Source organism: Salmo salar, chromosome 07, assembly GCF_965601325.2.
Source record: "Salmo salar chromosome 07, fSalSal1, whole genome shotgun sequence".
Classification (NCBI taxonomy): Eukaryota; Metazoa; Chordata; class Actinopteri; order Salmoniformes; family Salmonidae; genus Salmo; species Salmo salar.
The window spans coordinates 18,906,870-19,032,415 of record NC_138297.1 but is presented as its reverse complement, the minus strand read 5'-3'; the positions used below and the strand labels follow the sequence as shown (position 1 = coordinate 19,032,415).

The window sequence follows — 125,546 nt, the reverse complement described above, 5'->3', positions numbered from 1 at the left end:
GAAATTAACATTCAGTTCTTTGGCAACAGCTCTGGTGGACATTCCTGCAGTCAGCATACCAACTGCACGCTCCCTAAAAACTTGAGACATCTGTGGATTTGTGTTGTGTGACAAAACTGCACATTTTAGAGTGGCCTTTTATTATCCCAAAAGGTTTTTAAAGAAATTGTTCAGTTCAGATATCATTTGGGAACATGTAAGGAGAGAAATAATGTGAAGTTAATGTACACATTTATCTGGGTTATAATATATACATTTTATTTTACCATATGTTTTAATCATGGGGAATATAAATGCTGCCAAGAGTTATTATCATGTATTAAATAAATGGTGTAACAAAGTTCTGAAATGGGTTTTATTGTTGTTTCTTACGGGATAATTTCTGTACGGCAGGGGTGGTCGACTGCTCCTCCTGGAGAGCTACTGGGTGTGCAGGCTTTCACTCCAACCCTGCTAAAACACACCCGCTTCTACTAATCACTTACTCAATCAGGTGTTGGAATAGGGTTGGAGCAAAAGCCTGCACACCCAAAGACTTTGAGGAAGGATAAACTTAACAGACCTTTCGTCTTGGTCACACAATGTGTTTCCAGTCTCTGCTGGCAAGCCCGATAATGCCCTCTCATGGCCATTAACCCCTGTACATTCAGTAGAACAGGCTGGCCATTAACCCCTGTACGTTCAGTAGAACAGGCTGGCCATTAACCCCTGTACATTCAGTAAAACAGGCTGGCCATTAACCCCTGTACATTCAGTAAAACAGGCTGGCCATTAACCCCTGTACATTCAGTAAAACAGGCTGGCCATTAACCCCTGTACATTCAGTAAAACAGGCTGGCCATTAACCCCTGTACATTCAGTAGAACAGGCTGGCCATTAACCCCTGTACATTCAGTAGAACAGGCTGGCCAATAACCCCTATACGTTCAGTAAAACAGGCTGGCCAATAACCCCTGTACATTCAGTAAAACAGGCTGGCCATTAACCCCTGTACGTTCAGTAGAACAGGCTGGCCATTAACCCCTGTATGTTCAGTAGAACAGGCTGGCCATTAACCCCTGTACATTCAGTAAAACAGGCTGGCCATTAACCCCTGTACGTTCAGTAGAACAGGCTGGCCAATAACCCCTGTACGTTCAGTAGAACAGGCTGGCCAATAACCCCTGTACGTTCAGTAGAACAGGCTGGCCAATAACCCCTGTACGTTCAGTAGAACAGGCTGGCCATTAACCCCTGTATGTTCAGTAAAACAGGCTGGCCATTAATCTCTGTACGTTCAGTAAAACAGGCTGGCCATTAACCCCTGTACATTCAGTAAAACAGGCTGGCCATTAACCCCTGTACGTTCAGTAGAACAGGCTGGCCATTAACCCCTGTACGTTCAGTAGAACAGGCTGGCCATTAACCCCTGTACGTTCAGTAGAACAGGCTGGCCATTAACCCCTGTACGTTCAGTAAAACAGGCTGGCCATTAACCCCTGTACATTCAGTAAAACAGGCTGGCCATTAACCCCTGTACATTCAGTAAAACAGGCTGGCCATTAACCCCTGTATGTTCAGTAAAACAGGCTGGCCATTAACCCCTGTACGTTCAGTAGAACAGGCTGACCATTAACCCCTGTATGTTCAGTAAAACAGGCTGGCCATTAACCCCTGTACGTTCAGTAAAACAGGCTGGCCATTAACCCCTGTACATTCAGTAAAACAGGCTGGCCATTAACCCCTGTATGTTCAGTAAAACAGGCTGGCCATTAACCCCTGTATGTTCAGTAAAACAGGCTGTCCATTAACCCCTGTACATTCAGTAAAACAAGCTGGCCATTAACCCCTGTATGTTCAGTAAAACAGGCTGGCCATTAACCCCTGTACGTTCAGTAAAACAGGCTGGCCATTAACCCCTGTATGTTCAGTAAAACAGGCTGGCCATTAACCCCTGTACATTCAGTAAAACAGGCTGGCCATTAACCCCTGTATGTTCAGTAAAACAGGCTGGCCATTAACCCCTGTATGTTCAGTAGAACAGGCTGGCCATTAACCCCTGTATGTTCAGTTAAACAGGCTGGCCATTAACCCCTGTATGTTCAGTAAAACAGGCTGGCCATTAACCCCTGTATGTTCAGTAAAACAGGCTGGCCATTAACCCCTGTATGTTCAGTAAAACAGGCTGGCCATTAACCCCTGTACATTCAGTAAAACAGGCTGGCCATTAACCCCTGTACATTCAGTAAAACAGGCTGGCCATTAACCCCTGTATGTTCAGTAAAACAGGCTGGCCATTAACCCCTGTATGTTCAGTAAAACAGGCTGGCCATTAACCCCTGTACGTTCAAGCTCTTAAATGTCTATGTCATTATGACCTTCCTGGTTATTTAAATGAAGTATACATGAAAATAGAGCATGTAATTCTCTATGGAGCTGTTATGTCACATTTATGTAGTGGTTAAAGGTGTGTGATGTAGTTATGACTGACTATTCGCTGTTTGAATTACTTAATACGTAAGATGACCATGGTGTAACTATGGTGTCCTAAAATTCAATAAAATAATATGTGGGTCCTCCTACATTGTCCATTGTCCCTATCCCCCAGGTCCAAACAACTCAATGAAGTGTTCATAATGTGTGCATGATCCGTGGAGTTAATTTATGCCGCCATTGTTGTCTTCCAGACGATGAAAACTGGCAACGTGTATGGCACACGTTCCTCGCAAACTCTGATGACTCGTGCCTTTTGGATGCCCCAAGCAAAACTGGCATAGAGGCAATTTCTGTCTTTTAAATTGACAAAGTTCAAATGTTTCATACTTAGTGTATGGGTACTGTGGGGCTATTCTCTAATCCAGTGACATTACAATTTACCTTCATGTTTTATTTCTTCTGACTAAATCTTACCTTTTTGTTTATTTCTAAATGTTTTATTTACTTTAGGAAATAACAGGTGCAAACTTTGTACCTAGTGCAAAAATGTAGTAAATCTGGGCTAATATGGTTTGTGTCACAGTGGAATTTAGAACAACGCATAAATACACTTCCAGTCTGGGACCAACCTAAGACTTTACATTTACGTCATTTAGTAGACGCTCTTATCCAGAGCGATTTAGTGAGTACTGGTCCCCCATGGGAATCAAACCCACAACCCTGGCATTGCAAGCGCCATGCTCTACCAACTGAGCCACTTGGGATCAGACAAATCCATTTGTATTCAGATAATGACATGGATTTTTTAAAAGGAACCAATTAAACTTTGGTGTAACATTGGTATTGAAACATACCCTATATAACCATGCTTAGACATGTCCACATACGTTATGTATGTCTGAGTGAATTGACAAAGTCACTGATGAAGATGAGATGGGCCTACTTCTTACCCATCACGAGTGGTCGATGCCAATGGCATATTTCTTTATGTTCTACCTAGAGTCCACGTTAAATGATTTCCTTATTCTTTGGCCCTGCTTCGTCAAGTGGACTAATTAAACAAGTGGGCCACCTGTTACCAGTACAGGAGAGGACATCTGGCTGAACAAAGGAAACAATTACAGGCTTGATATAAACATAACTAAAGCGTGGAGGATGCAAGCCATGTCTACGTAGAGCTTTATTAGGAGTATGATTGGAGGCATTACTGCCACAAACGGCTCTGCTCCATTTCACCAAACCTAGACTAGGATTAAGTATGTGATAGACATGTTGTCAAACATCTTTACATTTTTTTCGATTGGTAATTAATCGCAGACAGTCTTTTTTTAACTTCAGGTTTCTTTGTTTCCATGTGGGTCCTGTTTAATCCAAGCCTATATGACAAATGCTGAGCAGCACTCTGTCTGCTTTCCACATAATTATGGCATAGAAACTGCTGGTGATACTTTGCATATAGATTTTATGATGGGCTCTTTATTTCCGTTGGTAAACAAAAAAACTTCCAAAACATGTACTACACATAAAAATGTATTTGCCAGTTTAAATGATCTACAATATGCATCTAGTAAGTGTGTTGGAATTGCCTTAGGACATTCATTATATTTCCAACAATGTTTTATTAATTCTAACACAGTTACAGTGGGCTCCAAAATTACTGGCACCCCTGACTGGCAATGCACAAATAATACTTAAACAAATATAAACAATATAATTATAGAGATAAACTCAAAATACCAACATGTGAGAAATACTGTACTTTATTAATGTTTCAATGGAACCAACCAAAATAATTTATTGATTTAATTAAAAATCAATGTCCTCCAAAGCAAGGTTTCACAATTAATGGCACCCTTAAAGATTATTGTAAATAACATCTACCAAAATTAAACCACAAATTAAATTCCACTTATTTAAGCATTGTAGAATGAGGGGAGGTTCATTGTATTTCATTTTCTATTCCAGTAGGAGGCGCCAGTGTTCTTGATTGTGATAACTATACCGTGAGTTTGGCACAACAGTAGCTTGGGACTGACAAATCCTAATTCAAGTGTCAACATCAAACAGACATGAAAGCACAGTGCAGAAATCCACTATGTGGAATGACACAATTCCGTCAAAAGCAGGCTATGGTCTGTATCCCATTGTGAGGTTTGACACTGTTAGGAATACATTTCTAAATAAACTGGACCTCAGAATTGGTTTAGAATTTCAAGTAACCTAATTCTTATTGCCTGATACCTCTGGCTCCCCACCCCTGTATCTACAAAAAGCTCAGTGAAAGACCTGAAGAAATGTAACCACTCTCAAATTCATAGACTGGGCTATGGATACAAGGACTGGCCATCCATGATATCAACATTATAGTTTTAAGCATGTATTGTGGTTATATAATGTTTGTTTACGAGTACATTCTTTACAAACATTGGAGTAAAAACAGCTTTTGGGTTCTGGGTTCTGATGAGGCACGACAGTTGAACTAAACTCGTGAGGCATTCATAAAGTATATTCTTCAAGAATCAATGGGTACATATCATAAATTTATATGTCCATAAATTGATGTAGCAACTGTATATTGCCACTTTAAATGTCGGCAAATATATAGCATATGGCCTTTCTTAACTATGCCAGTTACAGGAAACTGTTGAAACCGTGGTATGTCACGGTGCCGCATGGTTCTGATGTAATTTGGATAAACAGTGGACTGGTTCCAAAACTCTGACACACCTGAGGTCATTACAATTTCCGCACGACCCTCCACATAAACGAGATAACAACATTTTCCAACACCACAACCGACTAGTCATCCAGATCCACCATTTAGGAACTACTGGAACAGCGCAGAGGGCAGCCTGTCAACGACTCTTCGCTCCAACTCCACAGTAATATACATGTACTGGCCCAAACTACCATTTTGTGTCAAACAAATAGTAAACAATGTTTCATTATTAATCCTGAGAGAGTAAAAAGCGATTATGCGTAAAAGTATTCTCGACAACTTCGCCAATGGCACGTAAACCTGTTTTTCATTGCACGCGGAGGAACATCGTGTTGTTAACCTTTTCCTTTACACGGAAGTTACGGCTCATTATTGGACTATATAGCAATGATATAAATATGGTGTAAATTAGAACAATTATCCCTACAAATGTGCACTTTTTCGTTCGCAGAAAACTAGACATTGTTGTAAACGCCTTGCCTCTGTAATCTCCTATAGAATTGCTCTATACATTACGAATGAAGTTCATTGCCACACAAGGGGGCAGGGGAGGTTAACGCAGTATGTGTGCCAATACATTTTCTTTGGGCGCTCCTCCGACCAATGAAAAGCATTTGCATATCTGTTAACGGGTCTTGTCCAGTTGTCATTGACATAATTCTATTCCTGCTCAACCAGACCGGGTTGCAGTGAAGAGCAAGTCAACAGTAGGAAAAGGCGATGTTGTAACAGTTGTAAAATGACACATTATTGTAATAATAATCCACGTTCACGTACCATTGCACTGTATTGCATGGATTTAAAGGGGGATCCTGGAACCTGGGTGAAACACAAGCCGGTGCCTTCACATTTCTCACGTTCAACTTTGTGCTATTCAGGCTTTTTTTCTTGATAGTGCTTGCAAAAAAAAAACGGAAGAGAATTCTTGGCAGAAATGCGCGTAAAATCAAGTCGCCCCCCCAAAAAATCTTCCTTCCTCTTCAAGTCTTACTTTTGGATAGGTTTTGGGTTGTTCAGTTGTTGTTGAATGCGATCCAGAAGAGGCTGAGTTTTCGGAACTGGGCAGGTCTACGCCACACTTTCCCTATCTGACTGCCTTCTCTGTGCCGCTCTGCGCAGCCAAAGAGAGCTCCGCACTAGAACTTGGATTCTCGCCTCTCATTGGTCAGTGCCGCGGCGGCCTCACGACTCCGCTTGTAGACCCTTCACTTCCGCTCGCTACTCAGTGTTTGTTGCAATACATCACAGGCTGCAAACTGCTGGACTGGCAGAAGTTGTGGTTAGTCAGTGGTTATCGATGTGAGTTAATTTATGTTATCTGTGGTTACAAGGAAACCAAATATTTGTTTGTTTGTTAATATGTCAATTAGACATATAATCATAACACAATGTTATTATATTATAGGCTATAGCCTACTGGCCACTAATAATAATAATAATACTCTTTATGAAACTGCTTTTAATAGGCATACTATTATTAGCATATTACCATGATTATTATACCAGGTACTTTTTTGGTTTTTACAGCCCATCATTTATAATAGTTTTCAAATTGTACTAAAGGCTACCAACAGTGAGGCTACTGTCGTTTATTGATTTGAACTAGGCTTAAATAACTACTCTTGGTGAAGTATTTCCTTAATATGCAAATCATTCATATTCTATATGAGGCAATTGCATCATTATTCTCTGGACCAATACAGTAGGGAAGGTCAGGCTTGGGTGACTCCAAATGATAATGGATAATGGACTGTGACAGGATTTATACAGTCCACAGACTCTGCATTTTGTTTTATACATTGTAGTTCAATGTTTTATAATTAAATAATTTAATTTAATTAGAAATGCTTAATGAATGATAGGCTAAGTGAATATAGCCCCAAAGGACGGACATAAATACAAATGCCCAACAGAACATGGATATGGCCTAGAGAGGTCACTGAATCTAACCGTCTAATATAATAAAGCTGATTAGAAAGTTATTTATTTGTTCTATATAACTTGTATAACTCCGAAATGAAAACAAATATGTATATGCTATATAATTTAAGTGTTTTGCACAGACCTTCAATCAATGCAACAATATTCCATTTGCCAATTAACATTGATTGTTCAGAAATACCGCTATAAGAGCAAATAAGGCTGCTTTATTCAATTACTTCTTGATATTGTCCTTGATATAGTCCCTGACATGCATGCAGGGGAAGAATGCACTCTGCAAAAACTCAGAGGCAAATTAACTAAACTAGCGCTATATGTTAAAACATGTGCTCTCAAAATGTATCCCTATCTGGCAAACACATGTTTTACGCAGCCTAGCTACGATAAATAGGTTACCGGTAATAAAGAACTTTTACCATTGTCCTTATCTGATTTCACCGCCTAAGCTTTTTTTTTTTTAAAAGCAGTCCTTCCCTTCTTATGAAGAGGGAACCGGAGTATAAATCGACACCTACCCATTGGTACACTGACTCCGCTGAGAGTGAACTTGAGAACATTTTCATGAGAGAACATATTTCATGAGGAAAAATGTGAGTTTTCATACTGCCTCTTTCACAGTAGGCAACTCTATTAGAAATGCTGTGTGTTTTGACACTATCTAGACAACTTTTTATTAGGAGTATTTTTGGCACGCAATTATTTCTCGATAAATGCAAGAATAAGGTGCGACAAAATCTAAGACGTAGCCGAAATAACATTTTCACATCTTCACATTAATTTATGTTTTTTACCCATTTTACGCACGCATTACGCACAACGTGCCCACAGTTTTTACATGTATTTTTTTGTTTGCATTAAATGCGGTGTATATGGTCTTCTTTGCTATAGCCTACTGTATGCAAATGTAAAACATCGTTTTCAATGATAATATATATTGTGCTTATGTCAACCCATATGTATTTGGTCACGCCTTACAAAACGCTCCAGTGGACGGCGACATGAAGATTTCAGTGACTCAAAGTCACTGAACCTTGTTCTATTGGCCGTTGGACATATGTTGGCAATATAGATGTGATTAATATGTTGCCTTTTGATCAAAGTGCATGCTGAGTTTAACCATGTAATGTCGTTGCATAATATTTTGATAAGGATTATTCACTAAGACTTCATAAAACAATCCTACATTCGAATGTCCATTGTTCATTTGAAACCATCAACTCCAAGTCGCATTCGACAGCTACTATCAGGGCCTTTCTATTGTACATTTTCGGTAAATTATATTGTTTTCAAACACTGTACACTCACTGTACTCTAACAACACTCATACAAAACAAGATAAAGGTCCATGCAAAAAGACAACACTTCACAAAGTGTTATTTTTGCCGAACATGTTGCTTGTAATTCTCCCGTGTTATATTTTGCGCCCTCAATGTTACAATAGATACATCTACGCATTGGTGCCCATCTTTAGACCTTTCGTGTGTTCGTGTGTGTGTGTGTGTGAATTTGAATTCATGAAAGACAGAGAAAAAGTTACCAGGAGGACTGGTGTATATCGATATAATGCTAAAAATATAGGTGGAGTATATTGAGAAATACATTGATGAATCAACAGAATTGTATAGCAAGTAGGCCTAGCACAGAGATAGAAAGCATGGAAATTAGGTCAGCAGTTGCAGTTGCAGTTGCTGGGGAGATTTGGACCAGATTCATGGATTGGAGGAGAGAAAGGAGAGGGGAAAGAGAGCCCTGCTGGTGTCAAACTTGGCCTGTAGACTATACAAGGAGCCAAATAGTGTGCCAGACAACAACACTGACTTGGAGAACAGACAAGGAAGATTGCGAAAGAGTCATAAGTGTATCAGACAAGAAAATGAATCATGTTAAACCTGTTTTTTTAGGAATGTGAAAATTAAAATCATAATTCAATTGATTAATTGACCACCATTTTCAGCAGTGATTTTTCTGATCATTGACAGACTTGATGGTTAAAAACACTATCGACTGCAACCCTATCCGATTTTAAATATCTGTCTTATCTTTGTGAATATCGTCCCCCAGTGGTGTGGTGTGGGATTACATCGCACATACTTTCTGAAATAGTCTATTGCAGTGGCGAAGAAAAACGTAAGAAAAGGTCTCTCTCATAGTCTCTCATTTTAACTTTGTATTGATGTTGAACTGCAAACCCAGTGTGGATATTACATCATCAAAAGCCTTCCCTAACCCTAACAAGACTACTAAACTGACAAAAAAAATGAATTATTGGTATATGGATAAGTTCTCACTTTACAATACATAAACTTTATACCATAGTAATAACATGCTACTGCCTATGTAAGTACAGTGTAATGACAGTGGATGTACATTTTATTAAAGGTGTGCCATCAAGGCAAATCAAGTTACTTTTGTTGCAATTTCAACATGTATTGTAAGTAGAGGGGGCCATTGTATATATTGTGGAGTGAGTGAGAAATGCATTTTAGAAGTTTATTATACGCTATATTGGGCATTTCTATTGGATTTTCTGTTACATATGCCTGTATACTGTAAAGGAAAATGAACGATCCGGTGAAAGCTGTATGTAAAACAGAGTACGAATAATGTCTCGAGTCCTTACTGTATCCGTGAGGGGAATTTTCCATTGCGATTCTTTTTGAACGGGGCGCTGGTCCAAAGTCTTCCGCTCATAAAATCATAACTCATAGAGGGGGGGGGGGTCGTTTTATGCTGTGTTTTCTGAGGGAAACGAAAAGGTGGGCTAGTGGAAATGGAATGCGTTTGTTGGAGGAGGAGGAGGAGGAGTATAGACTATGACTGTGTAATTAAGTGAGAGAAAACATATTGGGGAAGGATTTGTTAGTATCGTGCAGACTGAGGGTGTACAGGTCGGTAGTATAGGCTATCAAGTTTGAACAAGAAGTGTGTGGAATCTGAAATTCAGCGCTTTCTGTACTTTTCACAATGCTTTCATGAATTAACTTCTCACATTATAAAGCGCACTGTTCCAGAAAAGCGGGTTTTCTTTTTAACTTCATTCACCGGCTCGGATTGAGATAGCCATATAGGGATTCAATGTGCTGCTTTGGAAAAGAATAGCCTGTCTGCCGTATCGTCTCCATGATCGTCTCCATTTAAACTGAGAACAGAGGATTTTTTTGGACCTCCACAATCTAACTGATGTTCTTGTATAACACCTTTGCGCGTATAACTTCTCCACAATCTTGCATGGTGTTTTACGGGCAAGGAGGAATGGCGCGATAAAGTGGTAGCCTATACCTGGCATTCAGAAGAATCAATCGAAGTACCTATTTTGTGTACACTGCTGGCTCACGATGTACTCTCCGATTTGTCTTACTCAGGTATATGGAATGATTTTAAGTTTTGATTTCTTATTATCGATTATGTGCCTTTATTATATACGCTAGTGCCGCGCAATTTATTGAGTCGCCCTATCTTAGTTATAAGATATCTTAGTTATAAGATAGTCACTTGCACTACCAGACGACTATCGACAAAACAATGCTTTGAAAATGGTCGTGTTTTGTATAAAACTATAGTTCATATACTGCTTATCTTTTGTAGCAGCCATTGGTTTTGTGTAACTTTTGGTATGGATATGATTTTCACCTGGTCTTACGCGTGTTGATTAAAAGTGCACGAAATAGGTTGTGTTATAGGATGACAAGTTCATTTTGAGTTAGAAAGAACATGTGTGTTACCAGTGAGAGAGAACCCCCCCCCCCCCCCCCCCCCCAAAGAGTATATGTGTAGTACCACCATGTGTATTCGACATAAACTACAGTAAAAGTCATCTTCCAAAATGCCGTGATCATAATCATGCTATCAGATGAAATTATACAAAACTGCATTCCTTTGTCCCGTGTCTCATGTGTAATCTGAAACAAATCAACAGATTACCCTTTAACCAAATTATATTATTATTATTATATATATTTAGATGACCCCAATTTGGTTATGGCCAGGTAATATTATAAAATCAAAATAATCATTGTGCGTATCAGGAGAGAGTTTCACTCAGTTGAGCTGCATGGGAGCCACTTGCAGTGAATGAAGATGAAAACAATGATAGTGGTTAGACAGAGTAGCATGGCTTTTGGCTGACTCAATTCGACTGTTTATATTTTACTTGGCATAAGTAAGTGATTGACTGAGATGTGGTTTAGTTTGTGCTTAAGAGGATTGGGCTTTTATGGCCTCAACTGAAGTTCACTGCACAAGGCCCTTGCCAACTCATTTGTCTTACACAGCATCACATGCAATTCCAAGGCTTACCTTAGAAATGTTGCGTAGCTAAACCTTAATTCTAGTGCAAACTCGGCTTACTTTCTTATATGAAGGGAAGCAGTTTCTGAGTTTTAATTGGTTGCTGTGTAATTACAATTTATTCAAATGTAGCAAATCGGACATTTTATGCCATTATGGTCCCTTTGTAAGTAAAGCTAATTCATGTAATGAATTATATATCTTTCTGTTACTGTTATTGGCAATATTGTTAAAAAACTAACTTCACTTTTATAACAACTAATGTCTTGCTTAAAATGTACTATCACTTCACAGCAATATTGACTATATTACATTTTTTTTCTTCTAAAGACTCAAAAAACGTAGCTTTTAATCTTTCAGAAACTCGCCTTCTAAAGCAAAAGGGCTATAACAACATCAGTTCATACTGTTAAAAATGTAATGAGTTGTTATTAACGACCGATTTTGCTTCAGTGTTTTAGTTAAGCGCCCAAAGTCGCGTTTTATTGGCACGTGACAGTGCAGAGCAACGATGTGGCTTTCTCTGAGCAACACCATGCGAGTAGCATGAGAGCCTAGATACAGGAGGGAGTGGATCTCTGTGGTTTTCCCAGAGGCGTCTGCCTGCCTACACAAAGAACAATATGTGGTTTAACTCCTCCAAAGCCCTTTTCAAAAGAGCTGTCTCACAGTTTTTGAGTTTGAAATGTTAATGACTTAAACATTCTGATGTTTACATTTTTGCTGTTTATTCAGCCCAAAAAGGTATAATATTTACATTTTACATTTATGTCATTTAGCAGACGCTCTTATCCAGAGCGACTTACAAATTGGTGCATTCACCTTATGATATGGGATTGCTTTGTTATTTATTGTTTATGTTAAAAGTGTATTAAAACACTTTAGGCTGGCCATAGATTTATCTAAACTTAAACTTATTTGCAATAAAGTTGGTTTTATACATAGGAATTTGAATCATTAAACATCTAATTCTTTTCATAATAATTTGTCTTAGTCAAAATGACATGCTCCTTGGCATTGCACTTTGCAGTCAAACAAGCTACCTATAGACAGGCCTACATTTATGAGGAAAAACAAATCTAACCTACCTACCTAAAGTGGATTTAGAAAGGATTTAATTTCTGCTTAGCACAGGGCATTTCAATCCCCCCTTATTAAAGGAGCAGAGGAACTAGAAAGAATGTGGAGGTTGTGCCAAGATGCCATTTTCATTGTCAACCTTGGTTAGATTTAGGAATGACTCAGAGTAAGTGCCATGCGTCTATGAAAACACATTAAGGGACATGACACGGGACTGCAAACCTAGTCCCAAACCAATGTTAATACCGGCCTATGAGCATTTTTGACTACACTCCAGTCCCCCCTTCTAGACTATCGTTTCTCCACTTCCAGCGAAGGGCAAATACATGTTGGAATGTGGACGGTTTGATAAGAGAAATGCAAGTGTGAGGGAGCATGATCCTCTTACCAACTACCCAGCAGTCTTAGTCAGAGCATGTTCGGGGGAAACGGGAACAGCACCAGACTACATTCTAATATGGGCTTCCCAGCAGTCTTAATCATAGCATGTTCGGGGGAAACGGGAACAGTACCAGACTACATTCTAATCTGGGCATCCCAGCAGTCTTAATCAGAGCATGTTCGGAGGAAATGGGAACAGCACCAGACTACATTCTAATGTGGGCTTCCCAGCAGTCTTAGTCAGAGCATGTGCGGGGGAAACGGGAACAGCACCAGACTACATTCTAATGTGGGCTTCCCAGCAGTCTTAATCAGAGCTTGTTTGGGGGAGACGGGAACAGCACCAGACTACATTCTAATGTGGGCTTCCCAGCAGTCTTAGTCAGAGCTTGTGCGGGGGAAACGGGAACAGCACCAGACTACATTCTAATGTGGGCTTCCCAGCAGTCTTAGTCAGAGCATGTGCGGGGGAAACGGGAACAGCACCAGACTACATTCTAATGTGGGCTTCCCAGAAGTCTTAGTCAGAGCATGTTGCGAGGGAAACGGGCACAGCACCAGACTACATTCTAATGTGGGCTTCCCAGCAGTCTTAGTCAGAGCATCTGCGGGGGAAACGGGAACAGCACCAGACTACATTCTAATGTGGGCTTCCCAGCAGTCTTAGTCAGAGCATGTGTGGGGGAAACGGGAACAGCACCAGACTCCATTCTAATGTGGGCTTCCCAGCAGTCTTAATCAGAGCTTGTTTGGGGGAGACGGGAACAGCACCAGACTACATTCTAATGTGGGCTTCCCAGCAGTCTTAGTCAGAACATGTGCGGGGGAAACAGGAACAGCACCAGACTACATTCTAATGTGGGCTTCCCAGCAGTCTTAGTCAGAGCATGTGCGGGGGAAACGGGAACAGCACCAGACTACATTCTAATGTGGGCTTCCCAGCAGTCTTAATCAGAGCTTGTTTGGGGGAGACGGGAACAGCACCAGACTACATTCTAATGTGGGCTTCCCAGCAGTCTTAGTCAGAACATGTGCGGGGGAAACGGGAACAGCACCAGACTACATTCTAATGTGGGCTTCCCAGCTGTCTTAGTCAGAGCATGTGTGGGGGAAACGGGAACAGCACCAGACTACATTCTAATGTGGGCTTCCCAGCAGTCTTAGTCAGAGCATGTGTGGGGGAAACGGGAACAGCACCAGACTACATTCTAATGTGGGCTTCCCAGCAGTCTTAGTCAGAGCATGTGCGGGGGAAACGGGAACAGCACCAGACTACATTCTAATGTGGGCTTTGCTGTATTGTGGTGTTGGCGGTTGTAATAAACACAGTGGCATCCTCATGTCTTCGGCAACCTAGATTGTTATTTCTGGGATGTAACCCCAGCCGTATTTAAGATGGTAAAACTGGTGTTAAGGATGGTGTTTCTCCTGTTTTTTCTGAACAGATTTGTGCTGTAAACTCTCAGACCAGATAGACTTGACTGTCTTATAGGAGTCAATATGTGACAGTTATGACATTGTGGTTTGTCTCCAGTACAGAATTGTTTTCATTTTGTTGTTATAATTTTACTGTATTTTAACCACAAAATGCCTAACGTCAACTTTTGTATATAAGGTATTCTGTACCAAGTTGAATGTGTGTATTGTCTATTTATTTTTTGTTCAGGGTGACTTCTGGCTTATCGAATGGGAACTTTTGGGGGAAAAAGTCACTTGACATGACTTCTCTGTTTCTTTTCTTCTGTCTTCCCTTCCCCCTTGCCTTTCAGGATGAATTTCATCCCTTCATCGAGGCACTTCTCCCTCACGTCCGTGCCATCGCCTACACGTGGTTCAACCTCCAGGCGAGGAAACGCAAGTACTTCAAGAAGCATGAGAAGCGGATGTCTAAGGATGAGGAGCGTGCGGTCAAGGACGAACTTCTCAGCGAGAAGCCCGAGATCAAGCAGAAGTGGGCCTCGAGGCTCCTCGCCAAGCTCCGCAAGGACATTCGCCAGGAGTACCGCGAGGACTTTGTGCTCAGCGTGACGGGCAAGAAGCACCCGTGCTGCGTCCTCTCCAACCCTGACCAGAAGGGCAAGATCCGCCGGATCGACTGTTTGCGGCAGGCCGACAAGGTGTGGCGCCTAGATCTGGTGATGGTCATCCTGTTCAAAGGCATCCCGTTGGAAAGTACGGACGGAGAGCGCCTCGTCAAGTCGCCGCATTGCACCAACCCAGCACTTTGCGTCCAGCCACATCACATTACAGTGTCGGTCAAGGAGCTCGACTTGTTTCTAGCATACTATGTCCAGGACCAAGGTAGGTTGAATTACTGTGTGAATCACTGGTTGGGCGGGTGGAGTTAGGGGTTGGCCAAGGTCGTTGGTCATATCTGCTGCCATCTTGGCCGCCTCATTGGAGGGTGGTTGGAGTCTCTCACCTATGGTGGCTTCAGAAGGAGGCTGGCCTTTCGTGAAAGAAAAAAAAGTCTAATGTGCAATCAGGCTTTTACATTTTTTATACAATACAATATAACCAGTATAAAAACCATAATATACCATCACACATAATTTGCGCACACAGACAATAGAAGACAAGATAGTGTGTGTTGCGTTGCTTTTCTCTTCTGATTGGTCTGATACCAGTGCAGTTGTGAATGCTGTGTTGTTTAGACACACACAAGTTCTCTTTACAAAGACTTACGTGTTCACAAAATGTATTGTACACTTTTGGATGATTGAACATAATAGAAATTAGAACATAATTTGATGTGACGGATAAGAATTTATGGTTTTAAAAAGGGATTTAGGGAAAGAGAGAAATGCAATTTTTTTTTTTTTATGGATGTAAAGTATTTATTTTTTCCTGACAAATGTTGATATCAGTCTTGATTTTTGATTAGATATTTAATCTAGTTTTTGTAACAAGGAGTTCCTACATTAGATTTTTACTGATAAATGTAGTTTGGATACAGATGTAAAATTAACAAATGTGTTACTTCAAACTCGGCATATAGTCAATTAATGAAATTGACCAAATTTCACAAATAGTGCATAAATACAGTAGATTACATTGGCAAAATATACATTACATGATTTGTTGGGTAAGAAAATGTAAATGTATTGGATTTTTAAAATAGAATGAAAACTTGTAATACAGAAATGAACTTAATGCCTATAAACTCAAACGTAGTCATAGCATTTCTTGATGTTATGATAGTGGTCTTTATATTGTTGTAAGAAGGTGAAACTAGCAAGAACAGTCATTTTCTCAGACCAAATATATATCATTTTACAAGACGTTGCTATACCGCACTGCAAATATATATTCTGGCAAATTCTGGTTGTTTTCTTATTCATTCTCTTAGGTATTTGCTACTTGTAACTTTTCTGTACTACATTAACGTCTATTTCCTTAACATTTTGTTTGATTTTATATTACAAGTGTGCATTTTAAAGTTATTTCAAACTCCCTGTCCAACCAGGGCCACAATAAATCCTCTAACGGTAACGCCAACACATGCAGAAAGATACCCAGCGTAATACATTGGCTGTTGGAGAAGAAACGCAGACAGTTTAGCTAGCTCATTGTCATGAAAGGCAGAGCCTCCATTTTGTGTTTGATAAGTACCAGGGGAAGCAGAAGGCTCAGCAGAGAGACAATAATGGTTGCCACTGGCACCATGGTTGGCATCAGACCCTCTTTTGTGTCTTTTGTGGGGCGCTGCTGATTCTCATGTCTAGTTTGCATCTGCCAGTGTTGAATAGTATCAGAGAGCACACCTCAAAATGTCTCGAATGTGGTCCGCTGATATGTAAGGAATAATAATTTCCAAAGCATACTGCACACCATAGGTTGTGGTAATTTAATTGAATGATTTATATATATTTTTAAAGTCTAAATGTTGCATTTGCCACTTGCGATGTGTATACATTTGGTTGCCAAGTTGGGGAATCTTAATATTTGAAAATATGTTTTTCCGTTATTAATATTTTTCCCAAGTGATGAAGGGTAATCATCTTTTCCTGTATTGGCAGCTTTACCATATTAATTTTTTTGAGTAGCTTAGACACCACATATCGAATCTTCATTTGCAACAGGACGGACATTTTGTTAGCCGTTTCTTTTGAACAAGACTTTCAAAGATTTTCCAACAGTTTTTTTTAACAGCCCCGAAAAGTAGGACACGTTTTCGAGTACAGCGCAAGGGCGGTCTTTGGCATACCGTTACCAGTGCCCAGGGCGGTCTTTGGCATACCGTTACCAGTGCCCAGGGCGGTCTTTGGCATACCGTTACCAGTGCCCAGGGCGGTCTTTGGCATACCGTTACCAGTGCCCAGGGCGGTCTTTGGCATACCGTTACCAGTGCCCAGGGCGGTCTTTGGCATACCGTTACCAGTGCCCAGGGCGGTCTTTGCCATACCGTTACCAGTGCCCAGGGCGGCCTTTGGCATACCGTTACCAGTGCCCAGCTTTCTAGACAATCTCGCCACATTGTGGTAGCGCGCAAGGCGGGTGCCATTTTGTTTGCGCTCTGCCAGGCAGGCAGGGATAACGCCAGTAATGGTTGTTAGAGTTTCCGAGGTTGGCATCAAACCCTCTTTGTCTGCTTCAGCGTGCCTTTGATTCGTTGGTTGGCCTCCGCAATGCAGTGGGAACGCTGGGAAGTTTCTGACAGTGGCAGAATGTGGACCGCCATGCTTTTGTTGTTCTGCAACAAACAAACAAAACACAAAGAAGAAAGTAACAAGCTGCTGCCCCACTTCAACAGAATATGGCGTTTCCGTTAGTCGTTAGGAAAAAAGGATGTCATATGCTCCATGGTTTATTTGATTTAGATTGTATGCCATTCAGACTTTAGTGTTTTCCTAGGTGAATTATACAATGACATATTCTTGAATATGTATCTGCATTCAAATCGGTTTAAACAGTAACCCTCTGAAATGTTGTGGTGCCAGCTGCTTCTTAATGGCTTCTTATGTAATGTTAATGAAATGCTACTTTGTGTATATAAACATGAGTTGGAGCTATAATGAACATTGCGGGCTAATGCCCAAAGAAAGGTCGCTGGCTCAGTGAGTTGGGTGAATCTAGAGAGGCTTCTCAACCCGTTGTTGTCGTGCATAGACGCGCTTAGCTGGGCAAAATCTGCCCTAGCAGCACCCATGTGCATGCCCAGATGAATGCCAACGGGAGGGGGTTGGGGGCAGGGAGTGGGCAAGCCATTGTGCCAACCTGCCAGTCTTTCTCAATGGAAACTCACTGGCATGGGCATAATACCCTTCGCCATGCGCTGCTGCTAGATGCTAAAACTAGTAACCACCTTGTGTTCATCAGACATTTCTGGTTCGTATTGTAATTTCAAAGATTTTTGGTATCATATTTTGCATATCAAATTCCAGGGCTAGAGAGAATATTTTTTTTATAATAACCAGTCTGATTTGTCAGGACATGTTTGGAGATAGGGCCTCTGTTCATTCAGTTTCATTTCACTAGTCATCACTGTTTCACAAGCATACATTTTGCTTATCATATATGAACTGTCGAGGATAAACTGTAGACTTACTTCTTCAAATATTCAGAATAAGAGAGCATTTCATTTATTCAACCCAAAGCTCGTGATTTCCATGAGATTTCTTATAAATCTCTGGGTCCCTTTAGCAGCTAAACAGTGATTGGGATGACTAATGAAAAAAAAATAATATACAAATCGTGCTCTGAATGCCAGATTTCTAAGAGGATTCAGTAGATTCTGCATTATTTAGGTAGTATTTATCTCTTATCCGGCCTGGAATACCCTTTTCTACTCTGTGTTTAGCTCTGTTCTAGACTAGGAGGAACATTATTGATGAAATATACTCAGAGCCTCAAAAGACCAGTTATTTAATATGATTGAAGTGTCTCATACGTGAAGGGGCTGTCTGAGTGCTTCTCTTTTAGATAACTGGCTGAGGTCCTTCCAAAGTTTTTACCTACTAATGAGTACTGATGTCTGTAGAACTGGTGTCCCAAACTTGTCCCATTTTGCTTTGGATGTAGATCCTTTCCACAATAATTATTTTTCTTGTTGAAAATCTTCCCACACTATTTTGTTTTTACTTTGAAGAAAATCAGTGATTTGCGAGTCCATGTTGAAGATAAAAACAGTTTAACTCATAGCCAGTAAAATAACAGGCTTGGTGGATCCAAGGGTCAATTCCCTTCCCTGTTATCCTGGTGCTGAAAGTTAACGCGGCCGTAAAAACATTGTTATGTTTTCATTCTTTAAATCTTCCCCCATTTATTCCTTCCACATTTTTTTTTTGACAATCTTGATTGGTCCTGGATCTAATACAGTCTGCCATGTTAAAACGACGGCTCTGTTTTACGAGAGCCAGACATCGCTTATAGTCCTGGTGTCTTGACCTCGGCTAAGAGATGTGGCGGCTGTCCTCTGAAGTTTAATTGAGCAAAAAAGATCTATGAAAATACACGGTTGGCCCCAAAGCGTGTGGGTGGACTGGGGGGGCTTTTGGCCTAAGGGGGTGGCGGGGGACTACCTGTAAGGCCCTCTGCTCTTTGACCCCGATAATTGGGGTCAGCCGTCGTGCTTCACAGACCACCAGTGGTCTCCTGACCACCATTTCTCAGTCTGCGCTCGTCCTCCTGTCCGTCTGTCAGATTTTGACTCAGTTAGTGGGAGAGTCAACAAAAGACAGGTGTTCCCTCCCAGGTTGGCGTGGTGTCAATGTTGGTCGGTTGTCTTCTCTGGTCCTTGGCCGGCTGGTCACGCTGCACTGTGTGGGGTAGCGGTTGGAGCTGTGTGCCTCTGGGTTTCCAGCTGGCTGCATTTGAGGCATGGTCAAGGGCAGTGAGTTTGATCTCAGGACCTCCGGGTCACAGTTTGACCTCAGGACCTCCCTCCCTCCCTCTTTTCCTTCCACCTTCTCCCTTTTCCTCCTTTTCTCCCTCCTTGCTCTCCTCCCTCTTCTCCTCCTCCTCCCTCCATTCTTTCTTCTCCTTGCCAGGAGTTACCCCTGTGGGTCGGCACACCGCCCACCCCTCTCTGACTCTCCGTCAAGTCACCCCCAGACTCCTGTGACAGCTGCTTCAGGCCCAGGGCTCATAGCCAGAAAAGGATGGCTGGGAGGATGCCAGTAGCGGGAAACCAAATCGTTGCAGACCCACTGCGTTAAGCACACCACCATTCCATGTCTTTTGTTGTGGTTAGGATGACAAATAGCTATTTTGTTAGTACAGTCCAGTAGTCTGCTTATTCCAGTAGTCTCCGTCGGTGGAGTCAATATAGGAATGGTTGTCCTTTGGAGGAAACGTGTTTTTATGTGCAGTGTCACGATGTTGAACGTAAAAGAGAGATGGTTGGTTCACATTTCTTTTTTTAAACAACAATACAATTATCCGTAGTTCCAATGTAACAGAGGAAACTTCGTCCTGAATTTAGCCAAGAAATTCTGCGAAGGCTTTGTTCATTGTGAACCACAACCCTGTGCTGCTCAGTAGCATGCTGTCGGGCCTGCAGTGAATACCTCACTCGAAGCCATAACCTATCGATCACATTACATCTAATCCACTTAGAACAAGTCCCTCCCAGCTCTGCTGCCCACTTTATTGATTTGCTCTTCCTGCTAAATGTCCCTCCCCCATATCTCTTCCCTCTGCTAATCTTCTCTTCTACCCTGTTGCTGTGTAAATGATGTGGTGTTACTCTAGGCTATTCGGCTAAAGCTCTCTCTTTGATTTCTTTCTTTCTTGATTGATTTCATAATTTCTTTCTTACATTTTAGCAATTTAGCAGATGCTCTTATCCAGAGTGACTTACAGGAGCAATTAAGTTTAAGTGCATTGCTCAAGGGCACATGGGCAGTCTGCACGGGAATTAACCGCTAGGCTACTGGTCGACCCTCTTTCCTTTCTCCCATGTTTAGGATCTTTCCCTGCTCTGCCTTTGCTTTCTTCTACAATCATTTCTTCCCTCCAGCTCTCTCTTCGATGCTAACCCCGGTGCTCTGAAACCAGGCCTCTACAACTCAGTATGAGCCGCATGTCATTAGTAGAAGGGTTTTATTCCGGCAAATACCTCCAGGCTTAAACAGCCCATGTTACCTCCTTAGCCCTCCTCAAGGCTTAAACAGCCCATGTTACCTCCTTAGCCCTCCTCAAGGCTTAAACAGCCCATGTTACCTCCTTAGCCCTCTTTTGTGTGCACTGTGTACATAAATCTCCATGGAAACAAGACTACTCTGTGTAGAGGTCACAGCCCTATGTGGATGCCTGCTTCTCAGCCAACGTTATCACTCCTTTTCACTTTAAAAAAACATTTGGTCTGTAACTCCTTTAGCGCCTCTTTAGGCCTTTTGTCTGCTTGAGAAAGGAGTTCATATATTTTTATAGAAGTTTCCACAGTTTTGTAGGCTACCGATCCATTTTTCTGTGGGTTCAGCTCATAGAAATAGAATTAGAACATGATTATATATTTATATATATTTATATATATATATATATTTATTTTACAGTATCCTTATGTTTCAGCGCCATCAGACTTTCCCAGACTTTGTGAGAATAGCCTAATACATTTCAACCCCTCTGAGACCACTTGACAGGAGTGCTGGTGTCACCCCCTCCTCCCAGCTAGTCCCGTCCTGTCCGCCAGCCCTTCTAAATGAAGACAAATGGGGTACATTCACCCCCTGTCCCAAACCACACACTGTACACTACCTTACTGTCCTGGCTTACAAAGACCCTGCTGCAGCCTCCACTACTAGCATCCAACGAACTGCTGTCTACTCTACTCTGCTCTACTCTGCTCTACTCTACTCTGTTCTACTCTGCTCTACACTGCTCTGCTCTACTCTACTCTGTTCTATTCTACTCTACTCTGTTCTACTCTGCTCTACACTGCTCTGCTCTACTCTACTCTGTTCTATTCTACTCTACTCTGTTCTACTCTGCTCTACTCTTCTTTAATCTGCTCCGCTCTACTCAGCTCTACTCTACACTGCTCTGCTCTGATCTACTCAGTTCTACTCTGCTCTACTCTACTCTGTTCTGCTCTACTCTGTTCTTTTCTGCTCCACTCTGTTCTGCTATACTCTACTCTGCTCTACTCTGCTCCACTCTGTTCTGCTATACTCTACTCGGCTCTACTCTACTCTAATCTACTCTGTTCTGCTCTACTCTGTTTTACTCTACTCTGTTTTATTCTGCTCTACTGTACTCTGTTCTTCTCTACTCTACTCTGCTCTACTCTACTCTGTGCTACTCTACTCTGTTCTACTTTGTTCTACTCTGATCTACTCGCCTCTGTTCTACTCTATTCTGCTCTACTCTGCTCTACTCTACTTCTGTTCTATTCTATTCTACTGTGCTCTGTTCTACTCTACTCTGTTCTACTCTACTCTCTTTTACTCTACTCTACTTTACTCTACTCTACTCTACTCCGCTCCTCTCATCCCATCTCTTCTGTCCTCTCCTCTTTCCTCCTCTCTTCAAGCAGCCAGGCTGCCTGCCAGGCCCTATCTGACAGCAGGGATTATGGATTTGAGCAAAAGATCAGGAGGGAAAGACAGAGGAAGATGAAAAGAGAGAAGGAGATATGTAGATGAACATTGGGAAGCGGCAAGATGAAGAACTGTACATCATTGAATTCTGGCCAGATAAGGCCTTGATTCACATACAGAGGACAATAGAAGCATGGAAGAAGCATTCCTTTAATGTCCTCTGTGTCTTTCAGATCCAGAGAGTGCAAAACCAATGTGCATCCTTCATCAAGCTAAAGCACATGAATGACCGCCAAGGAAAAATAAGAAAGGGGTGGAGGTGGGGGAGGGGGGCCAGGAGTGAGGGCCAGACAATCGGGGGAGGTTGCCAGGGAGATGGTAACTTCTCTGTACCCCCTCCCGCGCTCCCCATTAGACTCTTTTCATTCGGGACAGGCCCGATCAGAGGTCGAGAGTGATGGTAGTCTCTTCTTTTGTCTGCAAGTACAGTACTCCCTGTCATTCTACAATGAGTTGCCAGGTTTGAGACGGATAAAGAAAAGGCAACCCATTACAATGTTTGTGTGTGTGTGTGTGTGTGTGTGTGTGTGTGTGTGTGTGTGTGTGTGTGTGTGTGTGTGTGTGCGTGTGTGTGTGTGTGCATGTGCATGCCTCTGTGTGCCTACACGCGTGTTTGCACATGTGTGTGTGTTGGGGTAGGCGTGTATACTGCATGTTGTTTGCAGGGTGAATCCCCGGTGGAACACTGGATAATGTCATCCTGTGGGTCAAAGAGGCGGCTGGGGCTTGGGAATGGGTGTTTGGTATGAGTTAGTGCCCCATTGAGTTGTCAAAGCCTGTAGAGGCCCACTTTTCATTCTTCACATCTGTCTGTGGCACTAAAACCACTCTCCTGACATTAGGATTGAACTAAAACCACTCTCTTGACATTAAGATTGAACTAAAACCACTCTCCTGACATTAAGATTGAACTGAAACCACTTTCCTGACATTAAGATTGAACTTAAACCACTCTCCTGACATTAGGATTGAACTAAAACCACTCTTCTGACATTAAGATTGAACTAAAACCACTCTCCTGACATTAAGATTGAACTAAAACCACTCTCCTGACATTAAGATTGAACTAAAACCACTCTCCTGACATTAAGATTGAACTAAAACCACTCTCCTGACATTAGGATTGAACTAAAACCACTCTCCTGACATTAAGATTGAACTAAAACCACTCTCTTGACATTAGGATTGAACTAAAGCCACTCTCCTGACATTAGGCTTGAACTAAAACGACTCTCCTGACATTAGGATTGAACTAAAACCACTCTCCTGACATTAGGATTGAACTAAAACCACTCTCCTGACATTAAGATTGAACTAAAACCACTCTCTTGACATTAAGATTGAACTAAAACCACTCTCCTGACATTAGGCTTGAACTAAAACCACTCTCCTGACATTAGGATTGAACTAAAACCACTCTCCTGACATTAAGATTGAACTAAAACCACTCTCTTGACATTAAGATTGAACTGAAACCACTCTCCTGACATTAAGATTGAACTAAAACAACTCTCCTGACATTAGGGTTGAACTAAAACCACTCTCCTGACATTAGGCTTGAACTAAAACCACTCTCCTGACATTAGGATTGAACTAAAACCACTCTCCTGACATTAGGATTGAACTAAAACCACTCTCCTGACATTAGGCTTGAACTAAAACCACTCTCCTGACATTAAGATTGAACTAAAACCACTCTCTTGACATTAAGATTGAACTAAAACCACTCTCCTGACATTAGGCTTGAACTAAAACCACTCTCCTGACATTAGGATTGAACTAAAACCACTCTCCTGACATTAGGATTGAACTAAAACCACTCTCCTGACATTAAGATTGAACCAAAACCACTCTCTTGACATTAAGATTGAACCAAAACCACTCTCTTGACATTAAGATTGAACTAAAACCACTCTCCTGACATTAGGATTGAACCAAAACCACTCTCTTGACATTAAGATTGAACTAAAACCACTCTCTTGACATTAAGATTGAACTAAAACCACTCTCCTGACATTAAGATTGAACTAAAACCACTCTCCTGACATTAAGATTGAACTAAAACCACTCTCCTGACATTAAGATTGAACTAAAACCACTCTCCTGACATTGAGATTGAACTAAAACCACTCTCCTGACATTAAGATTGAACTAAAACCACTCTCCTGACATTAAGATTGAACTAAAACCACTCTCCTGACATTAAGATTGAACTAAAACCACTCTCCTGACATTAAGATTGAACAATAAACTCAGCAGACAGGTGTAGCTGTGTATTTTGACCGGTGTGTGATTACCCAACATCCCATCGACATTGATGCCATTAGAATCCTAATTCAAAGCAGTAGGAAGAGACATAAAACTTGAACAAATCTTCTCATGTGTAAAACGCAACCATACCGTATATATCCACTTATTCTTTTTTGAGACAAGATTTTTCATTACAATGGAAATTCATCAAAAAGACTCTCATATTCATGATATTCAACAAACCTGTTCTACACGATTGAAACGATGAATATATTGAGAAGATGTCAGATAATCTATGATTGGGCTGCAGATTTCCCTGAAAGTGGTGGTGTCCTAGCGGCATGTGGACTTCCTGTGGGGTGGAACAAGCAGAAAATCAATCAGTCTAACGACAGGTGTCAGAGTGTGTCTGGACAGCTACTTTACCCCTGTGATAATCACATCCTGTTTTCACACAGCGAGAGACATGCACGCACGCACGCACGCTCGCACACACACACACACACACACACACACACACACACACACACACACACACACACACACACACACACACACACACACACACACACACACACACACTGAACGAGAGAGAGATTTTCCAGTTGGCAGTTAAGCCTACAGGAAGCGAGAGATCGGAGCAGAGGAGGGAGAAATTCAGAAAGTCCGAAAGATAACATTTGACCAAGTATTCCAATGGTTTATTTGATGAAAACGACTCTTTCAAGTGTAACCAAGAATACCAACAGAGAATAGATACCTGAGGTCAGGCATGCTATACATGATTAGTCAAATAAACCCAAGGAAAAAAACATCTGATCTGTCATCAGATCTAAGTTCAGTCTAAACACCCACTTTTGCCTCCTCCACAACATGAGTGATTGTGTATATGATAAATATTTAATAGACCCTAACAAAGCCCCATTATCAGCACTGATAGGTCCTGATAGGTCACTGAGAGATGATGAAACGCGGTTCTACCGCTCTCTGTGTTTTGACAAGCCAAGTGGAATGGCGTCAGAGCGAGGTGATTAAAGCAGCCGTCACTATGCTAACAGAGTTCTCTAATGAAAGCTGTGATTTTATGAGGAGGAATGAGGCCTCGTTACGATAGGCTGCTCGGATTCTGTCTGAAATGCTATACGCCCTGGCACTGGATAACTGGAATTCTTCTCAAATTGGCTTCCCTCTTCCCTGCCTTGTCTTTTCCCCTGGCATGGAACTCCAGCAGTTTTTTTGGGTGAAGACTGTGCTGGTTTCGAGAAATACCTTTAACCACACACATGGATATCCACGTGTACGCACCATGCATGCACGCACTTGTGTGTGTTTGAAGGGGTCTATTTAACCCATCGAGTGTTTGTCGAAGAGTCTGCCATCTTTTTTTTTGTGTCGTCCTGTCCAGTAGGAGAAGCCATTCCTCTAGGTTGAATCAGACATGAATGTCCCAAAGAATAGCTTATTGTGGGCTTAAGTGCTGGTGCACGTTAATACACTCAGCTTCAGTTGAAGGAGATGTTTGGTTGGAAACACTGATGGAGGTCAAACTGGTTCTTAACAGCAGGCTAACTCAAGGTGCCCACTTGGCCAGTCCAATGGCATTCAGTAACCCTTCAATGGCTGGCAAATGCTACAGTAACAGCCTGAGCTATACAGGATGGAGAAGAAACATTCAAGTGGATTTTGCCCATTGTGATGACCAAGTTGGTCTATCTATATCTCAACCTGTCAGAGTAGAGAGAATTCATTTTACCATGTCATGGAAGTAAATGGTTTTGCATGGTTTGTGTTGATGACCACGGTGTGCCTCAGAATCACAGGAGAGGAGAGCAGGTCGAGGCAATTCCCCGCCATTTCTCCCAGAGACTATACATGTGATATAGCCCTCTGAGCTAAAGCCTAAGCATCAACTGTGGGAGCTAACACAGGTATCCAGTTACTCAGCACGCGATCGGGGTTCATCGAACCACCTCGATGTTATGACAAAACAACGTTGATAAACAACGAAAAGGAAGGAAGGAAAATCACCATTCCCTACATTTTTAAACTTGATCTGCTTATTCCGAAGTCTGTTTCTTAAACTAGTAGTCCGCCAGGCTTTTTTTTTCTCATAGCTCTGTCTCTGGTTCAAAACTTGGGCCTGCCATGTGTATCTTGTTAAGGGCAGTTATGACAAATGGCAGCAGCTGTACAAACTAATCTCTCTGTAGCTTTCACACATGGCGCCCAATTAACAATGGTCCACTGTAGGGCCCTAATCCACGCTGCAGCCACTCTGCGCTGCAGCCAATCCACACTGCAGTCTGCAGCCACCCTCTGGCCCGGGAGACTCCACGCTCAGCCTGCTGAGTACCATGGACTGGATGATGTAGACGCCACCTCTGGCTGCAGAGTTGGGGGACTTTAGCCCGCTGAGTTTAAGCCTAGGCATTAACACAGGAAGCTAACACAAGTTGACTGTGTTGTGTTTCTTGTGGATGGGAATGTTAATGTGTACTCTACGTTCTTTAGGTGATTTCTTTTGTTCTTGTGACTTAAAAAAAAAGGTGTTCTAAGCTTTGCTCTCAGTCGCGCTCTACACAGACACATGGAAGTGTAGGTACATGTGAACGCATGAAATCACACACACAGCTGCAGTTGATAGATGTGGCAAACTGATCTTTGGCGGCGGAGTGGGAGGGCAGCTAGGGGGCGGGGTGATAAAAGTTCCCTGTCAGGGCTACATTTCCAGTAGTTCTACAATGATAAACGGCAGCTTTCTCCAGGCTTCAGACAGTTGAATACTCTTTGTGTCAAATATCCAACCTCCAACCCCCTACTTCTGAAACTATTACCGCGTCAGAATGTCCCTAGACGCCACTGAGTGTTTACAAACGTTACGTTCATTCCAGGCTACTGGGGGCACTGTTATGGGAAAATATCTAGTTTGAATGGGAACCGTTGGATCCACTGTTAACTTTCAGTAATGGCTACTGACATGAGATGTCTTGTCCCTGCATTGGTGTTGATCAGTCCTTGTTACTAGGCATACATTGCAACGGGTTCCTTTCCCAACTCAACTCCAGCTGCACCTCGTCATCCGTCTATGATTACACACCACTTCACTCTTATTTCTTCTTAGTCATCATACCATAGAAATACAGAAAAACTGTTTTTATTATACACAGTTACGCACGACAGCGTTGTCCAAGTTTGTGATCTCTTAGTAGTCATTCGAGAGAAAGCCAACAAGCAGAAGCTTTCACAACTTGGCACCGTGTGAGGGCCTGGGCAAGTGCAGACATCGCTCTCCGCCCTTCCAAATGACACAGAGTAACTAGTGGAATGTTAGGGGAATGAAATGGAGAGAGCTGGATAAAGAAGAAATGAAAAGGAGTTTTGGGTGTGAGGACTGACAGTGGCAGAGGGTTTAAAGGCCAGTGCCAACTCCTATGAATGGGGAAAACCACTAAAGAGAAAAAATTCTAGTTTCGACTTTTTTCACTCCAAGAATAATCAACCCCGTCCGTGCAGCTCTTCTGGCCGTGGCACTTAGCCCGTTGGACAAAGCCACATGTCACCGTAGCAGGCTAGCAGCAACACCCCGTTTCCACCGTGGAGACAGAGAAGGGGAGGGAGCGGTGTTTACAACGCCGATTCAGCTGGCTACTTTATGAAGGATGTATGGGGGCGGGGGACTGAATAGTATTTGACTGTAAGAACGTTCATTCAAATTCATGTTCTCAAGACCTTGTTGAAGTTGAAAGAAAGCTCAAGTTGTGTGCTGAGTAAGACTAATATGTTAGGTAATGTAAGATTGCCTGCCGGTTTGATGTAATAATGTTGACGGGGGGGGGGGGGGGGGGGTGGGGGTGTAGGGAAAGAGATAGCTAGAGGAACCGTTTTCCAGGAGAATGTACAGTATGTGTATGCGATTGAGTATCCTAAGAGAGCTTAAAGTTAGCTGGGCCGTATAGTGGAACAATATGTATAAATCTCTGGACATGTTATTGGTACCACAGCATACCGGGACTGAGTGGTGCGAGGTGGGGGGGGGGGGGGGGAGTTCAGAGCAGGAGAGTTCCATATCACATCCATATCACATGCGCCCTGTCACGTACGCCCATGTCACCTTGTTATAGAGATAGGGTGAACGGTCTGAAGGGAAACACGACGTGTAGACCTACTGCGCTGAACAATCCTGCGCTCTGTGGGCTTGAAAGCGCTTGTAATGTCCATGGAACGTGAAACAAGTTGACATCCTAGCTGGATCTGTAGCTGCTTTGCTGGTCGTATATGGAGAACTCGTTAAACCTATTTGTTGTGGTGAACTTATTTCTTCTCAATCGAAAAAGCAGCTCATCTCGTCTTCCTTTCAGTGTCAGAACGGCCAGGATTTATACCAGGGGAAAATACCTGGGAAACAATGCTGGTCCCATTTAAAGATAATCATATATAGATCACCCCTGAGACGTGAAAGAGACGAAAGACCCCGTGTGGCCGCGCTGACCTTTAAGAAAAGACCTAGAAACCCGCCCACCACCTCTCTTCCTCCTCCTCCTCCTCCTCCTCTCTCCTCCTACCGTCTATATGGGGAGATCTCAGTCCTGTTGTGGCTGCGCTGACCTTTAAGAAAAGACTTGTTGCTGCTAGAGCAGAAACCCCCCCACCCACCCCTCTCATCCTGGGGGGGGGTATGTGTGTGTGGATTGGTGTGGCGGGTGTGTGTGAATTGTAGGGGTGCGACGGTGTGTGTGTCTCTGGGTGTGTCTATTGTTGGGGTGTGACAGTGTGTGTGTCTCTGGGTGTGTGTGTGTATTGTTGGGGTGTGACAGTGTGTGTCTCCGGGTGTATGTGTATGGTCGGTGTGCGGTGGGGGCGGGGCTGAAAAGAGGAAGCCGTCACCTGCCAGACTAGAGGAATGTTAATGCCGTGGCCCTGGTAATGGGATTTAGTGCACACCTTCTGTGAGGAGGCGATCAGGATCTCTCCCTCTTATTGTTCCCCACCCCAGACTGGGACCCCTCAATAGAAGGCTGGGACCCCTCAATATAAGACTTGTCTGTGTTTATACAACCACTCACATCTTAATAAAGACTGTTTACAATGCGTGTGTGTGTGTGAGAGAGAGAGAGAGAGAGAGAGAGAGAGAGAGAGAGAGAGAGAGAGAGAGAGAGAGAGAGAGAGAGAGAGAGAGAGAGAGAGAGAGAGAGAGAGAGAGAGAGAGAGAGAGAGAGAGAGAGAGAGAGAGAGAGAGAGAGAGACAGTGAATTATTCATTTGGGTGATCTATCTTTTATACTCAAAACTTTGAAAACTTTGTCAGAATATGTTTCTGTAAAGAAACTGTTTCTGGTCAGTCAATTACTAATATACTAATACTCGTAGTAAAAGTAAATATTTTCAACTGGCAATCTGTGGATTCTATTTGATTAGATAGATTAAAATTGTATGTTAGACATCACAGCATAGTTGAATGATATATAGCGTGTAGAAATCCGAAGAGGGGCCAGCAGAGAGAGGTGGGATGAGCTGAGGGAAGCTGAGGGTTGGGATGTGGAACTGGAGACAAGTGGGAGTGGAGTTGCTGGACGGGGGATAGAATGACGTCAAAGATAAAAGCTAAAAATAAAGTTCAAATAAACAAACAGACAGAAAAGTGTGTTTGAATGACACTGAGGGGCAGCGCTGTTACATCTAATGCCTGTTTGCCTGAGGCTGATTCCACGCAGGTGCGTGTACGCGTGTACACATGCATACACACACGCTCGCATTCAAACGCACACATGTGCACACACATACACACATGTAAATATTGCCACACATGCACTGAAACTTATCCAGTTGCCCGTGCTGTTATGATTACTGTAGTCCTTGACGTCTTTTGTTTTTGCATTGTTGTTTTCTGTTGTTTTTCTCTGTTTTTCTCTTTTGTTGTTGTTGTTGGTGCGTTGGGGGACGGTGGCTCGGGGGGGGAGTTTGGGGGTGGGGAATGGAGGGAGAGGTGGGGGGTCTCGGTTGGTTGAGGGGCAGCTCTCGGGGAACTGTGGGGGGGATCTTGGAGGGTTGGTGGCCTGGTGGTTAGGAGCTTGGGCTGGTGGCCGACAGGTCGCTGGTTCGGGTCCCCGATTTGACTTGGTGGGAGATCTGTCAACGTTCCCTTGGGCGGGGAGCTTGACCCCGTTTGCTCCTGTTGATCGCTCTGGATGGAGTCTGCTAGATGACGGAATGTAATGTAATGCAGGTAGATGGTGTGTTTTTAATATTCGATAAAAAAATTATAATCTTACTGGGATTTAATGTTTGTTATAAAACATCTATGTCTATTTGAATGTCAGAAGTCAGATAGGAACTTACAGTATGCTAACTGGTAACATTATGGGAAGTTATGTCTCTCTGTTTTGCGTCTGGGCAAGAAGCAGAATCAAGCCTAGCCACCCTTGACATACTCGTTCCCCTCGCTTCCCCGCTCCCCTTTTCTGGGCCTCCCTCGCTATTTCCACTGAGCGATGGCTTGAGCTGGTTAAAACGTCTCCCTGCTGAAGTGACCTAAATTCCTTCGTATTCACCTCAGAAGACCCCTGCCTCAGCAGCCACCCACACTTTTTTCCCTCTTCCCATGTGAGTTTGGCTTGGAGCTAATGTATGGTTTGTTTGTGTGTAAAAGTTCCTTCCTGTACATAAGGAAACCATGTTAACCCCCACCCACATCAACAGAGCTAGCTGCACAAACAATGACAGAGGTCTTTTTTTATGCCTTAGGCAGGACGACTTGTTGTGGCTAGATAAACAGTTCTTTAATTGAGTTTAATCTGTGTTAAAACGAGGCATTTGGAACAATTACCTCATGTGGGTTTACCAACAGCTGTTCTGTGTTTTCTTAACAAGTACCCAAAATAAAGAACACTTGTCCTTTAAGAGTTGGCTTCTCTAGGTGAGTGAAAATGAACTAAAGCTTTATGGAAACCCAAACTGTTCACTTTAATTTAGATAACACGTCAGGATGACCTCTTTTAGTGATAGTATTTCTCATGTCCTTTTCAACCAGTTTGAACCAGTTTTCAAAGGAGTATAGGCTATATAAAAATGAAATGGAAACACTTCTCACCGCTAGAGATCTTCTCTTTAGCACACATTTCAAAGTTGCTGGCTTGGTTGTAGCCTAACCGTGTATAATGCACCGCCAGCGGTGTGCTATTGCATAAACAATGGTCTGCGCATAGCCACCTTTGGGCTAGCAGAGCTGTCCATGGGTTTGAACCTGCGCCAAGCAGATGTTGTTGGAACTGGCCCCGGAGCCAAACATAGGGACCAATCAGTGACTTCGGCATCGGGAGGAGAACACTCATTGGAGGAGAGTACTTTTTGAATGCTATTTTGTACCGTATAAGGGAACTCCAAAAATATATTTATGCATGCACGCACGTACGTACTCACACACACACACACACACACACACACACACACACACACACACACACACACACACACACACACACACACACACACACACACACACACACACACACACACACACACACACACACACACACACACACACACACACACACACACACAGGTTCCAGGATTCAGAATACATTCCCAGAAACATACACTACAAATACAGTTTGCATCTGTAACAACTAGGGCAGGCGTGTGTTGGCGTGTGTGTATGTATGTCCCTTTGGTTTAGTATTCATAATGAGGTGTTTCCTAATGTGGACTCTATCTCCTGCGCTCCGCTCATTAACCACCTGTGTAAACATGGGTGGTATTGCGAAACCAACAGTTCCAGGGAAAGATTCTTCCCTTCCCGGGCCTGTTGTCATTATGAGATCAGTAAATGTCTCACTTTCTCTCTCTTCTCTCTCTCTAGCTCTCTCTCGTTCTCTTTCTCTCTCTCTCGTTTTTTTCTCCTTCCAGAGTAGAACAATGTGGCCACTTGATGAAGTGATAGGCCCCTATAGGAGGTAGTAGACCAAGGTCAGTAGTTAGTTACCTGAACCTTCTCTGTAGTTGGAGTGTACTACTCTAGTGTGTATACTGTGCACGTTGGGAGGGGTGGTTTCCTTGACTGTCAGAGTGTGACCTGTTTTTCTGGTACAGATGGGGTCCAATGGTGTATTGAACAAGTCCTCTGCCCTTCGGTCTCTCAGAGTTTGAGGTGGAGCCGCTGGACAACAGCGAATCAAACGCAACTTTTAAAGTACCAAATAGTACAGTACTATCCAAGTCTCTAACTGTACAAGAAAGTCACTCTTTCATTTATTTACCTGTCTAGTAAAAGGACAGAATGTACCTCAGTATTTGTGCTGTATAGTTCACACGTGGTTTGTAGGGAACTGTTCAACCTGCTGGTTGGCCTGCCTCACACCGCGTTCTATACCATCGGCCCTCGCCGATCGTTTTACCCCGGCCCAGGCACAAAGCGTGCTCAGAGAAGTAAGGAGAGTGCACATGTCTCGTATGGTGGATGTCGAGGAAGTGGCTAAGTCGTCGCGCTGTGGCAGCCGCGCTCCGCAGCTCCGCTCTCTCTCCCAGAGGCACTGTTGCCTGGGTCGTATCTGGAACTCTTTAACACCATCTCCAGAGAGGAGGCACAAAATGGCCGCTTTGTGTCCCGAGGTGTGTGTCCAGACAAAGCCTGATAGGCTCGTCCTTGTTGGATTTCCTATGTAACCTGTACTGTACTGTAGTTCCCCAAAATAACCTTCCCTGTAGGTCAGACAGAAATATACTGTAGTAACAGCAGTGTTATCTCTAATATTATCACTAATAACTAAATGAATGGTCATAACAGGTAATGTTTCAAGATAAACTTTGTTGCGGATAACGACAGCAATTATAAGCTTGTTTGAGAAGTCATATAATTTGAAGCTAGTATTAAATGAGGATACTCATACTCAGTTGAAGAAGCTAGTATTAAATGAGGATACTCATACTCAGTTGAAGAAGCTAGTATTAAATGAGGATACTCATACTCAGTTGAAGAAGCTAGTATTAAATGAGGATACTCATACTCAGTTGAAGAAGCTAGTATTAAATGAGGATACTCATACTCAGTTGAAGAAGCTAGTATTACATGAGGATACTCATACTCAGTTGAAGAAGCTAGTATTAAATGAGGATACTCATACTCAGTTGAAGAAGCTAGTATTAAATGAGGATACTCATACTCAGTTGAAGAAGCTAGTATTAAATGAGGATACTCATACTCAGTTGAAGAAGCTAGTATTAAATGAGGATACTCATACTCAGTTGAAGAAGCTAGTATTAAATGAGGATACTCATACTCAGTTGAAGAAGCTAGTATTACATGAGGATACTCATACTCAGTTGAAGAAGCTAGTATTAAATTAGTATACTCAAAATTATTCAATGAGCGTTAGTGTTTGTATTTATGAATGTTTCAATAATAAGTTAGATCTTAAGTAGGAACGGTAGTAAAAGTGAAATAAAACAAAACATTTGTGTCTTTTTAAACCCAGTCAATGTGGTCACTGTGTACTTGTTCCACACTCTGCGGTGGCAATGGGCCTGGTCCTGGCTCGGGGATCCATTTGTCATGGTGTCCATAATGAAAGCCATACCCCCATCCATGTTACTGTGCCACTATTGTGGAGGCCTGCCGGCTGGAGGCTGTCTGTGTCCCCCGTGCTCCCCTCACTGGATGGATGGGGACACCATGACTACACAGACCATATGTGTTGGCAGACCACAAAACGCTGAAGCCATTAACCAAGGCCACGGTGGTGAAATTGAAAGCAGAAGTAGCGGTGGTGGTGGTAGCTGTTTGGGCTGTGTGTGTGTGTTTGTTTATGTGTGTGTGTGTGTGTTTGTTTATGTGTGTGTGTGTGTGTGTGTGTGTGTGTGTGTGTGTGCGTGCGTGCGTGTGTGTGTGTGTCTGGGGACTGAGGAAACCCATTCAGATGGTACTGTTCAGTCAGTGACTGTGTGTTACTAGGCTGCTGACAGGAGTGGAGTGAATGGTAGGGGATGATGTCAGCAGCTTGTCATTGATCGGCTCCTCCCTTTGACCTCTCTCTCTCTCTTTCTCTCTCTCGGCAGGGTGCATGCGACACTTGTCTGCTGCTCTGTTTTTAGTTTGTGTGTGTGTGTGTGTGTTTCAGATTTGCGAGGTACTGACAGCATCAGTTGTAGTTTGCGTTCTTGTTTACAGCTCTTGTTTGTGTTAAGGGAGGTTGTTGTTTCAGGTACACACAAAGTAACACATGCATATAGTGGGAATAAATACTTTCGATTGTATGGAGTTCTGGATGCAGTTACTGTGACTTGGACTTTATCCTGTAGGTTAGTTGCCAATTGCCACAGTTGTCTATACTCCCAAACAATGTATACTTCAATACTTCCTTGTAATAGGTCATCTTTTACCAGTTCAGCCTCGTCTTTTTCCAGACAATATTTGACTTGCATGTACACGTAATCAGGAAATGAACCAGCATACCAGGCTGAAAGTCACCTTCTGTTAGCTTACCTTCCCCTCTTCTCTCACTGTACACAGTACATACGTGTAGTATCAAGCTCTGCCACTGTTACCTGTTTTCTGCCATTCCTCAAACTCTGTGTGTTCGAGAGAAAGATCACATTTGATCAGTACCATGGAGTCATCTTTAGCGGAGTTTGTTGATTAGCCGCTCAGTGAAAAACACAATGTAGCCTATAAACACTGACGGAAAAACAAAATGGCCGTATTCTGTCAATCATTTTGATGGCATGATTACAGCAGCGGTTCTCTTGTTGTCCTTTGAGTTTGTTGAAGAGAGAGGCAGAAGGTATTCACTGTACACTATCTTACATTAGCCATGTTAGCTGTTCTTTACTCCCTCGTTCAACTTTCCCTCAAAGCCTTCCTAGGTTATAACCAGGGGAGAACCCTGCTACATTGATTGTATTAGTTCAGGGTATTGTGCTACATACAGCATACTTCATGCATTGTGATTGTTGACCTTTTGCATGAAGCGCTCCGATGATTTGATATAACACCCAAAAATATACCATTCAGTTGCACTCCAAACTCCTGGACATTTTGCTCTTGAAGAAGTTGTTCTAGGAATTGTTTGCATGTCATACTGTCCGTGGCAGGAGGGGATGCATTGTGTGTGTGTGTGTGTGTGTGTGTGTGTGTGTGTGTGTGTGTGTGTGTGTGTGTGTGTGTGTGTGTGTGTGTGTGTGTGTGCGCGTACGTCTTTGTCTTAGAGTGTGTTTGTCTCTGTATTCTTTGCTAATTCCTTTTCCGTTGAATCCATCCAGGTGGCTTGCTGCTTCCTCATCTATGTCTGGTGTTCTACTTTGAAGGGACACTGTCCCCTACAACATTAACTTCCTCGTCGATGCCTTAGTAAATCACACACCCGCCAAAGCCAGATAGAGATCCTGTACAGACATAACTCTGTCAGAGGGGAAAGCACGGCGGTAAGACTTATTTCTCCAGCTCCTGTCTACAGACTGAGTGCTCTTCATTCGCTACCTTGAGTGCTCAGAGAGAGAGAGCTTAGAGAGAGAGAGAGAGCTTAGAGAGAGAGAGAGAGAGCTTAGAGAGAGACAGAGAGAGAGAGAGAGAGAGAGAGAGAGAGAGAGAGAGAGAGAGAGAGAGAGAGAGAGAGAGAGAGAGATTTAAGGGCAGCATGATGCTTAATCACTTTTGACTGGACACCATATTAAAACTGGCCCCGGCAGGGAGGACTTAGTGACTGGAGAGCGAAGGCGTGTATGCATGCACAAACACACAAATGCACACGCACGCACTCACAGAAGGAGTGTAGTTTGGTTGTGGTGTGAGGGAGTATAACGCAGCTTATGGTAGACTGAAGAGGGGAAACAGTTACATGGGCCTCCTGCTCCCACAGGCTTTGTGCAGGCTTGGAGAAAAACTACAGATGAACAGCAAAGGCTTCTGGTACAGAGTTCATGGGCTCCACTCGAAATTAAATAGTGTTTAAGGGAAAGCTTTCTGAAGTACTTTTTTTTGCCCATTGGCTTTGGTGGATCTACCTACTGTAGAATACTTCACTGCATATTCTTGATAGTCATGGTTTATTTAGTGAGAGAAAAGTCTTGCCTTTCCGTCCGAAAACTCTTGTCCTTTCCCACGAGCCAGGGCTTTGACAGAGTCTTTTCCCCACCACTTTCCTTCCTTCCCACACAACCTCTCCCTCCATCAAGCACTGATGACATGTGTTTACATACTTCATAGAGCACTGAGAGAGGAGATAAACCACTGCTGATGCTTATCCCCCAGCCACAATGTGGAAACCCCAGATATAACATAAACCAAGCGTTGCAGCAGTCCTTTTATGTCTGAAGTGCCAGTGGTTTGTGTTTGGCTGGTACCTTGATAGACAGGCTTATGGATGGGGTGGCTTGGCATTGTTTGATATTGTTGTGCCAGGGATGGGCCACTCCAGTCCTCGGGGGCCGGAGTGGTGTCACACCTTTCCCCCATCCCTAGCAAACACAGTTGATTAAACTAATTGCGTTCTAAGCTGAAGATCATGATTATGGGAGTCATGTGTGTTAGCTGGGGCTGGGGTAAAAGTATAGTACTAATCAGACCCCTAAGTACTGGAGTTGCCCGTCCGTATATGTAGGCTAACCTTGTTAAGAACATGTTGCTTTTAGCAGAAAAGGGTGCCCGGGTGGACAATACCATTTTTCCCCCTGTTTTATTTCACCTTTATTTATACAGGTAAGTCAATTAAGAACAAATTCTTATTTACAATGACAACCTGTCAGGGAGCGAGCGCAGCAAATGATTCACCGCACTTTTGATTGTAAATAGAAGGGTTGTCTCCTTGGTAGAAATGCTTGATAGATATATAGATATACTGTGACTTAGACATGGTCAGTGTTTCGGAAGGAACATATACGACACTGCAGAGGTTTTGATATGAAAGTTGATTAATGATTCACACACGTTGTAAATATAAAGAATGTCCCTCATACAGTATGCGCTGGGAATAACCCAAGGCCTACTTAAAGGGAAGTATTTCTTTACTGGGGTTGCTCCTACAGTCAAGTTGTTAGTTTCCATAGCGCCGTGGGGTTTGTGCATGTTGTCACTCTGCAGGCCCTTAGCAGTAAATGTGTCATGGCGAAATATCACCTACCGGTCCTAAAAATACACCTCTCACACGTGCATTTCTCATTCTCATAGCCCCCTGTTTAGATCACAGTTTCTTCTTAGGCCACTCCAGACCAGTTCTGCACAGCTGTGGATGAGATTCGACTGTTAAAACCATCAAGACATCGAATGTCGAAAACATTTTCTGGTCGGGAAACATCATCCCCCAGGAAAACCCACTGTTTTTGGATGCGGCATCAAATGTTTTTTTTTGCCGTTGTTCCGTTGTTATTTTTATTTACTGAATGTTTTCAACCTTTCCAAGGCTATGCAATACATTCCCATACATAGGCCTACGGTCTATAGCTAAGGCAGGTCCAATTCCCCACAAATCTTGCGCAGCATACCAACACTTCCCTGTTTTAATGAAGTGCAGTGTCAGAAGCGTCGTTTTGAACAGACCAAGGTGCAGCGTGAATAGTGCTCATTCTTGATACTTTAATGAGAAACACTTTACAAAATAACAAGCGACCAACAGTTCCGTCAGGTACAATAACTAAACGGAAAATAACCACCCACAAAACCCAAAGGAAAACAGGCTGCCTAAGTATGGCTTCCAATCAGAGACAACGAAAGACACCTGCCTCTGATTGGAAACCATACTCGGCCAAACATGGAAAACGAAACATAGAAAATGAAAACTAGAACAAATTCACCTAGACCCCAAAAAACCCAAAACACACAAAACAACCCTCCTGCCACGCCCAGACCATACTACTATGGCAAATGACCCTTTTCACTGGTCAGGACGTGACATGCAGATGAGAATAAGTGTAAACTGTGTGGCTGTACACCCCCATAAAAGTCAACCAGATTATACTGCAGCTGACAAGGACAAATCAGGTAAATTAGGTAACATTGTTTATCGCTTCAACATTTCCCAGCAAACTGCGTTGGTTTGTAATATAACAAACCGAATTTAACTCTGTGTGCTAAATCTGTATTCCATCAGTGCTTTATTAGTAGGCATTATCTCAAATGGTCACATTTTTGGTTTGCTATTCAAATGTAAATGTCTTGCCTCAGCTCTCATCTTATACCTTCTTGATGATATAAGAAACGAACTTGTTTACCATCTCTCCCCACACCAGTGACGAGTTAGCCTAATAAATAACAGCCTAATCGACTAAGTCTGTGAGCTCATGCCTCTTAATTTGTTTGCTGCTTTCTCCACAAACGAAGAGATCCTCAAGTGATGCTCTAAACCATGGCGTCAACAACCCCAACTGACTGTCTAATACTCTGTCAGATTCCCCACCGACCTCTTGATGATTCTTTCTATAGCCTTTCTTTGTGTTTGATGGGCTATATTTTCTCATATCGTTCTCCAAAGACTCCAGATATGGCGGCCATTTTAAGTGTGCAGCAACGTTAGCTGTCTGACTCGGGTTTAGTTGACTATTTATTTAGCCACATGGGAAAAGCTGAGCCCAACTTTCATTATGAGTGACCCACTTCTTTATACAGTATGTTCATTTGTTTTTTCAACACTCAAATGATGCACTGTCTAGAGATGACGACGGTTGTCCTGTAATGCTCCTTAGCATTTCATGCTAGTTTGTGGCTACTGAATGTTTAGCAGTGAGACCCAAAGCATTGGGTGTTTAAGGTATCTGTATCTATATCAAATCAAATTGTATTAGTCACATGCGCCGAATACAACAGGTGCTTCCTCCACAAACCTTACCGTGAAATGCTTTCTTACAAGTCCTCAACCAACAATGCAGTTCAAGAAATAGAGGTAAGAAAATATTGAATAAATAAACGAAAGTAAAAAGTAAGAAATAGCGAGGCTATATACAGGGGGGTACTGGTACCGAGTCAATGGAAGGAAAATGTGTTGTTGTGCCCTCTTCACGACTGTCTTGGTGTGTTTGGACCATTATAGTTATTTGGTGATGTGGGCACCAAGGAACTTAAAACTCTCGACCCGCTCCACTACAGCCCCGTCGATGTTAATGGGGACCTGTTTGGCCTACCTTTTCCTGTAGTCCACGATCAGCTCCTTTGTCTTGCTCACATTGATGGAGAGGTTGTTGTCCTGGCACCACACGTCCAGGTCTGTGACATCCTCCCTATAGGCTGTCTCATTGTTGTCGGTGATCAGGCCTACCACTGTTGTGCCGTGAGCAAACTTAATGATGGTGTTGGAGTGGTGTTTGGCCACGCAGTCGTGGGTGCACAGAGAGTACAGGAGGGGACTAAGCACCCACCCCTGAGGGGCCCCAGTGTTGAGGATCAGTTTGGCAGATGTGTTGTTGCCTACCCTTACCACCTGGGGGCGGCCCGTCAGGAAGTCCAGGATCCAGTTGCAGAGGGAGGTGTTTAGTCCCAGGGTCCTTATCCTTAGCTTAGTGATGAGCTTTGTGGGCACTATGGTGTTGAACGCTGAGCTGTAGTCAATGAACAGCATTCTCACGTAGGTGTTCCTTTTGTCCAGGTGGGAAAGGGCAGTGTGGAGTGCGATTGAGATAGCGTATATCAGTAGAACTATGATGCCGAAAGGCTGCTTTGACTTGTCTGATGTTTTGAAGACCACACCTATAGTAAAGCATGAAAAGAGCTCCTTTTAAAGGACCAGTGCAGTTAAAATTCAGTTTTCCCTGTGTTTTATATCATCTGTGATAATACAGTTATGAATTGTTGATATGTTCAAAACCAATGTACCATTTAGGAGCAAAGAAAGTTAAATTGGTGGGCCTTTGGCTTTGGTGACACTCCCTTATCCTGAAAATCTTTCCAGAGGCTCTGGCCTCCATATACTATCTCTGTTAGGATCTGTTGCCTCTTCCTGAAAAGCTTTCCAGAGGCTCTGGCCTCCATATACTATCTCTGTTAGGATCTGTTGCCTCTTCCTGAAAATCTTTCCAGAGGCTCTGGCCTCCATATGATATCTCTGTTAGGATCTGTTGCCTCTTCCTGAAAAGCTTTCCAGAGGCTCTGGCCTCCATATACTATCTCTGTTAGGATCTGTTGCGTCTTCCTTCCTTCGTGGACACAGGTTTTCTTGTTTAAGTATCGAAGAGGTGAAGTTCAAACGTCACCACGAACCATATCGACTTCAATTAGCCAATATCCCTGTCATCTTCTCCTTTCTCTCCAGACAGAGGCATTTACTGGCAGTTGTTGTGTTTATGGTTTCCCCTGTTGAAAATGTGCATAAAGAGCATCGGTGGATGAAACAAGACGTGATTTAGTGGCCTCATCACAATGCAGTGTGGTGGTGCGGCTCTGGCGGCCAGCTTCCTACCTTTGTGTGGACGAAGCCCAGGGGTGCGGCTAGAGGATACATGGCCCAGGTCCCGGGCTCTGAGGAGGGGAAGGAAGCTCGATGTCAAAGGCGCTCAGCGGTCTCTCCCCTCTATTATCTGGGCCAGAGACACTCGTTCCGCCATAGTCCAACAACACTAGGGCTTTCCTTTGCATGGTTGAAGACGAGACTAATTTAATTTTTTACTTTTTATATCTTAATGTTTACATCTCGATAAGACTTAGGAAAAAAACGGGAAAAACGTTTCTTTGTGTCGAATCGTCAGGCCCTAATCGCTCAACTCCTCCTCATACTGCTTCTTCCCCGCACAACAGGCCCTCCTCCTGTAACCTTGAGAGGAGAGAAGCCTGCGAAGGCCCCAAGTTCAACGAGTGCATGAGGCATATTTTCACTGAGCGTGCCTGGGCCGCCCCCCTCCAAGGCCCCCCTCCCGCCCCCTCCTTCCATACATACTTTGTTTCCCCTCCTCCTAAAGAGGGCTCCCAGTAGACAGGAAATACATTATGTGTTAAAAGAATTCCATATGGTGACATACGATCTGTATAATTCTGATAACGGTTCTGTTCTTTGCATGTAAGGTACCACTCCCGTATATAGTAGCTTACATAACAACCTTTTTACATAACCATTTATTTCTTAACACTGAGCTGCGCTGTCCTTTCTACTCAGCGTTGCTTACTGTATTTGCTGTTACAGTATGGCCGCCCAGAGTGGATTGGCCCGTTGCTGGCGTGTGTTTGCAGGAGTCCTGGGGTGTTCCAGGTGAGCCATGCCAAAGCTCAAGTGGCTTGGATCCGGCCCCAGCACCGCACTGCAAATGGGAAGTGTTTCGGCAGGGCTGCCAACCAGCCAGGGTGGGGACTAGGACTACTGTGCATGCTTGCTGTCAGAAGAAAGATAGTGTTTTCACTTGACTTTCTCTCAGGAAAAAAACTTATCTTCACTACTTTCCAAGGGCGGTCATTTTTGTGTGTGTGTGTGGGGGGGGGGGGTGTAGTTGTACACTACAGTAGGTGAGCTATTGCCAAGAACGGGATTACAGCATCTGATGAGCCAATGGTAGCTATTTGATAGCTATTTCCCAGTTCCCATGATGCAATGCATTGGGCTGTCCAGCTCTACTCCAGTGTAGATAACGTTTTACAGCCACCTGGAACGAAGCCTCTCCAAACTCTCTCCGAAAGGAAGATCCCTTTGCCCCCTTGGCCTTAACATGTTTTAAGCTCAATAGATTTATGGTGGGAGAACCCCATTCATTTGGTCCATGTTAACATTGTACATACTTGCGGAAGCTATCTTAATTGAAAAGCACATTCAATGCGTAGCCTACATATTTCATTCAAACTGAATGTAATGAGCTTATCAGCGTACGGTATTTTCCTACATACAATAGCTTGATTGTTTAGTTGTCATGGTGAATTATTTACAATCTCTTATGGAACAAATTGAGTTATGTGACCACCACTTCTCTCACCTGTATAGATGTTTTTGTGCAAAACATTGTGAAGTATTTGAGTCCTTTTCATGATTCATTTGATAATTGTCTTCTTTCACTCCAAGTTACTTTAATACAGTGCAGATGTAGCAGGTGTGACAGAGAAAATCATTTGAACTCTAAATGAAAGAAGTAAAGGGAACTACCGTAGCAGAAAAGTATCTCGATACCAGAGAGCCGACGGTATCTGCTAGTCTGTTGATAGAACGACATGATGACACTGTGGTTAAACGGTTGTGCTTGCTAGGCCGTCTGGTCGTGACAGAGTGGGGGGGATTTCCCCAGACGATGGAAAATTGCCCGAGGCTGAAATGATGAATGAATTTGATGCTAGGTTGTAAAAAATAGGATTTGATGGTTCTCGCCCTTTGCAGTGTTGTTAGGGTGAGGAGACAAGGTGTTGTGAGTACACTACAGAGCACAAAAAAACTACAATAGAAACAATATTTGGGTTCCGAGGGGCTCGCTAGATTGCGATGGGGAGGGGTGATGAGGGAATCAGACCCAGGAGAGCACAGATCTACTCAAACAGTGACACCCAGGGCAGCCTTTCCCCCTTGCCTTCTTGCCCCTCTCGGTCATGTTGCTCAGGTCCCTGTCTGCATGGCACTGAAGGTTACAGAAAGCACCTCCGTCTCCAAACAGCTAAGCTGCCCACGACAGCTGAAACAGAGCAGTACTAATTGCTAGCCAATTGTTAGTTTTTGTCAGGTCCGCAATCTGGAGGCCACGCACTGCAAGTCTGTGTGAGTGGACGAGACTGCCAAATATCAGAGCCACCAGCTAGCACCTCCACCCGATCCATGTAGCCGTCCAATGAGCAGCCCACTTCCAAAATGAACACCTCCCCCTGGCCTCCCCCGAAAACAACAATATCTGGCGTATTTGGCACACAGAAAAACACATCATCATCAACATCAAACCAGCCTCACTTTACACAACAATGTTTATGCATGTGTGCTGTTTGTGAGACCACTTGTATGACCTCGCTAGCCATCAGGTCAACAAGGTGGTCATGTCTAGCAATGTACACACACACACAGACAGACACACACAACCCCCCACACAACCCCACACACACAACCCCCCCCCCACACACACATACACACACACACACACACACACACAACCTCCCCCACACACACAGACACACACACACACGCATACCCACACACAACCCCCCCACACAACCCCCCCCCCACACACATACACACACACACACACACACACACAACCTCCCCCACACACACACACACACACACACACACAACCTCCCCCACACACACAGACACACACACACACACACGCATACCCACACACAACCCCCCCACACACACACACACACACAACCTCCCCCACACACACAGACACACACACACACACACGCATACCCACACGCATAACCCCCCCCCACAAACACCATGCACACACACATACATACACACACACACACACACACACACACCCCACACACACACACATACACACACACAACCCCTCCCCCCCACACATACACACACACAACCCCTCCTCTCCCCCACGCACACATATATACACACACAACCCCCCCCACAAACACTATGCACACACACATACATACACACAGACAACCCCCCCCCCCCCCCCCCCCCCCCCCCCCACACACACACACACAAACACACATACATACACAGCTGGGTGTAAAGACCCCCATCATCAGGCTGGGTGGACTATCCTAGCAAACTGGAGGAAGTGGAGGAAAGAGCACCGGGGAAGGAGGGGAGGGAAAGGGGGGAGGAAAGGGGGGAAGTGGCGAAAGAGGGGAATTCCTGATTTTTCAAATGATGGAAAAAATGACTGTGATATTTAGGCTCAGCTCTGCCGTTCCATGTTACTGTAAAATAGATATTTAGGCCTAGTTCTACTGTTTCATGTTACTGTAAAATAGATATTTAGGCCTAGTTCTACTGTTTCATGTTACTGTAAAATAGATATTTAGGCCTAGTTCTACTGTTTCATGTTACTGTAAAATAGATATTTAGGCCTAGTTCTACTGTTTCATGTTACTGTAAAATAGATATTTAGGCGTAGTTCTACTGTTTCATGTTACTGTAAAATAGATATTTAGGCCTAGTTCTACTGTTTCATGTTACTGTAAAATAGATATTTAGGCCTAGTTCTACTGTTTCATGTTACTGTAAAATAGATATTTAGGCCTAGTTCTACTGTTTCATGTTACTGTAAAATGGCGGCCTGCTTTTGCTATCATCCGTGTGAATATTTTTGAGAGATTATAAAGTTGGGAGCCTCGTAGGAAAGAGTGAAACAGCATTATGAGGACACATCCAACCCAAACAGTTAACCTCTCAAGGCACCACTATAGAATCTTAATAATGGACACCTTTCAAGGCCCTGGAAAATTATGTCACATGACAGGTATCTTTGTTTTAGGTATCATCCCTGTATTTTGACAATGTCCCCCAGAAAATGTGCTGCAAAACAAAACACTTTCACATATTTCTCATTTTGACTCATGAAGGAGGAGGACTGGGCTTGCCATGCCAGGCTGTGATGAGGCCTACCCTGGGTTAGGCCTAATATGTATATCCTTATATTATTTTCCTATAGATACAGTAGATCATTTACAATCACAACACAGCCATATCCCTGTAGCATTCATGCAACCCCAATTCTTAAATACCATTGTTTACGGCTTTTCAAACATACAGAATAAATTTAGCGGTTGGTTCCCTTCTCCCAGACGGTTGCCCATGTAAGCTGCCCTGGCAGACCTCGGGACCACTGGGACGATTTGATTCCTTTAGTTGTTGCCAGGAGCTTCAAACAAACTCTTCACACACACTCCTAACACTCCTTGTGAGGAGGAACTTGTGGGTTGGAGGAGTGTGTGTGTGTGTGCGTGCGTGTGCGTGTGTGTCTGCGCGTGCGTGCGTTTTTCTAGGGATGGAGGTGGGGCACTGCTACCCATATCTTAAAGTTGTTTGGTGGTGTGTGTGTGTGTGTTTGATTATTGATTGTCGGTGCATTTGGGAGCTCCCCAAGGCGATAGCGCCATGAGGGGTGGAGGAGGGGTTTTATGCTGCCTCTGGAACCCTGCCAGATCACTCTGACCTTGTGGTGGGCAACACCATCGTTGCCCCTCCTGAGATATGTGAGGGTGTGTACTGCTCCAACCACTCAGCTCTGCTCTGCTGAGACAGACTGCTCCGAGTCCGCATGACCCTACAGCCAAAACTAAAGAGCCCATCTCAAAGTCCTGCAGTATGAGGACTGCAGCTTGCTTCTGTTACTCACAAATGGCGCTGAACACCTCCGACCAACACGTCTTTAAGCTTTGCAACACAAGTTCCCCCCAGCCCTAACCCCCCGCTAAAACCTTGTTCCAGGTGTGTTACCGTTACTTGGGAACCACCCAATCCCCCTCCCTTACAGCCCCTCTGCCTATATCACCGTGGCTGGCATTGGTTTAACCCGGCCCTGGCATGGGGTTCATAACGTCTTGCTAGCTCCGATGTTTGGGCTCATTAGCAGGAAAGGAAGGGTTTTACTGCCCATGCGGCATGCAGACGTTTTTATGACACCTACTCCACAGCCTGTCGTCCTCTTGTAGCCGAGCAGGGTACTAGGATCGTTGAGAGGTTTTAACAGTCTTTACCTGAGGACATTACTGGGCGTATGGTTTGTGTAGGGGGTGGAAACATTGGAAACCAGACTCCAGCCCTCTGTTGACATACCACAAGACACTGCTCTGGACCGTTTACATTTGTGATGTTCCAGCACTGCATTTAGTTGATCCATCTCCATGGGATGCCCATCTCCGAGGTAATGTGCCATCATCAAAATGTCCTGTTAGCTTTCAGCCAATACAATACTTATCCATATCTCAATCACATGCTGGGAACACTGAAGATGGAACACTGAAGCACAGTGAAAAACAAATGAATAAGGGAACATTTAGTCTTCATTTGCACCTGCTGGTATTTTTCCCATATTGAAGTTTTGTCATGGCAGTAAAGAATTGCCTTGCCGACATCTGCTGGCAGTGCTGGTAGTCTGTTTTTATGTTTGTAATGACACATTAAACACCACTCCGTTCCAAACATGGTTACTACTGCCAGCAAAGCCGTCTGAATGAGTGCACAGCTTTGTTCCATTGTCTGTCTTGGACCAAGGCCACTCCGCCTTGCCTTAGATGTGGAATTATATGAGCCAATAATTCATCCAACGTCGTAATTAAGGTGTGTGAGGTCGTTGGCGTTGTGTGTATGGATATGTGTTTACATCTGTGTCATTGGCACAGGGTGAGGGTGGCAGAGGGCAGAGTTCCTTCGTGGCCTCTCGCCCAGCTGGAGAGAGGCCATGCTTGCCCTCTGAGAGGCACCCTCTTGCCCTGGCACTGCCCACCTCTCCTGCAAGTGGGGATTCCGTTCTCCAAGTCATCAGCCAAAGGCTCGTGGTAGTAAGCATTGGCTAGTGGGAGTCACAGGCATCCGTCGCTGTCTGGAGTTCAGAGTTATAAAGATATGGAATGCTCCATTCAAAATGAAGTCTGCAAGTATTTTTTGACACTGTACTGTTAGTAGCCATTCGCAGGCCAAGTGTCTGAGTTCTGAATTGTGTTGGTTATATTTTCATCCGAGAGGAACATTTACAGTAGCTAACTTTAATTTACAGTAGTTAACTTTAATTTACAGTAGCTAACTTTAATTTACAGTAGTTAACTATGCTCCAACATTATGCCAATAAATCAACTCTACTACAGTGCCTTCAGAAAGTATTCAGACCCTTTGACTTTTTCCCCAAAATGTTGTGTTACAGCTGGAATTTCAAATGGATTCAATTTCGATTTTTTTGTCACTGGCCTACTGTTACGATCTTTGGAAAAGAGCGGACCAAGGACACGCACTTCAGGGCGAGTGCGAGGAGCAGGCACAGGACGTACTGGACTGGGGACACGTACTTCAGGGCGAGTGCGAGGAGCAGGCACAGGACGTATGGGACTGGGGACACGCACTTCAGGGCGAGTGCGAGGAGCAGGCACAGGACGTACCGGACTGGGGAGGCGCACTGGAGGCCTGATGCATGGAGCGAACACAGGTTTCACCAGACTGCTAACCGGATCTTCTGGTCGAATGTTGAGCAGAACGCACTTGCACAACATCTCTCTCATCTCTCTCTCTCTCCCAACCTCCATCGCCTCCCTGACAGTCTCTGGCTCTTCCCTCAGCTCAGCCGCCAGCTCCATGTGCCCCCCCCAAAAAAAAAAAATCTTGGGGTTGCTGTGGCCGTGGTCTGACTACACGCTCCTCCAGAGTTTGCCATTTGGGCTCTGGCACTCTCCTCGGCTCGACCGGCCACCCCTTGTGCCCAAAGGTGCTTCTACAAAGTATTGACTCAGGGGTGTGAATACTTATGTAAATGAGATATTTATGTATTTGAATTTCAATACATTTACCAAAACTTCTAGAACTCGGTTGCCATGAAGTGCTTTGAAAGGCTGGTCATGGCTCACATCACCAGCATCATCATGGATACCCTAGACCCACTCCAATTCGCATACCGCCCCAACAGATCCACAGATGACGCTATCTCAATCTCACTCCACACTGCTCTTTCCCACCTGGACATGTGAGAATGCTGTTCATTGACTACAGCTCAGCGTTCAACACCATAGTGCCCACGAAGCTCATCAGTAAGCTAAGGACTCTGGGACTAAACACCTCACTCTGCAACTGGATCCTGGTCTTCCTGACGGGCCGCCATCAGGTGGTAAGGGTAGCCAACAACACATCTGCCAAACTGATCCTCAACACTGGAGCCCTTCAGGAGTGTGTGCTTAGTCCCCTCCTGTACTCCCTGTTCACCCACGACGGCGTGGCCAAACACGACTCCAACACCATCATTAAGTTTGCTGATGACACAACAGTGGTTCGGCCCCCCGTCCCCCATTTGTTTTTACACTGCTGCTACTCGCTGTTTATCATCTATGCATAGTCACTTTACCCCTAACTCTTTTTTGAACTGCATTGTTGATTAAGGGCTTGTAAGTAAGCATTTCATGGTAAGGTCTACTACACATGTTGAATTCGGCGCATGTGACAAATACATTTTGAAGATCTAGTACAACGCTGTGAACTACTCCCTTCACAGAACAGTGCAAACTGTCTCTATCCAGAATAGAAAGAGGAGTGGGAGGCCCCGGTGCACAACTGAGCAAGAGGACAAGTACATTAGAGTGTCTAGTTTGAGAAACAGACGCCTCACAAGTCCTCAACTGACAGCTTCATTAAATAGTACCCGCAAAACACCAGTCTCAAACTTAACAGTGAAGAGGCGACTCCAGGATGCTGGCCTTCTAGGCAGAGTTGCAAAGAAAAATCCATCTCTCAGACTGGCCAATAAAAATAAAAGATTAAGATGGGCAAAAGAACACAGACACTGGACAGAGGAACTCTGCCTAGAAGGCCAGCATCCCGGAGTCGCCTCTTCACTGTTGACGTTGAGACTGGTGTTTTGCGAGTATTAATACTAAATTGACACCAGTTCTCACAACATACGTTTAAAAAAAAAATTGGTCTGGTACTCATTTGGTTATGATGAGATAACATTATTGAACAATCCCCCCGGAGTTTTGCTAAAACATAGACTTCCTGGAATGTTGTTAGAAGGAATGTTCACATAACACTGTTACGAAAGAGAGGTTAGAGAAAATTAGCTGGCTAACCAACCAGAAACATTTTGGAACAAAAACTTTTTTGCCATCTAGTGTGTCAAAGCTGAAGATCTACCCGACTACCACCCGTCATTTTCCTGGGAGAGTGGGGGATTTTCCTAGAAATCACTTTACACCCACCCTCTCTCTCTCTCTCTCTCTCTCTCTCTCTCTCTCTCTCTCTCTCCTTTTCCCAGTCCAGACAACATGCAGCAGGTTTGAACCCTCCACTGTGGGGCTCCCATTCCACTCATCAGCAGGGGACCTGTGCATTTGTCTCATAATTATCAGACAGGGGGTGTGGGGGGGTGTTGAATGGAGGGGGGATGAAAGGATGAAAGAGCAGAATCACACAGCCACTCTGTCAAAGTTCTGTTTGTCTGGGTGGGTTTTCTTTGCCATGGCGTTGTGTTAGCAGCAGCCCCTTTCCAAAAACTCCAACCCCCCTGGCCCATGCAGTCCAACACTGGAACGCCGCCTCTATTGATCCAATCCCGCCACGCATTACCACGCACCACCACCGTCCTGCACACACACACACACACACACACACACCCCAACCCCCCGCTGCTTCATTCACAACTACAAAACACCACCCTCGTAGCAGGCTTCAGCTTCTCTTTTTCTACCTCTCTCTCTCTCTCTCTCTCTCTCTCTCTCTCTCTCTCTCTCTCTCTCTCTCTCTCTCTCTCTCTCTCTCTGTCTCTCTGTCCCTCTCTCTGTCTCTCTCTCTCTCTCTCTCTCTCTCTCTCTCTCTGTCTCTCTCTCTGTCTCTCTCTCTCTCTCTCTCTCTCTCTCTCTCTCTCTCTCTCTCTCTACTCTCTCTCTCTCTCTCTCTCTCTCTCTCTCGCTCTCTCCATCTGTCTGTCCGTCCGTCTGTCTCTCTCTCTCTCTCCCTTTCCCTCCTCATTCCTCCTCTTCCTCTCATTTCACCTCTACCCCCCTTACTTCTTCATCCTCTTCACTATTTGTTAGGAGTTAATGGACTGTTTTGGCTAGCCTCCAGACGGTGAGTGTCACCTCATTAGCCCACGCGGCCCCAGGACTGGTGAGAGGACGAGACAGAGAGAGGTAGGAGGAGAGGGGGCTACGGTGGAATGTCATTGGTCCTCGCCCACAAAACCCCTCTCCACCACCACCACCACCATGAATGAGGAACACGCATGCATAATTAAACTATAGTCTCACCATTCCCTCCTTCCCTCCGCTATGTATAAAAGTGGACCCTTGGACCAGCCAAAGATGGCTCCTCCTGGTTCTGTAGAAAGTGGCATCAACCTCCTCACCTCTCAACCCATTATTCCACTCCAGGACAGGCAGCATGGGCAGCGGGCAAATGCAAATGCCACCTCAGACATAAATGAAGTGACAACAGAGCAAATTGTGTGTCCGATGCATACCAAAATGAATCTGTTGTTTTAACGCTCGTGCTGATGGGTACATTGTTGGGACATCATATGTTTATGTTTGTTTTAGCTAACAGCCTAGAACCAACATATTGTGAAATGTGTTTGTGCTCTTCGGTGCAGTTTTGTTTGAGAGAGAGGTTAAGGTTAGGCTGCCTTTATGCTGGCTTTACAGTAAGTCAAGTTGGTAAATGTTCTGTTAATCATTAGAATATTAAGCTCCATTATGTAAGTTGTAAGTGAATGCCTGATCTAGTTGTAGAATATCTATATAGAAAAGTACTAGTGTAAGTGAATGGCTGATCTAGTTGTAGAATGTCTATATAGAAAAGTACTAGTGTTAAGTGAATGGCTGATCTAGTTGTAGAATGTCTATATAGAAAAGTACTAGTGTAAGTGAATGCCTGATCTAGTTGTAGAATGTCTATATAGAAAAGTACTAGTGTTAAGTGAATGGCTGATCTAGTTGTAGAATGTCTATATAGAAAGGTATTAGTGTAAGTGAATGGCTGATCTAGTTGTAGAATGTCTATATAGAAAAGTACTAGTGTAAGTGAATGGCTGATCTAGTTGTATAATGTCTATATAGAAAAGTACTAGTGTAAGTGAATGGCTGATCTAGTTGTAGAATGTCTATATAGAAAAGTACTAGTGTAAGTGAATGGCTGATCTAGTTGTATAATGTCTATATAGAAAAGTACTAGTGTAAGTGAATGGCTGATCTAGTTGTAGAATGTCTATATAGAAAAGTACTAGTGTAAGTGAATGGCTGATCTAGTTGTAGAATGTCTATGACAGAACCTTAGTAGTAGGATTGGGATGTGAAGTCATGTTACTGTAAGCCATGTCATTGTCAGGTTACGTCTTGCATGGCTGGAGGCGTTGTCATGGAACAGGGTACAACGTGTGTATACGTGTGTGTGTGTGTGTGTGTGTGTGTGTGTGTGTGTGTGTGTGTGTGTGTGTGTGTGTGTGTGTGTGTGTGTGTGTGTGTGTGTTTGTCTATGTACGTGCACATGTCTATCACTTAACAGGCTTTCTGTGTTTATTATAAGTTTGGAGTGTGTTTATCTACGTGTAATTTCATAGTGTTTGTGTGTGTATGCATGTGTGTATCATGCATATGTCAGCAGTCCACATGCATGTGCGTGTGCATACGTGAATGAGTAAATGTGGGCATGCACGCACATACGTGTATATACCCACACTCTCCTCTCTGTACCCTGTCTCTCCTCTCTGTACCCTGTCTCTCCTCTCTGTACCCTGTCTCTCCTCTCTGTACCCTGTCTCTCCTCTCTATCTCTCATCTCTTTTTATTCCCAAGTCCCTTTCTCTCTCTCTCTCTCTCTCTCTCTCTCTCTCTCTCTCTCTCTCTCTCTCTCTCTCTCTCTCTCTCTCTTTTTCTCCTGGCCTAGCCTGTCCTCATTAATGATGTGTCAGGCGATTCATCCATTCTTCCCGTACCTCTCTGGAATGAATGTGGGCGATGCCACACTGTTTGTTGACCTGAATGAGAAGTCTGTTTTCTCGGACACTGTAAAAGCGCTCCTCTTTTCACCCCCGTGAGAGTTCATGGACCAGACAGCATTGAGTCCCGAAACAAGTGAAAGAGAAAGGAGACCTGCTCTCCAGTGTCATTAGCATGCATGTCTCTTCTTCCCCAGAGGGCGCGCATACACACACACACACACACACACACACACACACACACACACACACACACACACACACACACACACACACACACGCACACACACACACACACAGACCATAGTTGTCTGTGAATGCTTTCGTTCTGTGTTACAGGCTGAAAGTTGTATGGACCCTGCTTTTCCTCCCCGTCCCCCTCCTCCCCCTCCTCCTCCTCCCCTCCCCCCCATCCTCCTCTCCTCCCCCCTCCTCCCCCTCCCTCCTCCTCCCCTCCCCTCCCCCCCTCCTCCTCCTCCTCCTCCCCTCCTCCTCCCCTCCCCCTCCTCCTCCTCTACTGATTGTTCTGGTCTGACCCTGTCTGTCTGACACTTGATTCCTACGTCTCAAAACCTGACAGTCCCACTGTCTCACTGTGTGTGTGTGTGTGTGTGTGTGTGTGTGTGTGTGTGTGTGTGTGTGTGTGTGTGTGTGTGTGTGTGTGTGTGTGTGTGTGTGTGTGTGTGTGTGTGTGTGTGTGTGCCACTCTTATCCAATTAAACAAGTCTGTGGTGTCTCTCAGTGGAATAAAAAAGGCTAAATGTCATTGTTCCTTCAGTCTTTTCAACTTTACCCTCCTTGTCCCCCCCCCCTAAAACTCCCACAAGCCTTAACTGTGTTCCTAGACAGAATTTTTTTGTTACCATGTCTGCAGTCGATATAAAGAAAATGTAGCTGCGTTTGTGTGGGCTTGTTTCATCACCCATGCTGTCTAGGTCAGCGCTTCCCAACATTTTCTGTTCCGGAGTCAAAAGCTCTTGATGACCACCATTCGCATTTTTAACATCAAATATCTTGGCGGTCAAAGTTAGTCAATTTTCCGCCAGTGAATGTAACAAATTAAAGGCATATTATTGTTTATTATTGTAAACAATGTGCATTGTGAAGTAAGTTTCAATTGCTTATAATACCATTAATACTGCCGAGTGCTATTACTTTTCTGGGTAGATTTCCTCGCCCTATCTTTTGTTTGGCATGTTTGGGTTGCGGCTGTCTCCGATTAAAGGCCAATTTGTTTAGTCAACAAAATGAGGGCAGGGAGAGGGAGAGAAGGGGCGAGAAAAGAGAGGGAGAGGGAGAGAAGGGCCGAGAAAGAGAGGGAGAGGGAGAGAAGGGGCGAGAAAGAGTGGGAGAGGGAGAGAAGGGCCGAGAAAGAGAGGGAGAGAGGGGGAGAGAGAAGGAGCGAGAAAGAGAGGGAGAGGAAGAAAGAGAAGGGACGAGAAAGAGAGGGAGAGGGAGAGAGAGAAAGGGACGAGAAAGAGAGGGGAGAGGGAGAGAGAGAAAGGGAAAGAAAGAGAGGGAGAGGGAGAGAGAGAAAGGGAAAGAAAGAGAGGGAGAGGGAGAGAGAGAAAGGGAAAGAAAGAGAGGGAGAGGGAGAGAGAGAGAAAGGGAAAGAAAGAGAGGGAGTGGGAGTGACAGAGAGATTGAGAGAGAGGAGGCCACTAAGATGAGAGAAAAAGTGACAGGAAAAAAAAACAGGAAAAGAGTGGAGGATGGAAAGATACCGGGTTAGATGTAGACAAAGATTTAGAAGTGGAAAGGAAAATGTATACTATTCAATACAATACTGTCTAGATAAGAATTGATACAGATCCTGATACAGAGAGAGAGATAAATGTAGTCAGACAAGAGAAGAGACAAAAGATAAGAGATACTCTTACAGACCCAGAGACAGAGATAAATGTAGTGATAGAGCAACATTTGAGAGCGAACTGGGATCTGCCGGTTTTGGAACCGGGCCCCGCAATGATGAGGTCATCATGGCTAAGCCGTGAATGATAGAAACCAGGAGCAGAGGAAGACACGGGGAAAAAATCCTGTTAACACCCACACACACACACACACACACATCCACATACGCACACACATACGCACACACGCACACAGACGCACACGCACACACACACACACGCACACACAGACACACACACGCATATACACACACACACAGACACACACGCACTTGCGCACGCGCACATGTGCACACGCACACACACACACACACACACACACACACACACACACACACACACACACACACACACACACACACACACACACACACACACACACACACACACACACACACACACACACATAGACAAACACACACACACACAGACAGACACACAGACACACACACACACAGACAGACACACACACACACAGACAGACACACAGACACACACACACATACATACACAGACACTACGGCTATGTACCCTAGGACATACAGATAGACATACAGATAGACAGGCAGATTGACAGCTTGCCTACCCCCCTAACGGCTTGCTCCTCAGCCAAAGTAATGCAGAACAGGGATGGAAAGTGTGGCCATGTTAAATATTTACACTGCACACAGCTGTATTGTTGAAACATTACGGCCTGAGCGGTGCTGTAATTAGGATATATTTCTACTCCTTTCTCTCCTCTCTCTTCTCCCGCCCTCTCTCCCTCAGCCGCAGAGATGCATCTTGGCTCGGGACCCATGCCTCTGGCAGCCACAGCTTTACATGTGCACAGACCCCAGCTGCACCACTCTAAAATGGCTGCCAGACGGCTTCTCTCTTCCCTCTGAAATGTCGACGGTGGTATGCATCTGCGGCGAGCATGTGTGTGTGTGTGCGTGCGTGTGCTGTGGGATGTGGGATGTGTGTGTATGTGAGAGTGTGTGTGTGCTGTGGGATGTGTGTGTATGTGAGAGTGTGTGTGTGCTGTGGGATGTGTGTGTATGTGAGAGTGTGCGTGTTTGTGGGATCAAATGGATGCACCGCAGCGAGTGAGAAAGAAAGTTTGTAAAAGTATGTGACTGGTTTATATACACAGTGTGGTTAAGGGGATGAGGGTAGGGGCTGGACTTAGGGTTTCTTCTTGGGAAGGTATGGGTATCATGCGAAACAAGAAGAAGGTGGGTGCAAAAGAGTGCAAGAGTGTTTATAATATCCAGGCAGGTGATGCATTAGGGCAGAGAGAGAGAGAGAGAGAGAGAGAAAGAGAGCGAGTGAGAGAGAGGAGAGAGAGAGAGAGAGAGAGAGAGAGAGAGAGAGAGAGAGAGAGAGAGAGAGAGCGGTAAAAGAAGCATTCACAATATGAAATAATCCACATTGTGCCATTACACATAATTTCTATAATTGTTTGTGGTATGATCATTATTGTGTCAAAACGGAAGGTATGAAACAAACTCAGTACATGTCAATACCCAACAATCCCAACCTGTCACTCCTCAGTCCTCCTCACTCAAGTCACAGCCAAGATTCTCAAATCCTATGTTTAGCTTTCCTTTCTCCTCCTCCTTCGGGGGCCCAGTTTGTTTGTTTAAACAAGTGACAGGGACGGAGAGGTGCCAAGAAATGTTGTTTTTGGAGCGAGGCTGCGTGTCCCTGGTATGTTGTGTTGTGATCAGGGCCTTGCCAAACTCTCAGGGCAGAGTCAGAGACCTACCTCACAGACCAAGACCACACTGTTTATTCACGGGTTAGTGGAGTTTATTTTAAGACGAATGGGTTGGTCTTGGATTGGTCTCCATTTGGATGGTTTGATGCACCTTTGGATGCAGATAGGAGGTATTTTCTGTGACGGGAAGTCTTCACCCTTCTTTTCATTTCTGTCTCAGACAGTTTATTTATTGCATGCAGACTTAAATTTGCACAGCATACAATTGTACAACACAGGCACACACGCAAGAATAACTGGGTTCTTGTGATGTATGGGATGCCAGAGGTTTTCCAGCTCTCAGATTATAGAGCTCCCTCATGCCTCTGAGAGGGGTTGACAGACAGAAGATGCCATATGCCTGGATCCTCTCTCAACTCTTCCAGGTAACTCCAGTTGGACTGTAGGGAAGCAGAGAGAAGATGCTGCTTCTACTTTAGCTGGCTGGCTTCTTTAATTATCATGACCAGCTGGTCTTTTGCCTGTTCTTTCACAATGGTCTGTTCCATGTTAGACAAACCAGCTTCCCACCTTCTCTCTCTCACAAAGGTCTGTGTAATCTGAGGGAAATATGTATTTCTAATATGGTCATACATTTGTCAGGAGGTTAGGAAGTGCAGCTCAGTTTCCACCTCATTTTGTGGGCCGTGTGCACATAGTCTGTCTTCTCTTGAGAGCCAGGTCTGCCTACGGCGGCCTTTCTCAATAGCAAGGCTATGCTCACTGAGTCTTTACATAGTCAAAGCTTTCATTAAGTTTGGGTCAGTCACAGTGGTCAGGTATTCTGCCACTGTGTACTCTCTGTTTAGGGCCAAATAGCATTCTAGTTTGCTCTGTTTTTTTGTTAATTCTTTCCAATGTGTCAAGTAATTATCTTTTTGTATTCTCATGATTTGGTTGGGTCTAATTATGTTCTCTCTCTCTCTCTCTCTCTCTCTCTCTCTCTCTCTCTCTCTCTCTCTCTCTCTCTCTCTCTCTCTCATCTTTAACACTGTCTCACACTCCCTCTTTCTCTCATCTCTCTGTCTCCCTCCTCGCCTGTCTCTCTGTCTCTCTCTTTCTCTCTCCTGGGAGAGGGCAATAGTTGGCAGTTGTAACTAGACTGATGGATGGGTCTGAAAGTGGCATGAGGGTGGGAAGTGCCAGGGTGGCAGGGAGGAAGAATGTGGGAGGATCCTCTTGCCATCACATTACTGTAGGGACGTTGTTCCACACGAACCATTGGCACAAAAGCCCTTGACTGTGGCATGTAACATACACTGAACAAAAATATAAACTCAACATGCAACAATTTCAAAGATTTCACAGAGTTACAGTTCATATATACGGATTTCACATGACTGGTCAGGGGTGCGACTGGTCAGGGGTGCTGCCATGGGTTGGCCTGGGAGGGCATAGGCCTACCCACTTGGGAGCCAGGGCCCAGCCAATCAAAATACGTTTTTCCCCACAAAAGGGCTTTATTCAATACAGAAATACTCCTCAGCACCCCTTCCCCCCTCAGACGATCCTGCAGGTGAAGAAGACAGATGTGGAGGTCCTGAGCTGGCGTGGTTATACGTGGCCTGTGGTTGTGAGGCCGGTTGGACATGTTACCAAATTCTCTAAAACAACATTGGAGTTGACTTATTCTCTCAATTCTCTGGCAAAAGCTCTGGTAGACATTCCTGCAGTCAGCATGTCAACTGCGCGCTCCCTCAAAACTTGAAACATCTGTGGCATTGTGTTGTGTGATAAAACTGCACATTTTAGAGTAGCCTTTTATTGTCCCCGGCACAAGGTGCACCTGTGTAATGACCATGCGGTTTAATCAGCTTCTTGATATGCCACACCTGTCAGGTGGGTGGGTTAGCTTGGCAAATGCTCATTAACAGGGATGTAAACAAACTTGTGCACCAAATGTGAGAGAAATAATATTTTTTTGCACATGGAACATTTCTGGGAGCTTTTTATTTCAGCTCATGAAACATGTAACATGTAACTTTACATGTTGCTTATATATTTTTGTTCTGTATAGAAATATAATTGTATCTCATTAGAAAATATTTTAAATGACAAATGTGCACACATGATGTGCCTGAGAAGTCAACAGCACCATACTGTTTTTGCTGAAATCATGTGAATTTCCATCTAGAGAGTCATTTATTTTCAGAAAAATTGTGTCTTACAAGCTAACAAACCAGACACGCTAACAAAGTAGCCAGCTTAGGCATCGAAAAGAGAGCAAGCTATCAACAACAGACTTCCCTTGTGTCCTCTGTATCCTGTAAAGAGAGCTCAAAGTTGTGACTATTCACGGTTAAACATAAGGGTGGATTTTTTCACTTAACGTATGGTGGTGTTGTTCCCGCCCTACTTTGTCATTGTTGAGCCGCGGCCAAGAACATTCCGTTTTTGCAGTGCTGTTTAATGGTCAAATTTAGAGGGGGTGGGGAGCGAATAAATCTCTCAACGTTTTGTCTTCACATTTTTTCTTCTCTCTCTCTCTATTCCTCTCTCTCTCTCTCTCTCTATCTCTCTCTCTCTCTCTCTCTCTCTCTCCTTTTTTTACCTCTGAAATGGAGCTTATGAGAGAGGGAAGTCTCAGCAGCAGGAAAAGGAGTGTTGTTGCAAGGCGAGGCTATCTGAGTTCACCGTCTCCCGCCTCTGTTCCTCACTCCGCATTTAAGGCGTAGATCATATCACAACCCTGTGGTTCTCATTGTGCATAGCTCATACATCAAGCACAGGAGGAACACGTGGGGGGTGGCTGTGGTACAGTAAAACATTATGGAACTCAAGTCAAACACAGCCTAGCCATTCAATGTTGTACTGTTTACTGCACTGTTGGAGCTAGGAACACAAGGATTTCGCTACACCAGCACTAACATCTGCTAAATATGTGGCCAATAACATTTTATTTGATTTGATTTGTTTCCCTGTATGGTTGGTTGAAGTGGGGGTTGGTAGAGGGACTGAAGGAAAGGGGGGAGGGGGGGGGGGTCCTCCTCTCCTTCTCTCCCATATGTTCTTTGGGTGTCAGTGATGCTGATGTTACCCGACTCTGATAGGCCGATGCGACAGTAGGTTTTGTAGGGAAGAGTGGTGTGTAGTGTGGAGAGGAACTGTTGTTTGGGGGAAATTAGTAAGCTCTTTGGAGCTACTTTTCATCTGTGGACCTATTGTTTATTGTATATGATATGGTACAGTGCTTCCATACTCAACTGGAGGCCCGCGGTCCGGATCCGGACCCAGAACAGGGTCAATATGGACCGCGGGTCCCCCCCCCCCCCCCCCCCCCAAAAAAAAAACACTTGGTCTGACTGCGATGCTGGTATCATATAAACACATAAGACATGGAAAAATGTGTAGAATTGTAGGAAATTAGCTTTAAAATGGCAAAAACAACAAAACTCTCTGCCCCGTGCTCAGTGTGTAGAATTACCGGAAATTAGCTTTTAAACTGCAACATTTTCTTTCTGCCAACAACAGGGGTGTGAACAGTTTGGGGTCCCATGGGTTGCGAGGGGGAGGTTAGTTACTACGCCGATAAATGACAATATCAATCCGGACCTTTGCCACCAAGGAAATTTGCGTTACCGGACCTTCTGAAATAGTACTCGAGTACCCCTGGACTAGTGTTTATGTTAAAAGCCGGGTGCTTGTGAGCATCATTTGAATATCTGTTAGTGTTGCGTGACTGTTGGGAGACTATACTCAAATGGCCTCTGGTGGTTGGCGGTGACTAACGAGCGCGGCGACGGCTGAGGAACGCCAGCTTATCCTCCTCCCAAAGGTGCTGTAAGGTAACAACTTCAATCAGAGGAACCACGTGGTTAGGCTAGGGTAGGCGCTACCTTATGGGGAGAATTCCTGACGTGTTTCAGAGCTTATCCCCCACCCGTTGTGTGTGCTATGTGCATGCGTCTCCCAGGGCCAGGCAGGGCAGGACGAGGCAGAGACACACCATGTTCTCCCTAACCCAGGCCCTGTAAAAAGCCAGCCAGAATCAACCAGTCTTTGTGTGCAGGTCAGGATAACACTTTACCTCTTATTTTTAACCTTGTCTTATTGCCTCTTTCCACCCCAGCTGAAGGCTTTTTACTCTATTATATATAATACCAGTCAAAAGTTTCAACACACCTACTCATTCAAGGGTTTTTCTTTATTTTTACTATTTTATACATTGTAGAATAATAGTGAAGACATCAAAACTATGAAATAACACATCATGTAGTAATGTGGAATCATGTAGTAACCAAAATATATTTCAGATTTTAGATTCTTCCAAGTAGTCACCCTTTGCCTTGATGACAGCTTTGCACACTCTTGGCATTCTCTCAACCAACTTCATGAGGTCCATATTATGGCAAGAACAGCTCAAATAAGCGAAGAGAAACGACAGTCCATCATTACTTTAAGACATGAAGGTCAGTCAATGAGGAACATTTCAAGAACTTTGAAAGTTTCTTCAAGTGCAGTCGCAAAAACCATCAAGCGCTATGATGAAACTGGCTCTCATGAGGACCACCACAGGAAAGGAATACCCAGGGTTACAGAGGATAAGTTTGTTAGAGTTACCAGCCTCAGAAATTGCAGCCCAAATAAATGCTTCACAGAGTTCAAGTAACAGACACATCTCAACATCAACTGTTCAGAGGAGACTGCGTGAATCAGGCCTTCATGGTCAAATTGCTGCAAAGAAACCACTACTAAAGGACACCAAAAAGAAGAAGAGATTTGCTTGGGCAAAGAAACACGAGCAATGGACATTAGACCGGTGGAAATCTGTCCTCTGTTCTAATGAGTCCAAATTTTTGATTTCTGGTTCCAACTGCCGTGTCTTTGTGAGACGCAGAGTAGATGAATGGATGATCTCCGCATGTGTGGTTCCCACCGTGAAGCATGGAGGAGGAGGTGTGATGGTGTGGGGGTGCTTTGCTGGTGACACTGTCTGTGATTTATTTAGAATTCAAGGCACACTTAACCAGCATGGCTTACACAGAATTCTGCAGCGATACGCCATGCCATCTGGTTTGCTCTTAGTGGGACTATCAAAAACCCTTGAATGAGTAGGTGTCCAAACTTTTGCCTGGTACTGTATATCAGTGCACATCTGGCTTGGTCTGTCAGGACTGACACGTCCGCAGAGATATGAAAATAAAAAATCTCAGACACAAAGTAGGGAAACTGCAGAGTATTCATTATATAATCATCATACTCTGTGTAGACTCCAGTTGATATTATGTCTAGGTTGAAATTAAATCAGATCTTTAACAGCGCCTTGCTAGTTTCTTTTTGGCCACCTGTGACATTCAGGGTATTTTGGACATGTCCTCGTATTGCTTTGGCAACACTGGGTGGTTTACATGAATTCCAAACAAGCTCATTTGAATGACTTAAATTGATAGAAGAGTGCTGAACTTTAATGACCTTTTCTGGTATTTCATGATCTCAGGTTCGCAATTGAAGTATGGTTCTATATCTGTGTTACAGACGCACAGCAGTCAGGAAGTCCCAGTAACAATGAGCCAGGCAACAACCCTCCAGGTATGTACCTGAAATTGACTGTCACTGTCCTCCAACCTCTGTGCTGTCAATCATAGCTCTATAGTTCCCAGTCCCCTCTCTGTACTGTATATAGTATATCCTCACCTCGTAGAATGATTACTGTGGTATCTGTTTATAGCAGTGCTATTTTTTGTATAAGGTCCATATGTATCTTTGTATATACTCTATGCTCTCACCTGGAACATTTCGTTTTCAGATAGTTTTTCAGATATGCAGATTACACCCATCTGAATGTACATATAATATCTCATAATGATGGTGCTGTCAGCTACTTACAATAGTAACTGCATCTAAGAGACAAAAAAGATTGTGAAACATGGAGGCTAGACTACTTTATGTGCTCCTCCGTAGTACACTAATGGAAGTCTGAGGCCATAGTTGTCTTCCTTGCCAAAAAGGGTTGGAAAGCTGAGCTAAATTGGCTAGCCAGTCTGCTAGCTAGCCAAACAAAATGGCTGCCTATCCAAATAATCTCCGGCAGCCTGTTGCTGCTCTCCTGGACTGACCTGCACTATGTCATCACGGGCCAGGAATGAAAATAGAGAGAGAACGTAATTAGGTCCATTCCTAAAGAGCAGGTTTTGCCTGCCCTGGGTGCACGTTTCGCTGCCAAGTCAAACAACGTTGAGCCAACGTTGAGCCAATGACTCAGACCCTGGGAGGGCCTCCCTAGATGCTCCCTCTACAGTGGCACAGTTCCCTTCCCTTCTCTGGGACGCCCGCTGGCTTGTGTTGAGACATTAGGAGGAAGAAAGTGCATTTAGCTGCCAATCGGAATCTAGACTCACGCCTTCCCCCTATGTAGTTGGCACACCCAATGGTCCTCCTCAGAACATCAAAGGATGAAATGTTAAAGTAATTTTGGGAGTCAGTGACATGTCTGTCTGGATAGCCTGGTCCCAAATCTACTTTGTGCTGTAGTGCCGACTCACTATGGCCATTGGCGTGACAAATATAGTTGAAGTCGGAAGTTTACATACACCTTAGCCAAATATATTTAAACTCAGTTTCACAATTCCTGATATTTAATCCTAGTAAAAATTCCCTGTCTTAGGTCAGATAGGATCACCACTTTATTTTAAGAATGTGAAATGTCAGAATAATAGTAGAGAGAATTATTTATTTCAGCTTTTATTTCTTTCTTCACATTCCCAGTGGGTCAGAAGTTCACATACACTCAATTAGTATTTGGTAACATTGTCTTCAAATTGTTTAATTTGGGTCAAACGTTTCGGGTAGCCTTCCACAAGCTTGGCCCATTCCTCCTGACAGAGCTGGTGTAACTGAGTCAGGTTTGTAGGCCTCCTTGCTCGCATACGCTTTTTCAGTTCTGCCCACAAATGTTCTATAGGATTGAGGTCAGGGCTTTGATCGCCACTCCAATACCTTAACTTTGTTGTCCTTCAGCCATTTTGCCACAACTTTGGAAGTATGCTTGGGGTCATTGTCCATTTGGAAGACCCATTTGCAACTAAGCTTTAACTTCCTGACTGATGTCTTGAGATGTTGCTTCAATATATCCACATCATTTTCCATCCTCATGATGCCATCTATTTTGTGAAGTGCACCAGCCCCTCCTGCAGCAAAGCACCCCCACAACATGATGCTGCCACCCCCGTGCTTCATGGTTGGGATGGTCACTATGGCCAAACAGTTCTATTTTTGTTTCATCAGACCAGAGGACATTTCTCCAAAAAGTACGATGTTTGTCCCCATGTGCAATTGCAAACCGTAGTCTGGCTTTTTTTATGGAGGTTTTGGAGCAGTGGCTTCTTCCTTGCTGAGCGGCCTTTCAGGTTATGTCGATATAGGACTTGTTTTACTGTGGATATAGATACTTTTGTACCTGTTTCCTCCAGCATCTTCACAAGGTCCTTTCCTGTTGTTCTCGGATTGATTTGCACTTTGCGTACCAAAGTACGTTAATCTCTAAGAGACAGAACGCATCTCCTTCCTGAACGGTATGATCCCAAGTTGTTTATACTTGTGTACTAATGTTTGTATAGATGAACGTGACACCTTCAGGCATTTGGAAATTGCTCCCAAGGATGAATCAGACTTGTGGAGGTCTACAATGTTTTTTCTGAGGTCTTGGCTGATTTCTTTTGATTTTCCCATGATGTCAAGCAAAGAGGCACTGAGTTTGATGGTAGGCCTTGAAATACATCCACAGGTACACCTCCAATTGACTCAAATGATGTCAATTATCCTATCAGAAGCTTCTAAAGCCATGACATAATTTTCTGGAATTGTCCAAGCTGTTTAAAGGCACAGTCAACTTAGTGTATGTAAACTTCTGACCCACTGGAATTGTGATACAGTGAATAAGTGAAATCATCTGTCTGTAAACAATTGTTGGAAAAATTACTTGTGCCATGCACAAAGTAGATGTTCTAACCGACTTGCCAAAACTATAGTTTGTTAACAAGAAATTTGTGGAGTGGTTGAAAAACGAGTTTTAATGACTTCAAGTGTATGTAAACTTCAACTGTATATAAACAGCACAAACTGATCTGGGACCAGGCTTGACTGATTGGTTCTGAGATTTTTTTCTTACATTCTGGCCCCCATACATATTGTACTTCAAAGCCTCCATGTTTCAGTATTTTCAGTATTTTCAGTATTGACAGTATTCAGTTTGTAGCTGTGTTAATATAATAAATATTATATACAGCATTTAGCTTTTTATCTGTGCATACATTTTACGTATGGGTGGCCCCTGGGAATAAAGCCTACAATCCTGGTGATGCAAACGCCATGCTCCACCAACTGAGCTACAGAGAACCACCAGGTGGTGGGCTATAGGTGGTGGGTCGATGAAGGATGCTCTGTTTTATGAAAAAATATTTTGGTCGAGAATTTCTGCTCATCCCGTTTGCAGTAAGCAGGGAATCAAGTAACGATTTATTACTTTATCACCAGCTTAAATCATTATGAATGTAACTTGCTGTAAGTTCCGAGAACACAAAGCATATCGTTTAATGTTTTGATTGATATATTGTATTGATATATATTGTCTATCTTTGTTTTTGTTTCTGCAGTTTACTTGGAAGACAGCTTCATCAAATCAGGAGTCTTCAGTGTTTCGGAGCTGGTGCGGGTGTCCAGAAGTAAGTACAGTACATTCATATATCATTTTACTCATTGTCGATTCAAAAAGAGTGAGCTTTACAGTACAAAAGCGGGAAAAACAGTCGAGCAAGCATTAGAACACAGTATGTGTGTGTCTACAGTAGACAGGTGTGTATGTGTGCGCGAATGTGTGTTTGTATAGACTGCCCTTCTCAAAGACGATGACAGATGTTCTTTCAGGTATCTCTCTCCGCAGTTAGCTGAGGACAATGGTTCCCTCAGGCAGGATTTACCTGTACTGCTCAAGTGCTGTTGTGTCCTACACAGTGGTGGAAAAAGTAGCCAATTAGTCATACTTGAGTAAAATTAAAGATACCTTAATAGAAAAGGACTCAAGTAAAAGTAAAAGTCACCCAGTAAAATTCTACTTGAGTAAAAGTTCAAAAATATTTGGTTGAAAATATACTTAAGTATCAAAAGTAAATGTAATTCCTACAATATACTTAAGTTTCAAAAGTAAAAGTACAAGTATAAATAATTTCAAATTCCTTATATTAAGCAAACCAGATTTTCTTGTTTTGAAAATGTATGGATAGCCAGGGGCACACTCCAACATTCAGACATCATTTGCAAATGAAGCATGTGTGTTTAGTGAGTCCGCCAGATCAGAGGCAGTAGGGATGACCAGGGATGTTCTGTTGATAAGTGCCTGAATTGGACCATTTTCCTGTCCTGCTAAGCATTCAAATTGTAATGAGTACTTTTCGGTGTCAAGGAAAATGTATGGAGTACAAAGTACAATATTTTCTTAAGGAATGTAGTGAAGAAAAAGTAAAAGTAGTCAAAAATATAAATAGTCAAGTAAAGTGTACAGTAGATACCCCCAAAAACTACTTAAGTAGTACTTTAAAGTATTTTTATTTAAGTACTTTACACCACTGGTCCCACAACATACGGAAGTTGTGTCCTGTATTCTAACATTTTTGATCTGTTATTTTTCGGATTAGGCCTTTAAACCAATTAAAACTCAGTGAGTACTGCAGCTCTGCAGTACTTAAATGCAAATTCAAATGAAAGAAAGAAAAAAACAGTAACAGGTGTACTAGCGTCATTGTTATTTTGTGCTGGGCATTGTTAAGATTCAGAAGTCAGGGGTCATATTTGCTTCAACACAGTTAAATTACTTGATGTCAGAGTGAGTGGCATGACACACAGTATGTTGAGAAGAGAGAGAGAGAAAGAGAGAGTGAGGAGAGAGTCTCGTTAGGGAATTAAAACACAAATGCCCTTGGGAGAGAGGAACGCGCCACAGCTTGGTTAGGGGTAGCAAATGTCAGGGCTGCTGCATGTTGCCAGTTCCAAGACTGCAGTGCTGGGGTTGCCAGTTCTGAGACTGCAGTGCTGGGGTTGCCAGTTCTGAGGCTGCAGTGCTGGGGTTGCCAGTTCTGAGGCTGCAGTGCTGGGGTTGCCAGTTCTGATGCTGCAGTGCTGGGCCAGTTTGGGCTGCAGTGCTGGGGTTGCCAGTTCTGAGGCTGCAGTGCTGGGGTTGCTAGTTCTGAGACTGCAATGCTGAGGTTGCCAGTTCTGAGGCTGGAGCTCATGCCAGTGGTGAACCTCAGACCACAACAAAGGCCACCACACACTCCAGACTCCCGTCGAGTCCAGACCATCCTAGTAACCCACACACCCACCCACCGCACTCACAGTGCTCCCTTCGCAAGCGGCAGTTTCAAGAGAGGAAGGAGTGTTTACAGAGTGCCCTGGTAAACAATCAGCTGTCCTCCCTGAAACAATATCCCTCCCCCACGGCCATCAACCACAGGGAGAAAAAAAAGTCTAATTTCACACAGTGATGGTGGGCTGTGGTACTCAAAGCATATCACACATACAACCACCATGAAAGTGAACTTCAGTGCACTTATTGATATGTGCTTGACCAATTACAATAGGTAGGAACTAATCAGAGGCCTGGTGGGTGTGGCTCAGTTCATGAGTTTGCAGTGTGCTGGTGGAATGCAAAAGTTAAATGATGTTCAATCATTCTATTTAAAAAATATATATTTAACATTTATTTAACATGTGAGTGGGGATCATGTACACTGAGATCATTTTAATGAAGTTGTTGGCCAAGTTCAAGGTCACATCACATCAGAAGCCTATCAAAGCTTCAGCAGCCAACCAATCAGCATGCTAGTGACCAGGAGGTATCCAACCTGTACCTCTCTTTTCCTCTCCTTCCTCTCTAGCGCCCATCACCCAGGGGGCAGGGGTGAACTTCTCCATGGCCGACATGCCTAGTCAGCCGTACTACCATGACCTGAACTCCAGTGTGGGCCTCCATCGCTCCCTCTCCTCCCCACCTGGCAGGTCAGTCTACTGCAGGACTCTACCCTGCCCCCTCTCTCTTTCTCACGCATCACATGGGAACCTCTTGTCACACATTGACCTCTGAACTTTGAATGAGATGCAGGAGGGGGGAATGTAAAACTGATTTCAGTTTAGTGTCTCGGGAGTTAAATGTATAGTCTTACTCTGTCATTTATTTTATAGCATTGCTTCCATATTTGGCTGTTTGTTCTAGTTCAAGTCTGTTTACACTCAGGCATCTGGACAATACATCATCAGTAAGCATACGATACAGGTACTTTTGTTTTACAACCTCACTGGCTGTGATAAAGGATCAAAGAAAATATACATATGTTGTGACTCATAATTTCTCCTCCTTCTTCAGTAAACGGCCCAAGACCCTCAACATAGAGGAGAGTATGGAGACCAGTCCCACTGGCCCCGACTTCTATTCTTCACCTAGCTCCCCAGCTAGTGGCAGCAGGACCTGGCACGAGAGAGAAGGTGAGAGGGGAGGTATGTGTGTGTGACACTGTAGGAGGTTTACAGAAGCTATACTGGGAATGTTTTCAAGGTTCTAGATTCCTAAATCGCAAATGGAATGTTCTCAAAACAGAACACTTCAAGATAGTTGACTAATCTAGATTGGGGGAACATAATCCCTAATCTACCAAAAATTCTGCATTGTAGGAATTAATAATCAGAGATTATTACTGCAGCTAAGCAAATATAATTCCCTCGGAAATACAATACAATACCATACAGTACAATGAAATACAATACAATTCAATTCAATACAGATGCCACATTATTCAATATCTGTCCTGACTCTTCGTAGAGCACAAGTAGCCCCACCATGATCTGTGGTGGGTCATGTAGGCTCAGTGGACAAGAGCAAGTGTCACTCTTCGACTGTCAAGATGTTCCCAATGTTATCATTGCCTCTCGACTCCACAGCGAGTGGTTACAGTATGTTGATAAAATGATATGGCACCTTGTTCCCTCGATGTGAGCCCATTCAACTTGGCTGTTGATGTAATGACATGTGATAACATGCTAGCCTCAGGTCAGATCGTAAACACCAAACCTTATGATTACATTGTCATAAAAGGCTACATGCTCAATATATACAAATACTCTGTCATAAACCAAGCTAATTAGAGATGGATTGTTTTTTCCCCCGCTGTGATTTACAGTAAAAACATTCAATGAGCTAAGCTTAAAGAAGAAATCAGCAGTTGCTACATCCATTTTTAGACGTTTAAATTCATGATATATACCCATTAATTCTCAAAGGATATAACTTATACAGTAGATGCCTCCTTAGCTTAATTCAACTGTCATACCCCATCAGAACCCAAAATATAAACTTGTTTTACTCATTTTAACTGCACATTTTAGATTGGCTTATTATTGTCCCCAGCACAAGGTGCACCTCTGTAATGATTATGCTGTTTAATTAGCTTATTGATATACCAAAACTGTCAGGTGGATGGATTATCTTGGTAAAGGAGAAATGCTCACTAACAGGGATGTAAACAAATTTGTGTGGAAAATTTGAGAGAAATTAGCTTTTTGTTCAATGGAACATTTCTGGGATCTTTTATTTCAGCTCATGAAACATGAAACACTAACACTTTCCATGTTGCGTTTATATTTAGTGTAGTTTTTTCCCGAATGCTTTGGAAAAAACATGCTGTGTGACTAGTGGAATCCTTGACAGGAAATCAAGCTTTATATAATGAGTGAACTGGTAAGAACATCCCCCTGTTGATACTGTAAGCTGGTTTGGAGGGTTGTTTGAGTTCTCTGATAGTTTGGGGGCTTCCTTATTGCTTCCTGTTTTCTCACCAATCTGAGTGAGAGTTGCAGTGTTGAAGCGAAGTGAGTGGGATTTTCAGTGTGGTAGTGATTCTGTTGTGGAATGCAGTGTTGCACCAATTAAATGTGAGCATGATAGTCATGGATGGTGCATCGGTCAAAAGCACTAAAACCGCAGCGCTGAGGCGCCACTACAGCTTGGGTGTTCAATCCCAGGCTGTGTCACAACCGGCCGTGACCAGGAGCCCATAGGACGTTGCACAATTGGCCCTGCACCATCCGGGGTAGGGGAGGGTTTGGCCGGTGGACTCATCGTGCTCTAGCGACTCCTTGTGACATGGCCCGGGCACCTGCAAGCTGATTCCGGTCGTCAGTCGAACAGTGTTTCCTCTGACACATTGGTGCGGCTGACATCCGGGTTAAGCGAGCAGTGTGATAAGAAGTAGTCTTCCAGGTGGGTCATGTTTCGGAGGACGCATGACTCGAACTTCGCCTCTCCCGATTCCATTGAGGAGTTGCAGAGATGAGCCAAGGGACCTAATTCGGGGAGAAAATGGCATAAAAAAATATGCTTGTGGCCAGACTACCCTGAACACAGGGTTTGGCCTGGTTAGTACTGAGATGGGAGCCCGCCTGGGAATACCAGGTGCCGGAAGCTACAAAAAAAGAACAAAGTGAGAATGAGGAAATGCTAGTGGGAGTTGTAGCGATTGTGGCTGTGAGCAGACTTTATTTATAAACTTGTTGTGTTGTTAGGCTGCGAGAGTGAAGGGGTGACGCTAGGGTGAACAGGTGTGTGTGTGCATATCCAGGAACGTGTTTGTGTGTCAGAGGGAGAAACGAGAGAGAAGAAAGAGAGAGAACGATGGGCGGGGCAGGTGCGGCGGTCTCCCGTTTGAAACCGACTCGGATATGAAGCTAGGTCTCAGAGGAGCTGCCTGACTCAACAGGTGGGCAAGCCCAGTTTGGTGGGCCGTCCCACGCCTAGCCCTGATAACGCCACTATAGAGAGAGAGAGAGAGAGATGAGTGAGAGAGAGGAGAGAGAGAGAGAGAGAAGAGAGAGAGAGAGAGAGAGAGAGAGATGAGAGAGAGAGAGAGAGAGAGAGAGAGAGAGAGAGAGAGAGAGAGAGAGAGAGAGAGAAGAGAGAGAGAGAGAGGAGAGAGAGAGAGAGAGAGAGAGAGAGAGAAGGGTGTGTGTGTGTGAGAGATCCTCCAGGGAGGGGTGTACAGTATGTCTCATTACCTGGTCTCGTGGTGCAGGGCGGAGCCCATAGCGTTTTTAATTAAGCCCTCACTGTCCTGTATTTCCGGATTGTTCTCCCCCAACACACACACAGACACACTACCCTTAAGCCCTAGGGTTGGAAGGGAGAGGGACGCCTCTCGTCTCACTACACTACGACAGATAAACGCTTGAGCACAGAAGGTTCCAACATCCAACAGAGTTGTTTTTTTCCCCCTCGCTTCTTTAAACGAGCTTTCTTTGGGATTTGATCTAGTTTTTTCCCTTCCTTCTCATGCTGTTTTCCCAGCTAACACATAACGTTCTGAGAAACATACGTTTCTTAGAGCTTGGTGAGAGCGTGGTTGTCCTATGGTTATTTTGCATACAACCTTCCCACAACTTTCTGGGAACGGTGCAGGATACCCAGCTAGCACATAACGTTCTGAGAACCATATGTTTCACAGGGATGCTGGCCCATGTTGACTCCAGTGCTTCCCACAGTTGTGTCAAGTTGGCTGGATGTTCTTTGGGTGGTGGACCATTCTTGATACACACAGAAAACTGTTGAGGGTGGAAAAACCCAGCATCGTTGCAGTTCTTGAAAGAAACCAGTGTGCCTGGCACATACTACCATACCCCGTTCAAAGGCACTTAAATATTTTGTCTTGCCCATTCATCCTCTGTATGTCAAACAAACACAATCCATGTCTCAATTGTCTCAAGGCTTAAAAATCCTTCTTTAACCCGTCTCATCCCCTATATCTTCACTGATGTGGGTAGATTTAACAGGTGACATCAATAAGGGATTATAGCTTTCTGGAATCACCTAATCAGTCTACTGTATGTCATGGAAAAAGCTGGTGTTCCTAATGTTTTGTACACACAGTGTATGTATCTCTGATGGGAATTTCGGTACTTCAGTATAATGTTTTCTGCAGGTTTCCTCATGGTTCTATTTAAATGAATGTTCTCAGAATGTTCAGAAAATTCCCGCAAAAAAACACAAGAAAACAGTAATGTTCAAAGAACGTTCGAGGAATGTTATTTAAAAAACATACACATTCTGTTTTCAGCGGTAAACAAATCTCTCTCTATCCTCTAGCTTGTTAAGTGTGTTCAGGTGTGTTGGCCACCCCCACTAATTGGCGACACTTCAGATCTTAATGAGTGCTTGTTTGAATAGACTAAAATGAACAGCTTTGCATGAGTTAATAAAACATGGCATGCGGGCACCATCCTGGTGGTGCAGTGGACTAATTCCATTGATAGAGAACAGAAGATCATAGGTTTGAATCATGATTCATGCCTAAGCAAATTAATTTCCAAGTGTCCTATCTGCGCTTGGAGTTCAAAACAGTTAACCTAAACTAAGCTAGCAGTGTTATTAAAAGTCTTATTGAAACATGTTCTCAGGACTTTATTTAATAACTTATAATAATAATAGTTATTAACCTATAACTTCCGTTCTCAGAACATTAGTAAAATCTCCTAGGAAAACTTCAGGGAACCATAGTAAAACGTTGTCAGAACCTCCCTGCAACCTAAAAATGTACGTTCCCAGAACAGGCTACATTTCAGTTTTACCGGTCAGAAAACGTATGACTTCGTTCCCAGAACCAATGGGAAACCAAAAACGTACGTTCCCACAACTTCCAAGGAACCAAATGTGCTAGCTGGTTTGTGTTTATACCTAACAGTATCGGGTGAACACATGCTGATATGTTACGGCTAGGGAGAAGAGGAGAGGGCAGAAAATTCACGAGACAACGATTACTCTGTAAAGAGGGAATCAAAAAAGAAGTGGACTGATATTAAACCCATATGAGGCCGTCCAAAGTGCCAAATGGTTATTTATTTTACATGGCTAGCCCGACGAAACCCTTTTACACTGCAAGGAATAGGTGTAATTCTGTCATGTTCTTTGTCCTCAAAAGTAAACTTTCTGAAATTGCTTTTACTGTACAGTTGTGGAATTATGTACGCCTAGCCGTTCCCCTTACTTTTTCTGGGGGCACTGCACTCAAATCCTCACTCAGCGACTGGTTTGATGACAAACAGCTGTTAAAGCTGAAGAAGATATCAATTCTTCATATCTAATGCTCCGACGAAATCTGCAGCCTTTAGTTCATTCTGTCTCCTCACACTAACCCGGTGGTGCATTTAACAGCTAGATACACATAGATTCATAGCCCTTTCGTCGGTCTGGGTCACCCTGGCATGAGCACGCCCTAGCTTACTCTCTAATTTGTAGGAGTGGAACACGAGATAACACTAACAGATTGAAGTCATTTTGACATGTAAAAATGTGTTGTTCTAGGTGGATTCTATGATTTTATATTGGTCAGTTCCCAGACCAGAGCGATTCTTTTTTTAAATTCCTCTCTTGCTCATTTTGAGTAGTTGCAACACAGTAACTGTTTACTACACACAATTCTGTTGATGTTGTTCTGAATCATAGGACTTTCTCCATAAATGTCCATTGTGTAATTATGTCAATTTAGGAAAGGTCAAGAATATATTTTTGAGAACGTTACACCACATAAGAACAAGTCAAAACCATAGTACAATAGCCTAAAATTATTTTGACCAAAAATCCGTCTAAAAAAGAAAAGAAATAAAGAAAATCTATCCATCTTGTCTGAGGTATAGCTCATGTTGATTAAAAAAAAATCTACAAGGTCTTAAGCTGCTTCCTTTACACATTTCAGAGTGGGGAAATTCCCTGGATTTCTGAGGCCTTTGTCCCTCTCCTGGTTTGGGATGAGTCACCTTCCCCTCCTCAGGTGGATCCTTCCCTATTGTGGGAACAGAGAGGGACTAGAGCCCGAATCATGTGGGGAGGGAGGGAGGGAGGGAGAGAGAGAGAGAGGGAGGGAGAGGGAGGGAGGGAGGGGGGAGAGAGAGAGAGAGGGAGGGAGGGAGGGAGGGAGGGAGGGAGGGAGGGAGGGGGGGAGGGAGGGGAGGGAGGGAGAGAGAGGGACTAGAGCCCGAATCATGTGGGGAGGGAGGGAGGGAGGGAGGGAGGGAGGGAGGGAGGGAGGGAGGGAGGGAGGGAGGGGTAGGGAAAGGGAGAGAGAGGGAGAGAGAGAGAGAGAGAGAGAGAGAATCTATGCAGGTAATTAGAGAGTAGGAGACACATGGTCTGAGGTCTGAGACGTGGGAATATAAAGGTCTTGTGACAGGCCCTGGGAGGGACAATAAGCCCTGCTGGGAGAACCACTACTGTCACAGAACATTAGGTCTTAGAGTCCACTCTGTTCCATGTTCAGTTCTGTTGTCATACCTTGCATAAGGACATTGGGAAACATGTCGAAAGAGTAGAATTACAGTGATGGCAAGCATATACAGTCGCAGCCATCACATGCACAAAATCAGAGTATGTTTGAAAGACGTCACAGCAGGTAACCCCCCTGACCAGATGTGCATGTGTGTCTTCCAGACCTGTCGTCTCCCACCATGAAAAAGCCCGAGAAGCCTCTCTTCAGCCCCACCTCCCCGCAGGACTCCTCCCCCAGACTGAGCACTTTTCCCCAGCACCACCACCCCGGACTCACAGGCATCGGACACAGTGGTGAGTAGGCTAAGGACCTGTACTAAGTCTAGACATGCTCACTCAGTGACCTACAGTGACCTCTACAAGAAAGTGATTGAACTGAATTTGTTTTTTGTGATGCATCCCCCTCACCCCCCAAACTCATTTGAATTAGTTGGGATTGTAATGTGTACATTTTTGGTTTTCCATGAGCATATTGTTTGATAGTTTGTTTCTCTCTCCCTCTCTCCCTCTCTCCCTCTCTGAATGTGTCTCTCTGTCTATCCCCCGTTTCTCCCTCTCTGTTTCTCTCTGTTTCTCTCTCTCTCTGTTTCTCCCTCTCTCCTTTTCTCCTTAGTTATATCAACGAGGAGCCCTCCCCCCCACTCCCCCCTGCAGTTCTCTGCCTCTGCCATCCTCCCCCCCGCCCCGTCACCCTACTTCTCCCACCCTACCATCCGCTACCCGCCCCATCTCAACCCCCCTGACTCCCTGAAGAGCTACGTGTCCAGCTACGACCCGTCCAGCCCACAGACCAGCCAGGTGAGTGTGTGGTACTCCGGAGAGGAGGAGGGCTGGGCTCAGTTCCTACTTCACTTCTTCTATTTACCAGAGGAATTGACTGTACACAATCTCTCTCTCCACAATAGGCCTAATTGTGTGCCAGTGTTTGTGAACAGTGAAATTATTGAAGGTGAAGTTCGGGAGTTTAGAGTTTAGTTTTTCTGGCAAACTTTTGATGAAAAACGATTTGTTAAATACTGGAAGTAGTTAAAGGCCACGGGACAACCTTGGCTCTGCAGTAGAACGCTTTTCAATGTGACGATTGAATCAAGTATCAATTTTTTTACATTTCATAATCAATTTAGTATTAAATTTCCTCTGAAAAACCCACTGGCAAATTGAAAAGGTTATTTCTAAAGGTCCCTGTGTATGCCCAAAATAATACCTGGCCCACAACAATTTGTGCCCTTGACATTTTTACAACAATCAAATGTTGATCTTATGCCAGATTCCCTTAAATATTTTCACTCCTTCAGATTTTGTGGCAATTGTAATATTTGTCCTTCACCTTGAGAAAATAAATAATTAATTCGGGGCTTTATAACATTTGCCACTTGAGAACGTCTGGACAATGTCGGTGTTGATTGATAGTGAACTGTAAAGCTGTTATGAACATCCATCTGGAAGGGTCAACATAAAGCTCCTTGTTTTCCCCCAGCATTTCAAGCAGGTTGAAATGAATGGTTGTGGCAAAATGTAGAATTTTGTGGCAAGTGCAGAATGAACTTTAAAGTCCTTAAAAAATGTTTTGTCAGTTAGGCTTCAATTCATTATTCTTTATAATCATAATCAGACTAGCTCAATCATTGCACATGGTGGCTTCACTGCACCACTCTTCCTGTGGTGCATTTGATCTGCACAGAATTGGATGGAAGGAGTTGACACAGGATGTAAGATGCACTGGATGACTCCTTAGCCAGGTTCTTAATCAAGTGTCAAGTTCCAACTCCCTCCATTCAAAATATGCTGCGGTTCAAATCTAAAGCACCTTTCTGGAATAAAAAAAAATCCCTTTCTGCAATGACTGAATCCAGACCTAACTCTGAAATAAGTCTATTTTATAAATATCTATGGATAAGAGCATCTTGATAAGTGAGAACAACCTAAATGTGAAATATACACCGTATCACCAACTCAATATTCCAAAGAAAATTGCCCCTTTTTTATTCAAACTAATATGATTACAGAGGCTCGTAACACAGTATGTATCAGAAAAGTCTGATAAACCTGAACTAATACTTTATACATTGGGTACACACTTAACACTTGTGTCACTGTGCAGAGAGAGAGAGAGAGTGACCGAGGCAGAAAGTGATGAGAGAGCCGTGAAGGAGCCGTGAGATTCTGTTGTTACCCCAGACAAAACCACAGGGAATGATAGAGGTCGTAAATATTTGCCGTTGCCGGGGCCTCGGCTCTCTTTTGGCGGAATTACTGGCCCCTCTCCGCCATGGTGCTGGAAGGAGTGTGTGTTTGCCGCGGAGGGCGTCTCGGCAAATAACACAGCGCTTATAATCCCATGGACGGCAGACAGAATGTTTTTATGCTGTAAAGCAGATTATAATACACTCTAATTAAGCATTCTATTCATATGTTTAAGGAACCCTGTGGACACAAGTCTTTTTCATAAAGGCCTGTTTGAGGTTTGAACTTAGAGCGCCACAGTGTCCAATACACCCACACCGTCTCCTGCAGTCTGATAGAGAATGTCCTCTTTCTCTCTCTCTCTCTCTCTCTCTCTCTCCCTCTCTCTCTCTCGTGCACGCTTTCTCTCTGCCTCTCCCTCTCTCTTTCAAGTGAGGGCAGCATTTTCCTCACACTACAGAACTGTGCAAACAATACCATAAAACACACTTTATTTGGTAACTTTTCTTTAACGATGTCTTTGAGGAGGCAATTATTTACCGAAGTAAACAGTGTAAAAATGTGTTGTAGTATTCAAAACTCACCTTGGATATTGTAATGTTGAAAAACATTTGTCAAGTGACTGCAGGTAGCCTAGTGGTTAAAGCGTTGGGCCAGTAACCGAAAGGTTGCTAGATTGAATCCCAGAACTGACAAGGTAAAAATCTGTTGTTCTACCCCTGAACAAGGCAGTTAACCCACTGTTCCTAGGCTGTCATTGTAAATAAGAATTTGTTCTTAACTGACCTGCCTAGTTAAACAAAATAAAATAATAATAATAATAAATAAAAGTAGTACAGGAGTTGTATCACTAACCTGTACCCCCCCCCCCCCCCCCACACACACACACACACACACACAGCCGAACAGCAGTAGCCAGGTGGGGAAGGTTCAGGGCCACTTCACCCCGGTCCTGGCCCCCTCTCCGCACCACGGCACAGTGCGACCTGTTTCCCTCTCCATGCCCGACACCAAGCCCATCACATCAGAAGGTGAGTACAACGGTGAGCTTCCTTTCCTTCTCTCTCTGGCACTGCAAAATACCTCTGTCCATCACTACTGTACCACTACTACTGTACCACTACTGTACCACTACAACTGTCCCACTACTACTGTCCCACTACTACTGTACCACTACTGTACCACTACAACTGTACCACTTCTACTGTACCACTACTACTGTACCACTACCACTATACCACTACTGTACCACTACTGTACCAATACTACTACACCACTGCTACTATACCACTACTGTACCACTACTACTATACCACTACTACTATACCACTACCACAGTGCCATTCCTACTGTACCACCACTACTGTACCACTACTACTATACCACTACTGTACCACTACCACTTTACCACTACTACTATACCACTACGGTACCACTACAACTGTACCACTACTACTGTACCACTACTTCAGTACCACCACTACTGTACCACTACTACAGTACCACCACTACTGTACCTCTACTGTACTACTACTATACCACTACTACTATACCACTACTGTAACACTACTACTATACCACTACTACTGTACCACTACTACTATACCACTACTGTACCACTACTATACCACTACTACTTTACCACTACCACAGTACCATTCCTACTGTACCACCACTACTATACCACTACCACTATACCACTACTACTATACCACTACTGTACCACTACTACAGTACCACCACTACTGTACCTCTACTGTACTACTACTATACCACTACTACTATACCACTACTGTACCACTACTACTATACCACTACTACTGTACCACTACTACTATACCACTACTGTACCACTACTATACCACTACTACTTTACCACTACCACAGTACCATTCCTACTGTACCACCACTACTATACCACTACCACTATACCACTACTACTATACCACTACTGTACCACTACTACTATACCACTACTGTACCACTACCACTTTACCACTACTACTATACCACTACGGTACCACTACTACTGTACCACTACTACTGTACCACTACTTCAGTACCACCACTACTGTACCACTACTACAGTACCACCACTACTGTACCTCACCTGTACTACTACTATACCACTACTACTATACCACTACTGTACCACTACTACTATACCACTACTACTGTACCACTACTACTATACCACTACTGTACCACTACTATACCACTACTACTTTACCACTACCACAGTACCATTCCTACTGTACCACCACTATTATACCACTACCACTATACCACTACTACTATACCACTAATACTGTACCACTACTACTGTACCACCACTACTGTACCACTACTACTATACCACTACTACTATACCACTACTGTACCACTACTGTACCAATACTACTATACCACTGCTACTATACCACTACTGTACCACTACTACTGTACCACTACTACTGTACCTACTGTACCACTACTACTGTACCTCTACTACTATACCCCTACTGTACCACTACTACTATACCACTACTGTACCAATACTACTATACCACTACTACTATACCACTACTACTATACCACTATCACAGTGCCATTCCTACTGTACCAGCACTACTGTACCACTACTACTATACCACTATACCACTACTACTATACCACTACGGTACCACTACAACTGTACCACTACTACTGTACCACTACTTCAGTACCACCACTACTGTACCACTACTACAGTACCGCCACTACTGTACCTCTACTGTACTACTACTATACCACTACTAATATACCACTACTGTACCACTACTACTATACCACTACTACTGTTCACCACTACTACTATACCTCTACTGTACCACTACTTTAACACTACTCCTGTCCCACTATTGCACCACTACTACTATATCACAACTGTACCACTTCTACTATACCACTACTACTGTACCACCTCTACTGTACAACTACTACTATACCACTACTACTATACCACTACTACTATACCACTACTTTACCACTACTACTATACCACAACTTTACCACTACTACTATACCACTACTACTGTATCACTACTACTGTACCACCTCTACTGTACCACTACTACTATACCACTACTACTATACTACTACTTTACCACTACTACTATACCACAACGGTACCACTACTACTATACCACTACTACTGTATCACTACTACTGTACCTCCTCTACTGTACCACTACTACTATACCAGTACTACTATACCACTATTCTACCACTACTACTATACCACTACTACTGTACCACTACTACTATACCACTACTACTATACCACTACTTTAACACTACTACTGCACAACTACTACTGTCCCACTACTGCACCACTACTACTATACCACTACTACCATACCACAACTGTACCACTACTACTGTACCACCTCTACTGTACCACTACTACTATACCACTACTACTATACCACTACTACTGTACCACTACTACTATACCACTACTGTACCACTACTTACTGTACCACTACTACTATACCACTACCACAGTACCCCTACTACTGTACCACTACTACTATACCACTACTACTATACCACTACTGTACCACTTCTACTATACCACTTCTACTATACCACTACTACTATACCACTACGGTACCACTACGACTGTACCACTACTACTGTACCACTACTACTATACCACTACTACTATACCTCTACTGTACCACTACTACTATATCACTACTGTACCACAACTACTATACCACTACTGTACCAATACTACTCTACCACTGCTACAATACCACTACTGTACCACAACTACTGTGCCACTACTACTATACCACTACCACAGTACCATTCCTACTGTACCACCACTACTGTACCACTACTACTGTACCACTACTACTATACCACTACTGTACCACTACTACTATACCACTACTACTATACCACTATGGTACCACTACAACTATACCACTACTACTGTACCACTACTACTGTACCGCTACTACTATACCGCTACTACTATACCACTACTACTATACCTCTACTATACCACTACTACTATACCACTACTGTACCACTACTACTATACCTCTACTACTATACCACTACTGTACCACTTCTACCGTACCACTACTACTATACCACTGCTACTGTACCACTAATGTATGACTACTACTGTACCACTACTACTGTACCACTACAACTCTACCACTACTACTGGACCTCTACTACTATACCACTACTACTATACCACTACTGTACCACTACTACTATACCACTACTCTACCACTACTATTATACCATCACTACTATACCACTACTGTACCACTACTACAGTACCACCACTACTGTACCACATCTACTATACCACTACTATTATACCCCTACTGTACCACTACCACTACTACTGTACCACTACAACTCTACCACTACTACTGGACCTCTACTACTATACCACTACTACTATACCACTACTGTACCACTACTACTATACCACTACTCTACCACTACTATTATACCATCACTACTATACCACTACTGTACCACTACTACAGTACCACCACTACTGTACCACATCTACTATACCACTACTATTATACCCCTACTGTACCACTACCACTACTACTATACCACTACTACAGTACCACTACTAATAAACCACTACTACTATACCACTACTACTGTACCACTACTGCTATACCACTACTACTATACCACGACTACTATATCACTGCTACTCTACCATTGCTACTGAACCACTACTACTGTCCCACTACTACTGGACCACTACTACTATACCACTACTCTACCACTACTGCTATACCACTACCGTACCACTACAACTATACCACTGCTCCTGTACCACTACTACTATACCATTACTACTGTACCACTGCTACTGTACCACTACTACTGTCCCACTACTGTACCACTACTACTGTCCTACTATTTTACCAATACTACTGTACCACTACTACTGTCCATCTCTACTGTTCCACTACTGTCCACTACTACTGTACCGATATTGTACCACTATTTCTCTACCACTACTGTACCACTATTACTGTCCCACTACTGTACCACTACTACTGTACCACCACTACTGTACCACTGCTGTCCACCACTACTATACCACTACTGTCCATCACTACTGTACCACTTCTACTGTACCACTACTACTGTACCACTACTGTACCACTACTGTCCATCACTACTGTAACACTTCTACTGTACCACTACTACTGTACCACTACTGTACCCCTACTGTCCATCATTACTGTACCACTACTACTGTACCAGTACTGTACCACTACTGTCCATCATTACTGTACCACTACTACTGTACCAGTACTGTACCACTACTGTACCAATACTACTGTACCACTAGGGTCCACCACTACTGTTCCACTATTACTGTACCACTACTGTCCATCACTACGGTACCACTATTACTGTAGCAGTACTGTCCATCACTACTGTACCACTATTATTGTACCACTGCTTTACCACCACTGTACCACTACTGTCCATCACTACTGTACCACTACTTTACCACTACTACTGTACCACTCCTGCTGTACCACTACTTTTGTACAACTACTGTACCACTACTACTGTACCACTACTACTCTACCACTGCTACTGTACCACTACTGTACCACTACTGTCCACCACTACTGTACCACTGCTGTCCATTGCTACTGTACCACTACCTCTGTACCACTACTACTGTACCACTACTGTCCACCACTACTTTACCACTACTACTGTAACACTACTGTCCACTACTACTGTACCAGTACTGTACCACTACTGTCCACCATTGCTGTACCACTACTCCTGTACCATTACTACTGTTCCACTACTACTGTACCACTACTGTCCACTACTACTGTACCACTACTACTGTACCACTAATGTACCATTGCTACTATACCACTACTGTACCATTGCTACTATACCACTACTGTACCACTACTACTATACCAGTACCTCTGTACCACTACTACTGTACCACTACTACTGTACCATTGCTACTATAGCACTACTTTACCACTACTACTGTACCACTACTGTACCATTGCTACTATACCACTACTGTACCACTGCTACTATACCACTGCTACTGTACCACTACTACTGAACCATTGCTACTATACCACAACTGTACCACTACTACTGTACCATTGCTACTTTTCCAATACTGTACCACTACTACTGTACCACTACTACTGTACCATTGCTACTAAACCACTACTACTATACCACTACTACTGTACCACTGCTACTATACCACTACTGTACCACTACTACTATACCACTACTATACCACTACTACCATACCACTATTACTGTACCACTACTGTACCTCTACTACTCTACCGCTACTACTGTCCACCATTACTGTACCACTACTACTATACCATTACTGTACCACTACTACTGTCCACCATTACTTTACCACTACTACTGTATCACTACTACTGTCCACCATTACTGTACCACTGCTACTATACCATTACTCTACCACTACTACTGTATCACTACTACTGTCCACCATTACTGTACCACTGCTACTATACCATTACTCTACCACTACTACTGTCCACTACTTTACCACTACTACTATACCACTACTACTGTACCACTACTACTGTACCACTACTGTACCACTACTACTGTCCACCATTATTCTACCACTACTACTATACCGTTACTGTACCACTACTACTGTCCACCATTACTGTACCACTACTACTATACCACTACTGTACCACTACTACTGTCCACAATTACTGTACCACTAATACTATACTACTACTACAGTCCACCATTACTGTACCACTACTACTGTACCACTACTACTGTACTACTAATACTATACTACTACTACAGTCCACCATTACTGTACCACTACTACTATACCACTACTACTGTACCACTAATACTATACTACTACTACAGTCCACCATTACTGTACCACTACTACTATACCACTACTACTATACCACTACTACTGTACCACTACTACTGTACCATTGCTACTATACCACTACTGTACCACTACTACTGTCCACCATTATTCTACCACTACTACTATACCATTACTGTACCACTACTACTGTCCACCATTACTGTACCACTACTACTATACCACTACTGTACCACTACTACTGTCCACAATTACTGTACCACTAATACTATACTACTACTACAGTCCACCATTACTGTACCACTACTACTATACCACTACTGTACCACTACTTCTGTCCACCATTACTGTACCACTACTGTACCACCACTACTACTATACAACTTCTGTACCACCACTACTGTCCACCATTACTGTACCACTACTACTATACCACTACTGTACCACCACTTCTTTCCACCACTACTACTATACCACTTCTGTAGCACTACTACTGTCCACCGTTACTGTACCACTACTACTATACCACTCTGTTCCACCACTACTGTCCATCATTACTGTAGCACTTCTACTATACCACTACTGTACCACTACTGTACCACTTTACATTTTCTATACAGATAAATAATATGTAATATCTGTCCGTGTGTGTGTTCTTCCAGGCTACTCAGCCCCGGGCACCCCCACAGCCAATCGTTTTGTAGGACTGAGCTCTAGAGACCCAGCCTTCCTTCACCAACAACAGGTGAGACAGTACAACGACCTTTCTTCCCTTCCTCCCTCTCCACCTCCCTCCAAAAGGAGTCTGAGTCCATGGAGATATTACATTCTGTGTCTGGGAGTTAAACCACATTGTGTCATATGTTCTGGCTCAGGGGAGTCTGAGAAATAAAACTATCACAGACATCAACTTTTCCTGACAGTGCTCGCTCCTGTGACTCTTGCATAATATAGTCTAGTGGGGACTTATGGGAGATATATGGGTACCTTTTGTACCATTCCATATACTGTATGTAGGTAATATTGTGGAATGGCTTTTACCTAGTTATTTTCGGTATGGGGCAGAAAGTCATTAGATGTAGCATAATAGATGAGGGTGTAAGGTCCTGTTTTCTTCAAATAGTGTCTAAAATGTAGCTACTATATATGCCAGTCAGTCATCACAGACATATAAACAGACCTGCACTCCCGTGATACAGTTGTCTAGCTTTGATTCACATTTTGTAAGGCAGTCCACAGAGGAATATCATGTATACAGTGGCAAGAAAAAGTATGTGAACCCTTTGGAATTACCTGGATATCTGCATAAATTGGTCATATAATGTGATCTGATCTTTATCTAAGTTACAACAATAGACAAACACAGTGTGCTTAAACTAATAACACACACATTATTGTATTTTTCTCTATATTGAATACATATTTTAAACATTCACAGTGTAGGTTGGAAAAAGTATGTGAACCCCTAGGCTAATGACTTCTCCAAAAGCTAATTGGAGTCAGGAGTCAGCTAACCTGGAGTTCAATCAATGAGATGAGATTGGAGATGTTGGTTAGAGCTGCCCTGCCCTATAATAAACACTCACAAAATTTGAGTTTGCTATTCACAAAAAGCATTGCCTGATGTGAACCATGCCTCGAACAAAAGAGATCTCAGAAGACCTAAGATTATGAATTGTTGACTTGCATAAAGCTGGAAAGGTTTACAAAAGTATCTCTAAAAGCCTTGATGTTCATCAGTCCACAGTAAGACAAATTGTCTATAAATGGAGAAAGTTCAGCACTGTTGCTACTCTCCCTATCAGTGGCCATCCTGCAAAGATGACTGCAAGAGCACAGCTCAGAATGCTCAGTGAGGTTAAGAAGAATCCTAGTGTCAGCTAAAGACTTACAAACATCTCTGGAACATGCTAACATCTCTGTTGACGAGTCTACGATACATAAAACACTGAACAAGAATGGTGTTCATGGGAGGACACCATGGAAGAAGCCACTGCTGTCCAAAAAAAAACATTGCTGCACGTCTGAAGTTCGCAAAAGAGCACCTTGTTGTTCCACAGCGCTACTGGTAAAATATTGTGTGGACAGATAAAACTAAAGTTGAGTTGTTTGGAAGGAACACACAACACTATGTGTGGAGAAAAAAAGGCACAGCACACCAACATCAAAACCTCATCCCAACTGTAAAGTATGGTGGAGGGAGCATCATGGTTTGGGGCTGCTTTGCTGCCTCAGGGCATGGACAGCTTGCTATCATTTACGGAAAAATGAATTCCCAAGTTTATCAAGACATTTTCCAGGAGAATATAAGGCTATCTGTCCGCCACTTGAAGCTCAAAAGAAGTTGGGTGATGCAACAGCACAAAGACCCAAAACACAGAAGTAAATCAACAGCAGAATGGCTTCAACAGAAGAAAATATGCCTTCTGGAGTGGCCCAGTCAGTCCTGACCTCAACCCGATTGAAATGCTGTGGCATGACCTCAAGAGAGCGGTTCACACCAGACATCCCAAGAATATTGATGAACTGAAACAGTTTTGTAAAATTCCTCCTGACCGTTGTGCAGGTCTGATCCGCAACTACAGAAAACATTTGGTTGAGGTTATTGCTGCCAAAGGAGGGTCAACCAGTTATTAAATCCAAGGGTTCACGCACTTTTTCCACCCTGCACTATGAATGTTTAGTTTACATGGTGTGTTCATAAAGACATGAAAACGTGTAATTGTTTGTGTTATTAGTTTAAGCAGACTGTGTTTGTCTATTGTTGTGATCAAATTTTATGACCAATTTGTGCAGAAATCCAGGTAATTCCAAAGGGTTCACAAACCTTTTCTTGCCAATGTATGCTGTATCATCAATAGTACAGAAGGGAGAAAGTGCACAAAAATACACATTTATCAATTACTTGTCTGTCGTGGTTCAGTATCCATTAGACAGTGGGTGGGTTTCTTGTCTTCCCCTACTATTCTGTACGTCAGAATATTCAGACAGACAGTGTATGATACAGACCAGAGCCAGACTGTTTGGTGTTGTTGGCGTCGAACGGTTGTCCCGGCGCCTGGAAAGATGTGGCTGAAGTGTGTGTGAGGTTAGGATCATCGTGGTCAGCGAGGGTGGAAAAGGAGGCTTGGAGCGCCAGCCCCTCCTCATGAAGCACACTCACACGCTGGTCCGAAGCCAAGACTTTCCAACCACGCTTAATTGAATGCATCTGCACGCGGCTACATAATAATCAGTGGTTTCTCTTCTCTACCGTTCCTGTTGAACGTAATGACAAAGCCTGGCCTGTATTTTTCTGCAGCTTGGCAAAGGTACAGCAGGCAGAAAATGTGCTGTTTGTTAATGATGCTATGATTCTCTATCGCGGGGTGGACTATTTTGGGCATATGCCACATTTTTCATTGCCCTGCTACTTCTCTCAGTTAAGTCACTAAACAGCTGTACTCAATGTTGTCTCACTGGCCGATAGTGTAAAATATCAATTTATATTATATTCAATTAAATGAAACTAACACTGTGAGCTGAATACTAAATGAATAGAAAAGACTTGAAGGATTCATCATGCTTATATTTTATTAGTCAGGCTTTGTCTGTGTTGTTTGTGGTTCAGGATGATTTAAACCTAAGAAGCTGGCTCTTTCATCCTGTGGTTACTGGCACTAGGCGACTATACACTGTGGAGTAAACAATGTCATAGGTATACTCCCTTTGTTGTTTTTGCCATCTCACCCCGGCTCTAGATATTTATTAGGTAGAGTTATGAGATATATTGACACTTCTCCTGTGTGTTTGAGACAGTTGTTCTGAGGCGGGTTGGGTGGAGAGACCAGACACACAAGGTGGAGGAGTTTCACCGACTTGGGGTGTCGTCTTTCAGATGCAGTCACCGGTGATATTTCAGTATGTAGCTGTAGAGATGCAGTCACTGGTGATATTTCAGTATGTAGCTGTAGAGATGCAGTCACCGGTGATATTTCAGTATGTAGCTGTAGAGATGCAGTCACTGGTGATATTTCAGTATGTAGCTGTAGAGATGCAGTCACCGGTGATGTTTCAGTATGTAGCTGTAGAGATGCAGTCACCGGTGATATTTCAGTATGTAGCTGTAGAGATGCAGTCACCAGTGATATTTCAGTATGTAGCTGTAGAGATGCAGTCACCGGTGATGTTTCAGTATGTAGCTGTAGAGATGCAGTCACCGGTGATATTTCAGTATGTAGCTGTAGAGATGCAGTCACCGGTGATGTTTCAGTATGTAGCTGTAGAGATGCAGTCACCGGTGATATTTCAGTATGTAGCTGTAGAGATGCAGTCACCGGTGATGTTTCAGTATGTAGCTGTAGAGATGCAGTCACCGGTGATGTTTCAGTATGTAGCTGTAGAGATGCAGTCACCGGTGATGTTTCAGTAAGTAGCTGTAGAGATGCAGTCACCGGTGATATTTCAGTATGTAGCTGTAGAGATGCAGTCACCGGTGATGTTTCAGTATGTAGCTGTAGAGATGCAGTCACCGGTGATGTTTCAGTATGTAGCTGTAGAGATGCAGTCACCGGTGATATTTCAGTATGTAGCTGTAGAGATGCAGTCACCGTTGATATTTCAGTATGTAGCTGTAGAGATGCAGTCACCGTTGATATTTCAGTATGTAACTGTAGAGATGCAGTCACCGGTGATATTTCAGTATGTAGCTGTAGAGATGCAGTCACCGGTGATGTTTCAGTATGTAGCTGTAGAGATGCAGTCACCGGTGATATTTCAGTATGTAGCTGTAGAGATGCAGTCACTGGTGATATTTCAGTATGTAGCTGTAGAGATGCAGTCACTGGTGATATTTCAGTATGTAGCTGTAGAGATGCAGTCACTGGTGATATTTCAGTATGTAGCTGTAGAGATGCAGTCACTGGTGATATTTCAGTATGTAGCTGTAGAGATGCAGTCACTGGTGATATTTCAGTATGTAGCTGTAGCGATGCAGTCACCGGTGATATTTCAGTATGTAGCTGTAGAGATGCAGTCACCAGTGATATTTCAGTATGTAGCTGTAGAGATGCAGTCACCGGTGATGTTTCAGTATGTAGCTGTAGAGATGCAGTCACCGGTGATATTTCAGTATGTAGCTGTAGAGATGCAGTCACCGGTGATGTTTCAGTATGTAGCTGTAGAGATGCAGTCACCGGTGATATTTCAGTATGTAGCTGTAGAGATGCAGTCACCGGTGATGTTTCAGTATGTAGCTGTAGAGATGCAGTCACCGGTGATGTTTCAGTATGTAGCTGTAGAGATGCAGTCACCGGTGATGTTTCAGTAAGTAGCTGTAGAGATGCAGTCACCGGTGATATTTCAGTATGTAGCTGTAGAGATGCAGTCACCGGTGATGTTTCAGTATGTAGCTGTAGAGATGCAGTCACCGGTGATGTTTCAGTATGTAGCTGTAGAGATGCAGTCACCGGTGATATTTCAGTATGTAGCTGTAGAGATGCAGTCACCGTTGATATTTCAGTATGTAACTGTAGAGATGCAGTCACCGGTGATATTTCAGTATGTAGCTGTAGAGATGCAGTCACCGGTGATATTTCAGTATGTAGCTGTAGAGATGCAGTCACCGGTGATGTTTCAGTATGTAGCTGTAGAGATGCAGTCACCGGTGATATTTCAGTATGTAGCTGTAGAGATGCAGTCACCGGTGATGTTTCAGTATGTAGCTGTAGAGATGCAGTCACCGGTGATATTTCAGTATGTAGCTGTAGAGATGCAGTCACCGGTGATGTTTCAGTATGTAGCTGTAGAGATGCAGTCACCGGTGATGTTTCAGTATGTAGCTGTAGAGATGCAGTCACCGGTGATGTTTCAGTATGTAGCTGTAGAGATGCAGTCACCGTTGATATTTCAGTATGTAACTGTAGAGATGCAGTCACCGGTGATATTTCAGTATGTAGCTGTAGAGATGCAGTCACCGGTGATATTTCAGTATGTAGCTGTAGAGATGCAGTCACCGGTGATATTTCAGTATTTAGCTGTAGAGATGCAGTCACCGGTGATATTTCAGTATGTAGCTGTAGAGATGCAGTCACCGGTGATGTTTCAGTATGTAGCTGTAGAGATGCAGTCACCGTTGATGTTTCAGTATGTAGCTGTAGAGATGCAGTCACCGGTGATATTTCAGTATGTAGCTGTAGAGATGCAGTCACCGTTGATATTTCAGTATGTAGCTGTAGAGATGCAGTCACCAGTGATATTTCAGTATGTAGCTGTAGAGATGCAGTCACCGTTGATATTTCAGTATGTAGCTGTAGAGATGCAGTCACCGTTGATATTTCAGTATGTAGCTGTAGAGATGCAGTCACCGTTGATATTTCAGTATGTAGCTGTAGAGATGCAGTCACCGGTGATATTTCAGTATGTAGCTGTAGAGATGCAGTCACCGTTGATGTTTCAGTATGTAGCTGTAGAGATGCAGTCACTGTTGATATTTCAGTATGTAGCTGTAGAGATGCAGTCACCGTTGATATTTCAGTATGTAGCTGTAGAGATGCAGTCACCGGTGATATTTCAGTATGTAGCTGTAGAGATGCAGTCACCGTTGATATTTCAGTATGTAGCTGTAGAGATGCAGTCACCGGTGATATTTCAGTATGTAGCTGTAGAGATGCAGTCACCGGTGATATTTCAGTAAGTAGCTGTAGAGATGCAGTCACCGGTGATGTTTCAGTATGTAGCTGTAGAGATGCAGTCACTGTTGATGTTTCAGTATGTAGCTGTAGAGATGCAGTCACCGGTGATATTTCAGTATGTAGCTGTAGAGATGCAGTCACCGTTGATATTTCAGTATGTAGCTGTAGAGATGCAGTCACCGGTGATATTTCAGTATGTAGCTGTAGTGATGCAGTCACCGTTGATATTTCAGTATGTAGCTGTAGAGATGCAGTCACCGTTGATATTTCAGTATGTAGCTGTAGAGATGCAGTCACCGTTGATATTTCAGTATGTAGATGTAGAGATGCAGTCACCGGTGATATTTCAGTATGTAGCTGTAGAGATGCAGTCACCGGGGGTGATATTTCAGTATGTAGCTGTAGAGATGCAGTCGCCGGTGATATTTCAGTATGTAGCTGTAGAGATGCAGTCACCGGTGATATTTCATTATGTAGCTGTAGAGATGCAGTCACCGGTGATATTTCAGTATGTAGCTGTAGAGATGCAGTCACCGGTGATATTTCAGTATGTAGCTGTAGAGATGCAGTCACCGGTGATATTTCATTATGTAGCTGTAGAGATGCAGTCACCGTTGATATTTCAGTATGTAGCTGTAGAGATGCAGTCACCGTTGATATTTCAGTATGTAGCTGTAGAGATGCAGTCACCGGTGATATTTCAGTATGTAGCAGTAGAGATGCAGTCACCGTTGATATTTCAGTATGTAGCTGTAGAGATGCAGTCACCGATGATATTTCAGTATGTAGCTGTAGAGATGCAGTCACCGGTGATATTTCAGTATGTTGCTGTAGAGATGCAGTCACCGGTGATATTTCAGTATGTAGCTGTAGAGATGCAGTCACCGTTGATGTTTCAGTATGTAGCTGTAGAGATGCAGTCACCGTTGATATTTCAGTATGTAGCTTTAGAGATGCAGTCACCGTTGATATTTCAGTATGTAGCTGTAGAGATGCAGTCACCGTTGATATTTCAGTATGTAGCTGTAGAGATGCAGTCACCGGTGATATTTCAGTATGTAGCTGTAGAGATGCAGTCACCGGTGATATTTCAGTATGTAGCTGTAGAGATGCAGTCACCGTTGATATTTCAGTATGTAGCTGTAGAGATGCAGTCACCGGTGATATTTCAGTATGTAGCAGTAGAGATGCAGTCACCGTTGATATTTCAGTATGTAGCTGTAGAGATGCAGTCACCGATGATATTTCAGTATGTAGCTGTAGAGATGCAGTCACCGGTGATATTTCAGTATGTTGCTGTAGAGATGCAGTCACCGGTGATATTTCAGTATGTAGCTGTAGAGATGCAGTCACCGTTGATGTTTCAGTATGTAGCTGTAGAGATGCAGTCACCGTTGATATTTCAGTATGTAGCTGTAGAGATGCAGTCACCGTTGATATTTCAGTATGTAGCTGTAGAGATGCAGTCACCGTTGATATTTCAGTATGTAGCTGTAGAGATGCAGTCACCGGTGATATTTCAGTATGTAGCTGTAGAGATGCAGTCACCGGTGATATTTCAGTATGTAGCTGTAGAGATGCAGTCACCGGTGATATTTCAGTATGTAGCTGTAGAGATGCAGTCACCGGTGATATTTCAGTATGTAGCTGTAGAGATGCAGTCACCGGTGATATTTCAGTATGTAGCTGTAGAGATGCAGTCACCGGTGATATTTCAGTATGTAGCGATCCAAGTGTTGTCTGCCCCCCAACGTCCCCAGTGTGCACTCTACACACAAACACACAACCCCAAAGACACCCACCTGCCCGCACCCCTCCTCCTTCTAAACAGTTCCTCTGCAAAAAATCAGTGAAGAAAAAAACAACTCCCATTCATGTCTTCTCCTTGGTTAACCCCTCTAGGGACCGTTCCTCCGCTATGCATTCCTGTGGGAACGTTCAGTGATCAGATGTCATTTGGTATTATCTAAGGAAGCCTGCTAATCCCCATTCTGCCTGCATCTGTTTCGCTAATGTTCCCCTAACGTTCCCCGGCGACGTCTTCCCGTCCCTCCTACCCTTGCCACTGTGATTTGGCAGAGCCGGGAGACAGATGGCGAGCCCCCCTAGAGGAGTGCTGGCAGGCCTGGCACAGAGCGTGGGGAGGGGGGTGAGGGTGGTGTTGTTGGTGGTGGGAGAGCGTCTGGCACAGCCAGAACGTTCTCTCTGCTCAAAGCTTTGTCAAAGCAGAGCAACAGGCTGGGCTGGATGATGGAAAGGCAGTGTAGGGTTGTTGGTGTGCTGGGGTGTATGCAGCACCCTAGTCTCTGATGTTAGCAGAGGAGTAAAGCTAGAGACTTAACCATGCAGTCTGCTTATAGTAGAGGCTTGGTGTTGGGAGAACAAGTGAATATGATTTAGAAAAATGGAGTGGTGGCGTCTGTTTACATCCTCCGTTATAGACTAGTGTGTGTGTGTGTGTGTGCGTGTGTATGTGTGTGTGTGTGTGTGTGTGCGTGCGTGTGTGTGTGTGTGTGTGTGTGTGTGTGTGTGTGTGTGTGTGTGTGTGCGTGCGTGCGTGCGTGCGTGTGTGTGTGTGTGTGCGCACAAGTGCGTATGTTTTTTTAGTTTCCATTTGATTTAGGTAAATATTGTCTTTATCGTTGGTTAGGTAATTCGGCAGACACCTTCACATTTTCGATACACACAAGATACACGGAGGAAACTAGAGGAAATCAGTCATTCACCTCAAGACGTACTGTGGAAAACCATTGTGTGGCTTTGTGTACAGGTGCTCTCAGAGAGACGGCTAATGTTATGGATCATCCTAAGTGGGTTTTGAATATTCAGTGCGGTGCGTATTTATGACTAAACCCTCGTAAGAACTCTTCAGTCTGCCACAGCGGTGGGAAGATTGCTCACGAGGCACTTTTTCAAGATGCGCTACCAAACGGGTGTGTCGACTAAAGGTGCAAGTTTAGCTGGGTATTGGCTGAGATGCCTCTCTTCTGGACTGTGGACGTGTGTGTGTGTGTATAATGCCTGGACGAGAGTGTGTGGTGGTTTTGAGTTAGTGTGTGTGTGTCTTTCAGGGGTGTTGTGTGTGTGTGTGTGTGTGTGTGTGTCATTGTTGTAAGACGTTAGAGACAAGACAGCAGCCCTCGTTTAGCAACCCTGCCATCTAGCTACCTAGTTTCACCATCATACACTAAAACTACCACGTCCATACGGGGATACATGGACCCGAGTAGGACTGCTATAAAATACAGAAATGCCTCAACGAGCCTGCATGCAGAATAAGAATGAACACTACATATTATCTAACAACATGTATGTATGTAACCTGTGGACCACCTGGCCCCATAGGCTAATCATAGGAAACTACTCCCCTATACAGTAGCTGAACGGCTGCCATTGACATGACTCACATTGTGTAAACTAACCTCTTCTCTGCTTCCAGGTCAGATTAGAAACCTCGTTTTAAGTGTGACGGCATGCTTACTGTTCTTTATTTCATCTGCTTTCCATAGATTTGAAACTGTAGAAGGATCTAATATCACTCAACGATAATGACCGACGTGTCGTATTTCTTCATGTTTAGATAAAAACAGCCGGAGGATAGTAGTCTGGCCTATTTTTTGGTTTGTTCCAGGCTCTCTGCTTGAGGATTTTCTTGCATGCATGATTTTGTTTGGTAGTGACCTTGTATAGTAACGTTGTGTGGTGATATCAAAGTGAGCTGTGAGTTGTGCTGCTGGCTCCGTGTCTGACTGCTAGGTTTATATTGACAGCTGAGGATATGTGACTGGACCATGAATCAAAACGGCAGGAATTATGGTCCCAGTGGCACTGAGGATACTTTGGGGATTGCTTGGCAAAGGTAACGTTTCCATTATTTCAAACATTCTCTCTATCATTTGTCTACAAACTATCTGATGAAACACACACCTATCACACACACTTTGGCACACACATTTACACACACGCACGTAGACACACACACACACACACACACACACGCACGCACGCACGCACACACACACACACACACACACACACACACACACACACACACACACACACACACACACACACACACACACACACACACACACACACACACACACACAATATATTCATACTTTCAATAGAGTCTACAGATTGAGATTGTATTGACCCTGTAGTAATAAACATACCAAGTTCAATACTCATCTCTCTGCATTCCTTACCTCAGTTACCCTTTCATTGCTGCCACCACAATGGGAATCTGGTAAACCCATAAAGAATGTGAACAATCTGTTGAACGTTGCTCACTATTCCAGTAGGTTCTAGCCCTCAGGGCATTTGTACTGTATAAAAAGTCATTATAATCATCCATAGACTGCCAGAGTGAATGTCAACCAGGCAAAAACACTGCCAAATGAGATATTCAAGGTGTCATAATAAGATGTGCGTGACATCAAAGAGTGATCTGCATAACGTTTTACATACCTCCACCTTTAGCTGTTGTTCCTGGGAATGTATGTGAGTTATGCTTTATAATGTATATATTAATTACATATAATTACCTACATATAATTACCTACAAATTGCTTAATTTGACATTTTAGGTAAGCACCTTTAAATTAAAGAAGGTTTCATCTTTTTCCTATTTATGCATTTCACTTTTTAGAAAAAAAAACGACATTTGGAGAAGTGTGTTAGGTCATCGACAGAGGAGGATTAACGTTACTGGTTAACTGTGTTACTGGTTAACTGTTTTACTGGACCTTATCAAGGGACACTCTGCTATCGTTTAGCATGCCTGTGTGTACTGCACTGTGTGACAGGATGCTGCAGACTTAATCGGCTGATTGGCTCTTTGGAATGGGGCCATGGCAGTTCCTGAGAAACAAAAAGATTTAGGGGAAACGATGTCTTTCTCTCTCTCTCCAGCTCATGCTCTCACACATTGCCCAAAACAGTCCTCCCCGCTATAGAGAAGCATTGCATCGTTAACAAACACCACATTTTCACAGCCTCTCTCTCTCTCTCTTTCTTGCTCTCTTTTTCCCTCTCCCGTCGCTCTCTCTCCAGCCCTCTTTCTTGCTCTCTCTCTCTCTCTCTCTCACACTCTCTCTCTCCAGCCCTCTTTCTTGCTCTCTCTCTCTCTCTCTCTCTCTCTCTCTCTCTCTCCCTCCTTTCCCAGTGCAACACATATTTATCTTTCATTTCTGCTGAGCCTTAGGAAGGCCTTGGATTGGATTTGTGTCAGGGAAAGTAAAACACACATAAAACATCTGTTGGAGTCCTCGGCAGTGTGACAGCTCACACAAATAGTATGTATGTGTCCTACACGGCGCCCTATTTCCTATGCAGTGAACTATGTAGGGAACTATGTAGGGGAACAGGGTGCCATTTGGGACACAGTCTTAGCTCCGTTACGAGCCGTTTCTTTAAATCTCTGACTGTTCTTTGTTTTTCTTCGTACTCTTTTGTTTGAGTTGAGTCTCAAACTGCGTGGCGGAGACAGAAAGCCCTTTGTATGGGTGTTCTGAGGTGCCAGTACATTACGGTCATTTTATTTATATACCCAGAGTGGACAAAACATTAGGAACACCTTCCTAATATTGAGTTGCACCCCCTCTTGCCCTCAGAACAGCCTCAATTCGTTAGGGCGTGGACTCTACGAGGTGTCGAAAGTGTTTGTTCCACAGGGTTGACTCCAATGCTTCCCACAGTTGTGTCAAGTTGGCTGGATGTCCTTTGGGTGGTGGACCATTATTGATACACACAGGAAACTGTTGAGTGTGAAAAACCCAGAGTCTTGAGACACTAAATAGGTGCGCCTGGCACCTACTTCCATACCCTGTTCAAAGGCAACCCTTACCCTCTGAATGTCACATATACACAATCCATGTCTCACTTGTCTCAAGACTTAAACATCCTTATTTAACCTGTCTCCTCCCCTTCATCTACACTGATTGAAGTGGATTTAACAAGTGACATCAATAAGGGATCATAACTTTCACCTGGATTCACCTGGTCAGTCCATGTCATAGAAAGACCAGGTGTTCTTAATGTTTTGTACACTCAGTGTAGTTTCTAATTTACATCTACTGCTGCAGCGTAGTCAAAAGAAGGATCTTTTTTGTTTTCATCATTTGGATGTAATTGTGGCAGCTACTGTAAAACCATTCTATGGAAAGACTTAACAATGCCAATGCATAGACATGTCATTACAGGTCAACGTTTTAGCTACAGTATGTGAACATTTCTGCCTCTCCGGCTTTGTCCTATAACCCCACTCCGCCTACTTAAAGAGACAAGTACCTCCGTCAATGCTCTCTCTCTTTCTCTCGCTATCTCTCTTTCTCTCGCTCTCTCTCTCTCTCTCTCTGTCTTTCTCTTGCTCTCTCTCTTTCTCTCGCTCTCTCTCTCTGTCTTTCTCTTGCTCTCTCTTTCTCTCGCTATCTCTCTCTTTCTCTCGCTCTCTCTCTTTCTCTCGCTCTCTTTCTCTTTCTCTCGCTCTCTCTCTTTCTCTCGCTCTCTCTCTCTGTCTTTCTCTTGCTCTCTCTCTCTTTCTCTCGCTATCTCTCTCTTTCGCTCTCTCTCTTTCTCTCGCTCTCTCTCTTTCTCTCGCTCTCTCTCTTTCTCTTTCTCTCGCTCTTTCTCTTGCTCTCTCTGTCTGTCTATCTCTTGCTCACTCTCTCTTTCTCTCGCTCTTTCTCTTGCTCTCTCTGTCTGTCTTTCTCTTGCTCACTCTCTCATTCTCTCGCTCTCTCTCTTTCTCTCGCTCTCTCTCTCGCTCTCTCTCGCTCTCTCTCGCTTTCTCACTCTCTCTTTTTGTCTCCCTCTCTTAGAAAACATGTTCACTTCTATTTCACCAGGGCCTTGTCTGTCAGAGAAACTAGCTCAGTCAGTCAATAAATAAATCAATAAATGTATTTATAAAGCCATTCTTACATCAGTTGTACATAAACCCAGCTTAAAACCCCTAACAGCAAGCAATGCAGGTGTAGAAGCATTTCCTGAATAGTTTCTCCTTGTTCTAAAATGGTAGAACACAGCTGTATACATAATAGGATAGAGGGAATCGATGGGGTGCATGTATATGTGCTGTTCTCTTCAAACCTCCACTGGCCTACTCTGCCCTCTCTGAGGTTAAAGGGTTTTCTGAGAGCCCCTTCTCTAGGCCTCCTAATAGACCAGTGGAGGTAAGAGGAAATATATTCCTGAGCTACAAGGAGGCCTCTCTCCCTCTATCTCTCTCTCTTTGCCCTCTCTCTCTCTCTCTCTCTCTCTCTCTCCTCTCTCACTTCTCGCTCTCTCTTTGCCCTCTCTCTCTCTCCTCTCTCACTTCTCGCTCTCTCTGTGCCCTCTCTCTCTCTTCTCTCTCACTTCTCGCTCTCTCTGTGCCCTCTCTCTTGCTTCTCTCACTTCTCTCTCTCTTTTCTCTCTCTTTGCCCTCTCTCTTTCTCTCTCTCTCTCTCCTCTCTCACTTCTCGCTCTCTCTTTGCCCTCTCTCTCTCTTCTCTCTCACTTCTCTCTCTCTCTGTGCCCTCTCTCTTGCTTCTCTCACTTCTCTCTCTCTTTTCTCTCTCTCTTTGCCCTCTCTCTCCCGCTATCTCTTTCTCTCTCTCTGCTTAGACATGACTAACAGAGACTCGACTTCTGGTCCTCCCTGATCGTACAGTATAAGCCTTTAGGAGCGATGAGCGGTGCAGTGAAAGAATAACCCATTTCTAGTCAGACTTGATTCATTGATTTACGAGCACGTCAGGATACCGCAATTCAGATTCCTTACGGTATACGGTTTTTATATTTTGCATTTGGAACCTTATTATTTGTCTTTCAGACTTTTAATACAACTCAAAGTTAAGCAGGTATTTAAATCAATGTCTTCTGTCATGGAATTCCCAACTCATGAGTCTCCTATAAGTGGGTTTCTGAGTGCAATTGAAGTATGTTTTTAGATGGTTTCCATATTTTCAGTGAGATAGTTCATGAAATCATCAGTGCTGCCTCTTGAAAGATAAAGACTGCAAGAGAGGACAGCTCAGACAAGTTCATTGTCTTCTGTAGATTTTCCAGAAGCAAAATCAGAACTAGCTGGGTGAGCTTGAGTATCTGTATGATAGGAACTGAATTCAAATGTTGCTGAAGAGTGCCAGTGTAGATTGCTAACTGCAACTGTAGAACACTTTAGTTGATAGTAGGAACCTTGGCATTATATTGTCCCTGACCCTGAAATGATAGTTGATGCTATCTTTCATGTAATCTTCATTTTATCTGTAACTTTCTAACTAACCACACATTGCTTACTCCTCAGACCGAGTGATGTCTTGGTAATCTGAATCTCGGGGGGGTAGATGAGGAATTCCGTATTTTTATCAGCAAAGTATTGACACTCTGAATAACCTGGTGCATCGCTCATGGACTGTACTGAGACATTGTGTATTGAGATTGTGGTTGTTGATTTTCTCTTGCTTACACTTGTCTTTCTCTGCACGCGTTGAGTAATCTGAATCTCAGAGAGAGATTAAGCATTCCATCATTTCACTAGCAAAGGCTTGTTCATAGGATCGAGAAGTTGGATGTGCTGTTTAAATGACATTTCGTTAAGATGAGGTGGGTTTGTATTATCCTTTGTCTGATGAACGAACCACTCCACACTAGGACCCAAATTCAAACACTCCCAGACTTGCATGTTGCCATCCGGCAGGAAATGGGTCAGCAATCCATTAAGATGCCATTTAGATAATCTAATTTGGTTGGGCTTAATCCTTGAAAGAAGCCCGCTGGAGCTCCGCTTGTGAGGAGGAGAATGAGTGTGATTTGGCTCCGTGGAGCTCTAAGATGGAGCTAGAGGAGGCCATCGGGGATAGATTACGCAGCAGGAATCCATGAGGAAAGTTGTTTCTCTCATTAGTGTTAGTGAGTGCCCTCGTCTGAAGCCACCTGCACGCCTGTGTAGGGGAAGTGAACTTGGGCTGCGTCCATATATAGTGCACTTTAGGCCTTTGTCCAAAGTAGTCAAATAAATAGGGAATACGGTACCATTTGAGATACAGACTTGCACTTCAGTGTAAAGGCTAAATGAATGAAATCCCTAACTCAAGCAAAGACATCATCTTTTCTTGTAAACAATGAATCATTTGGCGAAATTCTATATGTGGTAATATGAGATTGACAGTGTGATGGACTGCGTAATGAACACTGTTTACCTTTACTGTGTCTACGCTGTCCTCACCTGAGAAGGCCTTTAGAGTAGGACACAGAGTGGGAGAGAGAGGGTGTGTGTGTGTGTATTAGAGAGACGAGGGAAGGACAGAATACTGCAGGGAACCAGCCTGCTCTGAGCTCTCTTTGTTCAGCAAGGTAGGAAAAACGTAATCTCTCATTTCCTGTCAGATGATTTTTGGCATGCCAGCGAGAGAGGGAGACAGAGAGAGTTAGGCAAAGACAGGGAGGGAGAAAAAAGAGAGGGAGAGAGAGAGAGAGGGTAAGGGGGCTGGTAGGAGGAGCGAGAATGATGAAGGGAGTGGGGGGGGGGGGGGGGGGGGTCAAGGAGAAATGAGGATGGAGTAGGAGAGAAAAGCCCTGCCCAAATAGTTTGTGTAGATCATCTCTGGTGTTTTAACCCTTTATAGGACTGGAACTGACTGTACAAGATTCCAATGTTTCCCTCTTTATCAAATTTAGTTGTCAAATGTTATTTCTTTATCTCTGCCTTTCTCTCTCTCTCTTGTTTTATTTTCTATGATCCTCTTAGCGACGTACTGAATATGTGGTTCCCATTGTTTTTAGCTGAGGGTTTCCCAGGGTTTTGTATAAAATGCAGACCAGATCATTAGACACCATTCATGGACACAGACCCAGTCCTGTCAGGTGGGACAGCCTCAGGGAAAATGAAGTCAGTGTTCCACCATATCCAGTCCCCACTCCTCTCCTTTTCCCTCGTTAGGTCGTCTTCCTATCCCACTGACAACAGGAATCTACTCTCTTCTCCATATTTATTGAGGAAGCCTTACACCGGCATGGGGCAGTGGAGGGACTTAGTTAACCTACATAACCTTTCAAACATACCGTCCCCCCCCCCCCCCCCCCCCCCCACCCCCCTGAAAAATAAGATTCTAGTTAGTGTCTATATATCAGGCCCTGCATACAGTGTTGGCCTATAATGCAGCAATTGTGCAAGACAAGACAGGTATTTCAGACGTAGCAGCAGTGGGGGGGGGGTAATTCATTCATTATTCGACATGTACGTATCATTGAGCCCCTTGAGAACAACAACACATTGTTTGTGTTTCGCAAGCAGGCTGCACTTTCGGTTTGCGCCTCCGGTGAACAATCGCTGTGTTGTGTTGCATTAGCGTGCGTTGAATGGGGATGGGGAGGATTTGTAAAGATCCCAACCCCCTTCCGTAGCACCATTGATCAACATGGAGAGGGTCTGTCAATATGGGATTAGGTGTGATCCTCGCTTGACATCCTCCTCAGAGGAATGGGTGGAATACACTGGAAGCGCTTTGTTTGACTGTGTCCCCCTTCGAGCCATAGACTGATTAGACTAGACATAAGACCTTTACGTCAAACTCTTCCTGGATAAAGCAACATGATTGGATGAGAGGGATGAAACTATTGTGGGAGCCGTTTAAAAAAAAAAATGTTCATAAAACACTGCCATAGAATTTGATTGATGGATTCGTAGACATTTGATTGATTGACGCTGCATAGTAATGACACATCCTAACAAGACATAAATGCTATATGCACAGAAGTGTGTTTTCTGCCTAACAAAATAATTGGTTAATTTACTGTAGGTTTGACATTATGAATAAATCCTTTTGTGTTTTGTCCTCAGTTGACTATTTTTCTCAGCTGACTATCCCTCTAAAGTGTTAACTGTTCATTTTATAGTGATGTCGTGTTACAGTGTAATGTAATGCTGCAGAGTATTTCATGATTGTGTGTGTAGAAAATCTGATTGTTCTGCTGTTATTTTATCTTTACTCATGCTTTCCAAAGTGTCCAAATGCTTCCATTGCTCAATGCAGGTGACTCAAAACCCTCTTCCGTTCTCTCCTTCTCTCTCTGTTGTGTTTCCACAGTCCTGGTACCTGGGCGAGCTTAGTTCCATTCCAAGTCACGAACGGGACTCAGATTCTGCCAACAAATGTCCACCAGAACTACAGCATAAACATCATTGGTGAACCCCCCCTCCTCCACACAGAGGCAGAGAACTGAAGACCGCTCAAGGGGCAAGAAGTGTCGGCTACGGGGGAACTAACCAGCAAGCAGCACTTAAAACAATGGTGCTTACACCCTCCCTCCCTCCCTCCCCACTCCCCCCCCCCCACCCCCCCCCCCCACCCCCCACCCCCCCACCCCCAATCCCCTCCTCCTTCGGGACATTGGCCAAGAAGACTCGAGTAGGTTTGGAGCAAAACTGATCCGGTCCACTCTAGCTAACCCTTCGCCATGCCAGTCAGTCATTGTGTGAGAAGAGCCTTTCTATTCAAAATACTGTGATGTATCCTGTACAAAAAAACTTAAGATGCCTTAATGTTTTGCATGACAACTCTTAGTCTAATAGTGGTGTTCTTCTTCATTTTGATGTTGGGAGTTTCTAACCTTGATTTACGAACAGGGGAAGTGGTCTGAAACACACAAAGACTGGCTGGTAGTAGACGTACCCGACTGTAAGTTATTCAACTTTGACCTTTACCCCTTCTATGTCATACTATTCACTGTGTAACCATAGGAACAAATTGTGAATTCAGAGTGTTTTTTCCCTTAGATTTCAGTTTACTGTGATATATATTTTTTTTTACTCATTATCCTGTTGATTCTGTACTGCTATCTACTTAAAAGTTAGTTATACTCCTAAGAGTACTCCTAACTCTTACTATGGTAAAAAAAAAAGAAGACTAAAACACTATTTTTAGGTTAGAGATTTGACCCCTTTTTTTGAAAGAATTCGTATCTCCTTTACAAAAAGTTTTTTTTTAAGATTTAAAAAAATAATCTTGAAAACTCGAAAGAGGCAAGTGCAATTGAATTTTTGAAGGGAAGCTATCAGTCTGTCAGCCCTAAGACTCTAAAGGAAGGGGGATAAATATACGTTTTTTGGGTTAAATACATAAACGTGAAATGTTTAAAAAAACATTTGAGTTGATTTCAGTCGCATTTCTTTGTGTCTCAATATGGAAAGAAAAAAATACTAAGCCTGAAATGCAGAGATGTGCTTGAAGGTGCGCATTAAGCTACCGGTGCAGAACTGAATATGAACAAACCAGCACTTCTATTGAGCCCTACTCAGTCTCATGGGGAGCTTTTTATTTATTGTGGAAAAAATAACAAACAGAAAGTAAAACAATTAAACACACATAGTGTATAAAATGCCATTCGAAATCAAGAACATATTCATTTGGCCATTAGCTTATGAAGCTTGTGTTTACAATATGACTTGACGAAGAAAAAAAAACGAATGCAGGCTGTTAAAGTCATTCACTAAAATGTATGTGTATGTCGAAAAATCGACACTTTTTGTGCAACCTCGAACCTGCAAGGTTGCAGTGGGTTGCACATTTTGCCGCTTGAACACTAAAAATCCCAGATACAGTGGTGGCATTCCCTGAAATCTAGAATTGTGCAAGGCAGGTTTATTGACTTGACCTCTCTCCAAGTCCAGATATATTTATATGACAAATCTCTCCAATACTCTTCATTTGCACGATGACATATAGTCCACATTACGTGCCTTGCCTTTGAATATAAAGACATCACTACACTTGTTTTTTTGCGGCATTTATTACCATTATAGAAAAGAAACTAAACAATTTATGATAATACTTTTTTTTGTACTCTGAATGAAAATTGTGACATTGTTGATTTTTTACTTCCATTTACTACTTTATCTCACAGTTACGGTGCATATCAAGTATAGTCGCCGTTCTAAAGTCTAAAATCACCAGCATTATTTTTCAGTGTTTTCGGTGGTTTTCCAATAACCTTTCATTTTTGTTTTATCATTTTTATCGTTTTGTTTTTTGTTTTTCATCTTCCAGTTACTATTGAGGAGAGCAGAATTCAGATTTATGAAAATTATGCAATACCAAGTTTTGCCTATGTAGGTAGTGCTTATAGATACGCCAATTATTAGAGGCTAGTTTGGAGATAGACAATATTGTAATGCATTTATTTTGTTGATATTGTTGTTGTTGTCGTTGTTTTCCTTTTTTAATTGACCAAAGTAGGGACTGCTTTCTATGCAGTGAATGACAAGGTCTTATTGTAGTGTATTGACAGATGGAGAGACATGTTTCAATTTGTTTTTATTTCTTGGGGGAGGGAGAGGGCCATTTTCCTAAGCTTACTGTTAGTCTGTAAAGAATGCACCCGTTGATCTCGTATGGCTGCAAAGTCACTGATCTGTCTACTGTGACAAACTTGACTCTTTGCATTCAACTTCCCACCTGGGGTGCTAGCATGTGACATTGACTAAGCTCATTTTCACAGGAGAGACGGCTTGACTTGTGGGACCATCATAAAAATAAAAAAAGATTCAGGAGAGGAACACGCTAACCTTAATCAGACCCACAATTGCGAACTGAAATCATACTGCAATTGTAAAAAAAAAAATAGCAGGAAGCTATATAAGCATTAACCCTTAACATAACACGGTGCCATTCTATTATCAGTCACTATATGCAATTCCCAAGTAGATGCCTTAAAAATACAGTATATATAAAGTGACCTGATACACATGCGGTACAATCAACAAACCGACAAATGCGCGTGAAACCGGTCAAATCAGTCTAAAGAAAGTATTAGTCAACATATATGCACTATATCTGTATACACCCCAGGGATATTATCATGTAATAAGCTATGGACTACAGAGGAAGGACATCTGCTATTTTCGTTGTACTCTGTAGGGCCCGGAGAAGTTGAACAACAATAGAGAACTTGCATACAGTAGCACATAGGTTATCGTCTTCCCCAAGTGTGTTACGTCAAATCTATAACAAACAAAAAAATATATTACATATGTGAACAAAAACAAAATCTCAGGCTTTACAGGGCATTACAAATTCCAATCACAACTCTCCCACTTTGTAATACAAAAAAAACGACTTTTATAACTCAAATAGACACTATCCACAATGATGTTACCTGTTGTACTCTATCCCAACAATTGTGAACATTCTTACCTGCTTAATTCGAAGAAAGGTACTGTACTGTATACGCAACACTCTTTGAGAGGCCGGAAAGTGTATAAAACCTCCTAAACTCAAGTCAAGCTTATTCTCTCCTCCTTCACCAAGATACTTATTCTGATTTTGGGAAGAAAAAAACTAAACAAAAACCACCCCGTTCTATGTGCACTGTTCTGCTTTTTTTGTGTGAAAAAAAACAACACAAGTGCTTTGCAGCCTCTGGCCATTGGAGACCCCACTGAAGGGCATTTTCCCTTAGTCACGTGTGATAAAAACGTGTCAGACTTGATGTTGATATTTTGGGTAGAAGACTGGGTGTATATAAAGGTGAATGCCGTGGTGGCGTCGATAGCAGTCGTTCTTTGGGGTTAAAATCTGCTTTTGGCAGCTTGCGAGTAATGTGTGTTTGTGAGTATGTGTGCGTGTGTGTGTGTGTGTGTGTGTGTGCGTGTGTGCGTGTGTGCGTGCGTGCGTGCGTGTGTGCGTGTGTGCGTGTGTGCGTGTGTGTGTGTGTGTGTGTGTGTGTGCGTGCTTGTAAGAGAGAATGCACGAGGGATAGAGAGGGTGACACGACACATCGAGCGAAGATAAGGGTCTTTCTATAGAGAAACCTGCCTTATAGACAGGAGTTTGTACACTGTAATCTTTTTCACGCTTTTTCTTTGACACCCTTGTTTGTAATTGTTTTCAAACATCTTGGGTATTATATGAGTCCAATTCCATTTTAGGAGGGGAAAAAAACAAGGCTGGGCTTGATTTACTCTCCAGCTCTCCCCAAATAATCCAAAATTAAAGGATTTTATAACTTTTTAATATTCCTGTATTAAGGTAAAGTATCCTATACAGAACCATCAAATAAAAATAAATAAACGTTCCATTTTGGAAACATTTCAGTAATATTTGAAATTCTTGTTTTTGTTAGTTTTGGCCATAATAGAATGTGTGATGTGATTATGTGGTTGTGAATCCATGACAGAGAGAGAGAGAGAGAGGGGGGGGGTGATTGGGTTCTACCGTAGGGGATATGTATCCATGTCAGTTCACAATAAAGGCACCTGGTTTGAGCCTACCACCAGTGAATACCAGGGTAACATTTGAAGTGTCATCATAGATTGTTCTACTATGTTAATATCAAGTGTGTTATGTCGATCCCACGAAAGTCCTGCTTTAGAAAAATCATAATTACAGGATGATGCAACAATCCATGAGAAATTTGGCACTAGCATTTGACAAAGTTTTGAAGTGTCCATGATGGGTTTGGATTTGGAACAGGCATGTGTATGTAACATCAAGCAACTAGTTCCGCTGTGAGAATTGGGTGAAGTAAGTCCTTTGTGGCCCCCCAGGCATCACAGATTTTTGCACTTTTCATAATTTCATCTACTGTGAGCTCCAAAAGTATTAGGACAGTGACACATTATTGTTGTTTTGACTCTGTACTCAAAGACTTTGAAATGGTACAATGACTATGACGTTTAAGTACAGACTGTCAGCTTTAATTTGAGGGTATTTTCATTCATATTGGGTTAACCGTCTAGAAATTACACCACTTTTTGTACATAGTCCCCCAATTTTAGGGGAACAAAAGTATTGGGAGAAATGCACTTATGTGTATTAGCATAGTAAAAAGTTAAGTATCTGGTTCCATGTTCATAACATGCAATCAAGTTTGTGACTACGAACTTGTTGGATGAATTTTCTGTTTGTTTTGGTTGTGTTTCAGATTATTTTGTGCCCAATTGAAATGAATGATAAATAATGTATTGTGTCACTTTTATTGTAAATAAGAATAGAATATATTTCTAAAGACTACATTAATGGGGATGCTACCATGATTACCGATAATCCTGAATGAATCGTGAGTAATGATGAGTGAGAAAGTTACAGACACACAAATATCATAACCCCAAGAAATGCTAACCTCTCACCATTACAATAAGAGGGAGGTTAGCATTTTTGGGGGTATGATATTTGTGCGTCTGTAACTTTCTTACTCATCATTATTCACAACTCATTCAGGATGCTGTAAAGTGTTTGGAGACATATTCTATTATTATTTACAATAAAAGTGACAACAAAATTACGCAATACATTATTTACCATGAATATGGGACTAAATACTTAAGTTTGTACTACTTTAATACACATAAGTGAATTTGTCCCAATACTTTTGGTCCCCTAAAATGGGGGGACTATGTACAAAAAGTCCTGTAATTTCTTAACGGTTCACCCGATATGGATGAAAATACCTTTTATATCAGTGTCCCACTCATGGTAGATATTTAATAAGTAGACAGGTATTGGCAGGTTTTGTGTTGCATACATTGCATAATGTTTATTTTCAAAGGGCTAATTTGATTTGATCATCTATGGACATCATGCACAAGGGTTAAACCGTTTTCACAGAATGACATGTAGGCCCACAGATGAGAAAGGCATGACAGAGATGAGTATTATTCAATATTCAGTAATGATTGTTGTAGGCTATCCATGGTCAACCGTTCAATTAGTACCTTATGCAAGAAAGACCAGTGGCAATCATGCAATATCTGTGTAGTTCTACTTACTTAATGTTCAGTGCTCTAGGGATTAAGAGGACAGATGGATGGACAAAAGTGCTTTCAGGAGGTGTGGTTTTACGTGAGCAATAGATGTGTTCCATGTATTGATTATTAACATCAGGTTGTTGTTGTAAGCAGGAAACATAAAAACCAGCATTTTCTGTATTACTAATCACTTAACTAAATATATGAATAATTCAGTGCCTGTTCAAGCTCACCGTCTCAGTGGAGTGTCCATTGTCAATAAATGTGATTAAAAAAAAGTTAAACAACTTAAAACGAAGCGATATGTGTGGGGCGCCTTGGCGTGTTCTCTCAAATCTTTTTGAATTTTTAGTTTTGTTTGTTGGTTTGTTTTTGGTTTGAGATGTGTCTTTGCAAGAGGGTTTTTTGTGCTTCATTCACTTGAAGGTCAGCTGGGTACGCCCATCTCATGCTTGCTCTTTGAGGGGAAAAAGCTATGTGTACACGTCGTTTGGACATTGTGTTTCTTTGGATTGTCAATTGCTCCATTATGTTAACTAATGACATTTGAAAATGCTTGCCAACTGGTTGACTTCTTATGGGTCTTGTGGCACTTTTACTCCCTCTGCACACACATTATTACTATGGCGAATCACTTCAAGGTGAATTAAAAAAACACAACTACTACAACACCACCAACTAAACAATACGTAACAGTCTCCAGTAGTGACTTGTAGTTACACAGCAGGTGTGTGCAAAGGTCTATGTATGTATTGAATGTAGGTTTTAGAGGACTTTTGAAACCTTTTTGTTTATATCTTTTTATTTGACAGTTTAGGAACCACAGGTATGTGTCGTGAACTGTATAGCGAAGGCCTTGATATCACTTCTTTTTTTATTTTTATTTTTTATTTTAGAACTTTAAAGCAGTAGGCAATGCCTTTGAGATGGTTACATTTGGTGCAGGGGCTAAAATTGCCACAAGATTAAAATCAGTGTAAATAAGGCTCAACATTTTTGGTGATTGTTACTGTTATATCCAACCTATACTGCTAGCAGATGTTTTTACTGCAGTCAATTACTGGAAGTGGATATATTTCCTATGCAAAACTGTTTAAACAATAAAATGAGCTATGCTACAAAAATTACTGTTGTATTGCATCTTATTTGTGTCTGATAAAATTCTTAGGCAACTGTCTGTTTTCTTTAGAAATAGTTACTTTGGTCTAAGTCAATATATACTGAAGCTCAAAGCGTAATAACTGTTACGTCGTTGAGACGTTAATCGCAATTAACGAGATAACATGCCTAGAGCATCAACTATGGTTGTAGGCATTATCCTTTTATTAAACAGGTTGGGAGAAAGTGAAGGGGAAGGTGGGTATGGGGATGATGTATTATAGGGTTATATTTCAAGCTAATTGGTGAGCTTTGTAGGTGTCTACACATAGACCTTTAACTTGGTATATTCTGATAAGTGTTGAGTTGGGAGCTGACTGGAGACAGAGGAGCAAGTGAGGAAAATCCCAGTGTGGGTCACTAAGTCACGACTATGAAACGTTGAACTCCTAAGCCCTTCACAAAGATATATTGGGATTTTGGACATTGCATAAGGCACAAAGCAGGCTAATACTCCAATGAACTCCAATTAAAGCCACTGAAACCCCATTGCTATGTCCCACAAGATCAGCTGCCATCAAAACACCCATCACTGTGCCCACAATATTAGCCGTTACCAAAACACCCATCACTGTGCCCACAACATTAGCCGTTACCTAAACACCCATCACTGTGCCCACAATATTAGCCGTCACCAAAACCCCCATTGCTGTGCCCACAAGATAAGCCTTTTCAAAAACAAAAATGGCTGCCGCCGCATGTATTCTGGAACAGGATGCTGTGGAGACACACATGCCATGGTTCTGATCAAGGTGAAACTAGCACCTGGCCTTGGGCACCGAGCTGAGTTCATTTGGTCTATAAAAGAAGAACAACATTGTGCCGGACTGATATAAAATTACCCTGATGTTTAATGGTAATCATTATGCCATTTATCAAAATTGGCCAGTTAAAGTCAACATCTGGCTTCAATAGAGGGGCTACAGTCTAGTGTTTTGACGGTTCTCATATCCTACATATTTTCCATAATTCTTTATCAAGGCCTGCTGTCAGTGATTTGATGAAGTTAAATAGATGGTGATTCGCTCCTATTAGGCTTTGCGGTGCTCAAGCGAAGGGGTTTCGTGATTGCCTTTGTTTTTGGCCTTTTTTCTCAGACTTTTCCTCCCAGGGTGGACCTTATGGAGGCTTGTGAAACACAAAGCTCTTCCCTGAGTTCCCTCAGTAACCTCCTGCAGGGTAAAGAGAGAGAGGGAAGGAGGGAGACGGAGTTGCTTCAGCGTGACAGAAACAGACAGTTTTCTAAAACAAACCTTTTAGTACCTACAGGAACTAAATCCTTGGATTCTGTCCCATCTCTCCTATAGAGAGACCTGTCACTCAAGCCTCTGTCTTTCTTGGAAATGAGATGCTATATATCAAGAGATTCTGCTTTAATATCTAAACAGAAAAGTAAAACGCTTTCTAAAAAAAATAAAGCAATCATATTTTAATTATTATTTGAAATAAAATATATATTTTGGGGGGATAAGAGAGGATGCTCAGCACTGACAATTCCCATACAAATTGTCTTCCATTTCCTAATCAAATGTTTTTTCTTGTAAGATGACATCGACAATCAACACACTGAGGCCAATTAATATGGGACATATAGGTTTGGGTGTTCTTCAGACCGTGGGATTTACACACATCGATGTGTGGAAAATAAACAGGTGTTCAACTGTGCGTGTGTGGGTGTTAATGGGGGTTGAATTGAAAAGTTCTCATCTCCTCCTCTGTTCAACATGGTGGATTAGCTCCCCCAGTTTCCCATGGACCCTCTCGCGCAGCCCCCCCCCCCCACCCCCCACCCACCACCATTTGCATAAGGCGCAGACAAGGGAGATGTGACAAACAAACCTGGCACAGAGCACTGGCTGGCTTTTTCATTAACTCCCTCCTCTCTACAGGACCGTCCTGAACACACACACACACACACACACACACACACACACACACACACACACACACACACACACACACACACACACACACACACACACACACACACACACACACACACACACACACACACACACACACACACACACACACACACACACACAGAGTCACACCATGCTGCATTCAGACAACAGGGGGCGCTTCAAGTCAGGAGATGACAGAAGATACTGGCCGTGTCTGAATATCCATACTTCCGTTCTAAATAGTAAGCATTTTAGGTGTGCTAAAATAGAATGTTTTATAGTATGTGAAATTTCAAAAATCAAGTATGCTTTAAATGCCAGGATGTTATACTCACTTTGGCTTTTCATCTAGTAGAATTCACTGCACCCTTTTGAGGAAGAGAATCGTCTTTCCAGACTCATGTTTGACAACAGCTGATAATTAGATATGGGCAGTGGTGACTCGTCATTCAGGGCAGGTGGGGCAAAGCCACACAAATCTCTATATTTTTTCCAGGGGGGGGGGGGGGGTGGGGGCTTGCCTGTTTTGCTTGTTATTTTGGCATTAATACTGCTTTCTGTGGTGGTGGGGCTGGCCAGCAGAAACACAGAGCTGTAATGAACACGAGGGGAGACAGAGAGCTGGTTTCAAGCGCAGGGCGCACCAGGTGTTTATTGCAAAGGACCACAGGAGGAGCCAGGTAGCTGGGTCCAGGGGCAGGCAGAAGGTCATACACAGGGGGTCCAAAAGGGCAACAGTACAGACAGGGAAAAGGCTAGTAACATAGTCCGGGAGATCAGGCAACAGGTAGATAACAGGAAATCCGATAGGCTAAAGTACAGGCAGAAGGTACAGTACTGAAGGTAAAGTACAGGCAAAAGGCGTCGTTAGTGAGGCAGGCAAAAACTCCATCAAAGAACAGGAAGTTACTAAACCACAGAAGAAGATGGAAATCTGTGGTTTTCAGTGATGGCTTTATGGGATAACTAGCAACTTGTAACCAATTACCCATTCCTAAAAGAGTACTATTTTAATGGTAATGTTAAATAATGGACATTGGCTGTTAAGCCAATTATGTTATATGACTGTTGCCTCCCATTTAAGTTTGTGATGGTAATGACATTTGTTTTTGATAATAATTATTAGGTGGAGGCTGCTAGCTACAATGGTATCTTTTAGCTAGCTAACTGCTCTGCAGTGCACGCTAGCTTGACTTGCCATAAAGTTAGAAAAACAAGTTGAGGAAAAAGTTAATAAACAAAACATGTTTTATTATCACCTAAAACAATATATATTTATATATCCTGTCTTGAATGAAAAGCTCACATTTTGCAATCTCCCAAAAATAAATGCGATCTCTGAGGAGAGACAGGCTCTCCTCCATCTTGTGTTACAAACACTACACTTAGTAGTGGGGTAAGACTCCGTGAAGATGACATATGGTGTAATGAATTATGTCACAATGTGTACGGGGCATCAGCATGGCTGTTTGGGTATGCGGGAAATATAGCATTTTTGAATATCGAACAAGCTTTAAATGCAAGGATGTTATACAAAGCTATAAAAGTTTTAAGGAAGTCCTTTTATTTTTACATAATGATATAAAGCATGAAGTTGTTTTTACATATTACGAAATCAAATCAAGTTAAAATAGCCAAAGTAAAAAAAAATTACAAATCTTTTTGCTGTAGATTGTACAGACAAGCTCCCTGAGCCAATAAGAGTTGGTTGAATTCATGAAAGTCATATAGGGTGTAATCTACAAAAATTTTAAGGAAGTATTTTTAATTTAAAGGCCCCCACCAGAGGGCAATGTTCCTGTTACTATTTCAACGTAATTCCTGTTCCACAGTGGAAATTTTCGATCGACCTGTTGGTTTAGTTGCACAAATGAAAGTGGAGTGGTCGCCACCGGCCGGGGGCACCGGGCCATGCAAAGCGAACTCACCCTGTCTTTTCCCAGAAAACACAGTGCCACCACGTGTTAATAGGCATGAATTGTTGCCATAATTCTAATCCTACCCCATTCTTCATTTACTCATTGTGATGAACTCAGGATCCAAACTCAGTTTTAGACGAGACTGAATATCTGACCAAAATTATCATATTTACACTTTGTAGTCAATTTTGACTCTAGAATAAATGTTTCTGACTCATATCGATTCCACAGGCCGTTTTCACAATGATTAGTTGGTTTTTAGGGGGAGTCGTTCATTAACCCTCTGATCGGAGGAGAGCAACGTTTTAGCTACATTTTGCCTCCAAAAAGAAAATACGACCCCGAATTGCAGAAACACAGGTTGTAACTTGTTCGCTATCTTCAGCTGATTCCGAATGTAATTTCTATCATCCTGGCACATTCCGTTGAAACGGGTATTGTCGTGCAAAGTGTAACCTTTAATATAAAGCTAACTATACCCTAGTCACACTTTCAGGAATTTCACAGCCGTAATGCATTGGAAGAGGATATTTTTGATAGTTCTCTTCAAATAAACAACTTGGAAGATGGCAAATAGCGAAGCGTCTGCGGTGGTGTTCAAATGTAAGTCATTTTTGTTTTCATTAAAATGATCTCGACTACTTATAGATTGCATTTTGATTGCTGTTACAGTGCTATTTGGGTTGTTGATTGGATTTGTTCCGACTTCCTTGATTTAAAAAAAATAAATATGTAAACGTTATTTCTGTACATGTTTGTCATTTTACTGCATTGCTACTAACGTAAGCATTTCGCTACACCCGCTATAGCATCTGTTGAACTATGTACGCGAGCAGTAAATTATTTGATTTGACTATTTCATCGTACATCTTTGAAAACAGATTTGACTAGCCAATTAAATTCAACTCCAGCTAATTACACACACCGTTGTTTTATGTGATGTCGGAGCTCTAGTCACTCTATCGTAAATCATGGAGTTGAGTTGGCTATAGGAGGATTAGAAGTTACTGACTGTTTGAACAGTGACGTTAGCTACAGGGTAACTAGCTAACTACTTGTTCTAAATACCAGAGCTTGTGTTCAAACTGTTTCAGGGTCTGATGACAATACTGGGCATTTAATTCAGTGGCGAATAACACCTGTTCACCGGCAGGAGAAATGCCACAACAAAAGGTTTTGAGTAAGTCATGTGGCAATATATATCTTGCCCCTGCACTGGGTGATGCACTCTGTGACTAAAACGCAGTAGGCCAAAATCCTAATTTCCTCAGCGCTGCTGGTCCAAACACTTCTCTTTCCTTCTAGTTCTCCTGATTTGTCACTTTGGTTTATTTGTGTTGAGCTGATTGTAATGTTCATGTTATGCAATATTAGTTTCTATCTGAACAGTTACAGCCTGAATGGGTCTAGTTTCATTGCACATAACCTGTTATGGTGAAAGTAATGGTAAGTGGCACTCATTACTGTTTTCGCCTTGGCACTCCAATTTAAAAGTATGTGGTACAGCGTTAGACAAGAAGGTTCACACAACTTTACTTTGCTAATGTTTTGGTTAATGTTGTACTTCATCTTATGTCTTTTAAGGATCTATGTGAAGGAGTGTGAGTTGGCGGGGCAGCTGCATCGGTGAAAAAGAAGTGGGAGAAGGAGGTGACTGCCAAGGATGGGCATGCCTTATGGCCATTTTAGAGTCCATGATTAAGAAGTAGTTATACGTATTGTATTTCTAGATATTCATTTATACATTTTCTACTGTTTTTGGTGAAGTCTTGAAGTGGATTTCTGTTTTGTCATTGAAAAGTGTTTCTTCTTTGTAGTAAATATTTGTATTTGATACCGGTACATCTACTGTTGGTATGTTTTATTTTCAACATTCAAAAAGGCACTCGCACATCTGAGCTATCTTGTTGCAGGTGCATGGTAACAATTAGAGAACTTGAAGCTTACATGTCAGCCTCTTGGCCTTCATCAGAGCTTTTTGTTCTACTCAACTAAATACTAAACCATCTTTGGCTAATATGTGTACGGTACACTCAAGTTTACTCCAAATACATTGTTCCAAATGCTAGCTACTTAGCTAACGTTAGCCCCAAACAACAGCACTCCAGTGTTAGTGAAAGGTCAATGGGTGTCATGTAAAGCCGTAACTGATGGTGCATTCAAGACAACTGGGAAATTGGGGGGAAAACTAGCTCTGACTGTGAAAAATACACTACATGGCCAAAAGTATGTGGACACCACTTATTCGCCTATTTCAGCCTCACCCGTTGCTGACAGGTGTATAAAATCGAGCACACAGCCATGCAGTCTCCATAGACAAACATTGGCAGTAGAACGGCCCATACTGAAGAGCTCAGTGACTTTCAATGTGGCACTGTCATAGGATGCCACCTTTCCAATAAGTCAGTTTGTCAAAGTTCGGCCCTGCTAGAGCTGCCCTGGTCAACTGTAAGTGCTGTTATTGTGAAGTCAAAACATCTAGGAGCAACAACGGCTCAGACGTGAAGTGGTAGGCCACACAATCTCACAGAACGGGACCGCTGAGTGCCGAATTCACTACCGAGTTCCAAACTGCTTCTGGAAGCAATGTCAGCACAATAACTGTTCATTGGGAGCTTCATGAAATGGGTTTCCACAATGCGCAATGCCAAGCGCCGGCTGGAGTGGTGTAAAACGCGCCCCCATTCGACTCTGGAGCAGTGGAAACGCACTCTCTGGAGTGATGAATCATGCTTCACCATCAACTGTAAAGTCTGGTGGAGGAGGAATAATGTTGTGGGGCTGTTTTTCATGGTTTGGGCTAGGCCCCATAGTTACAGTGAAGGAAATCTTAACGCTACAGCATACAATGGCATTCTAGACGATTCTGTGCTCCCAACTTTGTGGCAACAGTTTGGGGAAAGCCCTTTCTTGTTTCAGCATGACAATGCCCCATGCACAAAGCGAGGTCCATACAAAAATTGTTTGTTGAGATCGGTGGAACTTGACTGGCCTGCACAGAGCCCTGATCTCAACCCCTTGGAACACCTTTTGGATGAATTGGAACGCCGACTGCGAGCCAAGACTTAATGGCCCAACATCATTGCCGACCTCATTAATGCTTGTAGCTGAATGGAAGTAAGTCCCCGCAATGTTTCAACATCTTGTGGAAAGGGGGGACCAACTCCATATTAATGCCCATGATTTTGGAATGAGATGTTCGACAAGCAGGTGTAGTATTTTTTACTATTTTCTACATTGTAGAATAATAGTGAAGATATCAAAACTATGAAATAACACATACGGAATCATGTAGTAACCAAAAAAGTGTTAAACAAATCAAGACATATTTTATATTTGGGATTCTTCAAAGAAGTCACCCTTTGCCTTGATGACAGCTTTGCACACTCTTGGCATTCTCTCAACCAGCTTCATGAGGTAGTCACCTGGAATGCATTTCATTTAACAGGTTTGCCTTGTTTATTTCCTTCTTAATACGTTTGAGTCAATCGGTTGTGTTGTGACAAGGTGGGTTTGGTATACAGAAGATAGCCCTATTTGGTAAAAGACCAAGTCTTATTTCTGAAGCTGGTAACGCAAAGAGCTAGTACGCTCAACTGAAAGGATACTGTTCGTTTACTGTATACTAAAATTAACTAATAGTATGTAGTATATACTCATTAAGTATGTAGTATACAGTATGTTAGAATGGGTATTCAAAAAATCGTTCCAGAGTTACCTCTGCTGCAGAGGATAAGATCATTATTTACATAAGTATTCAGACCCTTTGATATGAGACTCGAAATTGAGCTCAGGTGCATCCTGTTTCCATTGATCATCCTTGAGATCATTCTACAATTTGATTGGAGTCCACCTGTGGTAAATTCAGTTGATTGGATATGATTTGAAAAGGCACACATCTGTCTATATAAAGTCCCACAGTTGACAGTGCATGTCAGAGCAACAACCAAGCCATGGTCAATGAATTGTCCGTAGACCGCCGATACATGATTGTGTCGAGGCACACATCTGGGGAAGGATACCAAAACATTTCTGCAGCATTGAAGGTCCCCAAGAACACAGTGGCCTCCATCATTCTTAAATGGAAGAGGTTTGGAACCACCAAGACTCTTGCTACAGCTGGCCGCCCGGCCAAACTGATCAATTTGGGGAGAAGGACCTGGGTCAGGGTGGTGACCAAGAACCCAATGGTCACTCTGACAGAGCTCTAGAGTTCCTCTGGAGATGGGATAACCTTCCAGAAGGACAACCATCTTTGCAGCACTCTAACAATCAGGCCTTTCTGGTAGAGTGGCCAGCCAGAAGCCACTCCTCAGTAAAAGGCACATGACAGCACGCTTGGAGTTTGCCAAAAGGCACCTAAAGGACTCTCAGACCCTGAGAAACAAGATTCTCTGGTCTGATGAAACCAAGATTGAACTCTTTGGCCTGAATGCCAAGCGTCACGTCTGGAGGAAACCTGGCATCATCCCTACGGTGAAGCATGGTGGTGGCAGCATCATGCTGTGGGGATGTTTTTTAGTGACAGGGACTTTGTGGTCTCGTCCATGGCGCACCAGCTAGGTTCCACTGGAGAGAGAGGAGAAGCTGGATCAGTTAGTCATTAAAAACGTAGCAGTACTTCAAATACAGAACGGTGGTTGACGTTCGTTCAGCTCTCCCCGAGCAGAATTTGTTTGGTTCTTCTTGAGCAGGGTACACAATCTCTCCTGGTAGCAGCTCCTCTCTGCCCACCCAGGGGTTGCAGCAGCGTTAGTCAACAGCAGCGGTTGTAGAGTTGCCTTGAGGGCGCCATGTCCTGTCTGATGGTGTGATGCTTCTGTCTGATCTGCTGCAGCATGGACTAAAAGCCTTGTTCACATGTATTTATATATGTTTTATTTATGTGTTTGTCTCCTATGAATTGGAGATTGTCAGTATTTTGGGTAGATTGCAGTTGTGAATTCTTATTAAATGGGTTAGTTGGCAGTTTAAAGTGACTCTGTCATCTTGTGTGAATGATCGGGAGACAGGCGCAGGAATGCTTAATAGGGTTTTTATTTCACCCAAATTACAGCATGCCATGTACAGGCACGGGGACGAAGACCAAACAAACACGTTTCCAAAACACAGGGTTGAAACCCAAACAAAAGTACCTCGAATAAATACACCGGGGCGAGACCCGTAACATACACACACACACACAATGATACCACACGGGACGAGACCCGTAATCATCTGCGCAATACAAGCATCACGAAAGCCAAAACAACACAGCACAGGTACTCACACGACCAATGGACATTGGAACAATAATCGGCAGCCCAATGGTGAACCAAAGGGCACATTTATACAATTATAATCAGTAGGAATGGGGACCAGGTGTGCGTAATGACAGTTCAGTTCCTAGAGGCCTGTGACGTAGACCTCCGAAACTGGTGCACAGAATGAGCAACAGTACCGGAAGGATCCGTGACAGACTCAACAATTTTTTTTTTGCATATACGATTTGAATTTGTTCTTTTTTCTGCAGATTGAACAGCCAAAAGGCACATGGAATCGGATATTCCAAGCCACATTTTAAACCACCTTCGTAGGTGGTTTGAAGTCAGATACAAATCTGATTCCTGGCCATGCAAAGTGGTTTTCAGACTCATTAGGCATATAATGTTGCTTGCTAGCTATTCTGACACTTTGACAAGAACATGTGGTAGCTAACTAGTTTGTTAATTGTTTACAAACAAATTAGTGAATGTGCTAGAAAGCTAAACAGCTACATAGCTAGCTAGTTGACTACTGTGGCTAGACAAAATAAAAGTTATCCTTTGACGCTTTAAAAGTGTTCTTACACAATGATTTTGAACACTCAAAGCAACTGGGAAACGAGCATTGTTGACTACTTAACTTGCTTCATAACTACTTCTTCTTCAACGTTTTATGGCAGACTACAGCTATTGGTGTATTGCCGCCACCTACTGTATGGGTAGGGAACGATAAATCAAATAAAATACAAATATCTATTGCGGGAAAGGGGGTGGGGTGGAATACCAACATCATATACAATACAAAAATAAATCCCCAAAATCCCCACCCCACTCCTTCAGTGATAATCCAAATCACATCCCTTCACAGGTTCATGTGCCTGTGTGGATGGAAAATTCAACGACAGGATTCCTTGTAGTGCCCCTGCTGCAAAATCCCTGAGTCCCCAAAAACTTTCAGCTGCAATCACAATGATTTTTTCAGATTTGTTCTTTGTTTGCGCTGTGCAGTTTATAACCAATGCAATAAACGATACTAAGTCCACCTTTTTAACATGCAACGTGCCAGGGTCCTATTGGCGAGTAACATTTACTGATGTCTCTAATCCAGCTACCATGGTTTCTTTACCGTTACTTCCTTGTTCCACTCTTCTCACCCCCTCCGGATAGGAGACATGCTGGACAGCCCTTATTCTTGTCACCTCGGTCTCCTTCACCCTAAGAGGGCACTTTCTGCTGCATGCTCACCACCACAATTGCAGCATTTTGCCTCAACTGGCATATGATACTCCTGCTGTCTACATACACTTAACACCTGTCCAAATAGCTTACATTTATCACACTGCAAGGGGTTTGGGCACGAAAGCTCTTACAGGATATCTCACATAACCCAAATATATGTACAAAGGGAGAGACTCTTCGGGTCAGTCGGCGTGTACCAACCACTGGGCTTCCTCACTCCATCCACCATACAAGTCAGTCGGCGTGCACCACCCACTGCATCAACTTCTTCAATTACATCCTTTACACTTACTTCTAGCATGACTCCAGAAATAACCCCCTTGATAGGCACCCTGATTCGCAGATCCACACACGACACATTCCAATCCTATATCTTTTCAGGTGCAAAGCACGCTCCTTCTGCTCCTCGGACATAACAAAAACCAAAACTGCAGTTATTCAGTAATTACTGCATCGAAAATACCACAGTCGACTGCAGTTACTGCACTTTTACTGCATTTTCAAAAGTGCAACCTTTTCTTGTAAGGGTCGCTTGTTTGTAACAACTGCAAAGACATTGGCAACTTTGCTGTTCTACGAGTGGTCTGAGGCAGGCGTTTAGATTCTGAGCGTTTTAAAGTGCAATGTTAATAACAATGGTTCTGGGAAACCGGGCCCTGGTTTTAACTTAAGATCGCTCTACTGACACGGAGGTAGGCTATTTAAAGAGTGCATGATGGCCTAATTTCATTTGTCAAACAGGTAGGCCTACCTCTTATTTCTTAAATAGGAATAAATACGCTCCAACACAAAGCCCTGTTGTTGTTAGTAAAGTAAAATTAAAATGAAGACGGTTTCAATGTACTATGTCTACTCATATTTGCCTACTTACAGCACCATGAGCTGTTCATTTTTAATTGATTGTGTCGTGGATTCCGCGTCAAGTTTCAGCATCACAATGTAAATTACTCGAATCTGGCTTATTGGGCAAGAAACATAGTTGTTATTCAAATCAATTATAGTAGTAGCAAGCTATCAAAGTTGACCTCTGGTCCTCCTTCTCATCTTCGCGCTCTTCTTCTCAAACTGAACAGAACATATAGGCTGGTTCGCATGCAAGATATAACATTTTTGGAACTCGGCCTAATAACAAATTGTTATCGGGAGAAGCCTTCGACTCTCTTCCTGAGCTGCCACCGTAGGCCTACACAGCACAGCCATTGGTTAGGCAGCACACAGAAAGGTTTTGATCAACAAGAGCAGAGCAGGTCAAGGCTCAGGGTTTGGAATATCCATGGCATTGTGTAATACAGCCTAGTTTTATTTACACCATCGCAGCAGCACAAAAGACTCAGGAAGGAAGTACATTTTCTTAGAAATATAACTTTGCTCTGTGCTTCTCCGAGCATACACTTCGTATAGCCTATAGTTTATATGCTATGGATAATTTTATTGAAACCACACTAAATAGCTGATAGTCGCACTTGGTATAACGCACCCAGCGGAGAATCAGAGATGAGGGGCGGCATCGGACGCACATCGATATAGCCTGAGAAGCAACTAGTTCTAAAACACTGAGAAATAGTTACATTTCATCAATTACAAATTACATGACCTTCCCCTGGACTAGATTTTGAAATTGAAATAGCATCTGTGTTCCCATTGTTGGAGGGCCAGTAGGAGGCACTCTTTCCTCTGGTCTAAAAAATATCCCAATGCCCCAGGGCAGTGGCCTGTGTAGGGTGCCGTCTTTCGGATGGGACGTTAAACGGGTGTCCTGACTCTCTGAGGTCATTAAAGATCCCATGGCACTTATTGTAAGAGTAGGGGTGTTAACCCCGGTGTCCTGGCTAAATTCCCAAGCTGTCCCGCATACCATCACGGTCACCTAATCATCCCCAGCTTACAATTCTCTCATTCATCCCCCTCCTCTCCCCTGTAACTATTCCCCAGGTCGTTGCTGTAAATGAGAATGTGTTCTCAGTCAACTTACCTGGTAAAATAACGGTAAAATAAAAAAATTTAAATGTACATTTCAAACCATCCATATAAAACATTCTAGAGTGCGTAAATCAACTCGGTAGGTTTGGCGCTACTGTCACTGGATTCCATAGCTTGGGTCTCCAAATTTCATCCCTGCAAGTTATAAAACCATACAATTAAAATTCTGCAAAATGGCAAAGCATTTCAAACTTCACTGTGGGAAAGGGCCATAAATAACTGTCATGTTGAAATGCTTTTCAGTTTGTTGCCATATGACTGGTTTCACGTCTTCAGCGATCATAAGGTAAAATAGATCTAAAATAATTGTCATTGTATGTCTTCACTACATAAACACAAAAAGTGATTAAATTGGAATTAGAGCAAATGCACCTTTGCTGTCCTAATTAGATCATGTAAAATAGTACTTACAGTTTATCTTGTTATGTAAGACACAACTAGGGCGGCCTAATGACGATGCTGTGAGACTAGGAGATGCATTTTAAAAGAAGTCCAAACCACATGTGTCTGGATTGGGGATCTCACTCACCATCACAGATCCAGATTAGAATGATCATACTGATCCAATGACCCATGTGCAGAACCGTTGGCAGTCTTTAAAACACAAAAAGTGATTAAATTGGAATTAGAGCAAATGCACCTTTGCTGTCCTAATTAGATCATGTAAAATAGTACTTACAGTTTATCTTGTTATGTAAGACACAACTAGGGCGGCCTAATGACGATGCTGTGAGACTAGGAGATGCATTTTAAAAGAAGTCCAAACCACATGTGTCTGGATTGGGGATCTCACTCACCATCACAGATCCAGATTAGAATGATCATACTGATCCAATGACCCATGTGCAGAACCGTTGGCAGTCTTTAATGGCCATTATACAACGGGTTTAATCCTGGATGCCGATTGGTTAAAACCGCATTCCAGCCAGTGTCTATTCCGCAAGTTACCACCGGCTAAGACTATGACGTTGACATGCCTATTCACTGTTCCATCTCACTGCACAATCCACTTTCTCATCAGCCCAGCCAGGTAATTTATAAACTTGATCTCCACTGTAAAAAGGATCTAGACATTATCTGCCATTTCTTTGAGATTAGCATTTGTTTTTCAACAGCAGCGATTTCTATAAATCTTGCTGTCTGTCTCTCTGACATTTGCAACATTTTTCAGTATTGAACTTCCATCTCGAGTAATAAAGTGATGGGAGTCCGGACGAGACAGTTTTTTTTATGGGTCAGAGTGCCTTTAGAAAGTACTCGCATCCCTTGAATTTTTCCAAATGTTGCTGTGTTACAGCCTGAATTCAAAATGAATTAAATTGAGATTTTGTATCACCGGCCTACACAAAAAAAATTATACATAATACCAAAGTGTAAATATTTTTACAAATGTATTAAAAATGAAAAGCTGAAATGTCGTGAGTCAATAAGTATTCAACCCTTTTGTTATGGCAAGCCTAAATAAGTTCAGGAGTAAAAATGTCTTTGAAAAGTCATAATATGTTGCATGGACTCTGTGTGCAATAATAGTGTCTAACAGCATTTTTTTTATGACTACCTTATTTCTGTACCCCACATCTGTAAGGTCCCTCAGTCAGCATTGCATTTCAACATAGATTCAACCACAAAGACTAGCGAGGTTTTCCAATGTTTTGCAAAAAAGGGCAACTATTGGGAGATGGGTAAAAATTTAAAAAAGCAGACATTGAATATCCATTTGAGCATGATGAAGTTATTAATTACATTCTGGATGCTGTAGCAATATACCCAGTCACTACAAATACTACATTATATTTTGAAGCATGGTGGTGGCTGCATCATGGTGTATGCTTGTAATCAGCAAGGACTTGGGAGTTTTTTAGGATAAAAATAATCGGAATAGAGTTAAGCAGAGGCAAAATCCTAGAGGAAAACCTGATTGTCTGCTTTCCAACAGACACTGGGAGACAAATTCACCTTTCAGCAGTACAATAACCTAAAACACAAGGCCAAATATACACAGAGTATACAAAACATTAAGAACACCTGCTCTTTCCATGACATAGACTGACTAGGTGAATCCAGGTGAAAGCTATGATCCCTTATTGATGTCACTTAAATCCACTTCAATCAGTGTAGATGAAGGGGAGGAGATAGGTTAAAGAAGGATTTTTAAGCCTTGAGACAATTGAGACATGTATTGTGTATGTGTACCATTCAGAGGACGAATAGGCAAGACAAAATATTTAAGTGCCATTGAACAGGGTATGGTAGTAGGTGCCAGGCGCACCGCTTTGTGTCAAGAACTACAACGCTGCTGGGTTTTTCATGCTCTACAGTTCCTCATGTGTATGAAGAATAGTCCACCACCCAAAGGACATCCAGCCAACTTGACACAACTGTGGGAAGCATTTGAGTCAACATGGGCCAGCATCCCTGTGGAACGCTTCTGACACCTTGTAAAGTCCATGGCCCGATGAGTTGAGGCTGTTCCTGAGGTGCAACTCAATATTAGGAAGGTGTTCCTAATGTTTGGTATACTCAGTGTCAAAACTATGAAATAACACATATGGAATCATGTAGCAACCAAAAAAGTGTTAAACAAATCAAAATATAGTTGAGATTCTTCAAAGTAGCCACCCTTTTCCTTGATGACAGCTTTGCACACTCTTGGCATTGGAATGTGGATGGATAATCCCTTAAAGGGGACAATCTGCAGTTAAAACCATAACAACGTGGTCCCGCCTCTGTTTGGGAATATGAGATGAGTAATGCAAAATATGTAAACATTGTTAAAGTGACTGGTGTTCCATTATTAAAGTGGTTGGTGATTTCAAGTCTATGTATTTAGGGCAGCAACCTCTAATGTGCAAGTGGTGGCTATTTACCAGTCTGATGGCCTTGAGATAGTAATGTTTGAGTCACTCAAATATCACATGAATACACGTTAGAAGTGGCAACATGTATTGAATTGCAAGAAAATGAGCTTTAAAACTTGCAAAATGTTTTTCTCCACCAACAAGAAAGGCATGCAGTTTTTGTCATGAATGGTGCTTATGCCCATAGAAATACACGTGGTGCGCGCACTCGCGGGGGGCACGGGATGTTCCCCAATGATGGAAGGGGGGCCTGAGTGAAAACATTTGGGAACCCCTGATATAGGGGAGAGTAACTTGCATTGGATTTTGGACACACCCAAACACTAAAAAGTTTGCATTTGGATATAGAGGCCAGCTAAACAAAATGAAAGCATGGACCTTGTCCGTTGAAAAAAAAATGAAATGTGGGTGGACTATCCCTTTAACCTGTTTGGGATAGGGGGCAGTATTTTCACGGCCGGATGAAAAAAACGTACCCGATTTAAATTGGTTACTACTCTTTGACACCCGCCCTGAAGTTGGCGGGTGTCAAAATAGCTAGCCGTGATGGCTAAGCTATGTACTCAGAATATTACAGAATATATGTGCTTTCGCCCGAAAAGCTATTTTAAAATCTGACATAGCTATTGCATAAAGGAGTTCTGTATCTATTATTCTTTAAATAATTGTTATGTATTTTGTCAACTTTTATGATGAGCAATTTAGTAAATTCACTGGAAGTTTTGGGTGGGAATGCATGTTCTGAACATCACATGCTAATGTAAAAAGCTGTTTTTGGATATAAATATGAACTTGATTGAACAAAACATGCATGTATTGTATAACATAATGTCCTAGGAGTGTCATCTGATGAAGATCATCAAAGGTTAGTGCTTCATTTAGCTGTGTTTTGGGTTTATGTGACATATATGCTTGCTTTGAAAATGGCTGTGTCATGACTTCCACCGAAGTCGGCCCCTGCGCCTGACTCCGATACTTCTCCTAACGAAAGCATTACAGGCTGTGTGATTATTTTTGGCTGTGTACTCTCCTAACATAATCTAATGTTTTGCTTTAGCTGTAAAGCCTTTTTGAAATCAGACAATGTGGTTAGATTAACGAGAGTCTTGTCTTTAAAATGTTGTAAAATAGTCGTATGTTTGAAAAATTGTAATTATTGCATTTTTGAGGTTTTTGTATTTCGCGCCACGTTCTTCCATTAGCCACGTTCTTCCATTAGCGGAACGTCTAGATGCAAGAGGTTTTAAGGGGACAATCTGTAGTTAAAACCATAACAAAGTAGTCCCGCCTCTTTTTTGGGAAAAAGCTATGGGATTTATTTTTATATAGCCCTTCGTACATCAGCTGATATTCTCAAAGTGCTGTACAGAAACCCAGCCTAAAACCCCAAACAGCAAGCAAAGCATGTGAAAGAAGCACGGTGGCTAGGAAAAACTCCCTAGGAAAAACTCCCTAGAAAGGCCAAAAACCTAGGAAGAAACCTAGAGAGGAACCAGGCTATGAGGGGTGGCCAGTCCTCTTCTGGCTGTGCAGGGTGGATATTATAACAGAACATGGTCAAGATGTTAAAATGTTCATAAATGACCAGCATGGTCAAATAATAATAATCATAGTAGTTGTCGAGGGTGCAACAAGCACGTCCGGTGAACAGGTCAGGGTTCCATAGCCGCAGGCAGAACAGTTGAAACTGGAGCAGCAGCACGGCCAGGTGGACTGGGGACAGCAAGGAATCATACCAGGTAGTCCTGAGGCATGGTCCTAGGGCTCAGGTCCTCCGAGAGAAAGACAGAAAGAGAGAAAGAGAGAATTAGAGAGAGCATATTTAAATACACACAGGACACCGGATAAGACAAGAGAAATACTCCAGATGTAACAGACTGACCCTAGCCCCCCGACACATAAACTACTGCAGCATAAATACTGGAGGCTGAGACAGGAGGGATCAGAAGACACTGTGGCTCCATCCGATGATACCCCGGACAGGGCCAAACAGGCAGGATATAACCCCACCCACTTTGCCAAAGCACAGCCCCCACACCACTAGAGGGATGTCTCCAACCACCAACTTACCGTCCTAAGACAAGGCCGAGTATAGCCCACAACGATCTCCGCCATGGCACAACCCAAGGGGGGGCGCCAACCCAGACAGGAAGACCACGTCAGTGACTCAACCCACTCAAGTGACGCACCCCTCCCATGGACGGCATGGAAGAACACCAGTAGGCCAGTGACTCAGCCCCTGTAAAAGGGTTAGAGGCAGAGAATCCCAGTGGAAAGAGGGGAACCGGCAAGGCAGAGACAGCAAGGGCGGTTCGTTGCTCCAGCCTTTCCGTTCACCTTCACACTCCTGGGCCAGACTATACTTAATCATAGGACCTACTGAAGAGATAAGTCTTCAGTAAAGACTTAAAGGTTGAGACTGAGTCTGCGTCTCTCACATTGGTAGGCAGACCATTCCATAAAAATGGAGCTCTATAGGAGAAAGCCCTACTTCCAGCCGTTTGCTTAGAAATTCTAGGGACAATTAGGAGGCCTGCGTCTTGTGACCGTAGCGTACGTGTAGGTATGTACGGCAGGACCAAATCGGAAAGATAGGTAGGAGCAAGCCCATGTAATGCTTTGTAGGTTAGCAGTAAAACCTTGAAATCAGCCCTTGCCTTAACAGGAAGCCAGTGTAGGGAGGCTAGCACTGGAGTAATATGATCAAATTTTTTGGTTCTAGTCAGGATTCTAGCAGCCGTATTTAGCACTAACTGAAGTTTGTTTAGTGCTTTATCCGGGTAGCCGGAAAGTAGAGCATTGCAGTAGTCCAGCCTAGAAGTAACAAAAGCATGGATTAATTTTTCTGCGTCATTTTTGGACAGAAAATTTCTGATTTTTGCAATTGATATGTTCTTCAAAAGAGAGATCAGGGTCCAGAGTAACGCCGAGGTCCTTCACAGTTTTATTTGAGACGACTGTACAACCATCCAGATTAATTGTCAGATTCAACAGAAGATCTCTTTGTTTCTTGGGACCTAGAACAAGCATCTCTGTTTTGTCCGAGTTTAAAAGTAGAAAGTTTGCAGCCATCCACTTCTTTATGTCTGAAACACAGGCTTCTAGCGAGGGCAATTTTGGGGCTTCACCATGTTTCATTGAAATGTACAGCTGTGTGTCGTCCCCATAGCAGTGAAATTTAACATTATGTTTTCGAATGACATCCCCAAGAGGTAAAATATATAGTGAAAACAATAGTGGCACCGAAATTTACAATTGATTTGTCAGAGGACAAACCATTCACAGAGACAAACTGATATCTTTCCGACAGATAAGATCTAAACCAGGCCAGAACTTGTCCATGTAGACCAATTTGGGTTTCCAATCTCTCCAAAAGAATGTGGTGATCGATGGTATCAAAAGCGGCACTAAGATCTAGGAGCACGAGGACAGATGCAGAGCCTCGGTCTGACGTCATTAAAAGGTCATTTACCACCTTCACAAGTGCAGTCTCAGTGCTATGATGGGGTCTAAAACCAGACTGAAGCGTTTCGTATACATTGTTTGTCTTCAGGAAGGCAGTGAGTTGCTGTGCAACAGCTTTTTCAAAATTTTTTGAGAGGAATGGAAGATTCGATATAGGCCGATAGTTTTTTATAATTTCTGGATCAAGATTCGGCTTTTTCAAGAGAGGCTTTATTACTGCCACTTTTAGTGAGCTTGGTACACATCCGGTGGAT

The 125,546-nt window shown here is 43.1% G+C and overlaps 1 protein-coding gene across 8 annotated transcripts; it reads left to right on the top strand.

Annotated features, from left to right (window-relative positions):
- The first annotated feature begins 9,795 nt into the window (after positions 1-9,795).
- LOC106608626 (nuclear factor 1 B-type) lies at positions 9,796-100,108 on the top strand. Of its 8 annotated transcripts, none has more exons than XM_014206682.3 (12): positions 9,796-10,437; positions 14,593-15,124; positions 61,209-61,262; positions 64,325-64,393; positions 66,602-66,722; positions 67,087-67,217; positions 73,189-73,320; positions 73,640-73,824; positions 76,112-76,253; positions 82,789-82,871; positions 92,568-92,656; positions 99,870-100,108. In XM_014206682.3, the coding sequence occupies exons 1-12, from the start codon at positions 10,411-10,413 to the stop codon at positions 100,003-100,005; spliced, it is 1,701 nt and encodes a 566-aa protein (XP_014062157.3). In that variant the 5' UTR covers positions 9,796-10,410; the 3' UTR covers positions 100,006-100,108. The 8 variants fall into 8 exon arrangements, with proteins under 8 accessions (XP_014062157.3, XP_082833534.1, XP_082833533.1 ...); XM_082977407.1 differs by having other exon boundaries at positions 9,805-10,437; positions 76,112-76,241; XM_014206684.3 differs by having other exon boundaries at positions 9,807-10,437; positions 67,087-67,205.
- The last annotated feature ends 25,438 nt before the right edge of the window (positions 100,109-125,546 follow it).

What these genes read in the sequence shown, in the direction of transcription:
- LOC106608626 (XM_014206682.3), top strand. Translation starts at nt 10,411, where the DNA reads ATGTACTCTCCGATTTGTCTTACTCAG. An exon ending in CCTTCCTTCACCAACAACAG is followed by an intron (nt 82,872 to 92,567) that starts GTGAGACAGTAC and finishes TTATATTGACAG; the next exon opens with CTGAGGATATGTGACTGGAC. An exon ending in TTGGGGATTGCTTGGCAAAG is followed by an intron (nt 92,657 to 99,869) that starts GTAACGTTTCCA and finishes GTGTTTCCACAG; the next exon opens with TCCTGGTACCTGGGCGAGCT.